This window comes from Apium graveolens, chromosome 10 (genome assembly GCF_009905375.1).
Source record: "Apium graveolens cultivar Ventura chromosome 10, ASM990537v1, whole genome shotgun sequence".
In the NCBI taxonomy this organism is placed as follows: Eukaryota; Viridiplantae; Streptophyta; class Magnoliopsida; order Apiales; family Apiaceae; genus Apium; species Apium graveolens.
Genome location: NC_133656.1, coordinates 107,417,394 through 107,561,572, shown reverse-complemented (window position 1 = coordinate 107,561,572; position 144,179 = coordinate 107,417,394). Strand labels below are relative to the sequence as shown.

The window sequence follows — 144,179 nt, the reverse complement described above, 5'->3', positions numbered from 1 at the left end:
AACAATTCTCAAGTTTCGAAGCCAGTCAGCATAATTAGGACCAGTCAATTTGTGAGCATCCAGTATGCTCCTGAGTGATAGTGCAGAAGACATAACGTACAAAGTAAATCTGTAAATGATAAACACATAACAACACTTAGCAAATATTCGATTTCATTTTAAAACACTATATGAATCGGGTCTTTATTCATAAGTGGCTCCCACTAGTTTACCTAATTTATTCAACCCCCTACGTGAAAAATTAAGCATTCATAATGCTAGTGGGAATAGGGATCCTACATTCCATTATACAACCCCGGCTGTAGCACGAACCGCCATGCAATGTTCAATAGGCAGACAACTCTTGTCAATTACATCTTATGTTATTCCCTAATCAAACTTTAGCCTCTTGAATAATTGAGTCTCGGCTGTGGCACGACAAACTCAATATTCTAAGTCAAGTCTAACCCAACATTCCGTACAGTTGCATCAGTCCCCAAAGGCCCACGGCTGTAGCACGTACCGACCTTTAGATTCTTATTCAATGTACACATCTCTATGTAATAGACAAGTATTTCTTATTTCGAAATCAAAGCCCTCGGCTGTAGCACGAACCGACAATGATTCAAAAATAAGAACTACTTTTCTATCATGTTGGAAGGCTATGACCGACACAAGCCCGTTGTATCATTGGCCAATTACTACTTGATATTATTTAATTTTAGAGGGATTATATTACGTTACGATCATAATCATATTATAAAGAGATTCTTCCTTTTAAATTAAATATTTCAAATCAATAATCAGATGATTCCCAGATCGGGTGGAGCATTGTCAAGAGGCGTCACTTAATAACCCTTTCTTACAGATAGAAATCTGTTGTTGACAGAATCATCCTTTCTCTCATATCAAAAATTCATATTCAGTTACGTGTTTCATAAACACAAGAATCTCATGATTGTATTCATAATATTATTATTAAGGTTATAAAACAATTTCACTATACTAGGTTGTCTAACAAACGCCTTATGTTCATTTAAGTTCACCTAAATCTATCATCGCTTGATAAACTAAGCATATATCACATATATCAACATGAATAAACATCAAGGTAGGCATGTTATCTCATCTAGCACATTAGTCTAAGCATTATACATCTCTATGTATCACATGAAGCATTTAAAAGCAATTAAAAACAGTTAAAAACAGCTTTAAAACACTTTCGGAAATATAAATAGTTCAAAACTTTTATATAAACTAAAATTGATCATTCCATTAGATCCGTCTTGGAAAAACGAATCCAACGGTATATTACACGCCCAAAACGGAGTTATGAAACTCCCAGAAAATCAATTTTAATGTAAACAGTCGGGCTGTAACGCATTACAGGAACGCGTTACAAGCCCTGTAACGCATTCCGGTGATGCGTTACAGCCCTTTTAAGCCATTAAAAGGTGTAACGCATTCCGTGAATGCGCCACAGGGTGTAACGCATTCCCGGAATGCGCGACACCCTTTTGTTTTTTTCTTTTCTTTTGCAGTAGTCGCCGTTGCCTCGAACTCCGCGCTTGACAGCGCCTACCTTGTCTTCTTTCTCCGTGCCAACAGCATCAACAGACAACACAGCAGATGCAAAATATATATATATATATATATTTACATACTTACAATTTATATATATATATATGATTATTTAATTACGAATTTAATTGCAACAACTTCAAAAATTCATAATAAATAATCTATACATCATAAAATTATGAAAAAAATACCCAGACGATCTACAACACTTGTAGAACCAGATCAACATTCAAAATTATTATGAGAAACGATTTCTCATCAAACAAAATTAATCCATAATATAACTTGTAAAAATCATAATTAATTCATACAAGCATATAAAATTCTGAAATTTTTACAACAGATCTATATGCATACAACCTATGCTCTGATACCAATGTTGGATTTTAATCGCAGCGGGGGCATGGAAAAACACTTTCGCACATATAAAATCCAAATAAAAACATACAGATCATGAATAAAAATTTGAGGGATCGAATCTAACCTCTAAAATAATTCGGAGACAACGATCAGAGATCCTTAGCAGTTGCTCCTCAAGTGTGAAGCACTCCACCAGTATCCACCAAGAAAACGATGTTAAGGAGGAGGAAGGAGGTGGAGAGAATTGGGTTTTCCAAACTTTTTGGGTTTTTGTGGTTCGTATAAAAATAGGGTCTATAATAGTGTATTATAGGCAAAATTTCCAGCTGAAATTTTCCCATAAATATTATTATTATTATCCCATTTATTATTCTCATTAATAATTAAAACACCTTTTAATTATTAATCCTTTTTCTAAACACTTTAGAAATAATTCTCTCTCTTGATTTAATTTCCAAAAATTAAATCTTTTAATTAATAATATTAAGAACTTTTCTTAATTAATTTATAATCAATTAAATCTCATTTAATCAATTATTAAATTTGCCAATTAATTATTTATTTCATAAATAAATAATTATCAGCCATTATTAATTAATTCCTCCACCATTAAATCATTCTCTTTTTATGGTGTGACCTTGTAGGTTCAATATTAAGCCGGTAGTAGAAATAAATAATAATAAAACTATTTTATCATTATTTATATAAATTCTCTAATTTATTAAATATGATTAATTAATTAATCACATTTATTCTACATCGTGAGGGATACTTCTCAGCATATCGCGACTATCCGGATAATATGAATTCACTGCTTAGAATACCAAGAACCTATTCAGTGAATAGTTACCATACAATAAACTCCTTCTACCCTACAATGTCCCGATTAAATACAAGGCATGGATCTCGTGTCAAGCCTATCTAATTTAATCACTTGATTACCATTTACTATGCGTAGTTCTATGCAAATTAGAAACTCCTTTCTAATTTCATTCACTCTGACCAGAGATTCCTGAACTAGCATAAGTGGATCAGCCTTGAACATTCGCTTCCTTCACTGGAAGGGGTAGATCCTTTATTGATCATACACTATCTTCGTGTACAAATTCCTATACCCAGTAGAGCCCTAATAATTGTCCCTGGAGACTAAGAACTAAACCAAAGCATAGTTCAGTGTACACAAGATGACTATGATGACCTCAAGTCTAAGGATACTTGTACAACTATCACTATGTGAACAACTGCTGACACGTGAGTGAACTCCATCAGTTGTTCAGCTGTGCGAGTCATGTTCAGTGAACTTATTCTATAATAAGCACCTACATACTAGCTATAGTGTCACCACACAAATGTCTATGAGAACAGACATCCTTCATAATGAAGCAAGCATAGTATGTACCGATCTTTGCGGATTATTAATTACCAGTTAGTAATCCTATGACCAGGAACTATTTAAGTTTAGAGTTATCATCTTTTTAGGTCTCACTATTATGATCTCATCATAATCCATAAAAAGCTTTACTCTAAACTATGGTATATCTTATTTAAACACTTAAATAGATAAAGCCCGTAATAAAAATAAAACAAGTCTTTTATTAATATCAATAAAATCAAAACAAATTACATAAAAGTTATTCCTAAATCCTCATACATGATTGGACTTAGGACATATTCCTTTCAGAACTACCAACATAGAGTCTGTTTTCACTTTCATTTGTTGCCTAGCCAGGCCTTTTGACTTGACCCATGAAAGGGATTCTTTAACCCCCACCGCTTCTGCTTCAAAAACTGTGGTAATAGAAGGCAAACACATAGTTCTACCAGCTATAAAAACTCCATTACTATCCCGTAAAACCATACCCAGTGAGAAATTCTCCATGGTAGAACGAAAAGAAGCATCAACATTAATTTCAACACACCGTTCGCAGGCGCCTTCCATTTAGCAGGATGTTTTAATGGCTGCTGAGAATTACAACTGGAAGTATTTTTAAACCTGGCTCGAGCTGATCTCCACTCAGAAACATGATAGAAGCTGTTGTCCATGGCTACAACTGCTAAAACATATTTCCCCTCCCAAACTCGCTTATTTCTCCACGTCCAGATGCCCCAAAGAACAATGCAAATCTTAATGTTCTCCTCTATGTTACCATTAGCCAGCATATAAAGAAGCCAGGCTGAGCATCTTCAACTTGACTCATATTGAGAACCAACCCTGCATAATGTCAATATTGATTTGCAAAGGGGCAATCAAAAAAGACAGGCAAGAGATGCTCAATGTCCGTATTATATATTGGACACATAGATGGCACTTGAATACCTTTAAGACGGAATCTCCAACGCGTAGGAATTGTGTTCCTGCAGAATTTCCAAGCAAAAATCTTAATTTTATTTGGAATGAACAACGACCATAGCATACCACTACCTCTAACAAAAAAATCAATCAAATACATAAACAGATTATATTTTCAAAGCCCGCGATTGAAATTTAACCGGCTTTAAATAAAATTTATGGACTCTTAACTTTTCATCAATTAAAATATTTATGCTAAGCTTATTAATGAAATTTCAAAATCTAAATTATACAATAAAGTATCTTACTTTTGTTATTAAAATATCCGTATGCATAGTGCGTGCTAAAATATACTAACTCAGAAAGGTTTTATCTATTACAATTTTTAAGTTTCTGGTAAAATGAACCCAAATCTATACTATACTATAATAGCCGGAATGAGGTATAATTTGTATTTTTGTTAACCCCTCATTTTGGTTATCCCTTTCCATCACGACCGTTGGATCTTTTTCATCAAATAATCAGAGCCATTAGATCCAAATACTAAAAATATACACTCCACAAGTTCTCAGGTTCAAATCCCGTCAACAACAAATATTTATATTATTATTTGTAAAGATACATATAAGTTCTCAGGTTCGAATCCTGTTAACAATAAACATTTATATTATTTATAAAGATATATATAAATTTTGAAATTCGAATCTCACTCACGAACAACAAACATCGACATTATTATTTATGAATAAGATCTCATCAATCATATACTATCTGTACTATTTGAACCTAACTTGAAATTATAATTATATAATCATTATTTAGTATTTAATTATTTATATAGAATTTTAATAAAATTATATGAAATAAAATTAAAAATATATAAATATTAACCAAAACTTGTGCATCGCACCGGTAGGTATTAAATCGTGGTTTAGTGTGTAACTTTTTTAACCCCATCCGCTCGTTCACCAAAGACTTTAAACACACACGATTGACTTGTGTTCTCTACTTGAAAACACTAATTAATGTAGCTTTTACATTAAAAAAAATTAATAGGCTAAATATTAAAATTATATTTTATAACATAATATAATTATATATAATTATAGAATTATTTATTTGCTTGCTTCAAAATAAACCAAATTTATGGACTCCTCGCTGTTGATTAATAATACCGGGTATATTAGCAACTCCAATTGATGATTATACAGAAATTAGACACGAGAAATAAAAACTGCCAAAATTTTGAGAGGAACCTTAGGGCATATTTGGCGTACTCTTTTTAAGTTACTTATTAACTTATAAGCCCGTAAGTACTTATTGACGAGTGTTTTTCGATCCAACTTATAAGTCAAATTTACAACTTATAAGCTGATAAGTTGAATGTTAGCATTGGCGTACTTTTTCTCAACTTATTTTAATTTTTCGCTTTTTTTATTAACTTTAGTTTTAAAATATATATTTGTAAATATTATTCAAATTTAAAATTCATGAATCAAGATAGTTATATTTAAAAATTATTTATTTATTTTTTTTGCCGAAAAAAATTATTTATTTTAGTTCATTTAAGTAATAAAATTTCTGACTTTAAGTAAAATTATCCAAACACTTATATAACTTATAAGTATTTATCCAATTATCACTTATAAATTACTAATTGATTTTAAGTCATAAATAATTTTTTTTTAAAATTTCTGAGACGGACACTTAATATTGGGCTAATGTTTTATTAAGTCGAGTTGTATTTCATGGCCAGCCCAAAGAAAAGGTTTTAAAGTAGGCCTACATGAATGAAGTGAGAGAAGTTGGCCTCCAAAAATCGATAACTTATTAACAGTAGACGGCTGTTGAGTAACCAACCGAAGATAGCCAACAAATTAAGCAATTCCCTTGGGTTTGGGTTTCCTTGAGGCCACACGTAAGATAACGTTTGGTTGGTAGTTCATTAAAGAAGAAGATTTTAAATAAATGTATGTTGGCCCACAGGCAAAACAAAATCGATTTTGATATAACAAGTTTGTGTATTGCATTGGGGTATCTGCAATGGACCTCCCTGCGCTACCGAGCATTGCTTACAAGTACGGAGTCACGTAGATATCAACGAGATATTAACGAGGACACCTGTCCCACAAAATTAAAAATCAATAATTTTTTATTTAAATTTTAAGATATAAAATATCCATATCTGATCTCACGGAGTGACGGGAGGAGTATATTTTATAAAGTGTCTTTATTAAAAAATATTAATTAAGTATTCATATAATGCTAGTAAATATTTTATAATTTGACTTATATTTAATTTTGTTTAAAGTTATATGATCATAAATTGAATATAAAATAATTGAAACACTAATATCATACACTTAAATATCAAAAAATATAGTGAAAATGATAAAAATAGTTGAATATAAACTAGTGACTCATAACATTCTCTTCCATAGTGCCCCAGAGGAGACCCGAGTCTCGGCTTATGCATTTGATTGATTGATTATGTCCTGAGTATTAATTTTTTATGTTTCGACTAAAATTTATCCAAGTTACTTTCTGTATGCAGAGTTTCAAATTCGAAGACACTTTGTTAATGTTTCTTTGTTATAAGGTAAAAAACAATCGAAAGCATATCCTCTGCATTGTGGTCCAAACAATTATAATCCTAATTAAGACTCCTTGTAATTTAGAATATTGTCGCGGGATTTGTCCAATTATATGTTCGATGTTGGTTGCCGGACCCGAATTTTAAAGAGTATGCAACTAAATTCTTTTATTTATTAATTATCAATTAAAATATGAAAAATATTATAGTTCTCCAAATCGTTCCCAAAACGGTTTCAAATTATAATGTGTTGTAAATTACATGTACCCTATATATAATAATAAAGATGTCATGTATAATTCGTGCACAAATTTGAAATTTATTTTGAGATCCCTAACATTGCTTTTGAAATACCGTCCTTGGGTCTCGGTGCTGCTAGGCTCATCTTCATCGGCAAACTCTGAAAAGAGTCCTTTCTATAATCTCTCTATCGTAACTAAGAATGCTCTTAATTTAAACGACGTTTGTGTGTGCTCTTCATTTTAAGTCACATTTGTGTGAGTTTTGTTCTTTTTGTTTTAAGCCACGTTTGTGTGAGCTATAGCTAGATTTACATATTTACGAACCCATATTTACTTAACTCTTGAATACTCAGTTGCTAGATTAAACCCAGATTTAGTTGTTCTACGATATTGTTGACCCTGTAACTTGATTGTTATTGTGCTGGTTGATATTGATTCCCGTTGAAAGAAATCATAGATCTGTTAAGTGGCATTTATGACACTTATTTATGCTCTAATAAGTTTTGAGTCGGTGTATTTATACTCAAATTATTTGTGTTTTAACGTGTTTTCAAGTGTTTTTGCATTTCAGGCTTTACTTCGTGAATCAGGTGAATTAGCATTGTTTTGATGCTAATATGGTGTTTAGGATGTGTTGGAATAAAAGCTTGAAAGACTGGCTCGAAGCTGCAAGGAATAAAGAAGAAAAAAAAAGAATTTTTGGCAGAAGGCAGGCGCGCCCGCGCTAGTGTTGCGCGCGGCCGCGCCGGGAGAACAGGAAGTCAGCGCGCCCGCGCTGGTGAAGCGCGCGGCCGCGCTAGATCGGGATATTAAAATCCTGATTCAACTACAATTCGATTTGCTGGACTCCTGGGATGCATGGACTGCTATATAAACATAACTTAGGTCGTTTTTCAGAGACAATTAAGCAAGGAGAAGACGGCAAGAGACTTTTTGGGCACAATTCAACAAAGGCGAATACGATCTAGTTTATTCTTGTGAATCTTTGTTCTGAGTTGTAATTTGGATGCTTGTTTCTTATTTTGCTGAACCTTTATTCTTGTTTGTATTTTGGTTTATTTATTCGTATAAAGACTACGTTTGCTATATCATGTTTTCATTGGAACCTACGTTGGCGATGAGTTCGATTATGGGCTAATCGTTATCGTGGGGTTCTAGCGGATTTATTTATGGATTTATTTAGTTAAATTGCTTGATACCTTAGTGTGTGATGATTGTATAATATCCTAGTTATGGTTGTGCGTATTCGTCTTGTGAGCGTCGCGAACTTATAAGATAGTGTGTTAATTCTTAATGAAGCGAAAATGAATTTAAGGATTTAGAACTTGTCATGCTAGCATAGGTTCATATATTGTTATGCATGATTGTTAGGGTGAAAACACACGCTAATATTCAAGCAAGTATACGCGTACGCAAGTAGTATAAGATATAAATCAGATTCGTTCCAACAGAGACTGGTTTAGGTTAAGTTCAATTTATGCACCTATGCAATAATGTATGGTTATCGCTCAATGTTAAGACAAATAACAAATTGGTTTTTTATTAAACTAAGAGATTAAACTAACAATTATAACTAAGAGAACAAGAATGGTTGAATTAATATATATGACAAACATGAGATTCTAACTTCATTAAATATTTCATTTAATAACCTTTTCGTTCTTAACCTTAGCATGTGATGGTGATGACACTAATCAGATAACACGAAACTGATAAACGCCAACTTTCGTTGCACGAGTACCATTCTACCAGATATCCACAAAAGAGATAGAAGCTGAATAGGCACCAATTATATTTATGTCTATAGAATTTGACAACATAACGGTTTAAGCACAAGTTATCTATCTTGATTACATAGGGCAAGTAAGATGGTTAAAATTACCTACGAATTATGCATAACAAATACATGAACCTATGCTAGCATGGCAAGTTCTAAATCTCTAAATTGACTATCGCTTCAGAAGATATTAACACGCTATCTTATATGTTTGCTACGCACATAAGACGAATAAGCACAACCAATACTAGGATATCAATCAATCACCACACACCAAGATATCGAATAAATTAATTATTGAAATTCATAAGTAAATCCGCTAGAATCCCACGATAACGATTAACCCATAATTGAACTCATCGTCATCATGGGTTCCAATGAAAGCATGGTATAAACAAGGTCTTAATAAACTGAATAATAATTAAAGTACTAATAAACGAGATCTAGGTTCAACAAGAATGAAAACGAGCATCCAAAGTTACAACTAATTCAAAGAATCACAAGTTGAAAACAAGATCTTCTTTTCCGGAGTTGTTTTATGCTTCTAGGTCTTCTCATTGGTATCCCAATCTTCCCGGATGATGAAAACCCTTTTTTTAAGTATATATAAGCCCATATTGGACTTGGACCCTTAAAATCGTCAAATTCCACTCAAAAAAGGCTTTTTCAGCGAAATCAGCGAAGTCAGCCGCGCACCAGCAGGCGGGCGCTTGCTACCCTTCTTGAAAAATTCTGATGAATCTTATTTTGGCCATAACTTGAGTTCTACTCGTCAAAATTAGGCGATTCAACTGTCCACGCGAAGCTAACGAGATTTTCTACAACTTGACAATGGCCTTGGCTTCCAATTCTGATCACTTTTTATCATATTTCCTTTAAAAGCTCCTTTCTTCATTTAACTGATACCTGAAATGCAATAACACAAAAACACATCAAAATACCAACAACTTGAGTCCAAAACACCAATTTAAGCTTGTAATAAAGCGTTCTAAGTGGATATAAAATCCACTTATCACACCCCCAAACTTGAATCGATGCTTGTCCTCAAGCATAAACAGACTCAAAACTACAAAACAAACCTAATGCATGAATGCAACTACGTGAATGCAACTAAATGATAATGCAATCGATCCCCTCAGAATAACCATAACCAAATAAATAAGCCAACACCTCTAAGAATGCAATGACTCAAAACAGAGTTCGAACAAATCCCACAAACCAACTCACAAACCAGAAACGTGCGTGTGTGGAATGCTTAACAGATATCTCTCGATACTAGATCAATAACCATAACTTATATATCATCGAAACAATCAAAAGTTTATAAACAGAATAGACAATAAACGCATTATGACTCACAACACCTCCTTTATACTAGAGTTATACAAGGATTCACACTATTATTGAACACATAACAAAAATGCTTATTTGACCGTGCAATGAATGAGGTCCCAAAAGACTTATGCAATAATACCCATGTAGCGAGCGTTAGGTTAGCGGATCCCAGACTATAAAAGCCTTAGGTCACTAGGCACAAAGTCCCCTAGAACTTAATAACTCAAGTATTAAAGAGCTCAATCTTGATCAATTATGCATAAACACATACTTTTTTTTTCTTTTTTCTTTTTTCTTTTTTTCTTTTTTTTCAATAATTTCTGAAAGAGTGCGTTTCGCTCCATCTCATTCAACCCTAGACTACTCATAAAAATATGAGCCGACTACTAGCCATTTGACGTCTAGCCTTACAACAACTAGCAATGAAATCCAAGTTTTTCTCCAGATACAAAAATCAGTATTTTTACGTCATTACGAGAATATCATAAATTCTAAATATAAACAAGTGATTAAATCTCAACAACAAACAAGTATGATCATGATCTAGATCAAAAGCAACCCTATAAGACTTTGTGAAAATATTTGTTTCTTGCATGCAAATCAATTCATTAGGACTTAAACATCCCTCTATTCGTCATCACCACACTCAAATCAACATCAACTTATCAAATATCATAGTTCATCTTAAGGGATCATGCTAAATATGCATGCAAATGCAACTATATGAAATCACATAAAAATAAACAAACATGTCCTAAATGAACAAATCATGCAAAAATATGAATGAACTGCAACTAAACATGTAATATGAATCTATATAATTCTATATTGACACACACACTACTAATCCTTACATTATCACCCCCAAACTTAAAATTTTTAGTGTCCTCATTGAAGGTAATAATAAGGATTTCAGGCATATCTAATTAGCGGGAGAGTCACACCCTCGTCGGGTGGAGGATCAGGTGGCTAATCAACCTCGCCACCAGTGTCTCCAACAATAGTACAGAAAGCGTGTGTCAAATCTTCAACAAAATATTGGTGGATGACATACATGGCCTCCATACGCCTAGTCAATCTTCTATACTGTGCATCACCAACACCAGTCCTATCAACTACATGTTGCACATGAGAAGAACCCTCTATAGGCACGGGAATATCTGTCCAGCCACTCTCTACATCATCAAAAATATGTCCCAAGCCCTTATCATGTGGTGCACCTAAGAATGAATAACTCAAGTGATCTGGCATTTGGTTGAGCTCAACTGTGGGAGCTTCTTAAATAAATGGTTCAAAACGCTCCTGAGAAATTTTCAGCTCTACTAATCCAAGAGAATCAAATGGCATATCCAACTTCCTCATCCACGGAGGTGCATTCAAATCCTGCAATTGCTCTGCTCCCCGGCAGCGGCACCAAAAACTTGCTAGGGCGAAAATACGTGCTAATATTCACGCAAGTATACGCGTTCGCAAATAGTATAAGATATAAATCAGATTCGTTCCCACAGAGACTGGTTTAGTTTAAGTTCAATTTATGCACCTATGCAACAATGTATGGTTATCGCTCAATGCTAAGACAAATAACAAATTGGGTTTTTATTAAACTAAGAGATTAAACTATTATAACTAAGAGAACAAGAATGGTTGAATTAATATATATGACAAACATGGGATTCTAACTTCATTAAATACTTCATTCAATAACCTTTTCGTTCTTAACCTTAGCATGTGATGGTGATGACACTAATCAGATAACACGAAACTGATAAACGCCAACTTTCATTGTACGAGTACCATTCTACCAGACATCCACAAAAGAGATAGAAGCTGAATAGGCACCAATTATATTGAGACCCTCTATGTCTATAGAATTTGACAACATAATGGTTTAAGCACAAGTTATCTATCTTGATTACATAGGGCAAGTAAGATGGTTAAAATTACCTACGAATTATGCATAACAAATACATGAACCTATGCTAGCATGGCAAGTTTCTAAATCTCTAAATTCACTGTCGCTTCAGAAGAGATTAACACGCTATCTTATATGTTAGCTACGCACATAAGACGAATAAGCACAACCAATACTAGGATATCAATCAATCACCACACACCAAGATATCGAACAAATTAATTATTAAAATCCATTAGTAAATCCGCTAGAATCCCACGATAATGATTAGCCCATAATTGAACTTATCATCATCATGGATTTCAATGAAATCATGGTATAAATAAGGTCTTAATAAACTGAATAATAATTAAAGTACTAATAAACGAGATTTAGGTTCAACAATAATGAAAACGAGCATCCAAAGTTACAACTAATTCAAAGAATCACAAGTTGAAAATAAGATCTTCTTTTTCGGAGTTGTTTTGTGCTTCTAGGTCTTCTCCTTGGTATCCCAATCTTCCCGGATGATGAAAACCTTTTTTAAGTGTATATAAGCCCGTATTGGACCTAGACCCTTAAAATCGTCAAATTCCACTCAAAAAAGGCTTTTTCAGCGAAATCAGCGAAGTCAGCCGCGCATCAGCAGGCGAGCGCCTGCTACCCTTTTGGAAAAATTCTGATGAATCTTATTTTTGCCATAACTTGAGTTCTACTCGTCAGAATTGGGTGATTCAACTATCCACGTAAAGCTAACGAGATTCTATACAACTTGAAAATGGCCTTGGCTTCCAATTCTGATCACTTTTTATCATATTTCCTTTAAAATCTCCTTTTTTCATTTAACTGATACCTGAAATGCAATAACATAAAAACACATCAAAATACCAACAAATTGAGTCCAAAACACCAATTTAAGCTTGTAATAAAGCGTTCCAAGTGGATATAAAATCCACTTATCAATGATTTATAGGTAATTTTAACCATCTTACTTGCCCTATATAATCAAGATAGATAACTTGTGCTTAAACCGTTATATTGTCAAATTCTATAGACATATAGGGTCTCAATATAATTGATGCCTATTCAGCTTCTATCACTTTTGTGGATGTCTGGTAGAATGGTACTCGAGCAACGAAAGTTGGCATTTATTAGTTTCGTGTTGTCTGATTAGTGTCATCACCATTGCAAGCTAAGGTTAAGAACAATAAGGCTATTGAATGAAGTACTTAATGAAGTTAGAATCCCATGTTTGTCATATATATTAACTCAGTCTATCTTATTCTCGTAGTTACAATAATTAGTTTAATTCTTAGTTATAAACAACCTCACTTTGTAATCGTCTTAGCATTGAATAATAACCATACATTGTTTCTTAAGTGCATGAGTTGATTAGTTAACCAATATAGTCTATGTGGGATCGAATATGATTTATATCTTATACTACTTGCGAACTCGTATACTTGCGTGTAATATTAGTGCGTGTTTAGCGACGAACAAGTTTTTGGCTCCGCTGCCGGGGACTGTAGTGTTAATTATTAGTTTATGTGCTTTCCATCGGGGGTCGTTAAAGTTCATTGACTCGGACATTGTTACTTATTTGTTTCTTTGTTTTATTTCAGGTGATCTAGCGAGGGTGTATGCATACGCGTTCGCGTACTCGTAAGAGAACACTGGATAAAGCCGAGGAAGAACTTGTGGTAGTTCGTAGGGAAGTTTTTGAGGAAGAAAAGAAGGTAGAAGAAGAAGAGAAAGTTGAAGAGCCAATTGTAGTAGCTATGGGTGATCAAGCGGAAAATCTGAAGGCTTTGATGGACTATTCTAAGCCTAAGATTAATGACATTCAGTCTAGTATCATTAGACCATCCATCAGGGCTAACACTTTTGAGATCAAGTCAAGCACAATCCAGATGATACAGAACTCAGTTTAGTTTGGGGGTTCTCCTACTGAAGACCCCAACATGCACATCAGGGATTTTATCGACATCTGCAACACTTTCAAGTTCAATGATGTAACTGAAGATGCTATCAAACTACGACTCTTCCCATTCTTTCTGAGGGACAAAGCTAAGTGCTGGTTACACTCTCTACGAGCAGGGTCTATCACCACTTGGGAAGATCTTACTCAAAAGTTTCTCACTAAATTTTTCCCCATGGCAAAAACTGCAGCAATCAGGAATGCTCTTACCCAGTTGGCGCAGCAAACTGGAGAATCTCTGTGTGAGGCTTGGGATCGATATAAGGAGATGTTAAGGAAGTTCCCACACCATGGCATGCCTGATTGGATGATTATCAACTGTTTCTACAATGGATTGTGTGTTACTTCTAGACCCATGCTTGATGCAGCATCAGGAGGAGCCTTATGGGCTAAGAGCTACGATGAAGCTTATGAAATTATTAAATTGATGGTTGCTAATGAGTACCAGAATCCTTCCCAGAGACTGACTCAGGGAAAAGTAGCAGGAATTCTGGAGTTGGACGCAGCAGGTTAGGTCACACAACACTATAGAAGGGGGTTGAATATAGTGTTTATACAATCAAATCGATTTCGAACACAAGTATGTAACAGTAATAAATATATTCAATATAATAAACTCTGTTATAATAGAACAATTATTCTCTCTTAGTGATGAAGAATATCACTAAGAGCTGCTAGGTTACAATATATAATCTTCCTCGTGAATGATAACACATATAGTGTAAACCCTAAGCTGTGTTTATATAGTACACAACTACAAGATATCTTCTAATGGATATGGAATATAATTAAGTCTCCTAAAATATATCAATCATATATTATCTTCTACAAGTCTTCTAGTCTTCTAACTCTTCATGCATATCTTCTATTGTTTTAGTCACGATCCTTTCCTGTAAATCAGCTGCTTTTCTTATCTGAAGTATCTGCACTTAAGTCCTGATATAAATCCTGACGGCCTTAAGTTCTGATATAAATTCTGACTTCAGTAAGTTCTGATTTCCAGTAAGTCCTGATATTAAGTTCTGAAACTAAACACAACATATTAGACATGACATCTCAAATATATCTAACAATCTCCCCCAACTTGTAAATTATGAAAAATATACAAGTTAATAGATTTGATGATGTCAAAAACATTTAAGTACAAATGCAATGAGAGTTTATTTAGACAACTAACTACTACTTACAGTCCTTGTAGCTTTTACCAAATATACTAAGTCAATCTGAATCCAAAGTGATTCTTGACAAAGTTTGATATCAGCTTCTCTTCTGCATTCCTCAGGACTTGAGCTATTGTAGCTTTGACTTGCTTCATTTCTTCATCTTGACTACCAATCTGGTAGATTGAAGTCCTAAGTGCTGAGATATGATTTCTTTCCAAACCATCACCAAGTCTGATTACTCTTGGATGAAATGAGTCTTCATTATAGCACATACATTTCTCTTTCAGAATAACTTCAAGTTTACCAGAATCCTTCTTCATTGGAATTTCACTTCCATCATCTTCAACTATATTTGGAATGAATTCTGTAACCCTTGATCCAGAGATTCTTACTTTATCCCTTATGGTCTTCATGATGAAATTTGACCATCTCCTAGTAATCTCAGGCTTTATCTCCAAAAGATAATGAAAGAATTAAAGTTCTTTCAGAGATTTGTTCAGCACATCTGATTCTGACATTCTATATGTTCTTCCATCTTCAAGAAATAGAATCAGCTTTTCTTTGACATTACTTTTATCATGAGCATCCAGTACCACTTGAATAGATATAACCTTATCAAGGTGTTTCTGTGTAACTTCTTCAAGAGGTTTGTCAGTCAATAAGAATGGATCTCTAGTAAGTACTTCAACTCATGTCTTGATTTTGGCTTCTTCAGAACCTAATCCTGCTCTGTCTCTTGCTTCTCTGGCTTTGAATCCAACAATCATGAAATCAGATAACAATTGACTTTTCTTAGGATCTGATGGATTAACATTCTTCCATAGGAGTTTTCTCTTATCAGTAACTGTCAATTTGTTCAAATCAACTTGAGCTTTGTCAGAGGTTGATGTCTTGATGACTTGATCAGAATTTGCTGTTTCTTCTGTAGCTTGTTGTTCTTTACTCTGAACAACTTGAGCTCTGTCAGAGGTTGTCTTAGATTCTTCAGTTATCTTCCTTCTTTTCAGAGTTTCAATAGTTTCATCTTCAACAGCTGTATCATAAAAAACTTGAACCATTTTGCACACTGGTTTCATCAGGATTTGAGGAATCTTCATCTCATGTGTCTTTGTTGGTTCATCAATTTTTCCTTTCCCTTTTTCTTTGGGATCAATCTCACCTTGTGATCTTGTCTTGGGCTTTGAAGCCTCAGATCTTTCCTTGATCAAAATGCCTTTTGCCTTAGGCCTTGGAGGTTACTTAGCATTGGAAGCTTTAGACTTAAGATTTGTCTTCTCAGCTGTAAATCTAGCTTCTTCCTCCTTTAAAGTCTCTAAATCCATTCCAGGATTATGCTTGAGAAATAGTCTTCTAGCAATTTCTTCATCAAGTGTCTGAATCTTGGGATCTTTATAATAGACTATAGTCTCCCTTCCCTTGAGCTTCAGAGTTTGCAAAAACTTCTGAGAGTCTTGACTTCCTCCTTGAATGAGAATATCAGAACTTGATATCAGACTTTGATCATCAGAACTTGCTATCAGAGCTTGAGAATTTACAGCTTCAGAACTTGTCTTCTTCTGTGTAGAAGATTTGATAGAGTCAAAAATTAGTTTACTTGAAGAAACTTTATTATTTTTCCCTTGACCTTGCCCCTTGCCCTTGCTAGGGTTTCCCTGGTCATCTTCTATATCATCCTTCTTCTTCAGTACTTGACTAGTTGAGCATTTGGACTTCACCACCTTCTCCCCCTTTTTTGGCATCATCTGGTAGGAGTAAAGATAGAAGAAGTTCTACTGAAGATTGGATTTTATTCAGTTGAGTTTGTTGAGAGGCTTGATTCCGCAGGACCTCAGTCAGTTGGGCCTGTTGCTTTTCTTGAACCTTCTCAATAGCCTCTACTTTCTCATGAATAGGTCTGATAAACCTATTCTTGTCCAGCTTGATCATCAGGTCCAGCTTATCAGCATTTTCATGTAGGTTATCAACCTTGGCATGAGTAATGGAGTGTTGACCTTGAAGGCTTTTAGTATTGAGAGTTGTGACTTTAAGTTGAGCTTTAAAGTTGGAATTTGTCATCAACTCATCAGCTTTAGCAATATGATCTGATAGCACTTTGGAGCTATGAATGAAATCAGATTCATTCCACTTCTTGGTCCATTCAACTCCTCTGTGAGTTTCTTCCCATGAAATAGGAGCATCTTGTTCAACAAACTTTATAATCAGTGCCTCCTTTCCAAGAACTTGAGCTGGAGTGTTAACTGGAGCCGACTCTCCAGAACTTGCAAGAAACTCATCATCTTCTGACAACATAAGTGTGTGTGTGGCTGTTGGAGATTCTGGTACAACTTCCTCTGTTTCCATATCTAGAATTGGTGTGTTTGGAACTTCAGCATATAGTGGAGAAACAGGTGGAGTTATCACTTGTCCTTGTGGTGCTTCTAGAAACAGGACAGATGGAATGTGCAGCCTATGAATATCAATTTCAGGACTTAATCCTGAATCTGCAACTGGAACATTTTCTTTGATAGGAGAGACAGGAGGTGTGATCACTGTGTCTGGAACAGTGTCTTTAGCTTGAGGTGGAGGTGGCAAAGCTTCAATCACTATTGGTCCTGATGAGATCAGAGATTCCTGATCCCCTTCCTCAGCTTCATTAGTATCCTCAGATTGATGTTGTTCCATATGCCTTCCTGCTCTCATTTTATTTGATCTCCTGAATGGTGAAGGAGTTGCTTGAGCAGCATCAGAACTTGAAGTTCTTTTCCTCCTTAAAATATCAGAACCCTCAGCTTCAGTTTCCTTTTGAGGAGTTTCCTTCTGAGGAGTTACCTTCTCAGCTGCTACCTCCTTCTGAAAAATTTCTTTTTCAGCTTCTACTGTCGCAGGTTCTGATGCATGAACCTGGACTTGCTCCTATTCTTCATCAGACTCATCCCTTAGTATCATCCTTCTTCTCCTTGATGGAGATTTAGGAACATATTTTGCTCTTGAAGGTTTGGGTCTAGATGTTGTAGCAGATGTTGTGGTTGAGAAGATTGTGCAGGCTGGAAATAAGTTCTGATGGTAGGCTGTGGTTGAGGTTGAGAGGATTGAGCTGGTTGTGTATTGGTTGTAGGTGTTGATGGAGGTTGAGAGGGTGCTACATCAGGATATATGGTACTGTATGTGAGAGGATCAGAATTTACTAAGAACTGTTTGACTGATTGAGAAATTTGGAGGGGTCTTAGTATAGTCTTCTTATTATCAGTAGATAATAAGTCTGTGAAGGCCCTTTTAACAAGCTTAAAGGGTTGAATCGTCTCACTATAGTTTTGAGGCTTATCAGGACAACAAAAACTGTAAATTAATTGACAAAATCTAGCAAAGTACACAATATTTGGGTCCTCATTCATTCTATCCCCAATAAAACCAAGAATAGCAGTAGCATAATCAAAGTGAGTTTGATTTAGAAGTGCATACCCTATTTGCCGACTGAGAATGGGAATGACATCAAAGTTGGAGCATTTATTGGCAAAAGCTCTGATGATGCAGTCAAAGAAGAAAATTCACTCTCTTCTAATGTATGGCCTCTTCAGTTGTCCCGGCTTGGAAAAACCTTTTTCATAGCCAAGATTGGCCATCATACCCTGTAGAAGTGGCTCCTCTATCCGAGCATTGAAAGTGCAATTCTCTAGTAATTGCAAAGCCTGTCGAACTGTTGACAATGTTACCAGATGCTCTTCTTCCCCTGTTGTGAAAATGATACTTGGGGACCCAGCCTCACCTCTATTATCATAAACACCAGTCCTCCAAAACTCCAGTATTTGTGTTCCTGAGAGTAATTGTAGTTGGGTCAGAGCATACCCAATCTCACTTCGAGCCATAAAGTCTTGAACAAAATGAAGATCTGATGGAGCATTATCATTGCTAAGAATAACCATGTAGTTGTTGGGGACGAACTTGGCTCCATTAAGGATAATGTCCTTGGGTGCCATTTTTGAAAAATTAAGTGAAAGTTGTGTGTACAAAAGGTGTTTGATAAAATGCCTGTAAGAAAAAGCTTCAGAGAATATTAGAGAGTGAGAAAGAGAATAAGAGAGATTAGAAAGTAAAAATAGTAGGTAAAAGATTATAAAATCTTTTAACTCTCTTATTTATACACCCCACGTGACAACGGCTAATTTTTTGAAGCAGGACAGACTTTTTACACCTGACAACATGGAAACAGTCAAAAAAGTAATGAGTGGGCACGGTAAACGTGCAGTAATTATTGCTCACATGCTATTACCAAACCAAACACGCAACCCATTAACCAAATGATTATCACTATTTTTATCTCACCTAATTATTTTCTGACAAAATATAACTGTTACAGTAAATACTAAAAATAATCCAAGTAATTAAATAATGCCACGTAAGCATCAGAGTTTCCATCAGGATTTGCATCAGAACTTGACTATTATCAGAATTTAACGGTCATCAGAACATGGCTTCTGTACTTAAAAAGTGAATTTCTGTTTCTGTGATTCTTTACACAAATACTGACTAGTTTCTTCAGAGTTTAATCATCAGAACTTTCATCAGAACTTGTCCTTAGAATTTATACAAATAATACTTAACTGTTTGTCAAAAACAACTTAATCACCACAGTAATTTTCATCATTCATATGGAATGATAGTGTGTGCATTAAAAATCATCAGAAAATGATTAAAGTCTGATAAACTTCAGTATATCTTCGAAATAAGGCATAACTAAGAAAAGTGCTTAAAATCTGTCTTTAATTTTGAAGTCTACTATAGGATAAGTTTATGCAAGAGTCCACCTCAACTGTTTGTGCTCATTTTATGCATCTTTTGACATTCTTTTTATAGTGGCTTCTCAGTGTAAATGAGTCACAACTGCTATCAAAATTTATGCTATTATCAGAGTATTTCTCCAGTAATCAGAGAATGTGAAAAGTCACCAAGAAAAATTTATTTGCTTTTCTAATGCATATAACTTAATACCAGCAATGCACTTGGGTCTTCCCTGTCACATATTTACTCTAGATCTCAAAGGAGTACCTGATTTTAAAATTTTTCTTTTCTTTTATTTTCTTCAGATAAGTGAGGCTTATCAAGCATGTAGTTCATCCTTAAGATTTACTGACATTAGAATTTGATAGATAAGAAGCAAAAATCTAGTTTGTGACTTAGTAATAAGATACACAAAGTAAATTTGACTAAGATCAAAATCAGAGTTTGCTTGTGTTATGGATTTCCACATAAACAACTAATTCAAATATGGGATATGTAGTTTGTTAAAGACTACTAAGTCAGCATCTAACAAATAATCCTCATTAGAGTGAATAGTCACAGAATATTCAAAACACTATCAGAGTATATAGAATCACATCAGATAACAATCAGTATTTAATATCTTACAATTTAAGCACAGATTATATGGAGATAAGATAATCTGTAAACACTGATCATAAAGTATGATGCATGAGAACAAAAACTAAACAGATTTTGAGAAAGAACCTGAAACCATTCTGTTATTCCCTTAACAATATAGCAAGAATTATAGAAGGGGGGTTGAATGGAATTCTTGAACCTTTTTCTTGAAATAAAAATGTTCAACTCGATTATGGATATATTTGTTTTGATTAGCACAATGCGGAATGTAAACTTGAATGAATCAAAACATAAGTAATTAAAAACAAGAGTCTTTAAAAACTTTCTGGTGGATTTAAACAATTCCACCAGAGATATATTTAATATATCGAGAGGACTCTGTGTGCAGAAATGCTCACAGCTGCTTACAAAATAGAACTGCTAAGAACACAGGAAATGCTAAAGATAGTGCTTACAAAGATTTCTCTGTTGTTGTTTCTTAGCTATCTCAATTATTTTTCTATTTGCTACTCTCTTGGTTTATATATTACCAAGATTACAAAGTCAAAAGAACTGAACAAATATAAAATCTAACAGTCTTGATCTTTGCTGCTTTTCGTCCTCTATTACCCAGTTAATGGGCTTCCACAGTGTACTTGTATTCAACTCAACGGCTGTGTGTCAGCTTTCACTGTTCAACTGATGTTTAAATCTTGATATGATCATCTGTCGACTTTCAGATCATCCGTCGATGACTTAATTGATCATCCGTCGACTGCTATGTTAAATATCCGTTGATAGTCATTTGATCATCCGTCGAAGCTTTGTTAAGCATCCGTTGGTAGCTATTTTGGTCATCCGTCGAAGCTTTGTTAATCATCCGTTGGTAGCTATTTTGGCACTTGACTTCATTTCACTTATACAGAATTACAAGACATTGCTTATGTACAGTTAATCAACCTATTCTGCATATCTAGTTAAAGTCAACATGACTTATATGCTACTTCAGATTCTATACAATGGTGCATACAACACTGTGCTACAAACTTATTATTACATAAGCTACACTCTCGATGGATAATAAGTTAATCATCCGTCGGGACTATAATGAGTTATCCGTCGAGACTATAATTCTTATCCGTCGAGTGCTACATTATTTCACTAAGTAAAATCTACTTAGATGTTTTGTTTAGGTAATCATCAAGTACTCAACATATTCACAACAATCTCCCCCAATTTATGTCTACTGGAATTGTAGCCATAAATTAAGAGATACTTAATGATAACAAAACATCCTAAACATATATTTTTAAAGATAAGTAGATAGAACTGAAAGTGCTTCAATTTAAACAAAAATGTACAAGGTTTGGCTCACAGTCAGTTCAAGATGCTCCTCTAGTCTGAGCAGATTTTTCTAGATTCTTGAAGGTCTGGATCTTCTTCCAAGCTTTCTGTTGTTTTCTTTAATTTGATTCTGGAGCTGTCTGTGGAATTCTAATTCATCAGATTCTGAGAGATCTAACATTTCTTGCATTTCCAAGAGAGTCTCATTGCTAGAGATACTCAATTGGTCTTCTAATATGAAGAATCTTCTCACACCCTTGTCATCCATGAATTCCATCAGCCAGTAGGGCCTTAGATGCACTCTTCTCCCTGTGTATGGGATGATAAGAGTTTTGGGTAGTGCATCTTTGGCTCTAACACTCCTTAGCTCTTCAATCTTCTTCAATACTAATCTTCTTGCAGTTACATTGAACCCAAAGTTTTTCTTGAAGGATGGATAGACTTTGATCAACACGGCTTGGGTTTCTTGAAGTATCCTGTGAAGAGGCCACTGAATCTCCCTTCCCCCTTTGTACTTGAACACCAACCTTTCAGGTAGGTTTCTGTATGCATCAATTGCCCTTACCTCATCCAGCTCCTCCAGATAAAGGTTTAGATCTGAGAATTCTTTGATGTCACACAAGTACAAGTAGTCTCCCCTGTTGACCTTGGGTTGAGCTTTGACTACTGACTTGGATTTGAGAGGTGACAGCTTCACTTTCTTGACTGCCCTTGATTTTGTCCTTCTTGGCTTAGTAAGAATTGGCAAGTTGAAGTCAGGAATTGGTAATTTATCCCACTCTATTGGCTCATCCTTTAGCACAATAGGCTCTCCATGTATGTTCCTGTAGGGGTCCACCACCCTTATGTCTTCAAACACCACAGAGGGCTTTGATGCTTGAGTTTCAGCTTGAGTGGATTCCTTTGGAAATTGATCTTCCAATTCCTTGTCAACAACATCCAACTTTCTTTTTGTTCTTTTAGCCAGTTCTTTCTTTCTTGGGGATTTATTCTATTCTTCAATCTTCTTCTCTGATTCAGTAGCTTGAGATGGTTGAGAGGGAATTTGTTGAGAAGAATTCACAGCCTGTAGCTTGGCCAAGATAGCAAACTGTTCTTTCTTTTGTTTAGACTTCTTTGCATCTAGAGCAGCTTGCCTCTTTTCCTGCTTCAATCTGGCTTTTTCTTCTTCCTTTGCATGAGCAAATTGTGGATGTCCAGCTACCACACAAATTTCCTTCCCATTTCTGAATATCTTTGCAATTCTCTTTCTTGAGGCTGAATCAGCTGGATCTTTGTAGAGGAGAATAGATCTTGACAGAAGCTTCTTTTCATCAGGCTTGGGTGTCTCATACATAGAATCCATAGGGTTCTTCAAAGATAACTTTGGATAGTTTTCCCTTTGTTTAAGAATTATCTCAGCCTTTGTAGTCTTGATGCAGGAAGATTGTCCTTTCTCCAGATAGTTCATGCTCATCTCATTCACATTGATTGGCTTGACATGAGAGTGATGGATGGCTGACTGATCTGGTTCCTTGACTAATTGAAACTTTTTCTGTATTTCCTCATCAATCTTTTTCCAGTTGATCAGAGTCAACTCTCCTTTATCATCATCTTTCAAATTTGCTGCTGCTGCATTTATAAGATCTATACCATCTGCAACTGGTGGCTTGGAGATAGTAATTGAAGGTACAATTACTTTGCTAATTTGAACTAGAAGTTTCTCCCCCTCAGTTGGTCCTTTCTCCCCCTTACTTGATTCTCTCTCCCCCTTTTTGTTATCATCAAGTGGAGGAGTTAGGCCTTGTGCTTTAGCCAGTTGCATAAGAAGATTTGTCTGAGTCTGTTGATTTTGAAGAAGTAGAGCCACTGAATTCTCAATAACCTGAACTCTGTTCTCCAGCTTGGCTATCTTCTTGTCAGAATCTGATTCTCTCCTTAATCTTAGTAATAGATCATGCATGGTACCATATGGCATTATTGAATCCAGCTTCTCAGAGTTATATGTCTTTAAGTCAGCTATATCCTTTTTCAATTCATCCACACTGAGATTCTGTCTTGAGTGTTGGATCTTCATTAAATGTAAAGAGTCTAGGTGAGCTTGAAGAACAGCCTTGGTACCAGCATTTGAAGCTTCCTGAAGGGCCTGCTGAATAGCTATTACTTGTTTTACCAAAGACACCTCAAATTGCCCTGGTGAAAATTCCTTTGCCCATGCCCATTTAGGTAAATTGAAAGCAGAACTTGGGCCTTCAGCTCCCCCTAAGTTTATGCTTCCATCCAAAGAACCAGAGTCATCATCAGAATTTACTCCAAATTCTTCAGATGGCTCTCCAGCTTGAGAAGGCATTCTGTTCACAGCAACTTTATCTCTTTGAAGATATTCTGTGGTGTGCACTAAATTCAAAGTCTGCTCTGCCTCCACATTGCCCTGAGCAGCCAACAGTTGATAAGCTAAAACAGGGTGATTAAAAGTGTCAGCATCCAAGGAAATGTTATCAATTACAGCTTTGTAATGTTACTGAAATTGTCTTTCCTTTTCAGCATCATCCACAATCATTGACTCACTAGCAATGGCTGGTTCCATCCTTATTTCTCCAGTACCTGCCTTTCTCTCATATTCTCTCTTTTGTTGCATTAGGGTCTCACCTTGGCTCCCCACCCTCACACCCTCACCTTCACCTACTAAGGTGGGACTCCTCTCACTCACTTTTGCCAATCCTGAATAAATGGATTGCTGAGATTCACTCTTTTCCTCTCCTTTTTCCTGGGAGCAACCCAGCCTCTCACTCAATGCACTCTCCTCTCTCAGTCCTAAGAGTGATTGTATTACCACCAAATCTTCTGCACTTGAAATTATTGAAGTTTGAAGTTGTGCAGAGACACTCGACGGATAAGTGATATCCGTCGGGTGAGTGGTAAAGCTATCCGACGGATAACTGCTGTTAAGCTTATCCGTCGGGATACAATCACTACTCGACGGAGGAGCAATATCCATCGAGAGAGTAGAAATGAATGAGATGGGAAGAGAAACTATTGTTGACTCTGTGTTGATTGAAGTTATTTGAGGCACAGATGTCACAATAGAATCAGAAAGAATTGGCAAGTGAGCCAACAAATCATCTAAAAGATGATGCTCACTTGCACTAGATTTTGGCTTCCCCAACAGAGTTAAAGAAGGGGAATCAGGAATTGAAGTGTTTATCATGTCCACTTCCAGTGAGTTAGTTGGTGAGTATTGTGTTTCTGTGGCTTCTATTATGAGAGATTTTGGCTGTGACTCCACATTTATTGGAGCCACATCAATCTGAATTTGAGAAGGTGCAGGGACTGTGTCTTTAGCACCAGTTTGCACTAAGTGTGTGCCCTGTGCATCCCCAGTTGTTTTGGATTTCTTCTTTCTAGTGTAAGTTTGGTGTGAGCTTGTGTCCCTAACCCTCTTGGCCTGTGCTCTTGGATGAGAGCTTTGTTCAATAGCCACATCCTTTTAGGAGGATGCAGCTAGAAGTGAGCTTTTGTCCTTTTTAAGCACTACAGTTTGTTGGGAAACTGCAGTGTGGCTAGGCTGGGATTCACTCAACTCTCCAACCTTATCCTTGGGGTTTCTTTGATGTTCACCCCTTCCCTCACCTATCTTACCCTCCTTCACACTCCCCTCTTTGGTTTTGGTAGATTTTTGAACTGGTACCTTTTGAGAGATACCAGAGGGGGTTTTCTTTTATTTGGATTTAGAAATTGCAGTTGTTTTGGCAGCTTTGGTAGGCAACTGTTTGGTCATTGTCACAGTTGCCATAGCTATGCCTGAAGTCAAAGAAATAGAATAGATTGGAATAGTTGAGGGTCTGGATGAACTTACCTCACTTACCTGAGGTGTCAGCATTACAGGAAAATAGAACATTGGCACATCCTTGTGATGGTTGGCTCTGTTCAAGTCTGCAATGATTCTTCTCTCTTGAACCCAACAAGCTAATTTGTTGTTTGGGTTCTCAAGTTCAATCTCTTGACAAAGATGGTTAGCCAAAAGCATAAAAAATCTAGCATAGTAAATATTCTTTCCTCTTTTGGCTAAGTCACCTAGTTTAAAACCTAACTCATACACAACAAGGTCACTGAAATTGTAATATTTGTCTGTAACTAGCATGTATAGCATGTTAAGCATGGAAATGTTCACAGAATCAAAATTACTGATTTTTCCAGAAAAGACTTTAGTTACTACATCACACAAGTAACTCCATTCCTTCCTAAGACCTAGTCTTCTAATTTCACTTAGTTTTGCAGTAGGAAGTGCATAATGAATGGAATTGAGCATATTGACAATATCAGTGTCAGTGTGTGGTGCAGTTACATTATCATCTAGAATCTTGAAACATGCTTTTATGACATCACTATTGATACAGAAATCATTACCTTTGATGGTTAGAGTGATGGTTTTGTCAGTAGAGTTATAGATTGATGTTGTCCACATCTTCTCAACAACTTCACAATAAATTATGGGTGATTCCAGCATGGCAAAACTTAACTTGCAGTTGTTCACAAAGTCCATCATCTTATGATAGTCTTCAGATTGCTGAATCCCCTTATTGACCAAGGCAGTGAAGTTGTTCTTCTCATAGATGAACCCAGTCTGTGACATGATCTTAACTATGGGTGCCATTGTTAGAGAAGAAAAGCTTGAAGAGAAAGAGGATTTTTGCTTGAGAGAGAATGAAGTAACACAGTTGAATTTGAGAATGATAAAAGAAAATGATTAGAATGAAATAAGCTTTTATACTTTACTCAAAATTAACTGATAAAAATAATAAAGAGAAGTAAATTACCCAATAGAAATTGTCTAAAATAGCCATTTTAAAATAAACTGTAAAAATTCCACCCATTATCCGTCGTGTAATGCTTACAAACTGTAAGTATACTCGATGGATAATGTTCAGGGAATTAACGGTTAAGATTTAGACACTTCGACGGATGAGGATAAGTTGATATTCGTCGAGCTTTAAAATACTCCAGAATAGTAATTGATTTTTATTTACAATTTGTATATCGACGGATGACTCAACTCGATGGATAATGGTCATCCGTCGAGATGCAAATTTTGACTTAGCCAAAATTTTCATCCAAGACTAAAAATCAGTTAAATTTCTGGCTACTTTTCAACTTGCAAAATAATTCAGATAAATTCAAGAGTAATTAAGCATACCTAACTCACTTACCAACCTAGAAAAGGTGGATTCATCCAGTGGCTTGGTAAAAATATCTGCAAGTTGCTTCTCACTTGGAACAAAATGTAACTCTATAGTACCATTCATTACATGTTCCCTTATGAAATGGTACTTGATGTCTATATGCTTTGTCCTTGACTGTTGCACTGGATTTTCAGTGATGGCAATTGCACTTGTCTTGTCACAGAAAATAGGAATCCTTTCAACTTGCAAACCATAGTCTAGCAATTGATTTTTCATCCATAAAATCTGTGCACAGCAACTGCCAGCAGCAATATATTCAGCTTCAGCTGTAGAAGTAGAAACTGAATTTTGCTTTTTACTGAACCAGGACACAAGCTTGTCTCCTAAAAATTGACAGGTTCCTGTTGTGCTTTTTCTATCAATTCTGCAACCTGCATAATCTGCATTTGAATAACCAGTTAGATCAAAGCCAGAATCTCTAGGATACCAAATGCCAAGGTTTGGTGTTCCTTTGAGATATCTGAAGATTCTCTTAATAGCTATCAAATGAGACTCTCTAGGATCAGCCTGAAATCTAGCACACAAACATGTAGCAAACATTATATCTGGCCTACTAGCTGTTAAGTACAGAAGTGAGCCAACCATGCCTCTATAACTTGAAATTTCCACAGACTTTTCAGTAGTGTTTAGTTCAAGCTTAATTGCAGTGGCCATGGGAGTTTTTGCAGATGTGCAATCCATTAGATCAAACTTCTTTAAAAGATCAAAAATATATTTAGTTTGACTAATGAATATTCCATCACTAACTTGCTTAACTTGTAAACCAAGAAAGTAAGTTAGTTCTCACATCATACTCATTTCATACTTGCTTTGCATCAGTTTGGAAAACTTTTTACAAAGTTTCTCATCTGTAGAGCCAAAAATAATATCATCTACATAAATTTGAACAAGTATGCTAGAGCCATTCACATTTCTGAAAAAATAAAGTTTTATCTACAGTACCTCTTGTGAAGTGATTTTCCAAAAGGAACTTTGATAAAGTGTCATACCAGGCTCTAGGTGCTTGCTTCAGTCCATAAAGTGCTTTCAGTAGATAATAGACATACTCTGGGAAATTTGGATCTTCAAAGCCAGGAGGTTGACTTACATACACTTCTTCCTCCAAATCTCCATTCAGAAAGGCACTTTTGACATCCATTTGATAGACCTTGAAATTGGCATGGGCTGCATAGGCTAAGAAGATTCTGATGGCTACAAGTCTTGCAACAGGAGCAAATGTTTCATCAAAATCTATTCCTTCTTGCTGACAATAGCCTTTAGCAACCAAGCTTGCTTTGTTCCTTACTACTATGCCATTTTCATCCATCTTGTTTCTGAATACCCATTTGGTATCTATTGGATTCTTTCCTGTAGGCTTGGGTACCAGCTTCCATACTTTATTCCTTTCAAATTGGTTTAGCTCCTCCTGCATAGCTAAAATCCAATCAGGATCTAACAGGGCTTCTTCTACCTTCTTTGGTTCTTCCTTAGACAGGAAGCTGCTGTATAGACATTCTTCTTGAGTTGCTCTCCTGGTTTGAACTCTGGAAGAAACATCACCAATAATCAGTTCAAAGGGGTGATCTTTTGTCCATTTTCTTGGTTGAGGTAGATTAGCCCTAGATGAAGAGACCTCAATGTTGTCTTGATGTGTGATTGAGTTTTGATTGCTAGAAACTCCCCCTGAGTTTGTGGATCTTTGATTTGAGATTGGGGTGCTTTCTATGGGTGATCTGCCTTGACTTCCTGCTCCTTTTGATAACTCGACGGATGGTGAATTTTGAGTACCAACGGATGAGGCAGGTTGTCTTCCGACGGATAATACAGATTGCCTTCCGACGGATGAAGCGTTATGTAACTCGACGGATGTTGAGTTTTATGCTTCATTTATAGTAGATTTGTCTGCATTATCCTTAGACACTGTTTCTTGATCACTCTCATCATCACTTTCATCACTGACCATCTCAACATTGTCAAATTTGAGGCTCTCATGGTAATCTCCATCTTTTAGTTCTTCAATCTTTTTATCATCAAACATAACATGTATAGATTCAACAACAATATTGGTTCTTAGATTGTAGACTCTATATGTTTTACCAACAGCATATCCAACAAAAATTCCTTCATCTGCTTTAGCATCAAACTTCCCATTTTGATCAGTTTGATTTCTCAGAATATAGCATTTACAGCCAAAGACATGAAGAAAGTTCAGAGTTGGCTTCTTGTTCTTGAACAATTGATAAGGTGTCATGCATCTTGCTTGATTAATCAGAGAGATATTCTGAGTGTAGCATGCAGTGTTTATAGCTTCAGCCCAGAAGTATGTTGGTAGTTTTGATTCTTCAAGCATTGTCCTTGCAGCTTCAATAAGAGATCTATTCTTTCTTTCCACTACTCCATTCTGTTGTGGAGTCCTTGCTGCTGAGAACTCATGCAAGATTCCATTTTCCTCACAAAATGCTCTCATGACATAGTTCTTGAACTCAGTTCTATTATCACTCCTGATTCTTCTAACTTTGAAATCAGGATGATTGTTAACTTGCCTTATGTGATTGATGATGATTTCACTAGCTTCATCCTTGGACTTTAGGAATTAGGTCCAAGAGAACTTTGAGAAATCATCTACAATTACTAGGAAAAATCTTTTCTTTAAGATTGACAATATATTGACTGGTCCAAACAAATCCATGTGAAGCAGTTGTAGAGGCTCTTCAATTGCTGAATCAAGTTTCTTCCTGAATGATGCTTTAATCTGCTTCCCTTTTTGGCAGGCATCACACAGTCCATCCTTTGTAAACTCCACCATAGGAATGCCTCTAACTAGCTCTTTCTTTACCAGCTCATTCATGGTCTTGAAGTTCAAATGGGATAGCTTCTTGTGCCATAGCCAACTTTCATCTTGACTTGCTTTACTAAGAAGACAAGTTACAGATTCTGCTTTAGTTGAGTTGAAGTCAGCTAGATACACATTTCCTCTTCTCACACCAGTGATAACCACTTTGTTGTTTTGATTATTAATCACAACACAGGTTTCTTTGTTGAAGGTTACTGAGTTGCCTTTATCACAAAGCTGGATGATACTCAACAGATTGTGTTTGAGACCATCCACTAAGGCAACCTCTTCAATGATGACATTGTCCTTTGAAATCAAGCCATACCCCACAGTATAACCTTTGCTGTCATCTCTAAAAGTGATACTTGGGCCAGCTCTCTCTTCAAACTCTGTGAGCAGGGTAGAATCACCAGTCATGTGTCTTGAACAACCACTATCCAAGTAATAAAGATTCCTTCTGTTTCCCTGCACACATCAAAATCAAATCAAGTTGATTTTGGTACCCAAGTTTTCTTGGGTCCTGCCTTGTTAGCTTTCTTCTTCTATTTCTTAGGTCTTAACTCATTTGACTTAGGAATTTCAGATTCTTCCTTAGTCATTTGGGTTGGGCCTTTGAAACCACTAGATGCAACAGAATTATCATGCATGTTATGGCTAACAGGAAATGGCATGCTTGGTACAAACATGTTATTCCAGTAAGGCTTGCTAAATGGCATTTGAGGCATATTATATGCAGCATAATATGGATTAGGTGCAAATGGCATGTTAGCAAACTGTGCATTCATGTTCTGTGTAGCCATAGCATTAACAGGCATGGGAGGCATGGCATTCATGTTAGAGAATTAAGGCTGAACAGACATGGGAGTAGGCATGGCAGATTTGCAATTAACAGACAAATGATTTACACTACCACACTTGACAGATTTTTCTAGGAGCATATTTGTCAGGTGTGTAGTTATTATGTTTGTTAATCCCTACTTTACCATTCCTATTGTTTTTCCTTTTAGTCTCTGTTTTTACCTCTATCTTCTCAAGTCTGTCACTTAACTGTTTGACAGTCATGTGACCAACATTAGCCTTATTCCCTTTCTTGGCTTGACTTGACTCTCCTAAAACTAAGTTCTTGGAAACAGACCCATACTTTTCATTTAGCTTGGTTAATTTGGCTTTGCTAATGGGTTTGCTCACAGCCGACGGATGAGGATTTTTATCATTCGACGGATAACACTTTTTGTTATCCGACGGATAGTCCTCATCATCCGTCGAGTCTACATCTGTCAGCAATCCATCTACCAAAATAGGTTCTAGTTTCTCCTTATTCTTTTTCCAGGCTTCATCACAAAAAGACTCAATTCCTTGAACCTTGGTGATTTGAGCATGAACATCTCTGGATGTTTTCCATGCTTTAATCACCTCCTGTTCACGATCGAGCTGCTTCTTTAAAATTTCTTCCTTTTTCAAGGACTCAGTTAATTCCTCCTTGGCAATTCTACACTCAATTTTTAGTTTCTCAAACTCAACAAACTGAGACTCAAGCACATTATTCCTCTCACTCAAAAACAAGTTATTTTCTTTGATTTTAGCATTTTCTTTAGTGAGGGACTTAAGTGTAACACGCAAATGATACAATTCTATAGACATGTCATTTATTGCATCATTGCACTCAACTTTAAATAAATGTGCAAGGTTTGTAGTGATTACCTGATTGCTTGAGGAACTTGTCTCTGTTTCATCAGACTTAGCCATAAGGGCTAGATTGACATAGCTGACATCCTCATCTTCATCCAAACCATCAGCTGCCCAGTCATTCTCTTGTGTAATAAAAGCCCTTTCCTTCTGTTTGAGTAGATCAAAGTATTTTTGCTTATAATCCACAGACTCAAATCTTTTCTTACTGGAATCTGACTTTCTACACTCATTTGCAAAATACCCTGCCAAGCCACATTTGAAACACTTGAATTTTGATTTATCTACCATGTTTCTATTTGGCTTGGCAGCTCCAAAGTTCTTCTTGAACTTGAGCTTGGCAAATCTTCTTGAAAGGAATGCTAGGTGCTCATCAATGTCCTCCATGTCATCTTGGCTCAATGAATCTTCACTTTCTGCAGCTAGCCCTTTACCCTTGCTTTCACAGGCCTTTGAAGTTGATTCCACAGCTTCCATCTTCACTTCCTTCTCCTTTTCTAGTTCAACCACTAGTGCAATGGATCCTCCTTTCTTCTTTCCTCTCTCCATTCTTTCATCCTGCTCTATCTCAAGCTCATAGGTCTTCAGAATGCCATACAGTCTCTCCAAAGTAAACTCCTTATAATCTTGTGAGTTTCTCAATGAGACTGTCATTGGTTTCCATTCCTTTGGAAGAGATCTGAGAAATTTCAGATTGGAGTCTTTAGTCTGATAGACTCTTCCATGCAATTTAAGAGTATTTAGTAGCTTTTGGAATCTACTAAAAATGTCAGTGAGTGACTCACTTTCTTCATTGTGAAAATGCTCATATTGCTGAATCAGGAGCTGCATTTTATTTTCTCTTACTTGCTCAGTACCATCACAGATTATCTGTATTGTGTCCCAAACTTCCTTGGCAGTCTTGCAGTTGATGATGTTATCAAACATGTCTGCATCAACACCATTGAACAGAATGTTCATGGCCTTTTTATCTTTCCTGACTTGTTCAATATCAGGATCAGACCATTCATGCCTTAGCTTTGGAACAGATGGTTCATTTCCTGTTGCAGCTCTCATTGGAACATGAGGGCCTCTTTCTATGCAGTCCACATAGGCCTCATCTTGAGAAAGCATATGAAGATGCATCTTTACCTTCCAATGATGGTAATTATCTTTATCAAGAAAAGGAATCTTGACTCCAACATCTTTCTTGTTCATCTTGCTGAATTGTTTTGATCTTTAAACTCTTTGTAGATTAAGAGCTTGCTCTGATACCAATTGTTATTCCCTTAACAATATAGCAAGAATTACAGAAGGGGGGTTGAATGGAATTCTTGAACCTTTTTCTTGAAATAAAAATGTTCAACTCGATTATGGATATATTTGTTTTGATTAGCACAATGCGGAATGTAAACTTGAATGAATCAAAACATAAGTAATTAAAAACAAGAGTCTTTAAAAACTTTCTGGTGGATTTAAACAATTCCACCAGAGATATATTTAATATATCGAGAGGACTCTGTGTGCAGAAATGCTCACAGCTGCTTACAAAATAGAACTGCTAAGAACACAGGAAATGCTAAAGATAGTGCTTACAAAGATTTCTCTGTTGGTGTTTCTTAGCTATCTCAGTTATTGTTCTATTTGCTACTCTCTTGGTTTTTTATATTACCAAGATTACAAAGTCAAAAGAACTGAACAAATATAAAATCTAACAGTCTTGATCTTTGTTGCTTTTCGTCCTCTATTACCCAGTTAATGGGCTTCCACAGTGTACTTGTATCCAACTCAATGGCTGTGTGTCAGCTTTCACTGTTCAACTGATGTTTGAATCTTGATATGATCATCTGTCGACTTTCAGATCATCCGTCGATGACTTAATTGATCATCCGTCGACTACTATGTTAAACATCCGTTGATAGTCATTTGATCATCCGTCGAAGCTTTGTTAAGCATCCGTTGGTAGCTATTTTGGTCATCCGTCGAAGCTTTGTTAATCATCCGTTGGTAGCTATTTTGGCACTTGACTTCATTTCACTTATACAGAATTACAAGACATTGCTTATGTACAGTTAATCAACCTATTCTGCATATCTAGTTAAAGTCAACATGACTTATATGCTACTTCAGATTCTATACAAAGGTGCATACAACACTGTGCTACAAACTTATTATTACATAAGCTACTCACTCGATGGTTAATAAGTTAATCATCCGTCGGGACTATAATGAGTTATCCGTCGGGACTATAATTCTTATCCGTCGAGTGCTACATTATTTCACTAAGTAAAATCTACTTAGATGTTTTGTTTAGGTAATCATCAAGTACTCAACATATTCACAACACATTCCAAGTTTATTTATCAGTCTTGTAAAAGTAGATTCATATAGTGGTTTTGTGAAGATATTTGCTAGTTGATTTGTTGGAACAAAATACAATTCCACTGTACCTTCCATCACATGTTCCCTTAAATGGTACATAATGCTGATGTACTTTGTCATTGAGTGTTGAACGGGATTACCTGTCATAGAAATAACACTTTGATTATCACAGTAAATGGGTATTTTAGAAAATTCTGACCCATAGTCCAGTATCTGATTATTCATCCAAAGAATATGTGCACAATAGCTTCCTGCAACAATATATTCTGCTTCTATAGTTGATGTGGAAATTGATTTCTGTTTCTTGCTAAATTTCATCAAGAGTATTTTCATCAAGAGCATAGTTGTCTCTTATAATAGTAGCTTTCAAATCCAAACTTTCAGGAAGAGCTAAAAGGAATTTTAGATTTGAATCTTCAATGTCATATTCCTTATCCACCAGTGACAAATCATTCAAGAGTTTGACAAATCTGTCATATAAGTCAGTTAATGACTCATCACTTTTTGAGTCAAAGTGCTCATACTCTTGAGTGAGTATAGTCCTCCTTTTTTTCTTGATTGCATTAGTTCCCTGACACCTCGTATCCAAAGCATCCCATATCTCCTTTGCAGTCTTGCATTGAATTACCCTATTTGACATGACATTATCAATGGCACTATGCAGCAAATTCCTTACCTTTGACATTATCCCATATCTTCTCGATGATCGTAACTCTTATAGAGTAAACCTATGTCTGTGTGTATATAGACACACAGTTACAAGATGACTTCTAATTGATATGGAATATAATTCTGTCTCCTAAAATATATCAATCAGATATCTTATACAATTCTTCTAGTCCTCTAACTCTTTCCATGCATATCTTCTTTTTGTATTAGTCTCGATCTTCTTTCCTGTAAATCAACTTCCTTCCTTAACTGTTAGTCCTCCAGTACTTAAGTTCTGATATCCATCTTCTGATATTATCTTCTGATAATCTAAGTCCTGATATCCTTAAGTCCTGACTTCCAGTAAGTCCTGATTCCAGTAAGAACTGATATTTCCTGTTAGTTAAGATCTGAAAACTAAACATGAAACATATTAGACATGACATCTCAAATATATCCAACACATTTGATGTTGCTGTTCTAGTTCTGACACCTGCTTCAGGATCTCCAATTATTAAGTCAGGTGTGTGTGATTTAGTCCACTTCCTTGCAGATGGAAGTTGATCTCTAGAACTGGATCCTCCCCCATGATCCATGCTGTCTCCATCAGCATTTTCTGATCCTCCCCCTGAAGTTATGCTCTCTAAAATTTCAGAATTTGAGTTGGATTCTTCAAGAATTGAAAAATCAGAGTTTCCAGAATTATCAGAGTTTGGCTCATCAGAACTTGATGAATCAGAACTTGAAGAACCATTGACAGGTTCTGATGCTTCTGGAGAGTCTTGAGATGTGGTAGGATCATTAGCTTGCCCCCCTGAACAGGTGCATTTTCCCTTGGAGTAGTTACCACAGTTTCAATGACATCATAATTTAACCCGTTAGAATTTGCAGGATCAGGATTTAGGTCATCAGAATTTACAGAATCAGAATTTAAATCTTCATTTTCAAATCTCAGCTGATCATAATCATTGAAATCTTCAAGTTCAATAATCTTTTTATCATCAAAAGATACCTTGATAGATTCCATAACAACCCTTGTTCTTAAATTGTAGACTCTGAAGGCTTTTGTGGAAAGTTGATATCCAACAAAAATTCCTTCATCAGCTTTTAGATCAAATTTTGACAGCTGTTCAGGATGAGTCTTAAGAACAAAATACTTGCATCCAAATACATGAAAGTATTTCAGGTTTGGCTTCTTTTTCTTCACTATCTCATATGGTGTTTTTCCATGCTTGTTTATGAGTGTAGCATTCTGTGTAAAACAAGCAGTCTGCACAACTTCAGCCCAAAAGTAGGTTGGTAGCTTTGCTTCATCAAGCATAGTTCATGCATCTTTAATGAGAGTCCTGTTCTTTCTTTCTACAACTCCATTTTGCTGTGGAGTTCCAGGTGTAAAAAATTCCTGCTTTATTCCATTCTCTTTGCAGAACTCTTCTAAGATTGAATTCTTGAACTCAGTGCCATTATCACTTCTTATTATTTTAATAGAATCTTTGACTAACTTATCCAGCTGTCTGACATGATCAGTTAGAGTAGATGCAGTTTCATTCTTCTTTTGCAAGAAATACATCCAAGTGTATCTTGTGAACTCATCCACTATAACCATAGCATATTTCTTCTTTGCAATGGACATGATTGACTGGACCAAATATATCAACATGTAGTAAGTGATAAGGCTCAAGAATTGAGGATTCAGTTTTGCTTTTGAATGAAGATTTTCTTTGTTTTGCTTTTTGACATGAATCACAAAGGCCATCAGGAGCAAATACTGATTTTGGCAGTCCTCTCACAAGATCTTTCTTTACTAGCTCATTTATGTTGTTGAAATTTAAATGAGAGAGTCTCTTGTGCCAATTCCAGCTTTCTTCAATTGATGCTCTGCTTTACAAACAGATTGCAGAACCATCAGAGTTTGTTGAAAGTCTGGCTTCATATATGTTACCATGTCTGTAACCTTTCAGAACCACTTTGCCTGTAGAATTACTTACAACTTCACAGTGTTCTTCCAAGAAATCTACATGATAACCTCTGTCACAGATTTGACTCACACTTAGCAGATTGTGTTTAAGTCCTGAGACAAGAGCTACTGTTTTAATGATGACATTCCCAAGATTGATATTGCCATATCCCAGAGTCTTTCCCATGTTGCCATCTCCATAAGAAACTCCTGGGCCAGCTTTCTCCATAAAGTCTGATAGCAGGGCTTTATTTCCAGTCATATGTCCTGAATATCCACTTTCCAGAACTAGAATGTTTTTCCTGTTGCCCTGCAATCACAAAGACCATTATTGGTTAGTTTTAAGGACCCATACTTGCTTGGATCCTTTAGCCTTTTTAAGTTTGTTAGGATTTGCAGCGGATTTAATTTCAGAGTTTATGCTAACTTGCTTCTTATCAAACTTTATATCAGACTTTGCATCAGAATTTACACTAGAAGGAATTACACTAACTTTCTTCAAAGAAGGTTTTATTTGATAATCATCATAGTACAAACTACGATATTCCTTACAAGTATAAATAGAATGCCATAAACAACCACAATGAAAACAAGGATTTTGTGGTTTAAACCTAACAAACTGTCTCTTAACTCCTGATCTAGGAGGTAAAGAGTTTATATCTTTATTTTTCCTGCAAAAAGAAGCAAGATGGTTAGAGTTTCCACAGTTATAGCATTTCTTTCTAGGAGCATTAGGAACATGCATATAATTATTGCTTTTATTCACACCTTTCTTTCCATTCCTATTTTTCCTAGCTTTCTTTACCTTGTTCACATTTCTAATCTCTTTCAGCTTATGCTTAAGCTACTTCTTTGTCATTAAACCTATGTTTACTGAAGCTGGTTTGTCCTGTTTCAATTTATCAAAAGTTGACTTTTCTTTGACTTCTGTTTTAGAATCATACTCTGACACATCAGTTTTTGCTACATATTTAACAGGATTAACTTTAGGCTTTTCAGCTTTCTTGGTAAAGTTTGGTTTAGATGACACAGTTTCCTTTTCTTCCTTATCATCTAGGTAACCTCGACCTTCTTTCCAATTTCCATTTTCTAAGATTTTCTGAGTTGTTCTTCCAGAGTTAGTCCAAGTTTTGATTATCTCCTTTTCCTTTTCCAGTTCAGATTTAAGAGATTTATTCAATTTTAGCACTTTATCTCTAACATACAAAGCCTCGTCTCTTTCTTTCTGAGTTTGATGGAACATAACTAACTCTTTTTCTAAATAGTCAGAAAAACTCTTTTTCTAAATAGTCATTTTTGTTTCTAAGAGCAAGACTTTTAGATGTTAATCTTTCATTTGTTAAAGTCTGATCTCTAAAACTAATGAACATGGTTTTCAGATATAATCTTAGCTCAAAAATATCATCAGTATGAAAAGCAAGAGTTGATTGAGGTACCTTTAATTCAACAACATCAGTACTACTGTCAGAATTTGCCATCAAGGCATAGTTCACCTCATCTTCAGAATCTGAAGTGTCTGTCCAGTTTTTCTTCTTTGTGATAAGTGCCTGACCTTTATCACCTTTTCCTTTCTTGCAGTCAGGAGAGATGTGGCCTCTTTCACCACAATTGTAGCATTTGACATTTGAGTTGTCTCCTATGTCAGACTTTCCTCCTTTGCCTTTAGACTTTCTAAACCCTTTCTTTTCAGAATTTCCATATTTCCCTGAAAACTTCTTGCCCTTTCTGAATTTCTTGTAGGCAATCTTTGTTATACCCTTCACCATAAGAGCACACAGTTGCATCATCTCTGCATCAACATCAACTACAGATAAATTTTCAGATTCTGAATCATCATCATCAGAATATGATGACTCTGAATCAGAATATATGATGAGAGCCTTTACTTTGCCCCTCTTTGAGACAACCACATTAGGAGATTCCTCCTCAGCTTTAAGAGCAACTGTCTTTGACTTTCTTCCATGCCTTTTGCTCCTTTGATCCATCTCAAGTTCTTGAGTCTTGAGCATACCATAAATTTCATCAAGAGTAGTTTCAGCATACCATAGAGCATTCAAGAGTTTGGCAAACCTGTCATATAAATCAGTTAATGACTCATCAGCTTTTGAGTTAAAGTGCTCATACTCTTGTGTGAGTATAGTCTTCCTGTTCTTTTTGATTGCATCAGTTCCCTGGCATCTTGTCTCCAAAGCATCCCATATCTCCTTTGCAGTTTTGCATCTAATTACCTTGTTTGACACGACATTGTCAATTGCACTATGCAGCAGATGCCTTACCCTTACATCCTTGGCAATAGATGAGATGTCTTCAGTTGTGTCCTCACTTTTCTCCTTTGGTATCATCTTTGCTGGTTGATCAGCAACTGCAACAGAAAGCTTGGTAGGCTTATATGGTCCATCATTAATTCTATCAAGGTATTCTGGATCTGTCGCTTCCAGAAACATAGCCATCTTTACCTTCCATATAGGATACTCGGATGCTCTCAGTATGAGAACCCTTATACTCTCATATCGACTGTGAGTTTGATTTTTTTGAGTATCTTGAGTTTTGGTTGGCTTAGGTGGGGTTTGTGTTTCTTCAGACATGATTGTAAATTGGATGTCACTGTTTGTAAATCAACATAGAGGCTCTGATACGACTTGATAGGTCACACAACACTATAGAACAGGATTGAATATAGTGTTTATACAATCAAATCAATTTTAAACACAAGTATATAACAGTAATCAAATATATTCAATATAATAAACTCTGTTACAATAGAACAATTGTTCTCTCTCAGTGATGAACAATATCACTAAGAGCTGCTAGGTTACAATGTATAATCTTCCTTGTGAATGATAACACATATAGTGTAAACCCTAAGCTGTGTTTATATAGTACACAGTTACAAGATATCTTCTAATTGATATGGAATATAATTCTGTCTCCTAAAATATATCAATCAGATATTATCTTCTACAAGTCTTCTAGTCTTTAAACTCTTCATACATATCTTCTATTATTTTAGTCACGATCCATTCCTGTAAATCAGCTGCTTTCCTTATCTGAAGTATCTGCACTTAAGTCCTGATATAAATCCTGACGGCCTTAAGTTCTGATATAAGTTCTGACTTCAGTAAGTTCTAATTTCTAGTAAGTCCTGATATTAAGTTCTGAAACTAAACACAACAGATTAAACATGACATCTCAAATATATCTAACACAATAACTGTTATAGCTGCCCAACTTAAGGCTTTGACAATGAAGGTGGACACTTTGGCTAATTATGGAGTTAATCAAATTACTAGTGTCTGTGAGCTTTGTGCTGGTGCCCATGAGACTGATCAGTGTGCAATTTCTAGTGAATCAGCTCAGTTCGTGAGCACTTCCAGCGATCGCAACAACCGGTGCCAACCACCTATCATCCTAACAACCGCAATCATCCTCATTTTAGTTGGAGAAACGCTCAGAATATAGTTCAACAGCTTTATCAGCAGTATCCAGCTAAGCAGTACAACCCTCTGGTTTTCAGCAACCGCGGTATGCACCAAAACAACAACTCCAGCTGCAACAAGCTAATGAAAAATCTGAATTAGAGGAGTTGAAGCTCATGTGCAAGAGTCAAGCTGTTTCTATCAAGACCTTGGAAAATCAGATTGGGAAAATTGCCAATGCCTTGCTAAATCGTCAACCTGGTACATTGCCTAGTGACACTGAAGTGCCAGGAAAGAAGGAAGCTAAGGAGCAGGTAAAGGCAATCACTTTGAGGTCTGGGAAGGTTGCGTATCCCGAATAAACTCAAGAGTTGACTGAAGAAGCTGGGCCAGAGAAAGAACCGAAGCAACAGGATGAAGAAGTGGAACTAAGGAAGACTACTGTTGAGCACACTCCGCCTGAGGATAATACAGGGGAGAAACAGATCTATCCTCCACCGCCTTTTCCTAAGAGGCTGCAGAAGAAAAAGTTGGACAAGCAATTCGAAAAGTTTCTGGGGGTGTTCAAAAAACTTTATATCAACATACCTTTCGCTGAGGCTCTCGAGCAGATGCCTAGTTATGCAAAGTTTATGAAATGTATTCTCTCTCGGAAAGTGAAGCTAGATGATTTAGAGATTGTCGCTCTCATGGAGGAATGCAGTGCTGTGCTACAGCAGAAGTTACCTCCGAAGCTTAAAGATCCAGGAAGCTTCACTATTCCATGTACTATTGGAAAAGTGTCTTTTGACAGATGCTTATGTGACTTGGGAGCTAGTATCAATCTGATGCCTTTGTCAATCTTCAAGCAGTTGGATCTACCTGATCCTAAACCGACGTATATGACTTTGCAGTTGGCCGACCGTTCTATTACATATCAGCGAGGTATTGTGGAGGATGTCTTGGTCTAGGTTGATAAACTCATCTTTCCTGCTGATTTTGTAATTCTTGATTTCGAAGATGATAAGAAGATTCCCATAATCTTGGGAAGGCCTTTCTTGGCAACTTATCGAACCTTGATCGATGTGTAGAAGGGTGAGCTTACAATGCGAGTGCTGGATCAGGATGTGACTTTCAACATGCTCAATGCTATGAAATTTCCTACTGATAATGAGGAGTGCTTAAAAGTCGAGTTGGTCGATTCGGTGGTCACATCGGAACTTGATCAAATGCTAAGGTCTAACGCCTTAGAAAAAGCCTTATTGGGAAATTCGGACAGTGAAGATGATGAAGGTGATGAGCAATTGCCATATTTGAATGCTTCTCCCTCGAAGAGGAAGATCGATATGCCTTTTGAATCTCTTAGTATGGAAGAATTGAGCAAAGCTCCTAAACGCCTCAAGCCTTCTACTGAGGAAGCTCCTACTCTTGAGCTTAAGCCTTTACCTGAACATTTGAGGTATGCTTTTTTAGGTGATGCATCTACTCTTCCTGTTATTATTGCATCTGACCTTTCAAGTAGCGATGAGGAAAAGCTTTTGAGAATTACGAGAGAGTTCGAATCAGCAATTGGATGGACTATAGCAGATATCAAGGGAATTAGCCCTTCTTACTACATATATAAAATTCTGCTAGAAGAAGGTAGCAAGCCTACTGTCGAGCAATAAAAAAGACTTAATCCTATCATAAAGGAAGTAGTGAAGAAGGAAATTCTGAAGTGGCTAGATGCAGGGATCATCTATCCTATCTCTGACAGTTCATGGGTAAGCCCGGTTCAATGTGTACCAAAGAAAGGTGGAATTGCGGTGGTGGCAAATGAGAAGAATGAGCTTATGTAATATCAGGGATATATCGTGTAATTATTTTTGTTAATAAATAATTATTATATGTGTTCAATATTTATTTTGTGAATTATTTGTTAAGTGTTAAATGTGTTTGGATGTTTAAAAATAATATTAATTAGGTATTTTAATTTGTATATGTCCAAAATAAAATATAGATAATTGTCATATCTTCCTAATTATTTTTATGTTGATTTATTAATTTATAGGAATCATATGAATTTTATAAAATCTTTTTCCGGGTATTTAAAATCTATTTTATAAAAACGGGAACCAACCGACGTCATCCGTTTTTACGTTTTTATAACCCGAAACTCTTCCGAGAACTCCTTCCTAACTTAATTGCAATATTTCGAGCATTTTCCATGTTTCGACTTTTTCGATCCGGCGTACGGTTTGTCCTACGCGGGTCCCGGCGCAACATTTTCGATACATTATTCATTTCGGTAAATCAATAAAACTCGTATTTTTGATAAACGGGATCTTTTTATTAAACTATCACAATTATCACCTCGTAATACGTGTAACCAGGCGTTGAGACCAAGACCGCAGTACAAATTGTACTGATTTGGATATTTATCTCGAAAACCGGTACCATTTGGGTCAGTTTTTATAAATAAACGTACCGTTTTATATCCGGAATGATCTAACGGGATACTAATTTCCCGTAATTATAAATAGCCTTTACCGTATTTTATTTTGTACCATAAATCATTTGCAAAAAGTATTTACAGAGTTTTTAAAGAGAAAATACTATAATCCTATTTTGTTCTTCGTAATCAAACACAAATTCGGAGGCGTTATCGATATCCGATTTTGGTGTACATATACTCAAAATGAAGCTACTGAAATCTAGAATCCAAATCTTTCATAAATTTCAACCCAGAAACATCAGAGTAAGCAAGGCGTAGGAAAGGGAAGCAGGTGATCAGAAAATGGAATCGACATGTTGAAAATACAGCAAGTGATCAGAAAATAGAATCGAGGCATAAGAAAAGTAGACGAGTGGTTGTTGAAGATAGTCATTTGACGAATACAAGTGGATTGGAATCGATTGTGACAAGGCAAGTACTTTTAAACCTTTTTCGAGATATAATGCAAATATTTCTAAACCTTCTCGTAACATATTGTTAAGTATTCAAAATAGCCTTGTTTTATGTTGGAAGTACTTTGAATCCTTCAGCCTTGAACCTGAGCCACATCATTTGATCTTTGAGCCGTAAGCCTTATTCTTTATAAACTATTTCTTGTTGACTGACCAGATACTAAACCACACAAACACGATACTGCTCCACAAATATATATCCATCATATACCAAACACTGGAACATAATTGTTTAAACATACAGAAAATTTTATACTCAACCATACCTTGTGACATAAAAGTACTAAAACCATGTAAAAACATTATTCATTTAATACCCGATTATCCTATAGGCTGGAGGCCACTTCTTTTATATATTTTGACATACCCTTTTTGGTACCCAAGAATTTTCACCATGCTCTTATACAAATGTTTTATTGTTATTGATTATAATCCGGTTTTATTGAATTATATTGTTTATCATATTAAACTGCTTTAGAATTGGATAGTTTTCTTTATGTGGACCAGATTCGTGGTCAGACCATATCAATGGTCAAGTTAGGCCAATGTGTGCCTTGGATCCAGTAGTTAGAGCAGTGCTGTATGCTTTGCTCGGGGTTAGTGCGTGACTGATTAGCAACCTAACCTTGGTTTTAAAAACTTAAAATGAATATCCAATTCTATTGATTGTTTAACAAGAAACTTGATTCCTTTCAATCATCTCGTTTGATCATTGTTTAACTTAAGTTATTGTTATTGTGACTTGCTGAGCTTGTTAGCTCACTCTTGCGAATCTTTTTATATATTTTACAGTTAAGAAGAATACGGTTGATAGCGAGGTTTCCCAGTTCAATGTTCGAGCTAGGATTCTAGATTGAGTTGGATCGAGCTAGCAGGAGCTTGTTGCGTTAGTGAGATAGTAAGATCATAAGAATAATTTCATTATCAGTTGTAGGTTAAATTAGTTGGGATTTGATACGTTGTAATAATAAATTAAGGTTGTGGCTTGTTTTCATACTTTAACCTGTTGCGATCCGTGGTTATGTAAAGCAGGGTCATTGCGAATAATATTTCTTATACAGGTTTATATATTGTGTATGTGTTGTGGACCCCAAACTTCTGACCCGGGTTTGGAGGGCGCCACAGGTTGGTATCAGAGCTACAGGTTATAAGTCACTGAAACAAGCCTAGATTGTCGGGGTTGGGTAGAGGGTTAAGATTAGGAATAGGAAGTAGAAAGATAAGTCATCGTGAGGTTGAGTGCGACTATATAATAGGTCTCCGGCACGGTTCGTGTCGTGATTCGGTATTCTTAACTAGCGACGTGATATCCAGGCAATGACAATGGCGGATCCTGATTTCCTGGTATCATCCGATTGATTGGAGCTTTCCGTTCAAGGATCGTTATTTTCTCTCGGACTTGATTTGCACTTTGTTCTTCCATCAGTATTAACGGTATTACTTTCTGTTATAATAGCCGTACCTCTTCAAGCTATTCTACGCTATTTTACCACCTCTTGATATGAAACGACCTATTTAGGAACCTCCATCTGTTTATTCCTGTTTTACCGGACATTCGGCTATGAGTGTATCTCTTCAGTTTACCCTACGTCATGTTCTATGTCCTCAGTTTAAAACCTATCTTATGGAGCAACAGTATTTATGAGGATGGATTCAATAGCTACAGTAAATGGTTAATACATGAAATATTAATAAAGGTGAGAAGGAGTTTAAAGAGAAGATTCAAGTGCTCTGGAGGATAGTTGTTGTCAGGATATTAGAAGCCATTAGTAAGTAGGCCATCCATGACTAGCTTGTGGAATAGACTAGAGGAATTTTGAAAGCATTAGAGAGAAAAGTATAGATATGGAATTTTCATAGAATTAGATGATGGTGCTATGATAAATGTGATATATAAGTAGTGATGTGACGTGACATAAGCAGACTTTATTTTATGAAATAGACTTGTTGGCTGTTGGATAGACCCGTTCCACTTAATGACTGCAAAGATGATGATAGGTGTACTACCAGTATGGAAGCTTTAGCCACGAATAAGACAATATGCAACAACAGCTGAAGTTTTCATCGATTAAGGAAAGTAATAGACCCAATGAAGGAGAGGAGATAAATGAAAGTGAATGTACCTATGTGTGATCATTTCTTTAATTTGGTATCTGGTTATAGGAAGGACAACAACCAACTCATATAGTAAGGACAATCGGAGGTGTGATTTTCAAAATTTTCAAATTTTTTAACAAGTTTTCGAAAAAGATTTTTTCTTACAAAATTTCTAAACACCTTTTTGGAATAAAATCAGCTTTAAACATTGGTTGTCAAGTTACTACGTGAGTTTCTTGTTTGTTAAAAAGACCCGGATTACCGGAAGGATGCTGTTTCAGACTCAGTATTGTTAATTCGGAGAACGAGGTAACCTGCGATTATGAAGAAGTTGATTATTCCTAACAGTAAGGTGCAAGTATTGTGGCGCCTTCCAAACCCGGGTCAGAAGTTTGGGGTCCACAACACATATACAATATATAAACCTGTATATAAAATATTATTTGCAATGACCCTGCTTTACATAACCACGGATCGCAACAGGTTAAAGTATGAAAACAAGCCACAACCTTAACTTTTATTACAACGTACCAAATCCCAACTAATTTAACTTACAACTGATAAGGAAATTATTCTTACCATCTTACTATCTCACTACTATAGTAAGCTCCTGCTAGCTCGATCTGACTCAATCTGGAATCCTAGCTCGCGCATCGAACTGGGAAACCTCGCTATCAACTGTATTCTTCTTAACTGTAAAATATGTAAAAAGATTTGCAAGAGTGAGCTAACTAGCTCATCAAGTCATATTATCAATAACTGAGGTTAAACAATAATTAAACGAGATGATTCAAAGGAATCAAGTGTCTTGTTAAACAACCAATAGAATTGGATATTCATTTTAAATTTTTAAAACCAAGGTTAGGCTGCTGATCAGTCATGCACTAACCCCGAACAAAGCTCACAGTACTGCTCTCATTACTGGATCCAAGGCACACATTGGCCTAACTTGACCATTGATATGGTCTAACCACGAATCTGGTCTCTAAAAAAAACTATCCAATTCTAAAGCAGTTCAATATGATAAACAATATAATTCAATAAAACAAGATCGTAATCAATAGGGATGAAACATTTGTATAAAGGCATAATGCATTTCATGAGTATCACAAGGGGTATCGAAGTATGTATAGGAAATGGCCTCCATCTTGTAGGAGAATTGGGGTATTAGAGGGACAATGGTTTACAAGATTTAGCTCTTTGATGTCGCAAGGTATGGTTGAGTATAAAAGTTTCAGTATGTTTAAACAATTTTGTTCCAGTGTTTAGTATATGATAGGTATATATATTTGTGGAGTAGTATCGTATTTGTGTGGTTTAGTATTTGGTAGATCAACAATAATTGGTTTACAAAGAATAAGGCTTACGGCTCAAAGATCAATTGATGTGGCTCAGGTTCAATGCTGAAGGATTCAAAGTATTTACAATATGAAACAGAGCTATTTTGTGTATTAACAGTATGTCACAAGAGAATTTAGAAATATTTGCAATATATCTCGAGAAAGGTTTAGAAGTACTTGCCTTATCATAATCGAATTCGACTTCACTTGTACTCATTTAATGACTCTATTCAACAACCACTCACCTGCTTGTCCTATGCCTCGCTTCTATCCTATGACCACTTGCTGTATTTTCTACATGTCAATTCTATTTTCTGATCACCTGCTTCCCTTTCTTATGCCTTGCTTACTCTGCTAGGCATTATAAATATCTATCAATATTTAACTCATATGATTTTATTCGACATACACTGCTATCTACCCTTCGTTTCACCCAAATCCGATTAACGGATTGAAAGTTATGTTATCAACAAGTAATCACCAAATATATAGACCGACAGTCAACCAACAAATCACATATAACTCATAACACGTCAAATAATGAATGGTATATCATTTTTCGGAATTAAAATGGTTTGTTGGATCAATTTCGGGGTAATAAACAGGGTTCGGTTGGCCAATTCTGGCTTCGAAACAATTTTATAATAATTATCGAGCCTTGGAAATAATTCAAAATAATATTTTAAAGCTCGAAACTATTTTTTGGAATTTTAAATCATTTTTATATAATTAAATCTAATTAAATAATTAATTAAAATCAATTAATAATTAATTATATCAATTAATCAATTAATTTTCGAATTAATTGACCAATTAATCAATTAATTATTAACTAAAATTAATTAACTAATTAATTCAAATTTATTTTTGAATTAAAAATAATTTTTGGAATTAAAATAAATGATTTTTAAAATTTTAAAATAATTAAAACTATTCTCAAAAATCATTTTATAAAAAGAAATCTTGTTTTTGAAAATGTTTAAAATAGAAATACTAATTCTGAAAGTTTTGTAAACAGAAATTGTATTTTTAAAATTTATAGAAAATACAGGGACTGAATTGTAAGGTTGATTAAACTACAGGGGTCAAACTGTAGTTTGACCACCTTCTTCACCAAGTCGCCGGCGTCGCCATTGCCGGCGACACCGAGCTCACCGAAAACGAGGCAGAAGCCTCGAATGAATGTAAAACTCTCAAGAATTCAAGAATAGACAACATATAGTTCAATTATGTAAACCAAATTTGCAAACATATCCGAAATTGATCAGAATGATTGAAACAAAAACTCGCCGCCGGCGAAATCTAGAAAAATCCGGCGAGAACTTCAAACAACAACTCCATTCAATATAGAAACCGTCTGATAACATGCTATATATGATTAGATTGCAAATTTCAAGGGGAACAAAACCCACCCCTTTAGAACTTCTGATAATCCCTAAATAAGAAACCCCCAATTTTAATCAAGAACATTCAAACGAATATAAACCCTAATATACAATTCGAGAATCAAACCCTAATTTGAACATGTTATTGAACTCCAAATCGATCATATGACATACCAAAATGATCAGGAAAATAAGCTCTACAACATACAATCATCAAATCATTCAAACAATCATCCGTACAAAAATTCATAATTTAAATACCAAGAAATTCGAATATAAATAATTAAATAGAAAATCACCTGATGTTTCTGGGTTGAAATTGATGGAAGAACATAATTGATGGATTCTAGATTTCAGTTTCTTCGTTTTAAGTATATGTACGCCAAAATCGGATATCGATAACGCCTCCGAATTTGTGTTTGATTATGAAGAACATAATATAATTATAGTATTTTCTCTGTAAAAATTCTGTAAATACTGTTTGCAAATGATTTCTGATACAAAATAAAATACGGTAGAGACTATTTATATTTATGGGAAATTAGTATCCCGTTGGATCATTCCGGATATAAAATGGTACGTTTATTTATAAAAACTGATCCAAACGGTACCGGTTTTCGAGATAATTATCCAAATGAGTACAATTTGTACTGCGGTCTTGGTCTCAGCGCCTGGTTACACGTACTACGAGGTGATAATTGTAATAGTTTAATAAAAAGCTCCCGTTTCTCGAAAATACGAGTTTTATTGATTTACCGAAACGAATATTGTATCGAAAATATTACGCCGGGACCCGCGCAGGACAAACCGTACGCCGGATCGAAAAAGTCAAAACATAGAAAATGCTCGGAATATTGCAATTGGGTTAGGAAGGAGTTCTCGGAAGAGTTTCGGGTTCTAAAAACGTAAAAACGGATAACGGTGGTTGGTTCTTGTTTTTATAAAAATAGATTTTAAATACCCGGAAAAAGATTTTATAAAATCCATATGATTCCTATAAATTCATAAATCAACATAAAAATAATTAGGAAGATAAGACAATTATCTATATTTTATTTGGAACATATAAAAATTAAAATACTCAATTGATATCATTTTTAAACATCCAAACACATTTAACACTTTACAAATAATTCACAAAATAGATACTGAACATGCATAATAATTATTTATTAGCAAAATAATTACACGATATATCCCGGATATTACATCCTCCCCCCCTTAAAAGGATTTTGTCCTCAGAATCTCCTATGAAAATAAATGAGGGCACTTTTCTTTCATGTCACTTTCTAACTCCCAGGTTGACTCTTCAACCTTGGGGTTTTCCACAATACTTTTTATAACTTTATCACTTTAGTTCTCAATACTTTCTCTCTTCCTTCTAGAATCTCTATCGGACTCTCTACATATGACAAATCTGCCTGGAGCTCTATTGGCTCCTATTCTATTATATTCTTGGAGTCTAGATTATACTTCCTAATTATCGATACGTGAAAAACATTGCGAATGTGCTCCATGTGCGGAGGTAACGCTAACTCGAAAGCTATTTTGCCAACGTGCTTTAAAATTTCAAAAGGTCCGACATATCTTGGGCTCGGTTTTTCTTTCTTTCCAAACCTTGTTAATCCCTTCCACAACGATACTTTCAGTAGTACTAAGCTTCCTTCTTCGAATTCCATGTCTTTCCTTGATTGATCTGTTTATTTCCTTTGACGGTCTGGTACGGCTATCAATCTCTTATGGATAACTTCAACAACTTCCTTTGTATGCTGTACTAATTCAGGTCCAAGTATTTTGCGCTCTACTACTCCGTCTTAATACACTGGAGATTTGTATTTGCGTCCATAAAGGGCTTTTTAGGGTGACATCCCGATACTAGCGTGATAACTGTTGTTGCAAGCAAATTCTATCAGAGGTAAATGCTCGCCCTAATTTCCTTTGAAATCAATAGCACAAACACGTAATAAGTCTTCTATTGTCTGGATTATTCTTTCACTTTGGCCATCCGTCTATGGGTGATATTTTGTACTCATATTCAATCTTGTTCCTAAACATTCTTGAAAACTCTTCCAAAATCTCGAATTAAATCTTGGATCTCGATCAGATACGATAGACACAGGAATTTCATGACGAACTACAATTTCCTTCAGGCACTTATGGATCAACTTATCGAGCGAAAATCTTTCATTTATAGGCAGAAAATGAGCTGACTTGGTATATCTATCCACTATAAGCCAAATGGCATCATGATTAGTTTTTGTGCTTGGTAACCCCAACTATGAAATCCATGGTGATATGCTCCCACTTCCATTCTGGAACCTCCAATGACTGTAGCAATCCACTTGATCTCTGATGTTCTACTTTAACTCTTTGACGTATATAACATCTGCTAATCCATTTGGCAATTTCCCTCTTCATATCTGGCCACCAATAATTTTCCTTTAAATCTCTATATATCTTGGTACTCCCTGAATGGACTGAATACCTTGAATTATGAGCTTTTTGTAAAATTTCATTCTTCAATTCCGTCACTGGTGGAATCCAAATTCTAGAAGAAAATCTAAGAATACCTTGATCGTCCTTTTTGCGTGCACAATTCTTCACCTACTAAATGATTTATATCCTGATCCATTACCTCTTCCTGACAGGTCTTTATCTTCTCTAACAATTCCGACTGAAAAGTTATACTTATACATTCTTACTCCTTTTTGGATCTTGAACCCTGACTTCCAATTCTAACTTCTAGAATTCCATAGATAATTCTTCTAGTATAGTCTCTATGTTCGTTCTCTCTCCTTCTTACTCATCTCTTGCCACTACATTTGCTTTTTTTCTCGGGAGTTCATACTTCAAACTCTTATGGTCCGTATATATCTCACATCTTTCTCTATACTTATAATATTTCCCAATCTTTCAAAACGAATATTATTGTTGTTTTTAATTCGAACTTATGAGTAGGGTACTTCTGCTCATAAGATTTCGGCTGTCTGGATGCATATGCAATAGCTTTATTGTTTTGCGTCAACACACATCCTATTCCCTTACGAGAAATATCACTATAAACTACCAAATCTCCCTAATACTTTCAAAGTGATAAAATAGGTGTTGTAACCATTCTTTCATTTAACTCCACAAAACTTTCTCAACCCTTCTCCATTTCACATAACCTTCTTGCTTTTCCTGGTTAGCTTCATCCAAAATATTGTAACTTCCAAGGAATTTTGCATAAATTTCTGATAGTAGCTGGCCTATGATAAAACTTCTTACTTTTGTTGGTGCTTCTGGTCATTCTTCATTCATACTATCTTTAAATTTTTTTCTGCTGAATCCCCTTTTTATCTCCTCCTTACTGACTGTCTATACTAAGAATTATACTTCCTGCCATTAAAGTTTTCACCTGGTAAACTTTTTATACCGCTTCCTTCTTCTTTAACTCCTCAGCTATCATTGTATAGGTTGCATGATTCTTCCTAAGTAACACAAATACATCTTATCCAGATTCCTCCTTCAAGATTCTACTCATCAAATTTAAAAATCACTGCTATATCAGTTCGTCCAACTAACATTTCTAGAATTTTATAACAACAATACTGAGTTCTGAAAATTATCTTTGATATGTCCATAAGTTCAATCTTCACTTGGTAATATACTCAGTCTTAAATCAATCTTATAAAAATACCTTGCTTCGTTTATTTAATTAAACAAATCACTGGTTCGAGGTAACAGATATCTGCTCTTGAGAGTAAACTTGTTGAGCTTTCACTAACACATCATTTCACACTTCCATCTTTCTTATTAACACATTGTGTCGGTGCACTTTAGGGGGTACGCTAGGTCCAGTTGCTTTTTCTTCTAATTATCTCCTGCGTTTGCTCTGGTAACTCCTTTATTTTATCTAGTGCCATTCTGTGTGGGGCTTTGGACACTGGCTTCATTTCAGGTGCTAAATCAATCATAAACGCATTTTCTTTATCTAAAGGAAATATTGGTAACTCGTCTGAAAACATATCTTGGGACTGTAAAATCTTCAAGTTCGGTTTGCTCCTGACTCTTATTTATAATCTCCATAACACTTATATTTTGGTCGCTGTAATCTTAAATCATTCTTAACAAGTTCTTTACTTTCCTTTGTCCTTTAAACTTCTTCATGTTCTCAATTGGCGTCTTCAGAACTATCTTTCATCATGACGGTCTACCTGGGCATCACACTTGTATAGTTAATCCACTCCTTAGAATAATGTCAAATCCTCTTATCTCAAATGTTATCAATTATTCCCAACTTATTGCCAGAAATATCGATTCCGCCATTGGTACTTACTTATTCAATAACTGCACGTTCTTAACTTGCTAGTCCTTTAGTCATAAACTTATTGATTCGACAAGATAATTCATCTTATCAATAAAATCTTGAGAGATATATGATCAAGTTGCTCCCACATCTTTCAATACTTTAACGCATAAGGTATTCACATTAATCTTCCACGTCATCACATCCATATTCTAAATAACATATCACAAATTCTCGTTCTCGGAGATGTATCCCTTATTGAAGTAGATTCCCTTGACTGTTAATGCATCCCTGGCTAGGGCCAGTGATTTGCAATTCTCACCATATGCCCTTGTTTCCTTTCCATGCATGAGAGGTATATGAGACTTTGCTCGCTGGGTGTATAATATATTGACTTTTGTTTGAAAAATTCTCGTAAGAACAACGCTATAACGAAACAACTAAAAGGATTCACAATTTTAATAAACTTAGAGTTGAAAAGAAAGAAGAAGTAATGATTTGAATATGAATGAGACAACCACATTGGTACTTAAGATGGCCAGACTTTCATACTGTATGGCATACAGCATATGATTAGGTGGCGTCCCACCCGACTCTTCGTCATTCCGACAAAGTGTCTCATCATAACACTGTTTGTCCCAATCAGAAAGCAAAACTTAAGGGGTACAATTAAATTTGAAAGGAATGTAAAATCCTCCGTTTTGATATCATCAGAAAGAATTTATTAAGAAAAAGGAGTTCATACATTTTTAGGAATTAAAAAGGAATATACGCTGTAATGTTGAGGACAAGAATGATACTATTGGTCACCATCCACATTCCACTTGTATTCATCTTTCGAATTTGATCGATCATAATGGCGTTCTTATCAGATAACCTTGAGTTTCCTCTTTTTAATTTGGAATAACCATGAATTATTCAACATAACGATCCTTTTATTAATAATATTCTTCTTTTAGAAAAGTCTGGAAATCTTCCCCAATCTTCTTCGGTCATGCTCAGGCTTCCGTTAAATCCATGAATTCCTTGAACTCTGATAATCCCAGTAATTGGATGAATAGTTACCCCATACGCTGATTTTGTTGTTAATCTTATCAAACAATACTTGCACCTTGCTGTTAGGAATAATTTACTTCTTCATAATCGCAGGTTACCTCGTTCTCCGAATTAACAATACTGAGTCTGAAATAACATCCTTCTAGGTAATCCGGGTCTTTTAACAAACAAAAAACTCAAGTAGTAATTTGACAACCAAAGTTTAAAACTTATTTTATTCAAAAAGGCTTTTAGAAATTTTGTGAGGAAAAATCTTTTTCGAAAACTTGTTAAAAATTTTGAAAATTTTGAAAATCACACCTCCGGTTGTCCTTACTGTATGAGTTGATTGTTGTCCTTCTTATGACCAGATACCAAGTTAAAGAAATGATCACTCAAAGGTCCATTCACTTCCATTTATCTCCTCTCCTTCATTGGGTTTATTACTTTCCTTAATTAATGAAAACTTCCGCTGTCATTGCACGTTATCTTATTCGTAGCTTCACATTAAGGCTCCCATACTGGTAGTACTCCCGTTAACCACTTTGCAATCATTAAGTGGAACAGACTATCCAATAGTCAACAAGTCACCTAATATCACATCATCTTGTTAAAATATATATCACATCATTACAACACCATTTTCTAATTTCAAGAAATCTTCAGATCCCTAATCTCCTCTAACTCTCTCTCTTCAACACTTATCTACTCCATTCCACAAGCTAGTCATGAGTGGCCTAATTACTAATAACTTCTTGTGACCTGATAACAACCATCCTCCAGAATACTTGAATCTTCTTTCTAAACTTCTTCTCACTTTAATTTTGTATCTCAATACTCACCATTTACTACAGCTATCGTGTCCATTCTCGCAAATGCTGTTGTTTCATTGGAAAGGTTTTTTAAACTGAAGATATAGAATATGGTGTATAGTGAACAGAAAAGATACATTCATAGTTGAATATTCAAAAGAACAAGAGTAAACAAATGAAGGTTCTTGAATAGGTAGTCTCATATCAAGAGATGATAGAATAGCGTTGAATTACTTGGAGAGGCACAGCTATCATAATAAAAGGTAATACCAATAATACTAATGGAGGAACAAGGCGCAAATCGAATATGGGAAAAGATGACGATCCTTAAACGGAAAGCTCCAAACGATCAGTTGATGCAGGGAAATCAGGATCTGCCATTGCCGTTGCCTGGATATCATGTCGCTAGTTAAGAATCCCGAATCGCAACACGGACCGTGTTGAAGACCTATTATACAATCGCACTCAACCTCACGATGACCTATTTTTCTATTTCCTATTCCTAATCCTAACCCTTTACCCAATCCCGACAATCTAGGCTTGTTTCAGTGACTTATAACCTGTAGCTCTGATACCAACCTGTGGCGCCTTCCAAACCCGAGTCAGAAGTTTGGGGTCCACAACACATACACAATATATAAACCTGTATATAAAATATTATTTGCAATGACCCTGCTTTACATAACCACGGATCGCAACAGGTTAAAGTATGAAAATAAGCCACAACCTTAACTTTTATTACAACGTACCAAATCCCAACTAATTTAACTTACAACTGATAAGGAAATTATTCTTACCATCTTACTATCTCACTACTATAGTAAGCTCCTGCTAGCTCGATCTGACTCAATCTGGAATCCTAGCTCGCGCATCGAACTGGGAAACCTCGCTATCAACTGTATTCTTCTTAATAGTAAAATATATAAAAAGATTTGCAAGAGTGAGCTAACTAGCTCAGCAAGTCATATTATCAATAACTGAGGTTAAACAATAATTAAACGAGATGATTCAAAGGAATCAAGTGTCTTGTTAAATAACCAATAGAATTGGATATTCATTTTAAATTTTTAAAATCAAGGTTAGGCTGCTGATCAGTCACGCACTAACCCCGAGCAAAGCACAAAGCACTGCTCTCATTACTGGATCCAAGGCACACATTGGCCTAACTTGACCATTGATATGGTCTAACCAAGAATCTGGTCTTTAAAAAAAACTATCCAATTCTAAAGCAGTTCAATATGATAAACAATATAATTCAATAAAACAATATCGTAATCAATAGGGATGAAACATTTGTATAAAAGCATAATGCATTTCATAAGTATCACAAGGGGTATCGAAGTATGTATATGAAATGGCCTCCAGCTTGTAGGACAATTGGGGTATTAGAGGGATAATGGTTTACAAGATTTAGCTCTTTGGTGTCGCAAGGTATGGTTGAGTATAAAAGTTTCAGTATGTTTAAACAATTTTGTTCCAGTGTTTGGTATATGATGGGTATATATATTTGTGGAGTAGTATCGTATTTGTGTGGTTTAGTATTTTGTAGATCAACAACAATTGGTTTACAAAGAATAAGGCTTACGGCTCAAAGATCAATTGATGTGGCTCAGGTTCAATGCCGAAGGATTCAAAGTATTTACAATATGAAACAGAGCTATTTTTAGTATTAACAGTATGTCACAAGAGAATTTAGAAATATTTGCAATATATCTCGAGAAAGGTTTAGAAGTACTTGCTTTATCATAATCGAATTCGACTTCACTTGTACTCGTCTAATGACTCTATTCAACAACCACTCATCTGCTTCTCCTATGCCTCGCTTCTATCCTCTGATCACTTGCTGTATTTTCTACATGTCAATTCTATTTTCTGATCACCTGCTTCCCTTTCTTATGCCTTGCTTACTCTGCTAGGCATTATAAATATCTATCAATATTTAACTCATACGATTTTATTCGACATACACTTCTATCTACCCTTCGTTTCACCCAAATCCGATTAACGGATTGAAAGTTATGCTATCAACAAGTAATCACCAAATATATAGACCGACACTCAACCAACAAATCACATATAACTCATAACACGTCAAATAATCAATGGTATATCATTTATAAAGAAGTCTCGGGTCATAAACAGGCTTTCAGGTAATTAAAATGATTTTTAAAACATTTTTCGGAATTAAAATGGGTCGTTGGATCAATTTTGGGGTAATAAACAGGGTTCGGTTGGCCAATTATGGCTTCGAAACAATTTTATAATAATTATCGAGCCTTGAAAATAATTTAAAATAATATTTTAAAGCTCAAAACTATTTTTTGGAATTCTAAATCATTTATAAATAATTAAATCTAATTAAATAATTAATTAAAATCAATTAATAATTAATTATATCAATTAATCAATTAATTTTCGAATTAATTGACCAATTAATCAATTAATTATTAACTAAAATTAATTAACTAATTAATTCAAATTTATTTTTGAATTAAAAATAATTTTTAGAATTAAAATAAATGATTTTTAAAATTTTAAAATAATTAAAACTATTCTCAAAAATCATTTTATAAAAAGAAATCTTGTTTTTGAAAATGTTTAAAACAGAAATACTAATTCTGAAAGTTTTGTAAACAGAAATTGTATTTTTAAAATTTTTAGAAAATACAGGGACTGAATTGTAAGGTTGATCAAACTACAGGGGTCAAACTGTAGTTTGACCACCTTCCTCACCAAGTCGCTGGCGTCGCCATTGCCGGCGACACCGAGCTCACCGGAAACGAGGCAGAAGCCTCGAATGAATGTAAAACTCTCAAGAATTCAAGAATAGACAACATACAATTCAATTATGTAAACCAAATTTGCAAACATATCCGAAATTGATCAGAATGATTGAAACAAAAACTCGCCGCCGGCGAGTTCTAGAAAAATCCGGCGAGAACTTCAAACAACAACTCCGTTCAATCTAGAAAGCGTCTGATAACATGCTATATATGATTAGATTGCAAATTTCAAGGGGAACAAAACCCACCCCTTTAGAACTTTTGATAATCCCTAAATAAGAAACCCCCAATTTTAATCAAGAACATTCAAACGAATATAAACCCTAATTATACAATTCGAGAATCAAAACCTAATTTGAACATGTTATTGAACTCCAAATCGATCATATGACATACCAAAATGATCAGGAAAACAAGCTCTATAACATACAATCATCAAATCATTCAAACAATCATCCGTACAAAAATTCATAATTTAAATACCAAGAAATTCAAATATAAATAATTAAATAGAAAATCACCTGATGTTTCTGGGTTGAAATTGATGGAAGATTTGGATTGTAGATTTCAGTAGCTTCGTTTTGAGTATATGTACGCCAAAATCGGATATCGATAACGCCTCCGAATTTGTGTTTGATTATGAAGAACATAATATAATTATAGTATTTTCTCTGTAAAAATTCTGTAAATACTGTTTGGAAATGATTTCTGATACAAAATAAAATACGGTAGAGGCTATTTATATTGATGGGAAATTAGTATCCCGTTGGATCATTGCGGATATAAAATGGTACGTTTATTTATAAAAACTGATCCAAACGGTACCGGTTTTTGAGATAATTATCCAAATCAGTTATTAAAGTATTATACATGTAGGTGCGATGTTAAAGACGCAAGATTTAACAAGTAAGAATCTACCATAATACTTAGTTGCGAAGGCATTTCAGCCTACTTTCTAAAGTTTTTATATGACACAATTGGGATATGATCGAACAAGCTCGAAAGATGAATACAAGTGCAATGTGAATGGTGACCAGTGGTATCATTCTTGTCCTCAATATTACAGCGTATATTCCTTTTTAATTCCTAAAAATGTATGAATTTTTTTTTCTTAATAAATTCTTTCTGATGATATCAAAAAGGAGGACGTTGCATTCCTTTCAAATTTAATTGCTCCCCTCAAGTTTTGCTCTCTGATTGAGACAAACAGTGTTATGGTGAGATGCTTTGTCGGAACGACGAAGAATCGGGTGGGACGCCACCTAATCATGTGCTGTATGCCATATGGTATGAAAGACTGGCCATCTTAAGTACCAATGTGGTTGTCTCATTCATATTCAAATCATTACTTCTTCATTCTTTTCAATTCTAAGTTCATTAAAATTGCGAATTCTTCTAGTTGTTCTTTGCAAGGGCTTTTCAAATAAAAGTCAACGTATTACACACCCAGTGGGCCAAGTCCCATCTACCTCTTATGCATGGAAAGGAAACAAGGGCATATGGCGAAAATTGCAAATCACTAGCCCTAGCCAAGGATGCACTAGGAATCAAGGGGATCTACTTCAATAAGGAATACATCTCCGAGAATGAGAATTTGCGATTTCCTGAGAAATATGTAATTTAGAATATGGATGTCATGACGTTGATGATTATTGCGGATACCGTATGTGTTAAAGTATTGAAAGATGTGGGAGCAACTTGATCGTATGTCTCTCAAGGTTTTGTTGATAAGATAAATTACCCTATCGAATTGATAAGATTATGACTAAAGGATTAGCAAGTTAAGAACGTGCAATTATTGAATAAGTAAGTATCAATGGCGGAATCGATATTTCTTGCAATAAGTTGTGAAGAATTGATATCATTTGAGATAAGAGGATTTGACATTATTCTAAGGAATGGATAAACTATTCAAGTGTGATGCCCAGGTAGACCGTCGTGATGGAAGATAGTTCCAAAGACGCCAAACGAGAATATGAAGAAGTTTAAAGGACAAAGTAAGGTGAAACACTTGTTAAGAATGATTTAAGATTACCATGACCAAAATATAAGTATAATGGCGATTATAAATAAGAGTCAGAAGCAAACCGAACTTGAAGATTTTACAGTCTTAAGATATGTTTCCAGACGAGTTACCAATATTTCCTCTAGATAAAGAAAATGAGTTTATGATTGATTTAGCACCTTAAATGAAGCCAATGTCCAAAGCCCCGCACAGAATGGCACCAGATAAAATAAAGGAGTTACTAGAGCAAACGCAGGAGATAATTAGAAGAGAAAGCAACTGGACCTAGCGTACCCCTAAAGTGCACCGGCACGATTTGTTAATAATAAAGATGGAAGTGTGAGATTATGTGTTGACTAGTGAAAGCTCAATAAGTTTACTCTCAAGAGTAGATATCTGTTACCTCGAACCAATGATTGTTTGATCAAATGAAGGAAGCAAGGTATTTTTATAAAGTGAAGATTGAACTTATGGACATATCAAAGATAATTTTCAGAACTCGGTACTGTTGTTATAAAATTCTAGAAATGTTAGTTGGATGAACTAATATACCGGTGATATTTAAATTTGATGAGTAGAATCTTGAAGGAGGAATCTGGATAAGATGTACTTGTGTTATTTAAGAAGAACCATGCAACTTATACAATGATAGCTGAGGAGTCAAAGAAGAAAGAAGCGGTATGAAAAGTTTACCAGGTGAAAACTTTAATGGCAGGAAGTATAATTCTTAGCATAGATAGTCAGTGAGGAAGTGACAAAAGGGGATTCAGCAGAAATTTTTTAAAGATAGTATAAAGGAAGAAAGACCAAAAGCACCAACAAAAGTAAGAAATTTTATTATTAGCCGGTTATTATCGGAAATTTGTTCAAGATTTCTTAAAAGTTGCAGTACCTTTGACGAAGCTAATCAGGAAAAGCAAGAAGTTTTTATAAAATGGAGAAGGGTGAAGAAAGTTTTGCGAAGTTAAATGAGAGAATGGTTACGACATCTGCTTTATCAAATGGAAAGTATTAAGGAGATTTGATAGTTCATAGTAATGCCTCTCATAAGGGAATCAGATGTGTGTTGATGCGGCACAATAAAGTATTGTATATGCATCCAGACTACCGAAACCTTATGAGCAGAAGTATCCTACTCATAATTTGGGACTAGCAGTAATAATATTCGCTTTGATAGATTGGGAAATATGATATGTATGGAGAAAGGTATAAGATTTATACGGACCATAAAAAAATTTGAAGTATGAACTCCCGAGGAAAAGCAAATGTAGTGGCAAGAGATAAGAAAAAAGGGGAGGATGAACACAGAGACTGCACCAGAAGAATTATCTATGGAAATTCTAGAAGTTGGATTGGAAGTCAGGGTTCATGATCCAAAAGGAGTAAGAATGCATAGTATGACTTTTCAGTTGGAATTGTTAAAAAGGATAAGGAAGTGTCGGGAAGAGATAATGAATCAGGATATAAATCGTTTGGTAGGTAAAGAATTGTGCACGCAAAAAGGACGATCAAGGTATTCAATCCATCCAGGGAGTACCAAAATGTACAGAGATTTAAAGGAAAATTATTGGTGGCAAGATATGAAGAGGGAAATTACAGAATGAATTAGCAGATGTTATACATGTCAAAGAGTTAAAGTAGAGCATCAGAGACCAAGTGGATTGCTACAGCCATTGGAAGTTCCAGAGTGGAAGTGGAAGCATATCGCCATGAATTTCATAGTTGGGTTACTAAGGACAAAAAGTAATCATGATGCCATTTGGGTTATAGTGGATAGACTTACCAAGTCAGCTCATTTTCTGCCTATAAATGGAAGAGTTTCGCTCGACAAGTTAGTCCATATGTACCTGAAGGAAATTGTAGTTCGTCATAGAGTTCCTGTATCTATTGTATCTGATCGAGATCTAAGATTTAATTCAAGATTTTGGAAAAGTTTTCAAGAATGTTTGGGAACGAAACTGAATATGAGTACGGCTTACCCCCCCCCCCACAGACGGATGGCCAGAGTGAAAGAACAATCCAGACAATTGAAGATATGTTACGTGTTTGTACTTTTGATTTCAAAGGAAGTTGGGGCGAGCATTTACCTATGGTAGAATTTTCTTGCAACAACAGTTATCACGCCAGTATTGGGATGCCACCCTATGAAGCCCTTTATGGACGCAAATACAGATCTCCAGTGTATTGGGACGAAGTAGGAGAACGCAAAATACTTGGACCTGAATTAGTACAACAGACAAAGGAAGTTGTTGAAGTTATCCAGAAGAGATTGGTAGCCGCACAGGACCGTCAAAGGAAATATGCAGATCAATCAAGGAAAGACATGGAATTCGAAGAAGGAAGCTTAGTATTACTGAAAGTATCACCGTGGAAGGGATTAACGAGATTTGAAAAGAAAGGAAAGTTGAGCCCAAGATATGTCGGACCTTTTGAGATTCTAAAGTGCGTTGGCAAGGTAGCTTATGAGTTGGTGTTACCTCCGCACATGGAGCACATTCACAATGTTTTTCACGTATCGATTCTTAAGAAGTATAATCAGACTCCAGGCATGTAATAGAATATAAGCCAATAGAGCTTCAGGCAGATTTGTCATATGTAGAGAGTCCGATAGAGATTCTAGAGGAAAGAGAGAAAGTATTGAGAAATAAAGTGGTAAAGTTAGTAAGAGTATTATGGAGAAACCCAAAGGTTGAAGAGTCAACCTGGGAGTTAGAAAGTGATATCAGAGAAAAGTACCCTCATTTATTTTCTTAGGAGATTCTGAGGACATAATCCTTTTAAGGGGGAAGGATGTAATATCCGGGATATATCGTGTAATTATTTTTGTTAATAAATAATTATTATATGTGTTCAGTATCTATTTTGTGAATTATTTGTTAAGTGTTAAATGTGTTTGGATGTTTAGAAATAATATGAATTGAGTATTTTAATTTTTATATGTCCAAAATAAAATATAGATAATTGTCATATCTTCCTAATTATTTTTATGTTGATATATGAATTTATAGGAATCATATGAATTTTATAAAATCTTTTTCCGGGTATTTAAAATCTATTTTATAAAAACGGGAACCAACTGACGTCATCCGTTTTTACGTTTTTATTACCCGAAACTCTTCCGAGAACTCCTTCCTAACCTAATTGCAATATTCCGAGCATTTTCCATGTTTCGACTTTTTCGATCCGGCGTACGGTTTGTCCTGCGCGGGTCTCGGCGCAACATTTTCGATATATTATTCGTTTCGGTAAATCAATAAAACTCGTATTTTTAATAAACGAGATCTTTTTATTAAACTATCATAATTATCACCTCGTAATACGTGTAACTAGGCGCTGACACTAAGACCGCAGTACAAATTGTACTGATTTGGATATTTATCCCGAAAACCGGTACCGTTTGGGTCAGTTTTTATAAATAAACGTACCGTTTTATATCCGGAATGATCCAACGGGATACTAATTTCCCGTAATTATAAATAGCCTTTACCATATTTTATTTTGTACCAGAAATCATTTGCAAACAGTATTTACAGAGTTTTTACAGAGAAAATACTATAATCCTATTTTGTTCTTCGTAATCAAACAAAAATTCGGAGGCGTTATCGATATCCGATTTTGGCGTACATATACTCAAAACGAAGCTACTGAAATCTAGAATCCAAATCTTCCATCAATTTCAACCCAGAAACATCAGAGTAAGCAAGGCGTTGGAAAGGGAAGCAGGTGATCAGAAAATGGAATCGACATGTAGAAAATACAGTAAGTGATCAGAAAATAGAATCGAGGCATAGGAAAAGTAGAAGACTGGTTGTTGAAGATAGTCATTTGACGAATACAAGTGGAATTGGAATCGATTGTGATAAGGAAAGTACTTCTAAACCTTTTTCGAGATATAATGCAAATATTTCTAAACCTTCTCGTAACATATTGTTAAGTATTCCAAATAGCCTTGTTTTATGTTGGAAATACTTTGAATCCTTCAGCCTTGAACCTGAGCCACATCATTTGATCTTTGAGCAGTAAGCCTTATTCTTTGTAAACCATTTCTTGTTGATTGACCAGATACTAAACCACACAAACACGATACTGCTCCACAAATATATATCCATCATATACCAAACACTGGAACAGAATTGTTTAAACATACAGAAACTTTTATACTCAACCATACCTTGTGACATAAAAGTGCTAAAACCATGTAAAAACATTAGTCCTTTAATACCCGATTATCTACAGGCTGGAGGCCACTTCTTTTATATACTTTGACATACCCTTTTTGGTACCCATGAATTTTCACCATGCTCTTATACAAATGTTTTATTGTTATTGATTATGATCGGGTTTTATTGAATTATATTGTTTATCATATTGAACTGCTTTAGAATTGGATAGTTTTCTTTATATGGACCAGATTCGTGGTCAGATCATATCAATGGTCAAGTTAGGCCAATGTGTGCCTTGGATCCAGTAGTTAGAGCAGTGCTGTGTGCTTTGCTCGGGGTTAGTGCGTGACTGATCAGCAGCCTAACCTTGGTTTTAAAAACTTCAAATGAATATCCAATTCTATTAATTATTTAACAAGAAATTTGATTCCTTTGAATCATCTCGTTTGATCATTGTTTAACTTAAGTTATTGTTATTGTGACTTGCTGAGCTAGTTAGCTCACTCTTGCGAATATTTTTATATATTTTACAGTTAAGAAGAATACGGTTGATAGCGAGGTTTCCCAGTTCAATGTTCGAGCTAGGATTCCAGATTGAGTTAGATCGAGCTAGCAGGAGCTTGTTGCGTTAGTGAGATAGTAAGATCATAAGAATAATTTCATTATCAGTTGTAGGTTAACTTAGTTTGGATTTGATATGTTGTAATAATAAATTAAGGTTGTGGCTTGTTTTCATACTTTAACCTGTTGCGATCCGTGGTTATGTAAAGCAGGGTCATTGCGAATAATATTTTTTATACAGGTTTATATATTGTGTATGTGTTGTGGACCCCAAACTTCTGACCCGGGTTTGGAGGGCGCCACAGCTTATCCCTACACGGACAGTCACGGGGTGGAGAGTCTGCATGGACCATCGGAAGCTGAACAAAGCCACTAGGAAGGACCACTTTCCATTGCCCTTTATTGATTAGATGCTTGACAGGTTAGCTGGTCATAAGTATTACTGTCTTCTGGATGGACATTCGGGTTACAATCAGATTTTTATCGCCTCAGAAGATCAGGAGAAGACTACATTCACTTATCCATTTGGTACTTTCGCCTTCAGACGAGTTTCTTTTGGTCTGTGTGGTGCACCAGCCACATTTCAGAGATGTATGATGACCATCTTTTTCGACATGATTGGCCAAAATGTGGAGGTATTCATGGATGACTTCTCAGTCTTTGGTGATTCTTTTGATGAATGCTTGCAAAATCATGGACATGTTCTCAAGAGGTGTGTTGAGACCAATCTGGTTCTCAATTGGGAGAAATGTCATTTTATGGTGCGTCAAGGCATAATTCTCGGGCACAAGGTTTCTAGTAAAGGTCTCGAGGTGGATGAGGCCAAGGTGGGGGTCATTGAGAATCTTCCTCCACCTATTTCTATTAAGGGAATTCGCAGTTTTCTTGGTCATGTGCGTTTCTACAGGCGTTTCATCAAGGACTTCTCGAAAATTTCAAAGCCTTTGTGCAGTCTGTTAGAGAAAGATGTTCCTTTTAAATTTGATGACGAGTGCCTTGCAGCATTTGAGACACTGAAGAAGAGTTTAATCACGGCACCTGTCATAACCGCACCTGATTGGAATGAGCCTTTTGAGATGATGTGCGATGCAAGTGATTATGCAGTTGGAGCAGTTCTTGGGCAGAGGAAGAACAACATATTTCATGTAGTCTACTATGCTAGTAAGACCCTCAACGGTGCTCAACTGAATTATACTACTATGGAGAAAGAACTTTTGGCTATTTTCTACGGTTCTGAGAAATTTCAATCTTATCTACTTGGGACCAAGGTAACAGTTTTTACTGATCACTCTACAATTCGATATCTCGTCTCGAAGAAGGACTCGAAGCCTACATTGATTCGATGGGTTCTTTTGCTCCAAGAATTTGAACTAGAGATCAAGGACAGAAAAGGAACTGAAAATCAAGTTGCTGATCATCTCTCGCGTTTAGAGAATTCTAATGATACTTCATTGGATAAAACCTTGATAAATGAGTCTTTTCCCAACGAGCAGCTGTTTGGAGTACAAAAAGAAGAGCCGTGGTTTGCAGACATTGTGAACTACCTTGTGAGTAACATTATACCTCCCGACTTATCTTATGCTCAAAGGAAGAAGTTTCTTCATGAAGTGAAGTGGTATATGTGGGATGAGCCATTTCTTTTTCGCTAAGGAGCTGACCAAATCATCAGGAGATGTATTCCTTACAGCGAAACGGGGGGTATCTTGCGAGATTTCCACTCAACAGCTTATGGAGGACATTATGGTGGAGAAAAGACAGCAAATCGTGTTCTTCAAGCAGGTTTCTTTTGGCCAACATTGTTTAAAGATGCTCATCAGTTCATTTTGAAATGTGATCGATGTCAACGTGTGGGTAATATGTCTAAAAAGGATGAGATGCCTCTTAATGTGCTTTTCGTGGTTGAGGTCTTCGATGTTTGGGGAATTGACTTCATGGGGCCATTTGTCTCATCTTGCAACAATCAGTATATCCTGTTGGCGGTTAATTACGTGTCAAAATGGGTTGAAGTTAAGGCGTTGCCAACAAACGATGCGAAAGTCGTGCTTAATTTTCTTCACAAGCAGATATCCAAGAGTCATTATCATTGATGAGGGGTCGTATTTTTGCAACCGCAAGTTCACTGCCATGATGAAATGGTAAACGTGAATCATCGCATTGCTACGGCTTATCATCCTCAGACAAATGGTCAAGCTGAGGTATCTAACAGGGAGATCAAGCGCATTTTAGAGAAAGTGGTATGTCCATCAAGGAAGGATTGGTCTTTGAAGCTTGATGAAGCTGTTTGGGCATATAGAACAGCATATAAGATTCCATTAGGAATGTCGCCATTTCAGTTGGTTTATGGTAAGGGGTGTCATTTGCCTGTGGAGCTCGAGCATAAAGGTTGTTGGGCTTTGAACAAATTAAATCCAGAGTTGGATGCGGCTGGAAAGAAGAGGATACTTCAATTGAATGAACTTGATGAGTTTCGACTTCAACCTTATGAGAACAACAAGATGTATAAGGAGATAGTCAAGAGGTGGCATGATCGAGGTCTAGTGCTCAAGAAATTTGTGCCAGGGCAACAAGTTCTTTTATTCAACTCTCGTCTCCGTCTTTTTCCTGGAAAGTTGAAGTCAAGATGGTCAGGGCCCTTCATAATCAAAACTGTGTTTCCACATGGAGCAGTGGAAATTTTTGAGAATGATCCGGGCCAAGCATTCAAGGTAAATGGTCAAAGGTTGAAGCATTATTATGGTGATACAGCAACCCGCGAGGTAGTTAGTGCCGTTTTATTGTCTACTTGATCTCGAGATTCTACGTCGAGCTAGCGACGTAAAAGAAGCGCTTCTTGGGAGGCAACCCAAGTATGTTGTACATTAGTAGGTAGAGGAAGCAAGAAGAAAAGAGAAAAACACAAAAAAAAACAGAAAAAGGAAAAAATTCAGGGCCAAGTACAAAAGTTGGGTGCGCCCGCGCTGGCCAAGCGCGCGGCCGCGCCGTTTTTCCAAAAACCAAGCGCGCCTGTGCTGTCCTAGCGCGCGGCCGCACCGGTAGCCAAAGTTAGAGCACGCCCGCGCTGTCCTAGCGCGCAGCCGCGCCAAGTCCCTGTTCAGAAAAAAAATAAAAACAATAGTTTATTAAGAGAAAATTGGGATTTTATGTCCAAAATCAATTCTAACCCGCTTTTTACTCTTCCACATCCCATAATTCTCTCTCCTAATCAATTTCATTATTCCCACGATTATTATAATCAATTCCCGTTTCTATTCCTTATCAAATCCACACCCCTCCACCTATAAATACATACACTTACATACAACTTTTCCACCAATTCACAAACTCTCAAATATAATTTCTCTCTAAACAGTTAAGCTTTTATTCTTTCTTTTTCAATCCCGATGGCACCCAAAAGATAGAGAACTCAAGTTGGAAGCAGCGCCACCGATTCTTCTACTGCGAGTGGTGTGAGGCCCAGGTTCTCTACTCCTGAGGCTGAGGAGGAGTACATGAGGCTTCTCTCAAAGCCTAAGGCTAAGGAGAGAGGATTTCTGCCATCAGGGAACGATGGTAAGCTGTTGGAGATGATTTTGGAGATGGACTGGGTTCCTTTTTGTGAGGCTCCCGCTGCTGTGCCCATGAGTATTATGCGGGAGTTCTACGCCAACGCTAAGGCGGAGAAGAATGGGTCCACGGTGGTGAGAGGGAGGACTGTTGAGTATAGTTACGAGGCTATCAAGACAGTGATTGAGCAGCCTGCTAGGAAGGTGGGACAAGACACTTGGAACGATAAGACTCCTGAGGACTTCGATTTGGATCTCATCGTTGCCACTCTCTGTGTGCCTGAGACTCATTGGAAGTTCAAGAGGGGCACTACTTATTACTCCATGTTCCCTTCTTCATGCATGAACATGTATGCACAGGCTTGGAACTCGTTTATTTATGCTAACATCATGCCATCTTCGCATGTGCATGAGATTACGGTGGAGCGTGCTCATCTGCTTTGGGGTATTCTGCAAGGTGATTACATTGATTTGGGGATGGTGATATATCAGGGGATCCTGAGGTTTTTGAGGGGAAGTACTACTGGGGCTATTCCGTATGCGTCCATTGTGACGAAGTTGTGCGTGGCAATTGATGTTCATTGGCCCGCACATGAGTAGCTTCAGATTCCCAGTGCTCCTATTGACAGTTCTACACTGCACAGCATGGTTGAGTGGGGAGGAGGTAAGCCTGATCCTAAGGGGCTTGGTTACACATATGATCATCTCCCAGGAGGTGTGCCCCGCGATCAGATGTATACTGGTGGGACGCATCAAGCGAGTAAAGCAGCTTGGAGAGCGCAGTTAGGAGAGGAGGCCGGTCCATCACAGCATCAGCAGCAGGAAGTAGTAGGAGCAGAGATGGGAGCTGGTTTGAGTTCGACGCAGTATAAGCGTCTTGTGAGGAGGATGGATGCGATGCACGACATCCACAGTCAGTTTGCACGCGATCTCACCCAGGCACTTGGGACTGCATTTAGAGCCACCAGAGTTGACATTCAGTGGCCAGTTTTTGGTGAGGATTCTTTGTATCCACCTTCGGACATACCTGACACTCCACCCCTTGAGGGTGAGGATTCTAATTCACAGTAGGTATGCCTGATTCCTTACTATTACCTTCACTGAGGACAGTGAATATTTTAAGTTTGGGGGTAGTAGTCGAAGGAATATAGTTTGTGTGAGTCTCATATAGTTTTCATGTTCATGATAGTTTTATTTCATATAGTAGCATATATTTTTCTAAGTAGTTTTTTTTAATTTGATAGTTTTATGATAGTTTGTTCATGTAGTTTTATGCATTTGCATTATATCATGATTCCCTTAGATAATTTTTCCGATTAATTGGTGATATTGATGCTAGTGTAATGATGTCGTATTTAGTGATGTTGAGTCTTATTGGATTGATTTGCATGCTAGAGACAATTGTATTTCACTAAGTCATATAGGTTGCTAGAGTGCTAGATCATAGTCATGATTTGTTTAATTATCGAGGTTTAATCGCTTGTTTATATTTAGAATCTAGGATATGCTCTTAATAATAAAAACATGGATATTTAAAAATTGGAGAAATTGGATTTCATGGTTAGTTGTGTGGCATGGCTAGTAGCCGGCTCATATTTTTATGAGTAGTCTAGGGTTGAATGAGATGGAGCGAGACACACTCATTCAGGAATTATTGGAAAAAAAAAGAAAAAAAAGAAAAAGAATACGTGTTATGTATATCTTGCGTGCTATGTGCTATGTGCTATCTGATTGATATGTTATATGCCTACGAGGTTAATGTTTGACTGTTTTAGTCATAACTTTCAATCCATAAATCGGATTTGGGTTAAATGAAGGGTAGATAAAAGCTTATGACGTCTATGTGACGATTAGAATAATATGAGATTGAGTATTGATAGATACTTGTAATGCCTAGAAGAGTAAGTGAGGCATAGAAAAGAAAGCTATTGATCAGTAAATAGAACTGAAGTGTAGAAAAAGAAAGCAAGTGATCGATGAATAGAAGCAGGGCATAAAAAAAAGGAAAGTGATGGAAAAGTAAAAGTGTGAGATGGGTACAAGTAAAGTTGGAAATCATCGGTGATAAGGCAAGTACTTCCTAACCTTCTTCAAGATATGTTGCAAATATTTTTTGAACTTTCTCATAACATGTCGCTAATATTCAAAATAAATCTTGTTTTATATTGCAAGCGCTTTAAACGATTCAACCTTGAACCCTGATTCTTATTGATCTAGAGCCATAAGCCTTATTCTTCATAAACTATTGATTGTTGAAATTCCCAGATATGAGCCAGACATATACGATACTACTCCACAAATACATATCTACCATAAACTGACTTTTGATATTGAATTGCTTGACATACCAACCCTTACACCTTGTTCAACAGAAGACCAATCCTTGTAACCCTTGAACCTGAAGGGTTTTTAGCACATAAACGCAACGAAAACGTAAATTTAAATCTTAAAAAAAATGAAACCCTCCGCAAGATCCATGTGAAAAATAATATTTAATTCGTAGTTCAGTATGTTTACCTTAAGAAGCTTTACGTTAATGGAAAGATGGAGGTCTTTAATAGCGATCCAAGAACGATGAACGGAAATCCCTAGCAGCTGCTCCTCAAGTGTGAAGCACTCCACCGGTATCCACCAAGAGTACAATGTGATGGAGGAGGAAGAGGTTGAGAGAATTAGTTGCCTCCCTCTTGTTCTACTTTAGAATTAGGGTTAATTACTTGGGTTGATGCAAATAGAGTTTATAATAGTATATTTATAGGCAAAATTTTCAGCTGAAAATTTTCCATAAAATATTATTATTAATAACCATTTAATTGATTATTCTTATTAACCAATTAACTAATAATTAAAACACCTTTTAATCATTAATCCCTTTTCTAAACACTTTAGAAAAATAATTCTCTCACTTGATTTAATTTCCAAAATTAAATTCTTAATTAATAATATTAAGAATTAATTAAATCTCATTTAATCAATTATTAAATCTTCTAATTAATTATTTATTTCATAAATAAATAATTACCAGCCATTATTAATTAATTCCTCCACCATTAAATCATTCTCTTTTATGGTGTGACCATGTAGGTTCAATATTAAGCCGGTAGTAGAAATAAATAATAATAAAACTATTTTATCATTATTTATATAAATTCTCTAATTCATTAAATATGATTAATTAATAAATTAATCATATTTATTCTACATCGTGAGGGATACTACTCAGCATATCGCGACTATCCGGATAATACAAATTCACTGCTTAGAATACCAAGAACCTATTCAGTGAGTAGTTACCGTACAATCAATTCCTTCTACCCTGCAATGTCACGATTAAATACAAGGCATGGAACTTGTGTCAAGCCTATCTTATTTAATCATTTGTTTTCCCATTCACTATACTTAGTTCTATTTAATGTAAATTAGAAACTCCTTTCTAATTTCATTCACTCTGGCCAGAGATTCCTGAACTAGCATAAGTGGATCAACATTGAATATTCTCTTCCTTCACTAGAAGGGGTAGATCCTTTATTGATCAAAGACTATCTTCGTGTACAAATTCCTATACCCAGTAGAGCCCTTATAATTGTCCCTGGAGACTAAGAACTAAACCAAACCATAGTTCAATGTACACAAGATGACTATGATGACCTCAAGTCTAAGGATACTTGTACAACTATCACTATGTGAACAACTGCTGACACGTGAGTGAACTCCATCAGTTGTTCAGCTGTGTGAGTCATGTTCAGTGAACTTATTCTATAATAAGCACCTACATACTAGCTATAGTGTCACCACACAAATGTCTATGAGAACAGACATCCTTCATAATGAAGCAAGCATAGTATGTACCGATCTTTGCGGATTACTAATTACCAGTTATTAATCCTACGACCAGGAAATATTTAAGTTTAGAGTTATCATCTTTTAGGTCTCATTATTATGATCTCATCATAATCCATAAAAACCTTTACTCTAAACTATGGTATATCTTATTTAAACACTTAAATAGATAAAGCCTGCAATAAAACCAAAATAAGTCTTTTATTAATATCAATGAAATTAAAATAGATTACATAAAAGTTATTCCTAAATCATCATACATGATTAGACTTAGGAAACATCTCTTTCAATCTCCCACTTGTACTAAGGCCAATCACTCTGGTATCTAATACCCGTCTTGTCTTTATGAAGATCAAAGTGACTTTGAGAAAGTGGCTTTGTGAGTGGGTCTGCTATGTTGTTATGTGTGTCAACTCTCTTGACGTCTCCTCTTTCAATACAATACAAGAAATGTTACCGCGCTCCCACTAACCCTTTTGTAGACACATGGTTCATCTATGTTTTTGATAAAACCAAACTCTTTGATTGTCTCATCAAAACGGATGTTCCATCTACGAGAAGCTTGCTTTAAACCATATATGGTTCGCAGTAGCTTACACACTAGGTTTTCATTTCCCTTGGAAAGAAAACCCTCTGGTTGTGTCATATACACTTCCTTTTCAAGTTTCCCGTTAAGGAAGGCCGTTTTCACGTCCATTTGCCAGATCTCATAGTAGTAGTAAGCAGCAATCGCAAGCAAAATCTGAATTGATTTTAACAGGGCTACAGGAAAAAAAGTTTCATCAAAGTCAATCCCTTGCCTTTGTCTGAATCCTTTTGCCACGAGCCTGGCCATCTGCTCCAATCTTTCTTTTGTATACCCACTTGCACCCAATAGGCTTAACACCTTCAGGCGCCTCAACCAGAGTCCATACTTATTATCTTAACGTCACATCATCTCTGAGGTTTATAACGCTTAGCTCTGATACCATTGTTGTAACACCCCCAAATCTGGGGTCGGGGATCCGGGTTGTCACGAGTTCCATTTCCCTTAATAACACCCAATCTTAATAAATAATCAACTACTCTGTACTGTGACCCCACAATAAACACACACACCACAAGTTATAGTCTCAGAGATGAACACTCAAAAATAACACAAGTCCTTATATTCCACATTTATAAACCGTTACACCTTAAAAGAGTTCTGAATAAATTTACATATTCCTTACCATTAATACAATTCATATTATACATAAGTCTGGTTCATCAATAGTTGAAAACCTAGCCTATTGGTAGCTCCTACCTCAGCTACGGCGGCATCAACGCTTCCAGGAGACTGCGGAACGTTTTCCAACCGCTTGCGAATCGGGAGCTTGGTCATGTTCATCTTTTCTATCTGTTGTTGTGTGATGAAAGAAGAAAGCAAGGGTGAGCAGCAAGCCCACCAAAATAATATATATAATGATTAACAATATATGAGCCTTCTCATAGTACTCATGAAAGTCTTGGTCAAAAGAAATGAACCAAGTTTGATATTTTAATGCGATGAAGTCGCAAAATATTCAGTATATATACATATATACTTTTCAAAATCTTGGAAGTCCTCTTCCATGCATAATATACACAGAGTTCCAGTTTATAACTGTATAAAACTATCGTTGCAAGGTGATCTCATATATCTAACCTTGTCTCAACGTTTTTCTGAAAATCTCTGATATGCATAAGATAATCATTTACTAGATATAAGTTTAAAAGATGAAGTTACAAGATACTCCAATATACTTATATCTTTTCCAAATACTACTTGAACTACCACCGTTCAAGTTATAATGAGCTCTCAACAGTTCATCACATAGATGAGACTACAAGACAAGATTTGAATAGATTAATCTTTGAAGTATTATTGAAGGAAATGAAGTTATGATATACTTCATTAAGTTCCGATATATATATATCCACTTATACATCTTCTTTATATATTTCCTGAAAACCTCTGTCATGTAAAGTATGAACAGAGTTTGTAACATCCAATAAATTTTTAGAAGGAAAAAGAATTGTGGCATAAACCCGATATCTTGCTGATCAGGCAAAGATACCAATAAGTAACCTTTTCTACTAGTAGATGGATGAATTCCCCACTGGTCATCACCCTGGTCGCAATAGGACCTTATGCTGGACTGCCACTCAGCCACTTACGCATTTGATGGACTCCCACTGAGCCACTTACACTTTCATGGACGCCCACTAAGCCCATGTTGCTTATGCCGACTCAATAGATGGACTTACTTCCCGAATGTTGGGTAAGTAATCAATTCATTTATCAAAATAGCAACCTCGTTGCGAATGTAAAATACACCACAGATACAGGGCATATTACCTTTATCCTTGTAAAATCTCTAAGGTTATCCTTGAATCGTTCCTCCTGTATTCCCTAGATACAGGGCATATCAAGATACCATTTATTAATACCAGAATCATTGTCTATATAATTCTGAAAAATTTCTCCACTGATTCTTAAAGGTTGTTATTACCTTAATCCTTTCCAATTCATACTGTCAAAACTCATACTATCCCTATTAAGGGTGAAGTGCCAACCTTTATGCATTTCCCTAGGATTCGTTTTAAGTTACCGATGTTCTATCCTTAATTCCACCTTTAAAAAGGTACATGCATCTTTTCATGGATAAATCAAGTCATATATCCCTGATAAGGGTGTCTTATTCAATCATTCCCACCTCGATAGTATATGCCTAATTTCACAATAACATCTGTATTCAAAATGAGGTCAATCAATATGGCCTCCAAAAGATAACAACGGTTATCCGCTTTTCTTGCCTAATTTGGTAACGATAACAAGGATGTTCTGGAAGATATTGGTCATGTTCAACGTGAACCTCTTCTTAATAATTCCTTATTTACTTTTGTTGTTTATCTCAACAGTCACCTCAATATTGGGATATCTTTCATACCTGGCGTCTCCCTTTCTGGGTATCGAGCCACCGGTCTTACACTTCACATTCTTGAAGGTCACTTCCTTCACCCAATTTTCCTAATTTCTTAATTCCTTGTCTCCTCAGTCTATCCGCGTCTCATTATTTATCCTTCGAATTATCTCAAGTTTTCCTCGAATCCTCCCAACTTACAGGGGATAAAATATATGTATCTCTTATGCCTTCAACCATCGATTTTTAACTCATGGTGAATCACTCTCATCCTGACGAATACATACTCTTCTATTTCTATTGCTACGAGTCTTTAGGGTTTCCTCATACCCAACTCCCTTATCATACCTCAAACTCTATTGCCTTTATATTCCCTTCCACTTCAGTTTCTTTTTTTTTTCCTTTCTCTTATCATTATTTCATGAACCAACACAACATAAGCATTGATTTCAAACATCCAGTCATTCTGGATTCGTGTCCTCAGAACGAATCTTGACAACTTTTACAACTTAGCTTCATATTTCATCATACTCGTCCGCCTTTGTTCTGGCTCTAAAGCTTTTACACTATTTCCATAACCTTGGGAATTACTTTCCCCAAAACAGTTGACTGAACTTAAATCAGTTTATTATTACCTCTTGCTCCGTGCCCTCCTTGGCCTTTCACCAGCGGGTGGCCTCTCTCTTAGGAGGGTAAGTGACAAAACAGTCTTTTGTGATTCGTCCATCATTTAGAATCTCAAATGATTCCTATATTTCCTTTAGCCAGGCTCTTGCCTCGACTGGGTCAGCTTGTTCCTTGGAACTCTGAGAGCTTAGCGACTTAAAGGTCCTGAAAGAATTTCTCACCGCACTATCTCCTCAGGGTGGTGGTTGGGGATAATAGTCTAAGACTTGTCTAGAAAGGTCCATAAATTGTCGTATAGGAGTACCGTCTCGGGTCTCCTTTCCTTACTCAACTTCTGTTTCCTTAGTCTGGACGTTCCCTCCTCCTCCCCATAATCGGGGTCATCCTACATGTTTTAAATCCTCATTTTCCACTTCATTATGTTATGGGTTCCTTTTTCTTGATGGCGACCTCCCTGACTATCACGTTCAGGGTTTGCTCTAATCTTATTCCTTGTGGGGGCATATTACTTGGAATTTTTTTTTTTGAGAATCTCTGGATATTTGTCTTACTTACTTTGCTTAAGTCTTTCCCTCGTTCTGTCCTTGTATGATTGCAAATTATGAATCCTCAAGTTCTATAAACTTCATGACACTCTCTTAAGTGTTAATAGTGCAATTAACAATATGAACTTATCACAACAAACTGATCTGAACTGAACTTAACGAATATATACATAACCATTGGTTCGAGGGTACAATAGCTGAACACATTAAAGAGAATTACATCATGTGATCTGATCGCTTCTATCCCAAAAGTACTACCATAGATAATCATCTAGTCATTAAAACTAATCATTCATAACTTAGGCTAATCCTCCAAAAGCGGTGCTACATGAAACCCTTGTCTGATTGCTCTGGCTCTGCACACTACCATGGATCAAGAAATGCGGGCACGCACGACATCCCTAACCTGCTCCATCACAGAGGTGATGAGGTCTAAGATAGTTGCAAGTAGAGCTGGATCAATCTGACCCTCAAGATGGCCTCTAGCTGTAACACGGGTGGTAGCCTCAATCCTTTCCATGCTATGAGCTAATCCTGCCGGAAGTACCCCGCCCTCAATCCTTGGTGCAGTAAGTCGATCCAACAGATCACTCCTAACATTACGGGCCTCGGACAGGCCACCCAAAGTCATGTGATAATTGGCTATAAGAGAAGCCTGAGTGGTAGCATCTAGCAGTCCATGGGGTGCAGGTGGCGCAGACCCGGGAGATCCAAACGGATAACCAAGCACGGTATCAGGTGACAATGGTGCAGGAGATAAAGGTGGCATTTCCTCAGTAGGTGCTGGGCTCTGTACAGGGGAGGGAACAGGAATTGGTGGAACCTCATGGATGTCTACAGGAACCTCTGGAAGAGGGTCTGATACTGGTATAATTGGTGTCGTGGAAGGCCCCACTCCTTCTGCCCTCATTAACCTTTGTGCCCTTGGTAACTCTTCATCCTCTAGTGCCACCCTCGCGGCCTTTCTTGCTCTGGTAGTCGCCCTGACAACGGTCATCAATTCCTCAGCGGTCCTCTCTTCATTCTCATCAGGATCCTCCATGAGATCCTCCACAGCCACAATCCTTTCCGGAAGAACATCCTCAACCGCAACATTCTCAATATGAATCTCATCCGGTCCCTCATTAGAGTACTCTATCGGATTCACAATTTGATCTCCAACTTGTAATAAAACATCCTCATACTGATGCTCCTGAACCTCAGCGTTCGGTGCCCCGCTGCCCTATACGAGAACGAACTATGTTACTATCACGATATTTATAAGGGTTCCCGTAAGGGTTTTAACTGTCAGTACTACGTTAGGTAGCCCGACTATGAACTTGGCAAGAGTTCTTATTATCTTAGTGAACTTATTATCTTAACGTCACATCATCTCTGAGGTTTATAACGCTTGGCTCTGATACCATTTCTGTAACACCCCCAAATCCGGGGTCGGGGATTCGGGTTGTCACGAGTTCCATTGACCTTATCAATACTTAATCTTAACAGTCAACCAACTACTGTGTACTGTGACCCCACAATATACACACACACACCACAAGTTATAGTCTCAGAGATGAATACCAAAAATAACACAAGTCATTTTATTCCACAATTATAAACCATTTCACCATAAAAAGGGTTTCTGAATAATTTACATATTTTTTGCCATTATTACAATTCATAAATATACATAAGTCTGGCACAACAAAAGTTGAAAGCCTAGCCTACTGGTAGCTCCTACCTCAGCTACAACGGCATCAATGCCTACAGGAAACTGCGGAACGTTTCCTAACCGCTCACGAATTGGGAGCTTGATCCTATTCATCTTGTCTATCTGTTGTTGTGTGATGAAAGAAGAAAGCAAGGGTGAGCAACAAGCCCACCGAAATAATATGTATAATAATTAACAATATATGAGCATTCTCATAGTACTCATGAAAGTCTTGGTCAAGAAGAAATGAACCAAGCTGATATCTTAACGCGACTAAGTCGTAAAATATTCAGTATATATATACATATATACTTTTCACAATCTTTGAAATCCTCTGACATGTATAATATACACAGAGTTCCAATTTATAACTGTATAAAAATATCGTTGCAAGGTGATCTCATATATCTAACCTTGTCTCAACGTTTTTCTGAAAATCTTTGACATGCATAAGATAATCATTTACTAGATATAAGTTTAAAAGATGAAGTTACAAGATACTACAATATACTTATATCTTTTATGAATACTACTTGAACTACCACCGTTCAAGTTATAATTAGTTTCAAAAGTTCATCACACAGATGAGACTACAAGATAAGACTTGAATAGATTCAATCTTTGAAATAACATTATAAATAATGAAGTTACGAGATACTTCATTAAGTCCTGATATATATATACACCTATATATATATATATACATTTCATACACTCCTTGAAAACCTCTGTTATGAAAATTATAAATAGAGTTGTAATATCCAATGAATTTGGAAAGGAGAAAACCTTGGCATAAACCTGATATCTTGCTGATCAGGCAAAGATACCAATAAGTAACCTTTTCTACTAGTAGATGGACGAATTCCCCACTGGTCATCACCCTGGCCGCAATAGGACCTTATGCTGGACTGCCACTCAGCCACTTACGCATTTGATGGACTCCCACTGAGCCACTTACACTTTCATGGACGCCCACTGAGCCCATGTTGCTTATGCCGACTCAAATAGATGGACTTACTTCCCGAACGTTGGGTAAGTAATCAATTCATTTATCAAAACAGCAACCTCGTTGCGAATATAAAATACACCACAGAGCCGGATCCTTTAGATTTTTGAATGAGTATTCAAGTCCCCTTCAAAAGGAAGATCTTAAATTTGAAAACGAGTTTTGGGATCCGCTCTAAACTTTAAAAGTCAATTTGAAGACTCGAAAACATTTTTAAGAATGTTTGGAGTACTGCTGATTTATTAAAATAAATCAGTCTCAATATATTAGAAAATATCTGAATATTATTATTTAAATAATAATATTCCCAAAAATGATAATCTCTATAAAATAATCGAAGTAGAAGTGTTAAACTCATACTTGAAATGGGTATTAAATAACCAAAGATATACTTTTACGAAAGTACTATTTTATTTGAATAATCAAAAATAAGTTTGATTATCGAAACATTATTCTTTAATAAAATAAAGAATATTACTTAGTAAATAATCGGAGTCATAAGTCCTCGAATAAATATTCAAAATAATATTCATTAATAAAATAAACGGGGTCATAAGCCCTCGAATGAATATTCAAAATAATATTCATTAATAAAATAAACGGAGTCATAAGCCCTCGAATGAATATTTAAAATAATATTCATTAATAAAATAAACGGAGTCATAAGCCCCCGAATGAATATTCAAAATAATATTCATTAATAAAATAAACGGAGTCATAATCCCCGAATGAATATTCGAAATAATATTCATTAAATAATATAAACTGAGTCATAAGTCCTCGAATGAATATTCAAGTAATATTCATTATAAAATAAAGTTATCGAATAAACCTTATTCGATTGATAGTTTTGAAAACTATATCAATATATATAAAACTATATATATATCATATACTCGGGAACATCTACTCCCGGTTTTAGAAAAGGGTTCACCTTTGGGTCCCCTATCCTTAGGGTATACGCAACTACTGCTTATCTCTAGCATAGGTATTATGCAACTAATAAGAATTTGTACCAACAGATATATAAATCAAGAATACGAAACAGGCATGCATATATACCATATCACATGCTACAATATATCGCAAGAATTTGCTAATAACAAACATGCATTTATCACAAGATCATGCTTATACACATATACATCACAACAACAGTTATACGGGTAGAAAACTTGCCTGAGTGACTGGGGGTTACAAATGGCTTGGGACGAGTCTGGTAACCTATAAACAACATATAAGTTGGAATTAATCCAAAGTCGCTTATGAATCTATACTTTAACCAATTAGACCCTAACGTTCTTTTTTGCGCTTAACGATTCACTTAAGTCGCTCGAGTACCCTCGGCTCCACCATTTTTAATAAATTAACCATTAAGGGTTTTAAGGCGATTCTTTCGCGAATGCCTTACCAACTTCCTAATACACTTTACATAAATGTTTCATACTCCAATTAGTCCTTTAAGGTCTTTAACCTATTTTTCAAAGTAAGGCGAGGGGTAATGGTTCATTCGCGAAACGCCGTTACTTAAAACTGTCGTTTCTCCTAAACCGTACATCGGAATCAAACAAACCACATATCAAAACGAAGCTTGTAACATGAAATATCTAATCATGGTAATGGTCAAAACCTAGCAGTGAGTTCACGGGTCCTAATGTTAAGAGCAAAAACAGTCTAAAGTAAATCGGACTTTACGACGGCTATGTTTACGCGATTACCAAATTTTAAACTACTCCAATCAACCACAATCAACCACAAATCAACCCATAACCACCAATACCACCAAACTCCATCCAAACCTTACTAACTCAGTCCATAACCTCATGATTTTTCCAACTTATTCAATCTCAAACAAGAGCTACTAATTATACTTAAGGTTCATCAACCAACAACCAAGATTTATAAACCCAAAATCATTATAATTCCATCCAAACTCTAAACATACAAGAATCATGCTCTCATGAACTATAACAAACAAAACCAAACCTAATACTCAAAGTAAATTTAGGGTTTGGAGGGGTTATACCTTCCTTGGAGAGTGGAGAATCACTTAGGAAGCCTTAAATAACCACTAACTATCTTTACTAAGCTTGGATCTTGAAGAAAACATAAGAAAACACAAAGTTAGTTTCTTGAAAACACTATTCACCAAGAACTTAGATGAATTGATTAGCTATGTTAAACATGAAATCTTGAGCTTAAACTTATGGCTCATCTTAGTTATGAATTATGGAAGCTAAAGAAACAAACCTCTTGAATTATGAAGGTGTGTAGCTTGATTTTTAAAATTTTCTCCTTTGTTTTTCATGGAAAAGCCGAGAGCAAAGAGTGGGGGAAGAAGAAAATGTTTTTGTTTTGGTTGCTTTTGATTTTTGTGTTTGTTTTGCTTGTTAATTAGGTTGTTACCATGGTAAATATTGTGTGGCTCACAATCATCCAACAACACACTTGTTTGGTCATGCTTATGTCACCATGTGATGTCACCCTCCCTCCTTTGTCCTCTTCTCATTGGTTTGATGACATCATCCCCACTAATCTCTTTAATTAGCTTTTAATTATTTGGCTAATGACCGCTGATCTGTTATACGGTTCGCTTAACTTTCGTTTTCGTTTATCGTTTGAGGGATCATACCCGGGATCTTATTACTTGGGTTCCCTTAACCTTTCTCAATAAATTATATTCCTTTTATGATCCTCTCTCATAATCCTTGAATTTAAATCCTTTTCATCATGTTACCTTATACTCAATTCTTTCGGTATCTGGTGGATTTTCGGGAAAAATCAAAGTGTTCGGAATTGGATTCTGACGATCTTTACATACACTTATATACCATATAGAGTACTAATAAAATCTCAGAATATCAATAACACAACCCCTACATAGTGTGGCATGAAAAGTTTTCTTATTCAGCATAATCTGTAAAATCACTATTCATAAGGGTTTCAAAAATTTCCAAAAATTGGGGTTATTACAGTCTCCCCTCCTTAAAAGGATTCCGTCCCGGAATCAGATAGAAAATGAATAGGGATACTCTCTTAGCATTGCACTTTCTAACTCTCGGGTAAATTTTCCCACATTGTGGTCCTACCACTAAACTCTGCCTAGTTTGATAACCCTTCTCCTAAGCACTTGTTCCTTTTCACTCTATAACCCTTCCTGGTTGCTCCATATAGGTTACGTCTGGTTGCATGTCTAGGCGCTCATATTCCCCTATTTATCTGGCATCCGAATTACACTTCCTTAACATTGATACGTGAAACACGTTATGACTTGCTACATGTTCGGGGGTAGGGCTAGCTCATATGCTATCTTCCCAATACGTCTTAATATATCCAAGGGTCCAACAATTCGTGGACTTATACTTTCCTTTCTTTCCAACCCTCATCAATTCCTTTTTAAGGGAATACTTTTAACAATACAAGGTTCCCTCCTTCATACTCTTTGTCCTTTCATTTGTCAAATCAGCATACTTCTTATGTCCATCTTGAGCTACTCCCAGCCGTCCTCTGATTAGATCTATTATATCCTTGGTCCTTTGGACTACTGCGGGTCCAAGCATCTTGCGCTCTACAACTTCATCCTAACATAAGGGAGATCGACATTGTCTTCCCTCAAGGATCTCATAAGGCGACATCTCGATAATGACATATGATCTATTGTCGTAAGAAAACTCAATCCGTGTTAAGTGATCATTCCAATTTCTTTCAAGTCTATTGTACAGACTCTCATTATAGCTTTTAGCATTAGAGCTTTTGTTCCTCAATACCCATTCTTTTCCAGTTCGTAATCGCTACTACCTTTCGTTCCTAATATTATACTGGTTATACTTTTGCTCGTTAGCGTTCTATAACCTTTTAATAACCACGTCAACCTTAGTATGACGAATGTGTTTCCATTCCAAATACCACCATAACTTTACTACTCCTTTTTCAGCTGTTTCTATTTCCCAAAGTTTGATCAATCATATAGAAGTAAAGGAATTTGTTGAGAGATCACTATGATCATGAACACTTGTTATATCGCATAGTTAGTACAGAAGGTGGCCAGCCTTTAGTACTTGACAAGCAATTAAACAATAGATGGTATCCTACTAGGCTTCTATCACACAGATAGATAGTCATTCGACAATACCTCCCCTTCTGGAAGGGTTGTTCTTCTCAGCTTACATGAAATGAAAAGAAGAGAAAAGAACGAACTGAAGAGAATTGTATATTCGTAAAAAAAAAATTATTGCCATAAAATATCTGGCTTGGAATCTACCTCTGAACTATAGAGGTTTGTCATAGGAGAACAAAACATATATGTATTTATATTAACATCAAGTATTATATCATCGTATTTCACATGCCTAAATATTTTTGCTATTCCGTCCATCATTCTATGGACCCATGCTCTTCCTCGAGCTTATACACAATCACCTTTGAAACTCCCTCGATATCGAAAATCGAATCTGGGATCTCATTCTAGACATCATCGTTACTAGAATTCTATGCTTGCACCGCAACCTTCCTCATATAGTAATACGACTCTCTTTTCATAAGAGGGAATAAATATTCAATAGGTAGATACTCTACTTAATTAGTCTATCAATGATAACTTATACACTATCACGACCCGATTAGTGGTACTCAATCTCAACATCCATTCCAATACAACTCTCACGGTTGTAATCAGCTCATTACTCGCAGAATCATTGCTGCATTACTATGGTCCACCACTGACCTACTATCGTCATTCACTTTCCATGAAATCTTAATATCTAACCATACGGAGTCCATACATGTCGTATAGAATAATTCTAAGGAGTTAACATAATCACCAATCATAATTCATGAAGAACACTCCAAACTCTGACGTACTTTCATGACATGAAGTAGATAAAATTGCAGAAGAGTTTCAGTCAAAGCAACGATAGCAGGTTAATACCATTCTTAATCGTATGCCTTAAATAGAAGACTTAACTCAAGGGTTCGTCTAGTCCTTTTTGAAATATGGTCCTGGCTTATCTCAAGATAGTATCTTCTGAGATAGATAGCCCGGTCATGGCGATTATACGAATTAAACCTTTACCAAACTACTATTACAGTTGGGTATTGCATAGTCATCAGAAGGAATGTCAATCTTTCAAATCATAATACAATCTTCACGGCTTTAACCATTATCATTGTATTCTTCTGGCATGAGCGCCGATAATTATCCTCTTACCTTTAAAGTGTCGGCCACCTCTTTGGCCTTTCCTGATAGTAAAATTTCCTTACAGTCAATGTCATTTTAACCACCTCCAAATAAATTTTCTACCTCATTTCAATCACAGCTTATGTGAAGATGTTTTCCTTAAAATCTGATGAGTAAAAAAAAATATCACCATTTTTCCATAAGTTATTGCCTCAGTCTTTAGAGGTTAATCATTGTCACGACTGACTCTCAATCATACTTAGAACATCTTTTATCTTAAGTCCTAATTGCCCTGAACAATTTCGACCTTTACTGGTTCGATCCATACTTTCTTGTGGTTTAACACGTGCCCCACTTGGCATCATTATAATTACGTCATATTTCCTTTATCAACATTTCTATTCTTGAGAATTTTGAGTATTACCTTTCTCCTTGTAAAACCTCTAAGGTTATCCTTGAATCGTTCCTCCTGTATTCCCTAGATACAGGGCATATCAAGATACCATTTATTAATACCAGAATCATTGTCTATATACTTCTGAAAAATTTCTCCACTGATTCCTAAAGGTTGTTATTACCTTAATCCTTTCCAATTCATACTGTCAAAACTCATATTATCCCTATTAAGGGTGAAATGCCAACCTTTATGCATCCCCTAGGATTCATTTTAAGTTACTGATGTTCTATCCTTAATTCCACCTTTAAAAAGGTACATGCATCCTTCCGTGGATAAATCAAGTCATAAATCCCTGATAAGGGTGTCTTATTCAATCCTTCCCACCTCGATAGTATATGCCTAATTTCACAATAACATCTGTATTTAAAATGAGGTCAATCAATATGGCCTCCAAAAGATAACAACGGTTATCCACTTTTCTTGCCTAATTTGGTAACGATAACAAGGATGTTCTGGAAGATATTGGTCGTGTTCAACGTGAACTTCTTCTTAATAATTCCTTATTTACTTTTGTTATTTATCTCAACAGTCATCTCAATGTTGGGATATCTTTCATACCTGGCGTCTCCCTTTTTTGGCATCAAGCCACCGGTCTTACACTTCATATTCTTGAAGGTCACTTCCTTCATCCAATTTTCCCAATTTCTTACTTTCTTGACTCCTCAGTCCATCTGCGTTTCCTTATTAATCAATCGATCTATCTCAAAGTTTCATCGAATACTGTCAACTTCAAGGGAATTAACTATACGTATCGCTTACGCCTTCAAACCTTGAATTTATCTCATGATCAGTCACCATCGCGCTGATGATGACACACTTCTCTATATTTATTGCAAGGGTTTCTTAGGGTTTCCCATACCTAACTCCCTTACCACTTCTCAACTCTATTTCCTTTATATCCCTTTATATTTCTACCCTTTTCAGTCTTTTATTTTCGTTTCCATTACAAACATTACATGAACCAACACAACATAAGCATTGATTTCAAACATCCCGTCATTCTAGATTCGTGTCCTCAGAACGAATCTTGACAACTTTTACAACTTAAATTCATAATTCATCATACTTGTCCGCTTTTGTTCTGGCTCTAAAGTTTTTTTTTCTTTTATACTACCTTCATAACCTCGGGAGTTACTTTCCCGAAAACAATCGACTGAACGTTAATCATTTTATTCTAACCTCTGGCTCCGTGCCTTTCTTGGTATTTCACCAGCGGGTGGCCTCTCTCTTAGGAGGGTAAGTGATAAATCAGTCTTTTGTGATTCGTTAATCATTTAGAATCTCAAATGATTCCTATATTTCCTTTAGTCAGGCTCTTGCCTCGACTGGGTTCGCTTGTTCCTTGGAACTCCGAGAGCTTAGTGACTTAAAGGTCCTGAAAGATTTTCCCACCGCAATGTCCCCTCAGGGTGGTGGTTGGGGATAATAGTCTAAGTTCTCTTTAGACAGGTCCATGAATTTCCGTATAGGAGTACCGTCTCAGGTCTCCTTTCCTTACTTGACTTTCTGTTTCCTTAGTATGAAATGTTTCATCCTTCTCCCATACTTGGGGTTATCTTATACGTTAAAATCCTTATTTTCCACTTCATTATGTTATGGGCTCCTCCTTTCTTAATGGCAACCTCCCTGACTATCACATTCGGGGTTTGCCCTAAATCTTATTCCTCGAGCTATGGATTTCATCTAAGATCCAGTTCTTACGCTCTTAAACGTTTGGAACCCAAATTCGGTAGGAATACCTCATTATTCCCTTATCATCTTTCTCGGTATTAATCTTTTCTCCAGTCATTGGCTCTCTTCCTTCATTCATCACTTTTTCTTGGCACAATATGATTTTCTTTTCCCATAATTCGGGCTGCATTACAATCTCAAACAGCCTTTCAGTACCGGCTCCGGTTACCTTCACTTCTATTTCCATTTTCTCAAAATCTCTTATCAACTCTTCCGAAGACATTATCATCTTGAGTCTCTCCTTTTTACTAAGGGCATCAGCCACCACATTGGCTTTCCCCGAATGATAAAGAATCTCATAATCGAAATCCTTGATTAGCTCTAATCACCTCCTCTGGCACATATTGAGCTCTTCTTGCGTGAAATATACTAGAGCACTTATGGCTAATGTAAATCTCGCACTTCTCTCCATACAAGTAGTGCCTCAAATCTTTAGCGCAAAACTATTGCCATGAGCCCAAGCTCATGGGTGGGGATATCGAATTTTATATTCCCTTAATTATCTTGACGCGTACGCGAGTACCTTGTTGTGCTGTATAAGAAGCACCCTAATTCCTAATACGAAGCGTCACTACACATCCCAAAATCTCCTTTTTCATCCGGCAACGCCAACATAGGGGCCGTCACCAACCTTTGCTTCAGTTCTTAAAAGCTTTTCTCGCATTTCTCTGTCCATTTAAACTTTTCAGTCTTACGAGGAAGCCGCGTTAAAGGGCTACTATCTTTACAAACTTGAACGAACCTCCGGTAGTGGCCGGCCAATCCTACCTCTGGTAGTTCCCTAACCATGGTTATCAATTCCTCAGCGACCATCTCTTCAGTCTTGTTAGGATCCTCCACGAGATCCTTCTCAGCAACAATCCCTTCTGGGATAACATCCTCAACCGCTACATCCTCAATATTAACATCATCTGGTCCCGCGTTAGGACGCTCTATCGGATCCACAATCTGATCTCCAATAAGTAATAAAACATCATCACGTTGTTGCTCCTCAACCTCAGGGTTCGGAGTCCCGCTACCATATACGATAACGAACTACGCTTCTATCACGTTATTTATAAGGGTTCCCATAAGGGTTTTAACTGTCAGTACTACGTTAGGTAGTCCGACTATGAACTTGGAAAGAGTTCTTATTATCTTAGTGAACTTATTATCTTAACGTCACATCATCTCTGAGGTTTATAACGCTTAGCTCTGATACCATTTCTGTAACACCCCCAAATCCGGGGTCGGGGATTCGGGTTGTCACGAGTTCCATTTCCCTTATCAATACTTAATCTTAACAGCCAACCAACTACTGTGTACTGTGACCCCACAATATACACACACACACCACAAGTTATAGTCTCAGAGATGAATACCAAAAATAACACAAGTCATTTTATTCCACAATTATAAACCATTTCACCATAAAAAGGGTTTCTGAATAATTTACATATTCTTTGCCATTATTACAATTCATAAATATACATAAGTCTGGCACAACAAAAGTTGAAAGCCTAGCCTACTGGTAGCTCCTACCTCAGCTACAACGGCATCAATGCCTACAGGAAACTGTGGAACGTTTCCTAAACGCTCACGAATTGGGAGCTTGATCCTGTTCATCTTGTCTATCTGTTGTTGTGTGATGAAAGAAGAAAGCAAGGGTGAGCAACAAGCCTACCGAAATAATATGTATAATAATTAACAATATATGAGCATTCTCATAGTACTCATGAAATTCTTGGTCAAGAAGAAATGAACCAAGCTGATATCTTAACGCGACCAAGTCACAAAATATTCAGTATATATATACATATATACTTTTCACAATCTTTGAAATCCTCTGACATGTATAATATACACAGAGTTCCAGTTTATAACTGTATAAAAATATCGTTGCAAGGTGATCTCATATATCTAACCTTGTCTCAACGTTTTTCTGAAAATCTTTGACATGCATAAGATAATCATTTACTAGATATAAGTTTAAAAGATGAAGTTACAAGATGCTCCAATATACTTATATCTTTTCCGAATACTACTTGAACTACCACCGTTCAAGTTATAATTAGTTTCAAAAGTTCATCACACAGATGAGACTACAAGATAAGACTTGAATAGATTCAATCTTTGAAATAACATTATAAATAATGAAGTTACGAGATACTTCATTAAGTCCTGATATATATATATACACCTATATATATATATACATTTCATACACTCCTTGAAAACCTCTGTTATGAAAATTATAAACAGAGTTGTAATATCCAATGAATTTGGAAAGGAGAAAACCTTGGCATAAACTTGATATCTTGTTGATCAGGCAAAGATACCAATAAGTAACCATTTCTACTAGTAGATGGACGAATTCCCCACTGGTCATCACCCTGGCCGCAATAGGACCTTATGCTGGACTGACACTCAGCCACTTACGCATTTGATGGACTCCCACTGAGCCACTTACACTTTCATGGACGCCCACTGAGCCCATGTTGCTTATGCCGACTCAAATAGATGAACTTACTTCCCGAACGTTGGGTAAGTAATCAATTCATTTATCAAAACAGCAACCTCATTGCGAATATAAAATACACCACAGAGCCGGATCCTTTAGATTTTTGAACGAGTATTCAAGTCCCCTTCAAAAGGAAGATCTTAAATTTGAAAACGAGTTTTGGGATCCGCTCTAAACTTTAAAAGTCAATTTGAAGACTCAAAAACATTTTTAAGAATGTTTGGAGTACTGCTGATTTATTAAAATAAATCAGTCCCAATATATTAGAAAATATCTGAATATTATTATTTAAATAATAATATTCCCAAAAACGATAATCTCTATAAAATAATCGAAGTAGAAGTGTTAAACTCATACTTGAAATGGGTATTAAATAACCAAAGATATACTTTTACGAAAGTACTATTTTATTTGAATAATCAAAAATAAGTTTGATTATTGAAACATTATTCTTTAATAAAATAAAGAATATTACTTAGTAAATAATCGGAGTCATAAGTCCTCGAATGAATATTCAAAATAATATTTATTAATAAAATAAACGGGGTCATAAGCCCTCGAATGAATATTCAAAATAATATTCATTAATAAAATAAACGGAGTCATAAGCCCTCGAATGAATATTCAAAATAATATTCATTAATAAAATAAACGGAGTCATAAGCCCCCCAAATGAATATTCAAAATAATATTCATTAATAAAATAAACGGAGTCATAATCCCCGAATGAATATTCGAAATAATATTCATTAAATAATATAAACTGAGTCATAAGTCCTCGAATGAATATTCAAGTAATATTCATTAAATAAAATAAAGTTATCGAATAAACCTTATTCGATTAATAGTTTTGAAAACTATATCAATATATATATATATATAACTATATATATATCATATACCCGGGAACATCTACTCCCGGTTTTAGAAAAGGGTTCACCTTTGGGTCCCCTATCCTCAGGGTATACGCAACTACTACTTATCTCTAGCATAGGTATTATGCAACTAATAAGAATTTGTACCAACATATATATAAATCAAGAATACGAAACAGGCATGCATATATACCATATCACATGCTACAATATATCGCAAGAATTTGCTAATAACAAACATGCATTTATCACAAGATCATGCATATACACATATACATCACAACAACAGTTATACGGGTAGAAAACTTGCCTGAGCGACTGGGGTTACAAATGGCTCGGGACGAGTCTGGTAACCTATAAACAACATATAAGTTGGAATTAAACCAAAGTCCCTTGTAAATCTATACTTTAACCAAATTAGACTCTAACGCTCGCTTTGCGCTTACTGATTCTCTTAAGTCGCTCGAGTACCCTCGGCTCCACCATTTTTAATAAATTAACCATTACGAGTTTTAAGGCGATTCTTTCGCGAGTACCTTACCAACTGCCTAATACACTTAACATAATTGTTTCATACTCCAATTCGTCCTTTAAGGTCTTTAACCTATGTTTCAAAGTAAGGCGAGGGGTAATGGTTCGTTCGCGAAACGTCGTTACTTAAAACAGCCGTTTCTCCTAAACCGTACATCGGAATCAAACGAACCACATATCAAAACAAAGATCGTAACATGAACTATCTAATAATGGCAATGGTCAAAACCTAACAGGGAGTTCTCGGGTCCTAATGTTATGAACAAAAGCAGTCTAAAGTAAATCGGACATTACGACGGCTATGTTTACGCGATTTCCCAAATTTATACCATTCCAAAACAACCACCAATCAACCCCAATTCATTCATACAACCAAAATCCATCCATATCACACTACAACAGCCCCAACACCTCAAGTTCTCCAATTTATGTTATTCTCAAACATGGATTTAAAACTATACTTAAGTCCTGTAACTAATCAATAAGATTTCAACATCCAATTTACTTCAACTCCAACCCAAACTCTAAACATGCAAGCATCAAGCTACTCTTTTACCATAACAATCAAAATCATCCTAATATACAAAGTAAAGCTAGGGTTTGGAGATGTTATACCTTCCTTGAAGTGATGTGAGTAACTAGGAAGCCTTAAGAAGCCTTGAGATGTCTTAGGGATGCTTGGATCTTAAAGGAAAAACAAGAAAAATCAAGTTAAAAATCTTGAAATCACTATTCATTATCTTCTTCATTGATTTCTTGGAAGAGATTGAGAATGATTTGGAGGCTTAAACTTATAAAATATCCATAACTATGCATAAGGAGTACTAGATAATTATCTTACCAATTTAGGAAGCTTGGAACTTGAATTTTGAAATTTCTTCTTCTTGAAATGAAGAAAAGCCGAGAGCAATGTTTGAAGAAATGAAATAATTTTATGTTTATGAGTTGTTTTTCCTAGCTTGGTTGCTTTTGATTTGTTTTTGGTTAATTACCTTATTAACCTTGAACTTTGTGTGGTTATCATTCATCCACACCTCCTTCCCCCCTATGTCATGCTTATGTCACCTTGTGATGTCATCATCCCTTACTTGCCCTCTTCTTATTGGTTGGATGACCTCATCATCCCTAACCTCCTTGATTAACTTCCTAATTGTTTGCCTAATGACCGCTGATCTGTTATACGGTTCGCTTAACTTTCGTTCTCGTTTCTCGTTTGAGGGATCATACCCAGGATCTTATTACTTGGGTTTCCTTAACCTTTCTCAATACATTATAATCCTTTTATGATCCTCTCTTATAATCCTTTAATTTAAATCCTTTTTATCTTTTTACCTTATACTCAATTCTTTCGATATCTGGTGGATTTTCGGGAAAAATCAAAAGGTTCAAATTTGGATTCTGACGATCTTTACATACACTTATATATCATATAGAGTACCAATACAATCTCAGAATATCCATAAAAGAAACCCTACATAGTGTGGCATGAACAGTTTTCTTATTCAATAATAATCTGCAAAATCACTATTCATAAGGGTTTCAAAAAAAATTCCAAAAATTGGGGTTATTACACAAGTTGTCCAAGATGTTCAATCAAATTGATCATCTTAAGTACATGGTCATTCACAGATGATCCCTCAGACATCCTACAACCGAACAGCTCCTTTGATATCTTATATCGAGTTGTCCTCCCTGCCACATCATACAACTCTTGTAGATGTATAAGGATAGTGTGAGCATCCATATGCTCATGCTGCTTCTGTAGCTCAATGTTCATAGAAGCTAGCATGATGTATTGAGCAACATTTGCATCATCTATCCACTTACGATACACAACATGTTCATCATTATGTGCATCGTTAGCAGGTTCAGTAGGCTTAGGTGAGTCAAGCACATATTCCAGCTTCTCAACCCTGAGAACAATTCTCAAGTTTCGAAGCTAGTCAGCAAAATTAGGACCAGTCAACTTGTGAGCATCTAGTATACTCCGGAGTGATAGTGCAGAAGACATAACATATATAGTAAATCTGTAAATGATGAACACATAACAACACTTAGCAAATATTCAATTTCATTTCAAAATACTATATGAATCGGGTCTTTATTCATAAGTGGCTCCCACTAGTTTATCTAATTTATACAACCCCCTTAAGTGAAAAACTAAGCATTCATAATGTTAGTGGGAATAGGGATCCTACATTCCATCACACAACCTTGACTGTAGCACGAAACGTCATGTGATGTTCAATAGGCAGACAACTCTTGTCAATTACATCTTATGTTATTCCCTAATTAAACTTTAGCCTCTTGAATAATTGAGTCACGGCTGTAGCACGACAGACTCTATATTCTAAGTCAAGTCTAACCTAACATTTCGTACAATTGAATCAGTCTCCAACGGCCCACAGCTGCAACACGTAACGACCTTTAGATTCTAATTCAATGTACACATCTCTATGTAATAGACAAGTATTTCTTATTTCGAAATCAAAGCCCTCGGCTGTAGCACGAAACGATAATGATTTAAAAATAAGAACTACTTTCTACCATGTTGGAAGGCTATGACCAACACAAGCTCGTTGTGTCATTGGCCAATTACTACTAGATATTATTTAATTTTAGAGGGATTATATTATGTTACAATCATAATCATATTATAAAGAGATTCTTCCTTTTAAATTAAATATTTCAAATCAATAATCGATAATCAGATGATTCCCAGATCGGGGGGAGCATTGTCAAGAGGCGTCACTTAATACCCCTTTCTTACAGATCGAAATTTGTTTTTGACAGAATCATCCTTTCTCTCAAAATTGAAAATTCATATTTAATTACGTGTTACATAAACACAAGAATCTCATGATTGTATTCATAATATTATTGTCAAGGCAAGAAACGATTCCTATTCTAGATTTTCTAGAGCACGCCTTATATTGATTTAAGTTCACCTAAATCTATCATCGCATGGTAAACATAGGCATATATCTCATATATAAAATTAAATAAAGAAGTAAATGTAAAGTGCAATAAAGTAAATATGTTTGGTTATGGCCCCATCCTATGTGATCTTTATCAAGCTCATGATAAAGATCAAGGTCAATCTAATATGGTGATGGAAATAAATACAACTACTTATTACATAAGTCTTCTTCTTTGTTTAGACTTCTTGTATGCCTTGTCTTCTTCTTTGTATCACCTCCATTGGATAGCCTTCTTGAGTCTTCAATTACATTACATAGATTGAAAGTAAAACTAATCTAATGAACTTACAAGAATATCTCGAGTTACATTCGAGATTTATGATTACAAAGATTGACGACATGCAAGTCGTATTTAAAACCAAAACCAAAACCATTACACTAAGGTCGAAAGGCCATAACCATCCACCATGCTCATACAAAAGCATGTTAGAACACATAATCTGATCTTAATATATCATATTATCCATGATCTAATCATAAAAAAAATATGACAAAAATCAGAAAAATCAGAATCAAATCAGAAAAACAAGAATCACTGTTTACGGGCAGTAAACGACGTAAAACGCCTTACAGACGAGTCGATGATAGCTTTAGCTAACAGTTTTGTTCAGACGCTCGTTTACCTATGGAATAGGGTATTCGTTTGCGTAAATCGGACACCAGACCCAGATTTCAGCAAATCTGCTGCAGCCAATTCAGAATCTGTATCTAATATGATTCTCATAATTAGAACAAACATAAATCATGTATATATCAGTATATATACAGATTACATAATCATCTTATGATTATACAACACACATGAATATCATATATTCAAAACCATACATATATAAGCATATTATATCAACATCAAATCATGGCGAATCACGTACATGCTCATATATCGAAAACAGTTAAACACATAAATGAATTAAAAACTTTTTGCAAGTAGCTCTGATACCATTTAAGGGTTTTTAGCACATAAACGCAATGAAAACGTAAATTTAAATCTTAAAAAAAAACGAAACCCTCCGCAAGATCCATGCGAAAAATAATATTTAATTCGTAGTTCAGTATGTTTACCTTAAGAAGCTTTACGTTAATGGAAAGATGGAGGTCTTTAATAGCGATCCAAGAACGATGAACGGAAATCCCTAGCAGCTGCTCCTCAAGTGTGAAGCACTCCACCGGTATCCACCAAGAGTACAATGTGATGGAGGAGGAAGAGGTTGAGAGAATTAGTTGCCTCCGTCTTGTTCTACTTTAGAATTAGGGTTAATTATTTGGGTTGATGCAAATAGGGTTTATAATAGTATATTTATAGGCAAAATTTTCAGCTGAAAATTTTCCATAAAATATTATAATTAATAACCAATTAATTGATTATTCTTATTAACCAATTAACTAATAATTAAAACACCTTTTAATCATTAATCCCTTTTCTAAACACTTTAGAAAAATAATTCTCTCACTTGATTTAATTTCCAAAATTAAATTCTTAATTAATAATATTAAGAATTAATTAAATCTCATTTAATCAATTATTAAATCTCCTAATTAATTATTTATTTCACAAATAAATAATTACCAGCCATTATTAATTAATTCCTCCACCATTAAATCATTCTTTTTTATGGTGTGACCATGTAGGTTCAATATTAAGCCGGTAGTAGAAATAAATAATAATAAAACTATTTTATCATTATTTATATAAATTCTCTAATTCATTAAATATGATTAATTAATAAATTAATCATATTTATTTTACATCGTGAGGGATACTACTCAGCATATCGCGACTATCCGGATAATACAAATTCACTGCTTAGAATACCAAGAACCTATTCAGTGAGTAGTTACCGTACAATCAATTCCTTCTACCCTGCAATGTCACGATTAAATACAAGGCATGGAACTTGTGTCAAGCCTATCTTATTTAATCATTTGCTTTCCCATTCACTATACTTAGTTCTATTTAATGTAAATTAGAAACTCCTTTCTAATTTCATTCACTCTGGCCAGAGATTCCTGAACTAGCATAAGTGGATCAGCATTGAATATTCTCTTCCTTCATTGGAAGGGGTAGATCCTTTATTGATCATACACTATCTTCATGTACAAATTCCTATACCCAGTAGAGCCCTTATAATTGTCCCTGGAGACAAAGAACTAAACCAAACCATAGTTCAGTGTACACAAGATGACTATGATGACCTCAAGTCTAAGGATACTTGTACAACTATCACTATATGAACAACTGTTGACACATGAGTGAACTCCATCAGTTGTTCAGCTGTGTGAGTCATATTCAGTGAACTTATTCTATAATAAGCACCTACATACTAGCTATAGTGTCACCACACAAATGTCTATGAGAACAGACATCCTTCATAATGAAGCAAGCATAGTATGTACCGATCTTTGCGGATTACTAATTACCAGTTAGTAATCCTACGACCAGGAAATATTTAAGTTTAGAGTTATCATCTTTTAGGTCTCATTATTATGATCTCATCATAATCCATAAAAACTTTACTCTAAACTATGGTATATCTTATTTAAACACTTAAATAGATAAAACCCGTAATAAAACCAAAACAAGTCTTTTATTAATATCAATGAAATCAAAACAGATTATATAAAAGTTATTCCTAAATCATCATACATGATTGGACTTAGGACACATCTCTTTCAGAACCCTTGGTCTTCTACTTTCTGATTCTTTCCTTGATTGAAAGCCAATCTTTTTAAATTCCGTGTTATACCTTCATGGTATTGTAAACCACCCTATACTTCAAGATAAATGTTGTTTATAATTCAGCTTATTGAATTATATTGTTTATCATATTGCTATTCTGGAATTGGATTGTTTTTAAATGGGGAACAGATTCGTGGTCGGACCAGATTCGTGGTCATAATAGGCCAATACGTGCCTTGAATCCAGTATATAGAGCAAAATTGGGAGCCTTGCTCGGGGTTAGTGCGTGACTGATCAGCAGCCTAACCTTGGTTTTTTTTAAATGAAAAGTGAATATCCAATTCTAATCATTGCTTATTCAGAAACTTGATTCTTCTGAATCATTTCCATTGGTTATTGTTTAACCTCAGTTATTGTTATTATTACTTACTGAGCTAGTTAGCTCACTCTTGCAAACCATTTTATATTTTCAACAGCTGAAAAGGAAATTGTCAGTAACGAGAATTCCCAGTCCAGTGTGCGAGCTAGGATTCCAGGTTAAGTTGAATCGAGCTAGCAGGAGCTTTATATTGTAAATGAGTTATGTAAGATTGTAAGAACCATATCATTATCAGTCGTAAGTTGAACTAGTTGGGTTTGGTACGATGTAATAAAAGATAAGGTTGTGGCTTGTTTTCATACTTGAACCTGTTGCGATCCATGGTTATGAAAAGAAGGGTCAATGCATATAATATTTTATATACAGGTTTATATATTGTGTGTGTATGTTGTGAGCCCCAAACTTCTGACCCGGGTTTGGAGGTTGTCACAGGTTTGGTATGAGAGCCACAGGTTATAAGTCACTGAAACAAGCCTAGATTGTCGGGAATGGATAGAGGGTTAGGATTAGGATTAGGAAATAGAAAGATAGAATGTCGAGAGGTTGAGTGCGACTATGCTATAGGTTTCGATATGATTCATGATGAGATTCGAGATTCTTATCTAGCAACGCGATTTACAGATAGCGGTGATGGCAGATTCTTTTATCCTAGGATCATCTGATCATTCGGAGCATTCAGGCGGAGGACCTTCATCTGATTCACGCCCTGCTTTTCCATCGGTGTTAGCCATATCACCCCCTGTTGCGATGGTTGCACCTTTTCAAGCTATTATCTCATCCCCTGATGCGAGACTACCTATTCGAGAGTTCCCCACATGTTGATTCTAGTTCTATCGGATATTTAGCTGTGAGTGCATCTTTTCTATCTACTATACACCTTGTTCTATAACATCCACTTAAAACTCGTCTTATGATGTAACAACACCTATGAGAATGGATTCGAGAGCTACAACATATGGTGAGTACACGAGATATTAATAAATGTGGGAAAGAACCTAGAGTGAGGATACGTGTGTTCCGGAAGATAGCCGCTACCAGGTTATATGGAACTACTAGTAAGTATGCCACCCATGATTATCTTGTGAAGTGAGCTAGATGGATTTTGAAGAAGTTTGAAAAGATTGGATATCAAGAGTTTTCTTGGAATTGATGATGATGATATGATCAAACATGATGCTTATAGTAGTAATGTGATGTGATATTAGTCAATCTTGTTTTATAAAATAGATTTGATGATTACTAGATATATTTGTTATACTTAGTAATCGTAAGAAATGATGATGGGAATGTTACCAGTATGGAAGACTAAAAGTGAAGTTACGAATAAGATAATATGCAGTGGTAACTGAATTTTATCGACCAACGAAGGCAAAATGGACCCAATAACGGGTAGAAGATATATGGAAATGAATGGGCTCTTATCTGATTGTTTTACTAATCAAATTCCTTGTGGCTGTTAAGAAGGACAACAACCAACTCATATAGTAATGACGACCAGGTGTATGATTTTCAAAATTTTAAACCAGTTTTTAAAAGAGATTTTCTTAACAAATTTTTTCTAAAAAGTCCTTTAAAGAAAACAAGTTTTAAAACTTGGTTGTCCAATTACTACTTGAGTTTCTTGTTTGTTATAAGATTCAGATTACCTAGAAGAATACTGGTTTTAGAAGTTAGTATGGTTCATTTAGAAGGCCAAGTGGACCCGCTATTACAGAAAAGATTTGATTATTTCTAACTGAAGAGTGCAAATCTTGCTTGATAAGTTTAAATGACAGAACTGATGTACGGAGAAACTGTTCATCCAATTTCTGAGACGATTAGAGTTCAAAGAATACATCGATTTATAAGAAACCGGATACGAGCAAAGAAGATTGAGGAAATCTCCAGACTTTTCTAAAGGAAGAAGGTTACTAGAAAAGGAGTCGATATGTTGAATAATCAGTAGCATAAACAAAATTTGAAGTGAAGATTGTAAATCTTGTAAGCGTGCGATTAGGGTCGAATTATAAAATATTGAACGTGGAAGCGTGACGCTGAAAGATACAAGACTTAATAAATGGGAAAATATTCTAATGATCGATTCAAGAAAGTATTTCTGAGAACTTTCTAAAGTTAATATTTGACTCAGAATGGGATCTATTGATTGGACAAGCGTTGAAGCTGTAAACAGATGAAATGTGGATGATGACCAATGATATCATTCTTTCTTATAATCCTATATATTCTTATGATTCTTATAAATCTCGAGTAAAGTATGAACTTCTTTCATGACCGGCTCTATAACGTGACAAGAAAATTGTTGAATCCCTTTCAAATTATTCATCCCTCAAAATATTGCTCTCAAATGGAGACAAGCAGTGTTATTGAGTGACACTTCATCGAAATGACAAAGAGTCTGGTGGGACGCCACCTAATCATGTGTTGTATGCCATATAGTATGAAAGACTGGTCATCTTGAGTATAAATATGGTTGTCTCATTCATATCTAAATCATTATTCATTCTTTCTTCTTCAATTATGATTTATTGATTTATGGATCTTTCTGATTATTTCCTTGTACTCTTATTCTTTAAAAAAGGTTTCCAATCAGAATCATATACACAAATTCCTTCTTATGTAAGATCTATTCTTTGAATATCTTAAAAGGAAGTGAAATGAACCCGTATAGCAGAGGGAGTTATGTGGAAAATTGCAAGCCAATAAATGATGGACATATACGTGTAGAGAAGAACCATTATGTCAATTACGTGGTTGTTGCGAGGACATCACGTTAGAGGTGGAAATCTGTATACATGATACGTTGTAAGTATGAGATTTTGGCGTGAAATGGAGTAGTTAGCGAACCGTATGAAGTAAATTAACTAGAGGAATAAGAAAGTAAAGCTGCGTATACCGGATAAGGCAAATGAATGATTGGACAACAGAAGCGAATGAAGAAATTCTTAATAATAATCAGATACTCGATTAATACGTTGTGAAGATAAAGCATACCTTAATAATGTGGGAGTTATTTATCATGAAGATTCAAGATCGAAGAAATGCTAGTTACGAATAAACTTTGAGTGTGTTCTTTAAGGAATGGTTGGGCTTTCCCACTTGAGTAAGTGAGTTAGGGTAAGCTTGATTCTCATAACTAAGCCAGTGAAGAAAGTTCAGTATGAATAGACATAAGTAGAGAAGAAGATATGGTGGTTTAACTGCAACAATTATTAAGAAGTATTGCTTTAAAGCCAATTGAATTCTTTCACAAGATTATGATAGTGTTGGTTGAGACCAGGTGCTGGTTATCAGAAGTTGAACAAGTTAACTAAAAAAGAACAAGTGTACATTGTCAAGGATAAGTGAATTTTTAATTAGAGAGCTTGAATTGAAACATGAACTAGAAGAATTCTGGAATAATTTGCAATGGTACTCATTAGTGATATTCTTTTGTAAATAGAAGATATGAGAAAGGGTATGGTATAATAAAAAAATTGTTCGCTATAATCGTAAGCTGAACCAAAATATGGGTTGTACCGGTTAGTATTATATGTGATGGTCAAATGGTGAGTTTATAAGGTGGCATTTGATTGGTACTGTTACATATTGAATTCTCAATGATCTAAAGAAGCTCGGGATCTGGCTGTTCGGGTGTCATCAGTATCTGATGTATCCTCAGGATTTAATACATCATCAGCATTTGGATGTCATCAGTATTTGAAGCCAGTCTGCTTAAAGGATTTGTTCTGTTCCTTGTAATCTGGAGCAGATATCATTTACGTCTGAGTTATAGGACTTTATCTATTCAGTTGAAGATATGTATCAGTTTCAGTTAGTTTTTGATAATGCATATCTTAGATTGATTTATTGTAGCTGTGTAGGCTATAAACACAGTTTAGGTCATCACTTAGGGTATCGATCCCGAGTATCATTCGACCTAGCAGGTCTCAAGAACATCAGTATTTTTTGAGAGGATTTTGTAACAGTTTTTATCAGAAATATAAAAAGCTGTTATATTTTATTACTTGTTCGAAACACTTATACAATTGTATCCAACCCCCCCCCCCAAACAATTTTATCTTCACTGGGCAACAATTGGTATCAGAGCTCACTGATAAATTTACAATCAGAAACGATCTATCATGTCTCTAAACAAGTATGAAAGCATTAAAATTCCCATTCTGAAAAAGACTGAATATCCAACATGGAAGGTGAAGATGCTCATGCACCTGGAAGCTACAGATCCATATTATCTCAACGTAATCAATGATGGACCCTTCATGCCAACAAAACTGGTGCCTGCAACTCCTACTGTTGCTGAACATTATTAGCTGAAGGAGATGATTGAGTGGACACCAGAAGAGAAAGTAGTTGTGCTGAAAGATGCAAAGGTAAGAAATATTTTGCTTAACAGTCTTGATTCTATGATGTCAAACAGGGTTATAGCCTACAAGACTGCCAAAGAGATCTGGGATGCTCTCAATGTCAAGGAACCATGGCCATCAAGAAGAACAGAATGGCTGTTCTGATTCAAGAATATGAACACTTTGAGGCCATGCCTGATGAAAGTCTCACTGATATCTATGACAGATTTCTAACCTTGCTCAATAATCTGTCTTTGGTGGGAAAGGTGTATGATCGAGAGGATTCAAACACCAAGTTTTTGAGAGCTTTGAGTGAAGAATGGGAGACTCAGACTTCAATCATACGACATCAGTATGATCTAGAAGTAATTACTCTAGATGAAGTCTATGGCATGCTAAGAACTCATGATTTGGAGGTTCAGCAAAGGAGGGAGAGGAAAAGCAACAAAGGGAAATCTATTGCTTTGAAAGTAAATGATAAAGCTTCAAAATAAAAGTTTTCCAAAATCAGATACTGATGATTCATCATCAAATCCTGATGATGATACAGATTCTGAAACTGATGAGAACATGACAGATTCTGATGTCATGCAAATGGCTGCATTGCTGGTTAAGGGCTTCAGGAGGATGCAATTTAGGAAGTCTAAGAACAACAGAAGCTTCAGGAAGAAGTTCACTGGAGGTGAAAGGAAGTCAACTGGGAGAAAAGATGGAAAGGACTCTAAAGCTGGGAAGGTAGAAAGGACAAAGATCAAGTGTTACAATAATGACAAACCTGGTCACTTTGCCTCAGAGTGCAAGAAAATAAAGCATGATAAAGGAAAAACAAAGCCCTGATCACTTCAAGCCAGAATTGGATGAACTCTTATGATTCTTAAAATGATGACACATGCTATGCACTGATGGCTGGCTTTGATGATCCTGCTTCCTCTGAGTCTAAGGTACAAACTCCTTTCTTCTATTTTGATACTGAGAATATATCCGAGTTGAAATCTATTCTTAAATATTTGCATGGTAATTTTAAGAATAAGACTCTAGAAAAAGATAGACTTATAACTGAAATCTTAAAATCTAGGAATGAACTGTTAGAGTCTGACTTAATAAATCAGATAGATTTGAAAAAAGAATTTGAGAGAGCTAAACATATCGTAAAAATTTTTGAGGCTAGATACAGTATGTTAGAAAAAGATCTAGAAAATGAGAGAAAAACCTTTAAAGCCTGGACTGATTCAGGCAAAAAGGTCCATGAGATAATCTCAAAGAAAAATTGGAAAGAATGCCTAGGCTATAAAGATGGAGTTAAGGATGTTGACACTGAAAATAAAATTACCCTTAAAACTCCTGTTAAGTTTATCTCTTCAGAAGCTGATGAACCCAAATCCACTTTTAAAAAGGGTTCAACATCAGTATCACAAGAAAAACTGGTAAGTGATAAAACTCAAAGAAAGGAAAGTAAGGACTTTTTTCAGCAAGATAATTGAAAAAGAAATTATCTAAGGTTACTGACAAACCTCAAGTAAAAAGTCCTAAAAGAAACAGGAATGGTAAACAAGGTATTTCTAAGGATTCAAATTACAAGGTTGTTCCCAATACTCCTAGAAAAACTTGTTTTAACTGTGGAAATACTAATCATCTTGCTATTGATTGTAGAAGGAATAAGAAAATGAAAACTGCTATTCCTGAGTCTGATGTTAGGGGTAGATCAATATTTTATAAACCACAAAATCCTTGTTTTCATTGTGGTAGTAGCTGACAGTCGATTTATACTTGTAGTTCTTATCACATGTTGTATCACAATTATTATGAACCTTTGCCGAAGTTTAATAAAGTTGCTTGTGTGCTTAATTCTGTTAATTTTACTAAATCTGCTTCTGACAAGACAAATCCTGACAAAGGAAAAACCGTCAAAAGTACTCCTGACACACAAAGGCTTAAGTTGTCCAAAAAGAGGGCCCAACAAGTGTGGTCCTTAAAAATCCTTCTAATTGATTATTCTTCTGATTGCAGGGTAACAAGAAAAATACACTTGTCTTGGATAGTGGATGTTTAGGACACATGACTGGAAATAAATCCCTGCTGTCAGAATTTGAGAAGAAGGCTGGCCCACATGTATCTTATCGAGATGGAAATGTAGGACACACTATGGGATATGACAACTTGATAATTGGAAAGGTAGTAATAGAGAATATAGCTCTAGTTGATGGACTGAAGCATAATCTTCTGAGCATTAGTCAAATCACTGACAGAGGTTATCATGTTGTATTCTATGACTCACACTGTGAAGTTGTTCATAACAAGTCAAAGAAAATTGTCTTGATAGGATACAGACATGGTAACATTTATTAAGCAAGGCTGCATGAAAGTCTTGAAAATGATGCTACTTGCCTTATATCTAAGGCATCAGTAGATGAGAGCTGGAACTGGCATAAGAAGCTCTCACATCTCAACTTCAATTCAATCAATGAACTTGCCAAGAAGGAGCTTGTAAGAGGATTGCCAAATATGCTATACTCATCTGATGGTCTTTGTGATGCTTGCCAAAAGTCCAAACAAAGAAGAGTATCTTTCAAAAGCAAAACTGAATTTTCCATTTCTGAGCCATATCACATGCTACATCTGGACCTCTTTGGACCAGTTAATATAATGTCCATCAACAAGAAAAGGTACACACTTGTAATTGTTGATGATTTCACTAGATATACATGGGTTTATTTTCTACACAGGAAGGATGAAACTCCAGAAACTCTTATGAACCACATAAGGCAAATTGAAAATGGATCCACTCATAAAGTGAAAATTCTGAGAAGTGATAATGGCACTAAATTCAAGACCTCAAAAATGGAGGAATTCTGTAAGTATAAAGGCATAGAACAACAATTCTCAGCTCCTGGTACACCTCAGCAAAATGGTGTTATTGAGAGGAAGAACAGAACCTTGATTGAAGCTAGCAGAACTCTGCTAGAAGAAGCAAAACTACCCACTTACTTTTGGGCTGAAGCAGTAAACACAGCATGTTATACTCAGAATATCACACTGATAAACAGACATGGTGTTACTCCTTATCAAATGCTAAAAGAAAAGAAGCCCAGGCTCAAACATCTTCATGTATTTGGATGTAAGTGCTTTGTTTTGAGAACTCATACTGATCAGCTTGGAAAGTTTGAATCAAAGGCTGATTAAGGACTCTTTGTTGGATACTCACCATCAAAAGCATACAGAGTGTTCAATATGAGAACATACACTGTAGTAGTCTCCATAAATGCATCTTTTGATGATAAGAAGATTTCGGGTTTTGAAGAAGACACTCATGAAAGCTTAATCTTTGCAAATGAAAATGCATTGTTGGAATCTGGATTAAACTTTAATGAACTGTCAAATCCTGACACTCCTTCATATTCTGAAGATAATCACTGTACTACAAACCTGCACATGTTGAGGGGGAGCAACAACAAAGGTCAACTGATGGTCCTAACACTGAAGAATCATCTCAAGATTCTTCTCAATCTAATCTCTCAGAATCTAATGCTGATTCAACATCAGATGAACATGAGTCAAGTCCCAATATTTCATCAGGAGATAACACAACAGATTCAGGGGGAGCATCTAGCTCCAGAAGGACACTTCCCAGTGCCAGAAAATGGACTAAAGATCATACTCCTGGTCTGATCATTGGAAATCCTGATGATGGTGTAAAGACAAGAAGTGCAACTCAGAATGAATGTTTATACAATAATCTACTTTCAAAAGAAGAACCAAAGAAAGTAGAAGATGCACTTAAGGATACAGATTGGGTCATGGCTATGCAAGTAGAATTGAATGAGTTCGAAAGAAATGAAGTGTGGAAGCTGGTGCTTAGACCTAAGAACCGGTCAATTGTGGGCACAAAGTGGGTCTTTAGAAATAAGACACAAAGTGGGTCTTTAGAAATAAGACTGATTCTGATGGAACAATCATCAGAAACAAGGCAAGATTGGTGGCTAAAGGATATTCCCAACAGGAAGGTATTGACTATGATGAGACATTTGCTCCTGTTGCTAGGCTGGAAGCAATCAGAATCTTCTTGGCATATGTTGCTCACAAGAAGTTTAAGGTCTTCCAGATGGATGTCAAGAGTGCATTTCTCAATGGAGAACTTGAAGAGGAAGTCTATGTTGAACAACCACCAGGATTTGTGGATCCTAAACATCCTGATTATGTTTACAGACTTGATAAAGCACTTTATGGACTGAAGCAAGCACCTAGAGCATGGTATGAAACCCTTGATCAGTTTCTACTTGAAAGTGGATTCAAAAGAGGTACAATAGATAAAACCTTATTTTTATCTGAATAAAGGTAAAGATTAGCTTTTAGTCCAAATTTATGTGGATGATATCATTTTTGGATCAACTAATCAAACACTGTGTGGTAAGTTTTCAAAGTTGATGCAATCAAGATATCAAATGAGTATGATGGGAGAGATGAGCTACTTCCTAGGCTTGCAGATTAAACAGACTGATAATGGCATCTATATCAATCAGTCCAAGTACACAAGAAATCTACTGAAGAGGTTTAATATGCAAAAAAGTGCAACTACAAGTACTCCAATGGCAACTGCTACAAAACTTGATCCCAATGAAGGTACAACAATTGATGTCACAACTTACAGAGGTATAATTGGTTCTCTGTTATACCTAACTATTAGTAGGCCAGACATTATGTTTGACAATTTTTTGTGTGCAAGATTTCAGGCAAATCCAAGGGAGCCACATCTAATTGCAGTAAAGAGAATTTTCAGATACCTCAAGGGTACTGTTTCACTTGGACTTTGGTATGCAAGGGAAGTTGATTTTGCATTATGTGGTTATTCAGATGTTGATTTTGATGGATGCAAAATAGACAGGAAGAGTACATCAGAAAGCTGTCAGTTCTTGGGAGGCAGATTAGTCTCATGGTTAAGCAAGAAGCAGAAATCTATTTCTACTTCAACTGATGAGGCTAAATATATTGCAGCTGGAAGTTGTTGTGCTCAATTGTTATGGATGAGGAATCAACTCATGGACTATAGATTATCATTTTCAAAAATTCATATTTATTGTGATAATCAAAGTGCTATTGCCATGACAGAAAATCCGGTGCAACACTCTCTTACAAAACACATTAGTATCAGATATCACTTCATAAGGGAGCATGTCATGGATGGAACCATAGAACTTCATTTTGTTCCTACTGATCAGCAGCTCGCTGATATCTTCAAAAAGCCATTACCTGAAGCAACATTTATAAAGCTTGTGAATGAACTTGGTCTGGAATACAGCTGTGGTAAATTCAACAAACACTGGCTTTTCTTTTGAATATAAGGGCTAAAGATATGAAGTTGATGTTGATATTCTGCTTCAAGCCTTGAGATTTCCTGCTCTTGATGGTGCTCCTGACACTCATACCACTGAGCAGCTGTTTGATATGCTAAGGACTTTAGACTATCAAGGAGAAATCACAACCATTGGAAAACTAGCCAGGACTAAACTGAAAAGAGAGTAGAACTTTTTTTTTGACTGCATTAGTAGGTGTTTCTTGAATAAGACAACAAATTTTGATGCTCTTCCATCCACGTCTTTGAGAATTGGGTACTCTCTTCTTTACTCTGGTAATTTTGATTATGGTAATACTATATTACAGTTCATAATTGATAGGAGAGCAGATGCTTCAGGAGTAATAGGGTATACTAGATTTCAACAACTGATTTTCAATTTTCTATGCTCTAATGCTAATTTTGATGATGATGAATTACCCCCTATTTTTTAAATTTCTGAAAAAGCAATCACTGATCACATTAAAAGGGATGAAAAGAATAAATTTTCAGGACCACCCTTTCTTCCTAGAGAGGTCAGGCAATTTCTGTTAAGAAATAAACCTACTCCTACACAAGTGCCTGCAAATCCTGATGCTAGCACCTCTGTCACAGTTCCTGATGCTGAGAATCAAGAAACCACCCATCTTGTTTCTAACCCAAGCATTTCTTCTTCCAAACAGCAAACATATCAAGCTCATAAATTAGCCTCCTATGTTGTCTCTCAAAAGACATCAGTTGTAACAAAGAAAGGGTTGTTTAAAAAATCTGTCACATCTGGATAGAAAGCTAAACAAGCCTCACTGAGTGAGAGTGAGAAGAAAGAAGACTGCTTTCCAATCAGGATAAGAAGACTGATCATTCAAGAAGATTCTGAATCAGGTGATCATATGCCAATAGGGTCCCTGTAAAAAATCAAGACGTCCATTAATCAAAATCCTGATGACCTGATTGACACTACTGGAACCAAGGAGTCAACTACTGATGTTAGTGCTCTGCTTGACAAGCTTCCAGTAAATGAAGCAACTGCTGAACACAAGAAAACTTCAAAGAGCCAGTTGAAAAGAAAAAGTGAAGAAGTAGTTGGATACATCAGAAAGAAGAAGAAGACTCAGCCTCTTGCCAAGGATGTCAATACACAAGAACCTAAGTCTCAAAGGGATTTAGCAACTGCAACACATCCAGTCACACAAGAACCATATTCTCAAAGGGAAGATGCAGACAATGAGGCTACACAGATTATTGTTAATATTGCTCAGAGTGATCTTCTTGCTGACTCTATTCAACTACTACAGGAAAAGCAAACTCATCAGGAAATACTGTCAAAGGTGGATGCAATCATAAACGATCCTTATAAATAGTCTCTTCTTTGAGCTTACCTCTATTTATATGACAAGCATACAACTCTTCTCAGCCATCTCTTATTTCTTTGCTTAATGTGTCATTGAGCCATTCTGTGAGACTGTGTGAAAATATCAGTTTAAAAAAAATTGTTTTTAATTAGTTATTTACTTAAAAATAAATCTGATTTAGAATACGATGAATTATGTCGAACCAGAATAGTATATACCACTCCTCGATGAACGGGCATTAAGTAAGGCGGAACTAAAAGATAGGAATTTGGCTACGATAACTCAATGGATTCAAGCTACTCCGAGAATATGATACGAGACATAGATGTCAAAGAAGACTTTCTGATAGTATGACTCAAAGAAAGAATAAACGTTACATGTGACTAGATTTCAAGGAAAGCATTGCAGTCAGTTTCATATGAGAACTTCTTAAAACCAAAATAAATGATAATATGGGTTAGAATATGCCGGTGATGCCTCTAGGTTAGTATATTTTCTTCTAAATAGTAAGCGATTTTCGCTCGATAAATATAGTCGATTGTGATTCAAGAAAAATAAGATATGATGATAAGTTTGTGCGGCAATCATATCCAGTCGAGATTTTCTAATTAATTCTTAATATTGGTATAATTTTGAGAACGTCAGGAATCGAATATGCCATGGTCTTAGTATATCATTCGCAGATGGACAGGAAGATTAAGAGAACGATTAAAGAGCCTCGAATGCGATTGGAAGTGAACACGAACTAGGTTAATTGAACAAAGAAACATATGGGAATGAAATTCGACAACCAGTAACTATTGGAAACGTTCATGAGCACGAATTACTAGAATTGGAAAGAGAAGAGAATAATATGCGTTATGTTGGTCCTTTTGGAAACAACAAAATAGGCAAGATAAGTGTAAGTGAGTTGGCTTCACCGCCACACGTATAGCTGGTTCATAAGATGTTTATATGTGTATATTCATGAAAAGCAATTAAGCTCCAATATATATAGAATGGAGACTTGAGTTGAGTTATATGAGCAACTAATAGAATTTGATGTCAGCAAGAGGCTGTTAAGTAATGAGTGATGTTGCGAGTAAAATTTAAGAAAAGTTGTAAGGTTGAAGGATCAACCTGAGAAAATGGAATGAGATACTTGAATATATCATTATCTAATCCTTAGTGTGATTCTGAAGACAGAATCTTTTTAAGGGGGAGGATGTAATATCCGGGATATTGCGTGTAATTATTTTTATCAATAAATGATTTTTATGTGATCAATATGTGATTTTGGGTGAATTATCTTATGATTGGTGTGGATATGTGGATGCTTATATGTGGTAAAGTATAATTATGTTAATTTTAATATGTCCAGAATAAAATATAGATAATTGTGGTATTTTTCTGGTAATTTTTGGATTGTTATATGATTTTATAATAATTTACAGATTTAATAATTATTTTCTGAATAATAACAAAATTATTTTATAAAGTAGGGAATCGTCTAACTTCAACCATTTTTACGTTTTTACAACCCGAAACTCTTCCGAAAACTCCTTTTTAACCTAATCTGGTAATTCCGGACATTTTCTGTGTTTTGACTTTTTCCATTCAGATTACGGTTTGACCCATGCGCGTCCCGTCGCAAAATTTTCGATACGATAATCATTTCAATAAAGCAACAAAAACCCGTATTTTTAAAAGACAAGATAATATTAAATTATTTTGGTATATAGTATTTTATAAGAAGCCCGGTTTGGATAATTATTTAATACGGGTACCAAATCGGCTCGTTTATGCAGTTACTCAGCGGCTAAGTAACTAAATTATCGATCCAAAACGATCCAACATGAACCAGTATTCCATAAATATATATAGCCCTTTTCTTATTTTATTTTATTCGTAAAATCATAATCAGACAGTAAAATTCAGTGAAATACAGAGAAAATTCTAATTAAACGTCGTGTTCTTGATAATCAAACGCACAAACGAAGGCGTTATCGAACTCCGATTCGGGCGTGCGACATATCAAATCGAAGCTCTTGTAAACCTCTTTCTGAATCAATCATCTGTTTTTGTGCAAGAATCAAGGTATTTTTCTTATTTAATTAATTTATTTCGAATTAATTATAGATTAAATTATGAAAATTTGTTCTTGATGCTGTTGATATGATTTGATGATTCCATCGTGTAGATCTTTTCTTCTTGGTCAATTTGGTATATTATATGTCAAAAACCGAGTTCTATAACATATATAAAAGGTGGTTTGATTCTTGAAAATAAAAATTAGGGTTCTTGATATGAATGTTCTAAATTGAAAATTGGGTATTTCTGGATTAAGAGTTATTGTTTAAAATTGATGTTACCATCTTGTAGATCGTTAAAAAACGATTTGATTGATGTATGGGTAGTGATCGAACGATAGCCGGAAGGGCTTCGTCGGATAACTGTGCAAGGCGGCGGCGACGAACTTTTCGACGTGATTTCCCAGCGATTCGGCCATTATTTGCTTGATTTGAAAACATAATCGTGTTCCTGGTACCTGCATCTATATCTGCACAATTTGAAGCTAATCTGGGCTCGTTCGAGGGATCGCCGGGAAGCTCAGTCGTCGTTAACGGCGGCTGGCGGTGGCTAAACGGTGGGCCTCGCCGGAGAAGACGGCTAATTACCGTTTAGCCCCCTTACTTTTCAAAATTTGCAAAAGTAGTACTGTAGTTTTAAAATCTTTCAAAAATCGGATTGCTGTTTTGTTTGTTTTGAAAAAATAATATTCTATTAATTTTAAAAATCAGAAAATGTATATTTATTTATTTTAAATTCAGAAAATATTTATTTAATTATTTTTAAAAATCAAAAAATTGTTTTTAATTAGTTATTTACTTAAAAATAAATCTGATTTATATTTTATTAATTAATTTTAATTAGTTCTTAATTACTTTAATTAATCGATTAATTGAATATTAATTGATTAATTAATTTAATTAACTATTAATTAATTTTAATTGATTTAATAATTAGATGTAATTATTTAAAATTGATTTAAAAATTCTGAAAAATAGTTTCGGGCTTTAAAATGTCTATTTTTCTGCTTTGTGCCCATGGGCACACACTAAGCACAAACTTTTATAAATTTAGCTTGTTTTGATTGGTCAATACTTCTTAATGATGATGGACCCCTCTACATTTATAACAAATACACCAATCAAAACACTCCAAACTTTTTAAGTTTTAGTGCTTAGCATGTGCCCATTGGCACACACTAGACAAACCCTTAAAATGTTATCTTAAATTATTTTCAAGGATCGATAATTATTGTAAAATTATTTTAAATCCTGATTCGAGTATTCAAACCATGTTATTTAATTATAAATTGATTCGTAGACCCGTTTTAACTCCGAAAAATGTTCGAAAATTCGTATTAAATATCTGGAAAATCATTTTGACCCCGAATCTTCTTTGAAAAACTATTTTGATCGAATATCTTGCGTGCTATGTGCTACGTGCTATCTGATTGATGTGTTATATGCCTACATGGTTAATGTTTGACTGTTTTAGTCATAACTTTCAATCCATAAATCAGATTTGGGTAAAACAAAGGGTAGATAAAAGCTTATGACGTCTATATGACGATTAGAATAATATGAGATTGAGTATTGATAGATACTTGTAATGCCTAGCAGAGTAAGCGAGGCATAGAGAAGAAAGTCAGTGATCAGTAAATAGAACTGAAGTGTAGAAAAAGAAAGCAAGTGATCGATGAATAGAAGCAGGGCATAGAAAAAGAAGGAAAGTAATGGAAAAGTAAAAGTGTGAGATGGGTACAAGTAAAGTTGGAAATCATCGGTGATAAGGCAAGTACTTCTGAACCTTCTTCAAGATATGTTGCAAATAATTTTGAACTTTTTCATAACATGTCGCTAGTATTCAAAATAAATCATGTTTTATATTGCAAGCGCTTTAAACTATTCAACCTTGAACCCTGATTCTTATTGATCTTGAGCCATAAGCCTTATTCTTCCTAAACCATTGATTGTTGAAATTCACAAATATGAGCCATACATATATGATACTACTCCACAAATACATATCTACCATATACTGACTTCTGATATTAAATTGCTTGACATACCAACCCTTACGCCTTGTTCAACAGTAGACCAATCCTTGTAAACCTTGAACCCTTGGTCTTCTACTTTCTGATTCTTTCCTTGATTGAAAGCCAATCTTTTTGAATTTCTTGTTATACCTTCATGGTATTGTAAATCACCCTATGCTTCAAGATAAATGTTGTTTATGATTCAGCTTATTGAATTATATTATTTATCATATTTTTATTCTGGAATTGGATTGTTTTTAAAATGAGGACCAGATTCGTGGTCAGACCAGATTCGTGGTCATAATAGGCCAATGCGTGCCTTGGATCCAGTATATAGAGCAAAGCTGGGAGCCTTGGTCGGGGTTAGTGTGTGACTGATCAGCAGCCTAACCTTGGTTTTTTTTAAAAATGAAAAGTGAATATCCAATTTTAATCATTGCTTATTCAGAATCTTGATTCTTCTAAATCATTTCCATTGGTTATTGTTTAACCTCAGTTATTACTATTATTACTTGCTGAGCTAGTTAGCTCACTCTTGCAAATCGTTTTATGTTTTCAACAGCTGAAAAGGAAATTGCCAGTAACGAGAATTCCCAGTCCAGTGTGCGAGCTAGGATTCCAGGTTAAGTTGGATCGAGTTAGCAAGAGCTTTATATTGTAAATGAGTTATGTAAGATTGTAAGAATGATATCATTATCAGTCGTAAGTTAAACTAGTTGGATTTGGTACGGTGTAATAAAAGATAAGGTTGTGGATTGTTTTCATACTTGAACCTGTTACGATCCATGGTTGTGAAAAGAAGGGTCAATGCATATAAAATTATATATACAGGTTTATATATTGTGTGTGTGTTGTGAGCCCCAAACTTCTGACCCGAGTTTTAAGGTCGTCACAGTCCAGGACCAAACCATCTATAGTGACTTGTAGATCATAGTCAAGCAAACAAATGGAGAATATATAGCCAGAGATCCCACCTTAGCCAAATAACAAGCTTTGGTTCAAAACTACCTAGCCTTGATACCCCGGTACCAAGTCCTACAAATATGTAGAGATGAGAACAAAGAAGCAGATACCTTATCTAAGCTAGTCCAGAATTCATCAGGCCTAGATTGCGCTGTTTACTTTAAAGAATTACAAATCCAATTATAGAAACTGAAGAAATCTTGGAAATAGATAATGCTCCAAATTGGATGACTCATTTCATCAATTACTTGGAAAGAGGAGAGCTCCCAGAAGATAAAGTAAAGGCACAAAGATTAAAGGCTAATGCAATAAAGTTCTTTTTGAAGAAGGACTACTCTATCGCCGAGCTTACTCCTCCCTAATCTTGAAATGTGTTGGTCCAACGGAGGCTGATTATTGTGTAAGAGAAGTTCACGAAGGGATTTGCGGAGACCATATGTCTGTGAAGGCTCTGGCTCATAAAATCATAAGGCAAGGCTATTAGTGGCCTACAATTCACCAAGATGTTGTTGAGTTCGTGAAAAAATACAAACAGTGCTAGCTCTTGAGCAACGTCACCAGATCAATCCAGTTCTACCCTCTTCGGTCCTATCTCCCATACCTTTCACCGTTTGGGGAATAGACATCATGGGACCTTTTCCCTGGGTCAAGGGGGACATGAGATATCTCTTAATCTCCATCGACTACATGACCAAGTAGGTGGAGGCAAAAGCAATGAGGACCATAAACTAGCAAGACTATATAAAGTTCATGGACAATATCTTAATGAGGTCAGGGATACCAAAGGTCCTTGTGTCAGACAATGGACCATAGTTCATTGGGTCAGAATTTGAATCATACCTTCAAGAGTGAGGCATTAAGCACAAGAAATCATCAGTGGCATACCCTCAGGAGAATGGGAAAGTAGAAGTCATCAACAGAATCTCTCTCGTGGGCATCAAAAAGAGACTCCAAAAAAGCAAGGGTAAGTGGCCGGAAGAATTTCCTAAATTACTATGGGCCTACAGAACCAGTCATCGGACTAGCATAAGAAAAACTGTAACGACTGGAAAAATTACGCTTGTATTATATCATAATAAAGATAAATTATGTGTTTTATTATGTCATTTATGTGTAATTAGTTATAAAACCCTAATTGTTATGTGCTACGTGTATTCAGTATCGTCAAGATATTTTTCGGGTATTTATAAGATATTTTGTTTCATATTTAAAGCCTTTGTATCAAAAGTTATACGACCCGAACTATGTTTTAATAGCTGATATTACAAATAAAATAATTGGTCTTATTTTTCTCGGAACGGCTTGTACCATCGTATTATTCTGAACATCTAGATATTTTATAAATTCTTGTTTCGCGAAAAATGACTTTTTCGGGCCCCATTGGGTGTTAGAAACCCCACAAAAATCACATTTTTTATTTTTATAAAATTATAGGACCTTCATTTATACCGTTTCATTCTATTTTTGAATTATTCACAATTTTTGGGAATTTTTGGCATATATATTGTATATATAAACTATTTAAAAATTAAAATTTAATACTCAAAAATTATAAAATTAGGGGTAAATAAATTTTTAAAGATGTATAATTAGGGCGTTAATTTAAATTAGGAGTATTATTTTACCTACTATATATAGCCTAATTTTTATTTATTTATTATTAATTAATTATCAAAAATCAGAAAATTATCAAAAATTCTATGTTTTCGGGTCGGATCTTCCAGGGTCGGGTTGAACAATCAAGCAGTGATTTTGGACTGATTTCTGCATCAAATCGATCGATGTGAGTATCAAAATTCATCCTCTTGATCTGTTCTTTCGATTCCCGGTATTAATTTTATGTTTTGATGTGTTATTTTTCAATTTTAACTTCTAGGGTTTATACCCGAATTAGGACCTTTTGATTCTAGGGTTATTAGGATGATTTGATGATTGATATAGCTTTATATGATGATTTATGATCGATTCATAGTATTTAATTGATCGAACGATACCTGAATTATTGAATTCGATTTATAGGGTTTATGTCTAATTTTAATTGAATCGTTTTTAATTTTAGAAGAAGCTGAGGTTTTTTAGAGGTTAGGGGTTTGATTATATGTATTTTAAGCTTTAATTTAAGCTATTAACCTTGAAGTTTCATGTACGATTCTGTGATTTCGATATTTGACCAGAAAAGTTTGGAGCTTTGATCGGAAAAGATGATTCAGGGTTGATTCAGGGATGTTTTGGATGTGGTTGGATTGTTGTGTTGATTTGCAATGAAAATCACTCAAAAATAGCACCAAACGGTGTTTGATTTGAGGCTGTTTTGGACTCACTGGAATCCGTATAAGTCGCCGGATTCTGGAAATAAACCGGTAATGTTTTTCATGACTCGGATTTGACCCGTTTGTATAACCCGTGTTTGATCCGTTTTTGTCAGGGATTGATTTATGACAAATGATTCTAGAAAGTTATTTTAATTTTAATTTTTATTAATTATAAAATCAGTTTTTATTTATTTTGTAAATTGATTAATTATTTATTTAATTAATTAATTTATATTATAAATAATTCTGAAATATTTTCTAAAATTTGAAATTATTTATTTATTTATTTATTTATTATTGATTATTTAAAAATGATTAATTATTTTGATAATTAATCAAATTATTTTCAATAAATCATAATAAATTTATTTTAATTCCAAAAATTATGGGAAAATTATTTTTAATTCTGATTTTTCCCAAATAATTATTTAAAATTATTTTTAGGATTCAATAATTCAGAATAATTACTTATATTTAATAATAAATTGATTTATCTGTATTTATTGAATAATAAATGAACCGTCTATCCGATTTGAGCGAAACGAAAGCCCTTCGACTCAGAAAAATGATATGTTCTCATTAAAAAAATAGTTATAAATCCTAATTTCTTTTAGAAGTGAGTCGACCTTCGATATATATTTACTTATAAGCCTTAGTACGTATAGAGACGAGTCCAATAAATTCTGAAAAAATAGGAAACGAGTCTGATATTACTTAGTAAAGCGAATAGCGAGTCGATTTTGATTCTAAAATTTATTTTAAACCTACAATGACTATGTGACTTATATGCTGTGTGAATTATGTGAATAATCGAGTCCTAATTATTATCTAATATAAATATCAATGATACGCATACGGGTTGACGATAAGGGCTATGTGAAGTCGGTTCAAGACGCAATTGAAAAGCGAGATGACTAAATAAGTCTATTTCTTTGTTAGAGACGAAGCCAATAAGGCGAGTAGAGACAGTGATAGAGAACGGTGAAGTACTTATGGTAGGTTGCGTGAAAGGAAAGTTTTTCCCTATTTTAATTTCAGAATAGTGAAGCACTTTCAGATTCTTGTCTCAATTACAAACTGATAATCCTTGTTCGCAATCACTGACACACAATTATCACTACTTAGTTTATATTTCATTTCAAATCCTGATTTCTCCTAATCCGTTGAATCCTCTATTCATATTCCAATAGTAGATACATATAAATATACATATATCCTGATATATTCCGATGTTGGGATACATTAAAACATACCGTTTGTTCCCGTTGCTCATCGGTGAACTGGATGGTGACGATTAGGGTCAGGTTTATACTTGATCCTAAGGGCCAGGAATTAACCGGATCCTTGTGTTGGGCCGTAGAGCCTGGGTACCCGATTGGATCTATACATTGAAGTATGGATCTGCACTGTATCCTGGCTGACAGCAGGATATAGGTGCAAACTTGTGTCCAGTTTAGTTTATTGATACTCGCCGATAATGGCCTTTGTTCTTGACTTGCGAGGTTATATCTTTGCAGATGTAACCAAGTTACCGGTTTATTTAGTTTATTATAACACTGCTTATATATTATAGACTTGTTGAGCAACTTTTGGCTCACCCCTTTTTGTTGTTATTCACCTTATTGTTTTTAGTTAAGAAGAAAATGAAACATATCAGGACTAGCGTGGTAAAGAATCAAGTCAAGTCGCGGGACCCTCTCATACAAAAAGTGTTGATCCCGATTCAGGAAGAAAGTTTTGAGTTACAAGAGCAGGTATAGTGTAGATAGATAATGTGTGTATTTGAATAAAGATGAATTTAGTTTAAAACGTTCTATATTGGGTTGTAATCAAGAGAGTTTATGAGATTTAAAATTTGTTTTGTAATAAATTTAGATTGTGATTCTTGTTTTCATACTTTAACCTAAAAAGATTCTGGTTAGTATTAAAGAGTTAGATATATATCTGCATAATTGATATACAGGTTTATTCAGGGTTGGTAAATAGCTAGTAACCCCCAGACCTATACCTCGGGTTTGGAGGGCGTTACAGGTTTGGCATCAGAGCTGTAGGTTTAGGTCCCTGAAAACAAGAATATTGGGATTAAGATAAGATAGGGAGATCACATAAGATAGGAATAGGAGTAATAGGGTTTCGATAGTCTTTAATTAGGAAATTATAAGTTCTAAGATTGCTAAGTGACCATTTATTTTTCCTTGTTGTGTTATCAGATGGCATCGTCAACATCTTCCGATAGGACTGTTACTGGGCCGATTGTACCAGTTATGCCACCAATATCTGCCGAGATACCATTTCAGGTACCATCAGCACAGATGTTTCCACCACTTCCACCACCACCACCATTGCCCCAGGAGCCAGCACCGCCAGCTCCAGAACTGTTACCAGATCCCATGGAGATGTTTGATCCTTTAGAGTTCTTTGAGCCGTTACTTCCACCTCCACTCCGGTAGAGTATTAGTTTATTCCAGAGATGGAGCCAGAGATTTTACCAGAAGTACTACCCCCCCATGCCTGTATATGCTCCAGAGCCAGAGGTGTTTCATATGGCCCCGGTTGAGGGGATAGATGAGCACGATGTGGGATTACAGTTGGGTTTACCATAACAGGGCATGGCAGGGATACATAGAGTTCCATCTCAGGAGTATGTGAGACATGTGTAGAGCCACATATGGTATCGTATCATAAGTACAGTGTTGTGAGAGGGGATGCTGAGTATTGGAGATCTCAGTGCAGGGATATCATGAGATTGTTTGACCAGACGGATAGAGGACCGTTAGCCGCACTTCAGCCAAACTATATGATGAGACAGAGACTTCAGTCGATAGTGTATAGTGCTACTCTTGAGTTAGATGCTTTGATGCAAGATGGGCCACATTCTTACGCAGAGTATCATAGAGCTACCCGTCTGGCACAGTCGGTTATTGAGATGCTTCATGATGAGTTGAGGCGCATTCCGCCGGGGTTTTGATGTTTGACAGTTGAAGACTAGTTGTTGTAGTATATGTGACATATGTAGATAGATGCAGCATAGTATGATATGTTAGGTGTGTATGTGTGTAGTATCTAGTTTTGACATGTATCAGCAGTAGCCATGACAGATCTGACGTAGACTTTTGTACCAAGTACTTACACCTGAGGCTGGTGTCATATATAAAATAAACTTTTTCAACTTCTCTTTTTGTTTATTTAAATTCCAATCCTTACAGCATTTACATTTATTTTATTATTTTACAGTTTTCCATATTTTAAATTATGTTTGATTTAAAATAGTGTATCATCATTATCATTTCAAACTTTATAATCATTTTAATTGATTGTTTAAATTTTGAATCATTTAAATTTTTGCTTTAATATTAGTCAAATTGTTTTCTTTCCACTATCTATTGTTTAAATTTCATTTTTTTAATATCAGATAAATTGTTTATTTACCTGTTATCCATTGTTCAATAAATGGTTAAAAAGAATTATTCGTTTTATTATCAGAAAAATGGCACCAAAAAGAAAGACCAGTTCTGAAACCTCCAACAACAATTCTGAGGGACAGAATATTGATACCATGAACCAAATGTTCCATCCGATGCAACAATAGATAGTAATAATGCAGCAACAACAACAACAGATTCAGCAACAGATGTTATAATAGTCACCTCATCCTGAACCTCAGATACCACCAGTTGTGCCTGTTGTTACCTTTAAGCAGTTTCAGTCAGTTAAGCCTCCAGAGTTTGAGGGTACAGCAGATCCTACTAAAGCGAGGGCTTGGTTAAAAGAAATGGAGAAAGCGTTTGCGCTCATGAAAGTTGAAGAGGATCAGAAGACTGATTTTGCTAGCTATTTCCTGAAAGGAGAAGCAAATTATTGGTGGGAGTCTAAGAAAGCGTTAGAGGGTGAGGACATTGTGACTTGGGATAGGTTTACAGAATTATTCCTGGAAAAGTATTTTCCTCGCTTCATGAAAACCCAGATGGAAATCAAGTTCTTGGAACTAAAGCAAGGGAATATGTCCGTGACAGAATACGAAGCCAAGTTTACTGAGTTGGCTAGGTTTGTTCCGGAATAGGTTGATACTGAAGAGAAATGGGCTAAGAGATTCTAACAGGGATTGAAGCCATATATTTATAACGGAGTGGCCGTGTTTAAATTGACAACTTACACCGCCGTTGTTCAGAAAGTCATGATCATTGAAGGGGAAAGTGAGATGTCCCAAAGGGAAAAAGGACAAGGAAGTTTTCAGAACCGTTTCAACAGGAAGCCGGGATTCCAAGCCCGGAAAAACATGAATTTTAAAAGGATAGGGCAAGGCAATCCGAGAGCAAGTAATCGTTTCCAAGCTCCCAACCAGCAGGGAATAATCAGACCCTCACTGTCATACTGCAAAACATATGGTCAGAAATATACAGACGTATATATTAAGACAAATATGACATGCTTCAGATGCAAACAGAAAGGGCACTACTCTAATGAATGTCCAGCAGGAAGAATAGAGGTTACTTGTTTCTAGTGTGGGAAGAAAGGACATGTTGCTCGGGATTGCAGAGGACCAGCTATGGCAGCTAGTATTTCTAAAGTATTGGCATTACCTCCACCACCACAGCACAATCAGTCTAGAGCAAGAACTTTTAATATGACAATGAAAGAAGTTGTGCAGAGTTCTAGTGTGATTGCAGGTACGCTTTCTGTGAATTCAGTAGATGCAAAAGTATTGATTGATTCTGGAGCCACACGATCTTTTATTTCTGAAGAATATATTTATAAGATAAGTTGTGAAATTCAAAGGTTGGGTGAGACATTAATTATAAAATTAGCGAATGACGACCGAGTTCCTCTAAATCGAGTATGTCCTGAGTGCGATATCGATATAGTCGGACATCATTTCTCTGTGGACTTGATACATTTCCAATTAGGAGAGTTTGATGTTATTTTAGGAATGGACTGGTTAGCTTGTCATAATGCCCAGATCGATTGTGCGAATAAGAAAGTAAAATTACGAACTGCGGAAAATGCAACGGTAATGTTTACAGGTGAAAAACAGCGAAGGAAATTTCTGAAAATGATGCAGACTAAATGATTGTTACGACAAGGATGTAAAGTTTATATAGCTTATGTGCTGGATACTGAAAAAGAGTGTCGAAAGATAGAAGATATCCCAGTTGTGTGTCTATTTCCTGACATTTTTCCAGATGAACTTCCAGGATTACCGCCAGACCGAAAAATCGAGTTTTCTATCGATTTAGCACCAGGTACAGATCCAATTTTGACAGCTCCGTATTGGATGGCACCAATTGAAATGAAGCAATTGTCAATGCAATCACAAGATCTTCTGGACAGAGAAATTATAAGACTTAGTGTATCCCCATGGGGTGCACCGATATTGTTTATAAAGAAGAAGGACGGAAGTATGTGACTATGTATCGATTATCATGAATTTAATAAGTTGACTATCAAGAATAAGTATCATTTGCCGCGGATCGATGATTTATTTGATCAGTTAAACGGAGCCACATGGTTTTCCAAGATAGACTTAAGGTCGGGATACTGTTGTGTATATGTTGTGAACTTGATGATTTCATTAACAAAACACCTTGGTAGATTTTACTTAGTGAATTTTGTAGCACTCGACGGATAAGGATTATAGTCCCGACGGATGATGATTTATTATTCATCGAGTGAGTAGCTTATGTAACAATAAGTTTGTAGCACATTTCTGCATACACCTTTGTATAGATTCTGTAGTAGCATATAAGTCATGATTGACTTTAACTAGATATGCAGAATAGGTTGATTAATTGTACATATATGATGTCTTGTAATTCTGCATAAATGAAATGAAGTCAAGTGCCAAATAGCTACCGACGGATGATTAACAAAGCCATCGACGGATGATCAATATAGCTATCGACGGATGATCAACAAAGCCATCAACGGATAATCATAAACTCGACGGATGATCATGTACTCAACGGATAAAGAATTCAAATATCTGTTGACAGTGACAACACAGTCACATGCGTCAAGTGTATGCAAATGGAATGTGGTAGCCTGTTCAACTGGGTTTTCGAGAACAAAGAAGCATTGCCATTTCCATGCTACTATGAAGATATTCAAAGATGCTGGAATAGAGTAATGAAGTAGCATTGTATTAGACTTGATAGTTTTTGTTTTATTATCCTGTCTAATTACTTTGTAATCTTGGTGATATATAAACCAAGAAGCAGTAAATATAATAGTAACTAAGGAACTAAGCAATTAAGAGAGAAACATTTGTAAGCTGCATTCTTAGCATTTCTCTCATTCTTAGTTGTTATCATTTTGTAAGCAGCTGTGAGCTTTTTGCACACAGAGTTCTCTCGATATATATTATATATCTCTGGTGGAATCATTCAAATCCACCAGAAAGTTTTTAAAGACTCTTGTTTTTAATTACTTATGTTTTGATTCATTTCAAGTAACTATGCCGCATTCTGCTAATCAATTCACACTTATATATATAATTGAGTTAGAACAATTTTTATTCAAGAAAAAGTTTCAAGAATTCCATTCAACCCCCCTTCTGTAATTCTTTTTATATTGTTAAGGAACTAACAATTGGTATTAGAGCAAGCTCTTGAAGAACAAAGAGTTTAAAGATCAAAACAACACAGCAAGATGAATAAGAAGGATGTTGGAGTCAAGATTCCTTTTCTGGATAAAGATAATTACCATCATTGGAAGGTAAAGATGCATCTTCATTTGCTTTCTCAAGATGAGGCCTATGGGGACTGCATAGAAAGAGGCCCTCATGTACCAATGAGAGCTGCAATTGGAAATGAGCCATTTGTTCCCAAGCCAAGGCATGAATGGTCTGATCCTGATATTGAACAAGTCAGGAAGGATAAAAAGGCCATGAATATCCTGTTTAATGAAGTTGATGGTGATATGTTTGACAATATTATCAACTGCAAAACTGCCAAGGATGTTTGGGATACAATACAGATCATCTGTGATGGCACTGAGCAAGTTAGAGAAAACAAGATGCAGCTACTGATTCAGCAATATGAGTATTTTCATAATGAAGAAAGTGAGTCACTCACTGACAATTTTAGTAGGTTTCAAAAACTGCTAAATGCTCTAAAGTTGCATGGAAGGGTCTATCAGACAAAAGACTCCAATCTGAAATTCCTTAGATCTCTTCCAAAGGAATAGAAACCAATGACAGTCTTATTGAGAAACTCACAAGATTATAAGGAGTTTACTTTGGAGAGACTGTATGGCATCCTGAAAACATATGAGCTTGAAATAGAGCAAGATGAGAGGATGTAGAGAGGAAAGAAGAAAGGAGGGTCCATTACACTAGTTGCTGAGTTAGAGAAGGAGAAGGAGATGAAGATGAAAGCTGTTGAATCAACTTCAAGGGTCTGTGAGAACAAGGGCAAGGGGCTTGCGGTAGAAAGTGAAGATTCTTTGAGCCAAGATGACATGGAAGACATTGATGAACATTTAGCATTTCTTTCCAGAAGGTTTTCTAAGCTCAAGCTCAAAAAGAACTTTGGAGCAGCCAAGCCAAATAGAAACATGGTGGATAAATCAAAATTCAAATGTTTCAAATGTGGCTTGGCAGGGCACTTTGCCAGTGAGTGTAGAAAGTCAGATTCAAGCAAGAAAAAGTTTGATCCAGTTGATTATAAGCAAAAATACTTTGAGTTGCTCAAATAAAAGGAAAGGGCTTTCATTACACAAGAAAATGACTGGGCAGCAGATGGTCTGGATGAAGATGAAGATGTCAACTATGTCAATCTAGCCCTAATGGCCAAGTCTGATGAAACAGAAATAAGTTCTTCAAGTAATCAGGTAATTACTACAAATCTTGCACATTTATCTAAAGCTGAGTGTAATGATTCTATAAATGACATGTCTACAGAGTTATATCACTTGCGTGTTAGACTTAAGTCTCTTACTAAAGAAAATGCTAAAATCAAGGAAAACAATTTGTTTTTGAGTGAGAGAAATAATGTGCTAGAGTCTCAGTTCATTGATTTTGAAAAATTAAGAATTGAGTGTAAGATTGCCAAGGAGGAATTAACTGAGTCCTTGAAAAAAGAAGAAATTTTGAAGAAGCAGCTCGAGCGTGAACAGGAGGTGATTAAGGCATGGAAAACATCTAGAGATGTCCATGCTCAAATCACCAAAGTTCAAGGAATCGAGTCCTTCTGTGATGAAGCCTGGAAAAAGAACAAGGAGTAACTAGAACCAAATTTGGTGGATGGAGTGCTAATAGATGTAGACTCGACGGATGATGAGGGTCATCCGTCGGATAACAAAAAGGGTTATCCGTCGACTGATGCAAATCCTCATCCGTCGTCTATAAGCAAGCCTATCAGTAAAGCCAAACTTGTTAAGCTGAATGAAAAGTATGGATCTGTTTCCAAGAACTTTGTTCCAGGAGAATCGAGTCAAATTAAGAAAGGGAAAAAGGCTAATGTTGGTCACATGACTGTCAAACAGTTAAGTGACAGACTTGAAAAGATTGAGGTGAAAATAGAGGCTAAAAAGAAAAATAATAGAAATGGTAAAGTAGGGATTAACAAACACAATAACTACACACCTGATAAATATGCTCGTAGAAAAATTTGTGTCAAGTGTGGTAGTGTAAATCATTTGTCTGTTAATTGCAAATCTGCCATGCCTACTTCCATGTCTGTGCCACCTCACTTTCCCAACATGAATGTCATGCCTCCCATGCCTATGAATGCTATGTCTACACAGAATATAAATTCACAGTTTGATAATATGCCATTTTCACATAATCCTTATTATGCTGCATTTAGTATGCCACAAATGCCATTTAGCATGCCTTACCGGAATAAGATGTTCACTAATAATATGCCATTCCCTGTTGATTATAATATGCATGATAATTCTGTTACAATGAATGGTTTTAAAGGCCCAACTCAAATGACTAAGGATGAATCTGATATCCCCAAGTCAAATGAGATAAAGCCTAAGAAACAGAAAAAGAAAGCTAACAATGCAGGACCCAAGGAAACTTGGGTACCAAAATCAACTTGATTTGATTTTGATGTGTGCAGGGAAACAGAAAGAATCTTTGATACTTGCATAGTGGTTGTTCAAGACACATGACTGGTGATTCTACCCTGCTCACAGAGTTCAAGGAGAGAGCTGGCCCAAGTATTACTTTTGGAGATGACATTAAGGGTTATACTGTGGGATATGGCTTGATTTCAAAGGACAATGTCATTATTGAGGAAGTTGCCTTAGTGGATGGTCTCAAACACAATTTGTTGAGTATCATCCAGCTTTGTGATAAAGGCAACTCAGTAACTTTCAACTCAGAAGCCTGTATTGTAACTAACAAAAGAAGCAATAAAGTGGTTCTCACTGGTGTGAGAAAAGGAAATGTGTACCTAGCTGATTTCAACTCATCTAGTGCAGAATCTGTTACTTGTCTTCTCAGTAAAGCAAGTCAGTATGAAAGTTGGCTATGGCACAAGAAGCTATCCCATTTAAACTTCAAGACCATGAATGAGCTAGTAAAGAAAGAACTGGTTAGAGGCATTCCTCTAGTGGAGTTTTCTAAGGATGGACTGTGTGATGCCTGCAAAAAAGGGAAGCAGATTAAAGCATCATTCAGGAAGAAACTTGATTCAACAATTGAAGAACCTTTGCAACTGCTACACATGGATTTGTTTGGACCAGTCAATGTGTTGTCCATCTCAAGGAAAAGATTTTTCCTAGTAATTGTAGATGATTTCTCAAAGTTCTCTTGGACATATTTCCTAAAGTTTAAAGACGAGGCTAGTGAAATCATCATCAATCACATAAGGCAAGTCAATAATCATCCTGATTTCAAGGTTAGAAGAATCAGGAGTGACAATGGAACTGAGTTCAAGAATTCTGTCATGAGAGCATTTTGTGAGGAAAATGGGATTCTTCATGAGTTTTCAGCAGCAAGAACTCCACAACAGAATGGAGTAGTGGAAAGAAAGAACAGATCACTTATTGAAGCTGCCAGGACAATGCTTGAAGAATCCAAACTGCCAACATATTTCTGGGCTGAAGCTGTAAATACTGCATGCTACACTCAGAATATTTCCCTGGTTAATCAAGCAAGATGTATGACTCCCTATCAATTGTTCAAGAACAAGAAGCCAACTCTAAATTTTCTTCATGTCTTTGGCTGAAAATGCTATATTCTGAGAAATCAAGCTGATCAAAATGGGAAGTTTGATGCTAAAGCAGATGAAGGAATTTTTGTTGGATATGCTGTTGGTAAAGCATATAGAATCTACAATTAAGAACCAACATTGTTGTGGAATCAATACATGTTGTGTTTGTTGATAAAAAGATTGAAGGACTTCAAGATGGAGATTACCATGAGAGCCTGAAATTCGACAATATGGAGATGGTTAGTGATGACAGTGATGATGAAAGTGATCAAGAAACAGTATCAAAGGATAATGCAGAAAAATCTACTACCCATGAAGTACAAAATTCAACATCTGTCGAATTGCAAAATGCTTCATCCGTAGGGAGACAATCTGCCCTATCCGTCGGGAGGCAACCTGCTTCATCCGTCGGTACTCAAAATTCACCATCCGTCGGGTTATCAAAAGGAGCAGGAAGTCAGGATAGATCACCTATAAAAAGTTCCTCTTTCTCAAATCAAAGATCCACAAACTCATGGGGAGTTTCTAACAATCAAAACTCAATCACACATCAAGACAACAATGAGGCCTCTTCATCTAGAGCTAATCTACCTCAACAAAGAAAATGGACAAAAGATCACCCCTTTGAGCTAATAATTGGTGATGTTTCTTCTAGAGTTCAAACCAGGAGAGCAACTCAAGAAGAATGTCTATACAACAGCTTTCTTTCCAAGGAAGAACCAAAGAAGGTAGAAGAAGCTTTGTTGGATCCTGATTGGATTTTAGCTATGCAGGAGGAGCTAAACCAATTTGAAAGGAATAATGTATGGAAGCTGGTGCCCAAGCCTAAAGGAAAGAATCCAATAGACACCAAATGGGTATTCAGAAACAAGATGGATGAAAATGGCATAGTAGTCAGGAACAAAGCTAGATTGATTGCTAAGGGCTATTATCAACAAGAAGGAATAGATTTTGATGAAACATTTGCTCCTTTTGCAAGACTTGAAGCCATCAGAATCTTCTTAGCCTATGCAGCTCATGCCAATTTCAAGGTCTATCAAATGGATGTCAAAAGTGCCTTTCTGAATGGAGATTTGGAGGAGGAAGTCTATGTCAGTCAACCTCCTGGTTTTGAAGATCCAAATTTTCCAGAACATGTCTATTATCTTTTAAAAGCACTTTATGGACTGAAGCAGGCACCTAGAGCCTGGTATGACACTTTATCAAAGTTCTTTTTGGAAAATCATTTCAGAAGAGGTACTGTAGATAAAACTTTATTCTTTAGAAATGTTAATGGCTCTAGTATACTTGTTCAAATTTATGTAGATGATATTATTTTTGGCTCTACAGATGAGAAACTTTGCAAAAAGTTTGCCAAATTGATGCAAAGTAAGTATAAAATGAGTATGATGGGAGAACTAACTTGCTTTCTTGGTTTGTAAGTTAAGCAAGTTAGTGATGGAATATTCATTAGTCAAACTAAATACATTTTTGATCTTTTAAAGAAGTTTGATCTAATGGATTGCACATCTGCAAAAACTCCCATGGCTACTACAACTAAGCTTGAATTAAACACTACTGAAAAGTCTGTGGATATTTGAAGTTATAGGGGTATGGTTGGCTCACTTCTATATTTAACAGCTAGTTGGCCAGACATAATGTTTGCTACATGTTTATGTGCTAGATTTCAGGCTAATCCTAGAGAATCTCACTTAATAGCTATTAAGAAAATTTTCAGATATCTCAAGGGAACACCAAAACTTGGCATTTGGTACCCTAGAGATTCTGGTTTTGATCTAACTGGTTATTCAGATGCAGATTATGCAGGTTGTAGAATTGATAGAAAAAGTACAACAGGAACCTGTCAATTTCTAGGAAACAAGCTTGTGTCCTGGTTCAGTAAAAAGCAAAATTCAGTTTCTACGTTTACAACTAAAGCTGAATATATTGCTGCTGGCAGTTGCTGTGCACAGATTTTATGGATGAAAAATCAATTGCTAGACTATGGTTTGCAAGTTGAATGGATTCCTATTTTCTGTGACAACACAAGTGCAATTGCCATCACTGAAAATCCAGTACAACATTCAAGGACAAAGCATATAGATATCAAGTACCACTTCATAAGGGAACATGTAATGAATGGTACTGTGGAACTACATTTTGTTCCAAGTGAGAAGCAGCTTGCAGATATTTTCACCAAGCCACTGGATGAATCCACCTTTTCAAGGTTAGTAAGTGAGTTAGGTATGCTTAATCATTCTTAAATCTTTATGAGATAATTTGCAAGTTGTAATGCAGCCAGAAATTTAATTGATTTTTCAGTCTTGGATGAAATTTTGGCTAAGTCAAAATTTACATCTCGACGGATGATCTTTATCCATCGAGTTTGATCATCCGTCGGTATATAATTTGCTAATAAAAATCAATTATTTTTCTAGAATATTTTATGACTCGACGGATAATAGTTTATCCTCATCCGTTGAATTATCTTAATCTTAGCCGTTAATTCCCTAAACATTATCCATCGAGTATACTTACAGTTTGTAAGCATAACACGACGGATAATGGGTGAAATTCTTACAGTTTATTTTTTAAACGGCTATTTTAGGCAATTTTCATTGGTTACTTTATTTTACTTTATTATTTTTAACAGTTATTTTTGACATAGTATAAAAGCTTATTTCATTTTCATTGCTTTTCTTTTATCTTCTCAAATCAACTGCTCTAATTTCTTTCTCTTTCAAAGCACTTACCCTCTCTCTTCAAGCTCTTATTCTCTAACAATGGCACCCGTTGTCAAGATTATGTCTCAAACTGGTTTATTTATGAGAAGAACAATTTCACTGCACTAGTAAACAAGGGTATTCAGCAATCTGGTGACTATCACAAGATGATGGACTTTGTGAAGAATTGTAAGCTTAGCTATGCCTTGCTGGAATCACCCACAATCTTTTGTGAAGTTGTTGAAGAGATGTGGACAACTGCTATATACAACTCAACAGACAAGACAATCACTCTCACCATTAAAGATAAGGAATTATGTATCAATAGTGATGTTATAAAAGCATGTTTCAAGATTCCTGATAACACTATGACCTTACCACACACTGACACTGACATAATCAATATGCTTAATTCCATGAATTATGCTCTTTCTACTTCTAAGTTAAGTGACATTAGGAGATTGGGCCTTAGGAAAGAATGGAGTTTTATGTATGATATAGTGACAAAGGTCTTTTCAGGTAAAGTCAGTAATTTTGAATCTGTTAATATTTCCATGCTTAACATGCTCTACATGCTAATTACAGATAAGTATTTCAATTTTAGTGACCTTGTTCTGTTCGAGTTGGGCTATAAATTAGGAGAGTTAAACAAGAGGGGTAAAAGTGTTTATTATGCTAGATTTTTCATGATGTTAGCTAACCACCTCTGTGAAGAAATAGTGCTTGAGAACCCAAACAACAAATTAGATTGTTGGGTTCAAGAGAGAAGGATCATTGCAGATTTGAACAGGGCCAATCATCACAAGGAGATGCCACTGTTCTATTTCCCTGTAATGGAAGCACCTCAGGTAAGTGAGGTAAGTTCATCTATCCCTGCTATTCCAACCTTACAACTTTCTTTGAGTTTCAGTGTAGCTATGGCAACTATGTCAATGACCCAACAGTTGCCTACCCAAGCTACCAAACCAGCAAAAATTTCTAAATCCAAATCAAAGAAAGCCCCCTCTGGTATCTCTCAAAAGATGCCAGTTACAAAATCCACCAAAACTAAAGAGGGGAGTATGTAGGTGGGTAAGACAGGTGAGGGAAGGGGTGAACATAAAAGAAACCCTAAGGATAAGGATGGAGAGTTGAGTGGTTCCCAACCTAGCCACACTGCAGTTTCCCAACAAACTGCAGTGCTTAAAAAGGATAAAAGCTCATTTCTAGTTGCATCCTCCCAAAAGGATGTAGTTATTAAACAAAGCTCTCAACAAAGAGCACAGGCCAAGAGGGTTAGGGACACAAGCTCACCCCAAACTTATACCAGAAAGAAGAAATCTAGAACCCTTGGGGATGTACAGGGTACATACACTGTGCAAACTGGTGCTAAAGACACAGTCACTGCACCTTCACAAATTCAGTTTGATGTGGCTCCAATAAATTTGGAGTCACAGCCAAAATCTCTAGTAATAGAAGCACCTCAAACACCAAACTCACCCACAAACTCTCTGGATGTGGATATGATAAACACATCAATTCCTGATTCCCCTTCTTTAACTTTGTTGGGGAAGCCAAAATCTAGTGCAAGTGAGCATCATCTTTTAGATGATTTGTTGGCTCACTTGCCAATTCTTTAAGGAACTGTTGAATCATCTGTGCCTAAAATATATTCAATCAGCACAGAGTCCATAATAGTTTCCATTCATAGTTCATTCATTTCTACTCTCTCGACGGATATTGCTCATCCGTCGAGTAGTGATTGTATCTCGACGGATAAGCTTAACAACAGTTATCCGTCGAATAGCAAAACCACTCACCCGATGGATATCACTCATCCGTCGAGTGTCTCTGCACCACTTCAAACTTCATTTATTTCAACTGCAGAAGAATTAGTGGTTGTACAGTCACTATTAGGATTGAGAGAGAAGAGTGTTATGAGTGAGAGTTTGGGTTGCTCCCAGGAAAAAAGAGGAAATGGGTGAAATTATGCAATCCATTTCTTCAGGATTGGCAAAAGAGAGTGAGAGGAGTCCCACCTTAGATGGTGAAGGTGAGGGTGTGAGGGTGGGGAGCCAGGGTGAGACCCTGATGCAACAAAAGAGAGAAAATGAGAGAAATGCAGGTACTGGAGCTATAAGAATGAATGTTGTTGCTAGTGAGTCAATGAATGTCCAGGATGCAGACAGGGAGGGACTATCTCAGCAACCTCAAGTTGTTATAGATTCCACCTCCCTTGATGCTGAGACATTTACTCACCCTATTCCAGCTTGTCAACTTCTAGCTGAACAGGGAAATGACAATGCAGAAAGGATGCTCAATCTGGTGCATACCACACAGTCTATGCTAAGAGCTAAGGATGCCATCATAGCTTTGCCCTCTACAGCTGGTGATGTGGATTATGAGACTGGTGGTTCAGCTGATTTCTTTGGTAATGGAAGTGGGGATAGTGAAGATAAAGCAATGGACATAGGGGAGAAGTAGGTTCCAGTTCAAGATCAGGTATGCCATCATGGGTATTTTCAAAGCACTGTGATGAACACTACTTCAAGACAACCTTGATCCAACTAATCAATCAGACAAATACTGCTCTTCAAACCACTATAAATGCCAGCACCAAGAAGCTCCTTCAGGCACATATAGCCTCACTGCAACTTCAACAAATTCAAGGCTTCCAACATGCTAGGGATGTAAACACCATCAAGGGTGATATTGAGGAGATGAAGAAGGCCATTTCAGAAAAGATGGATTCTAAGCTTCCAGAAACTACAATGCTTGACATCAAGAGGCAATTAAGGAAAATTCGGATCTTGCAACCAAGATAGATGCCTTGGATACAAAAATGTCAGCCATGGAAGCATCTTTAACAGCCATTCATCTTCATCAAGCCCAATAGATAAATTTACTTCAAAAATCGGTGGCTGCTCAAACCCCCTCCTCTACTCAATTTGATGATAACAAAAAGGGGGAGAAAGGACCAAGTGAGGGGGAGAGGCTTCAAATCCAAATCAGTAAAGTAATTGTGCCGTCAATTACTATCTCAAAGCCACCAGTTACAAACAGTATAGATCTGATAAATGCAGCAGCAGCCAACTTTAGAGCAGCTAAAAAGAAGAAGTTGAGTCCACTCAACTGGGAGAAGATTGATGAGGATATACAAAAGAAGTTTGAACTAGTCAAGGAGCCAGTAAAGTCAGCCATCCATCATTCTCAAGTCAAGCAAATTTCTGTGAATGAGATGAGCATGAACTATCTGGAAAGGGGACAGTCATCTTGCATCAAATCTCCAAAGGCTAAAATAATTCTGAAACCAAGGGTGAACTATCCAAAATCATCATTGAAGAACCCTTTGAATACTGTGTATGAGACACCTAAGCCTGATGAAAAGAAGCTTCTTTCAAGTTCAATTACTTTCTACGAAGATCCAGCTGATTCAGCTTTGAAAAAGAGAATTGCTAAAGTTTTCAAGAATGGGAAAGAAATTTGTGTGGTGGCTGGACATCCTCAATTTGCTCAATCAAAGAGAGAAGAAAAGGCTAGATTGAAGCAAGAAAAGAAGCAAGCTGCTCTAGATGCTAAAAAGGCTAAACAAAAGAAAGAGCAAATTGCTATCTTGGCCAAGCTACATGATGTAAACTCATCACAACAAATTTCTGCTCAGCCATCTGAAATCATTGAATCTCAAGATCCAAAGAAGCAAGTTGAACAACAGAAGAAAGCTCCAAGAATCAAGGAATTGGCTAAAAGAACCAAAAGGAAACTGGACATTGTTGATAAGGAATTGGAGAATCAGTTTCCCAAGAAATCCACTCCAACTACAACTCAAGCATCAAAGCCCTCTGTGGTATTTGAAGATATCAAGGTGGTGGATCCCTACAGGAATATTCATGGTGAACCTATTGTGCCTAAGGATGAGCCAATAGAATAGGAGAACTTACCAATTCCTGACTTCAATTTGCCAATCCTTAGCAAGCCAAAAAGAACATAGTCAAGAGCAGTCAAGAAAGGGAAGCTGTCACCTCTCAAATCCAAATCTCTAGTCAAAGCTCAATCTAAAGCCAATAAGGAAGATTACCTGTACTTATGTGACATCAAGGAGTTTTCTGATTTTAAACCTCTATCTGGATTAACTAGATGAATTGAGAGGAATTGATGCATACAGAAACCTACCTGAAAGGTTAGCTTTCAAGTACAAGGGAGGAAAGGAGATTCAGTGGCCACTTCACAGGATCCTTCAAAAAAGCCAAGCTGTGCTGATTAAGGTTTATTCATCTTTCAAGAAGAACTCAGGGTTCAATGTTACTGCAAGAAGATTGGTTTTAAAGAAGATTGAAGAACTAAGGAGTGTTAGAGCTAAAGATGCACTCCCAAAGACTCTAATCATCCCTTACACAGGGAGAAGAGTGCATCTAAGGCCCTACTGGCTGATGGAGTTCATGGATGACAAAGGAGTGAGAAGAGTTTTCAGATCAGAAGACCAATTGAGCATCTTTAGCAATGAGACTCTCTTGGAAATGCAAGAAAAACTAGATCTCTCAGAATCTGATGAACTGGAATTCCACAGGCAGCTCCAAAATCAGATTGAAGAAAACAACAGAAAGCTTGGAAAGAGATCCAGACCTTCAAGGAACTAGATAAATCTGCTCAGGCAAGAGAAGCATCTTGAAAATGACTGTGAGAAAAACTTTGTACATTTTGATATTTGAAGCACTTTACAGTATCATCTACTTTCTTTTAAAGTTGTACTTTTAGAATGTTTTGTTATCATCAAGTTTCTCTTAATTTATGGCTACAATTCTAGTAGGCATAAATTGGGGGAGATTGTTGTGTATATGTTGTGAACTTGATGATTTCATTAACAAAACACCTTGTTAGATTTTACTTAGTGAATTTTGTAGCACTCGACGGATAAGGATTATAGTCCCGACGGATGACTCAATATAGTCCCGACGGATGATGATTTGTAATCCATCGAGTGAGTAGCTTATGTAACAATAAGTCTGTATCACATTTCTGCATACACCTTTGTATAGATTCTGTAGTAGCATATAAGTCATGATTGACTTTAACTAGATATGCAGAAGAGGTTGATTAATTGTACATAGATGATGTCTTGTAATTCTGCATAAATGAAATGAAGTCAAGTGCCAAATAGCTACCGACGGATGATTAACGAAGCCATCGACGGATGATCAATATAGTTATCGATGGATGATCAACAAAGCCATCAACGGATGATCATAAACTCGACGAATGATCATGTACTCAACGGATAAAGAATTCAAATATCTGTTGACAGTGACAATACAGTCACATGCGTCAAGTGTATACAAATGGAATGTGGTAGCCTATTCAACTGGGTTTTCGAGAACAAAGAAGCATTTCCATTTCCATGCTACTATAAAGATTTCAAAGATGCTGGAATAGAGTAATGAAGTAGCATTGTATTAGACTTGATAGTTTTTATTTTATTATCCTGTCTAATTACTTTGTAATCTTGGTGATTTATAAACCAAGAAGCAGCAAATAGAATAGTAACTAAGGAACTAAGCAATTAAGAGAAAAACATTTGTAAGCTGCATTTTTAGCATTTCTCTCATTCTTAGTTGTTATCATTTTGTAAGCAGCTGTGAGCTTTTTGCACACAGAGTTCTCTCGATATATATTATATATCTCTGGTGGAATCATTCAAATCCAGAAAGTTTTTAAAGACTTTTGTTTTTAATTACTTGTGTTTTGATTCATTTCAAGTAACTATTCCGCATTCTGCTAATCAACTCACACTTATATATATAATTGAGTTAGAACAATTTTTATTCAAGAAAAAGTTTCAAGAATTCCATTCAACCCCCCTTCTGTAATTCTTGTTATATTATTAAGGGACTAACAGATACATTCAATTGAAAATCAATGCTGAAGATATTCCCAAGACTGCTTTTCGTACCATATATGGACATTATGAATTTCTCGTTATGGCATTTAGTTTGACCAACGCTCCAGCAGCGTTCATGGATTTGATGAATAGGGTATTCAAGAGATACTTGGATATATTTTTGATTATATTTATTGATGACATCTTGATTTACTCGAAGACTGAGGAAAAACAGGTCGAGCATCTGAGGATTGCTTTGGAAATCTTAAGAAAGGAACAGCTTTGTGCAAAGTTCTCGAAATGCGAATTTTGGTTAAAAGAAGTACAATTTCTGGGCCATATCATCAGCATGGAAGGAATCAAAGTGGATCGAGCAAAGATTGAAGCTGTATTGAATTGGGAGAGACCAAAGACACCGACAGAAGTCCAAAGTTTCTTGGGATTAGCAGGTTATTACAGAAGTTTTGTCAAAGATTTTGCGAAAATAGCTATGCCACTAACCAAGTTGACTCGAAAGAGTGAAAAGTTCGTATGGAATGATAAGTGTGAAGAAAGTTTTCAAGAACTGAAAAATTGATTGGTGACCGCACCGGTACTTGTGTTACCAGATGAGCAATGAGATTTTGTTATTTACAGCGACGCCTCATATCGAGGACTAGGATGCGTATTGATGCAGCACGATAAAGTAATTGCATATGCTTCTAGACAATTGAAACCTCATGAAAAGAAATATCCTATGCATGATCTGGAACTAGCAGCAATCGTGTTCGCACTGAAACTTTGGAGACATTATCTTTACGGCGAGAAATGTAAAATTTACACGGATCATAAAAGTCTAAAGTATATCTTTACGCCGAAAGAACTTAACATGAGACACCGACGATGGTTGGAGTTGATTAAAGATTATGATGTTACAATCAGTTATCATCTAGGAAAAGCGAACGTCGTAGCAGATGCATTGAGTCAGAAAGAGAGATTAAATATGTTGACTTCTTCAGAAGAATTAAGCAGAGAATTTGAGAAATTAGAAATTGAAGTTCGTATTCCAGAGGAACCCACTGAAATGATCTATGCGATGACATTTCATCCAGAACTATTAGAAAAGATTCGAAAATGCCATGAAGAAGTGATGAGTCAAGAAGATGATAACTTAACTGGAGAAAAAATCACAAGTCAGAAAGAAGATAAAGAAATTCTACGATTCTCATCAAGAATTTGGATACCTAATGTGCCAGAATTAAAAGAAATAATACTACGAGACGTTCACAACTCAAGATATTCCATACATCCAGGAAGTACAAAAATGTATCGAGATCTAAAAGAACACTTTTGATGCCCAAATATATAGAAAGAGATAGCAGAATGGGTAAGTATATGCTACACGTGCCAGAGAGTCAAAGAAGAACACCAACATCCAAGCGAATTACTGCAGCCACTGGATATTCCAGAATGGAAATGGGATCATTTAGCAATGGATTTCGTGGATAGGACTTCCAAGAACCAGGGAAAATCATGATGTAATTTGGGTAATAATCGACAGACTAACCAAGTCAACACATTTTCTTCCAATCAATGAAAGATTTTTGCTCGACAAGTTAGTGCACTTATATCTTAAAGAGATTGTAATGTGACATGGAGTTCCTGTATCCATCGTATCTGATCGAGATCCACGTTTCAATTCAAGATTTTAGAGACAATTACAAGAATGCCTTGGTACCAAACTAAACATGAGTACCGCTTATCATCCACAAATGAACGGACAAAGTGAAAGAGCAATCCAAACGATTGAAGATATGTTACGTGTATGTGCGATTGATTTTGAAGGCAGTTGGGATGAGCATTTACCATTAGTGGAATTTTCTTACAACAACAGCTATCACGCAAGCATTGGAATACCACCTTATGAAGCTTTATACGGAAGGAAATGCAGATCACATGTGTATTGCGATGAAGTTGGTGAACGCAAAATTCTAGGTCCAGAATTGATCCAGCAGACCAAGGAAAAGATAGAACTTATCCGAAAGCGACTCGAAGCAGCACAAAATCGATAACGCAAATATGCAGATCAAGTCAGGAAATATATGGACTACCAAGAAGGAGAGCATGTATTACTCAAGATATCACCATGGAAAGGATTGACCAGATTTGGCAATAAGGGTAAACTGAAACCATGATACGTTGGTCCATTTGAAATCTTGAAGAAATTCTGGAAAGTTGCTTACGAGTTAGCCTTACCGCCTCACATGCAGCATATCCATAACGTATTCCACGTGTTGATACTTAAGAAATATAATTCTGATTCTAGACATGTAATAGAATATGAGCCGATAGAGATTCAACCTGATTTATCTTATATAGAACAGCCAATAAGAATTCTAGATCGGCAGGAAAGAGTATTAAGGAATAAGTCTGTACCTTTAGTACGAGTTTTGTAGAGAAATCCTATGGTTGAAGAGTAAACCTGGGAACTTGAGAGTGAAATGTTATAAAAGTATCCCCAGTTATTTTCTTAGTGAGATTCTGAGGACAGAATCCTATTAAGGGGGAAAGGATGTAATGACTGGAAAAATTACGCTTGTATTATATCATAATAAAGATAAATTATGTGTTTTATTATGTCATTTATGTATAATTAGTTATAAAACCCTAATTGTTATGTGCTATGTTTATTCATTATAATCAAGATATTTTCCGGGTATTTATAAGATATTTTGTTTCGTATTCAAAGCCTTTGTATCAAAAGTTATATGACCCGAACTATGTTTTAATAGCTGATATTACAAATAAAATAATTGGTCTTATTTTTCTCAAAACGGCTTGTACCATCGTGTTATTCTAAACATCTAAATATTTTATAAATTTTCTTTTTTCGCGAAAAATGACTTTTCCAGACCCCATTGGGTGTTAAAAATCCCACAAAAATCACATTTTTATTTTTATGAAATTATAGGAATTTCATTTATACCGTTTCTTTCCATTTTTGAATTATTCACAATTTTTGGGAATTTTTAGCATATATATTGTATATATAACCTATTTAAAAATTAAAATTTAATACTCAAAAATTATAAAATTAGGGGCCAATTAATTTTAAAAGATGTATAATTAGGGCCTTAATTCTAATTAGGAGTATTATTTTACCTACTATAAATAGCATAATTTTTATTTAATTATTGTTAATTAATTATCAAAAATCAAAAAATTATAAAAAATTCTATGTTTTCGGGTCGGATCTTCCAAGGTCGGGTTGAACAATCAAGAAGTGATTTTGGACTGATTTCTGCATCAAATCGATCGATGTGAGTATCAAAATTCATCCTCTTGATCTGTTCTTTCGATTCCTGATATTAATTTCATGTTTTGATGTGTTATTTTCACTTTTAATTTCTAGGGTTTATACCCGAATTAGGACCTTTTGATTCTTGGGTTATTAGGATGATTTGATGATTGATATAGCTTTATAGGATGATTTCTGATCGATTCATAGTATTTAATTGATCGAACGATACCTAAATAGATGAATTTGATTTCTAGGGTTTATATCTAATTTTAATTGAATCGTTTTTTATTTTAGAAGAAGTTGAGGTTTTTTAGAGGTTAGGGGTTTGATTATATGTGTTATAAGCTTTAATTTAAGCTATTAACCTTGAAGTTTCATGTACGATTCTGTGATTTCGATATTTGACCGGAAAAGTTTAGAGCTTTGGTCGGAAAAGATGATTCAGGGTTGATTCAGGGATGTTTTGGTTGTGGTTGGATTGCTGTGTTGATTTGCAATGAAAATCACTCAAAAATAGCACCAAACGGTGTTGATTTGAGGCTGTTTTGGACTCACTCGAATTCGTAGAAGTCGCCGGATTCTGGAAATAAACCGGTCATGTTTTTCATGACTCGGATTTGACCCGTTTGTATAACCCGTGTTTGATCCGTTTTTGTCAGGGATTGATTTCTGACAAATGATTCTGGAAAATTATTTTTATTTTTATTTTTATTAATTATAAAATCAGTTTTTATTTATTTTATAAATTGATTAATAAATTATTTAATTAGTTGATTTATTTTATAAATAATTCTGAAATATTTTCTAAATTTCGAAATTACTTATTTCTTTAATTATTTATTATTTATTTATTAATTATTTAAAAATGATTAATTATTTTGATAAGTAATCAAATTATTTTCAATAAATCATAATAAATTTATTTTAATTCCAAAAATTATGGAAAAATCATTTTTAATTCTGATTTTCCCAAATAATTATTTAAAAATATTTTTAGGGTTCAATAATCAGGAATAATAGTTTATATTGAATAATAAATTGATTTATCTGTATTTCTTTAATAATAACTAAACTTTTATCCGATTTGAGCGAAACGAAATCCCTTCGACTCAGAAAAATGGTCTATTTTCATTAAAAATAGTTATAAATCCTAATTTCTTTTAGAAGTGAGTTGACCTTCAATATTTATTTATTTATAAGCCTTAGTACGTATAGAGACGAGTACAATAAATTCGGAAAAAATAGGAGACTAGTCAAATATTACTTAGTAAAGCGAATAGCGAGTCGATTTTGATTCTAAAAATTATTTTAAACCTAGAATGACTATGTGACTTATGTGTTATATGAATTATGTGGATAATCGAGCCCTAATTGTTATTATCTAATATGCAAATCAATGATACGCATACGGGTAGACGATAAGGGCTATGTGAAGTCGGTTCAAGATGCAATTGAAAAGTGAGATGACTAAATAAGTCTATTTCTTTTTAAGGATGAAGCCAACAAGGCGAGTATAGACGGTGATAGAGGACGGTGAAGTACTTGTGGTAGATCACGTGAAAGGCAATTTTTTCCCTATTCTAATTTCAGAATAGTGAAGCACTTTCAGATTTTTATCTCAATTACACACTGATAATCCTTGTTCGCAATCACTGACACACAATTATCACTACTTAGTTCATATTTCATTTTGATTCCTGATTTTTCCTAATCCGTTGAATCCTCTATTCATATTCCAATAGTACATATATATAAATATACATATATCTTGATATATTCCGATGTTGGGATACATCAAAGCATATCATTTATTCTGGTTGATCATCGGTGAACTGGATGGTGACGATTAGGGTCAGGTTTATACTTGATCCTAAGGGCCGGGAATTAACCGGATCCTTGTGTTCAGCCGTAAAGCCTGGGTACCCGCCTGGATCTATACATTTAGGTATGGATCTGCATTGTATCATGGCTGATCAGCTGGATATAGGTGTAAACTTGTGTCTAGTTTATTTTATTGATACTCGTCGATAATGGCCTTTGTTCTTGACTTGCAAGGTTATATCTTTGCAAATAACCAAGTTACCGACTCATTTAGTTTATTATAACACTGCTTATATATTGTGGACTTGTTGAGCAACTTTTGGCTCACCCCTTTTTGTTGTTATTCACCTTATTGTTTTCAGTTAAGAAGGAAAATGAAACCTATCAGGACTCGCGTGGTAACGAAGCGAATCAAGCCGCGGGACCCTCTCATACCAAAAGTGTTGATCCCGATTCAGGAAGAAAGTTTTGAGTTACCAGAACAGGTGTAGTGTAGATAGATAATGTGTGTATTTAAATAAAGATGAATTTAGTTTAAAACTTGTTAGATAATGGGTTGTAATAATGCGAGTTTTTGAGATTTAAAATTTGTTTGGTAATAAAGTTAGACTGTGATTCTTGTTTTCATACTTTAACCTTAAAAGATCCTGGTTAGTATTAAAGGGATTAGATATATATATATATCTGCATAATTGTTATACGGGTTTGTCCAGGGTTGGTAAATAGCTAGTAACCCCCACACCTATACCCCGGGTTTGGAGGGCGTTACAAAAACACCTTTTAAGCTAGCTTATGGTACAGAAGCCATACTATCCATCGAGGTAGGATCACCTTCTTATCGGGCAATTAACTTTGAGAAAATAACCAATGAGGAAGGACTCAGAACTGATATGGAACTTATTAATGAGGTTCGGGACCAAGCTATAAGAAAGATGGAAAAGTATAAAGAGAAAACAAGAGAGTACTTTAGCAAGAAGTCCAGGGTCAAGAACTTTCAAGTTGGAGACCTGGTACTTCGAGATACAAAAGCCTTAGATCCTACTAACATCGGGAAGATGATGCCTAAGTGGGAGGGGGCATATAAGGTGAAAGAAATCCTAAGGCCAGGGATGTACAAGCTAATAAACCTGGATGAATCTGAGATCCCCAACACCTGGCATGAACTCAGGCCCCGAAAGTTCTATCAGTAAGAAAGAACAAAGCAATCAAAGCAACCACTCATCTGTAGCCTACGATAATCAACCACTTTATTATTTAATCTATTGTATGAAGAAAAATTTAAAATCAATGAGAAGTATTTTTTAAGATTACTTAGAAATAATTTTAAAGCATTTCTACAAGACCTGGTACACTGATACTTAAAAACAATTAAGGCAAAAAGCAAAAGCCAACCTGGGTTTAACTATGAACCCGGTTTTTCAGAAATAAAACATGCTTAGAAAATTTTTACAAGGCAAAAAGTAAAAGCCAACCTGGGATTAACTAAGAACCCGAGTTCACAACAATAAAGCATACTTAGAAAAATTTTCTAAGGCAAAAAGAAAAAGCCAACCGGGGAACAACTATGAACCCAGGTCCCCGGCAATAAAGCATACTTTGAAATTATTTCTAAGGCAAAAAATAAAAGCCAACCCGGGTTCAAATACTAACCCGGATCCCCAACAATAAAATATACTTAGACAAAAAAAACCAATACCCAACCCAGTTCCAACAGTGAACCTGGGTTGACAACACTATTTCTAAGACAAAAAAGTGATATCCAACCCTCTTCCAAAAGTGAACCCGGGGTCACAACAACATTTCAAACTTCGAAAATTTTCTAAGGTAAAAAAGAAATAGACAACCTGGCTCCAACATTGAACCTGGGTTGACACCAAACATCCATATTTTGATTATTGTTTCTAAGGCAAAAAAGAAATATAAAAAAAGAACAACCAGAGCTAAGCAAAATCAACAGTTAAGCACAAATACTGAAAGAAACAATCCAGATTGGATACCAATCCGTCCAAATTAAGCTACAAAGCATCCCAATAAATTCAAAAAATAAGAAAGCAACAAATTACAAGGGCATAGCCCCAAAAGCTTTTCAAAGCTGAGCATCAAGATTTTCTTCAATCTAGAGAAAGCTGGGGTTGGGACCATAGGGCTCCGGCTCACCCTTTTACTGCTCAATTACAGTCTTACTAGTAAGGAACTCCTAGACGCTGCATGGTCAGTTTTAACATGCCTCTCGGCAACTACCCAAGCCCTTTGAACATCAGGGGCACAGGTTTCACTAATAGCCCGGTCATATTCCTCTGTTCCCTTGAACTCGGCTATGATGTCGGCTTTATCAAGATCTTTTTTTGCAGTAAGCTTGTTGTGCAAGACATTCCTATACAATAACAAGACTAAGTCACATTGACAATCCTGAGATTTAGTTGTTTGATAATCAATTTTGTATTTTGTATTGTATTTCTTGAGTCTGTAAAAAGGTTAGAAGATTAGACTGGAGTATTTTTCTGTGAATAGATTCAATCTAAGGAATAAACTCTTGAAGAAGATCAAGTCATGATCATGCCTCAGATAAAAGTGTAGAAGCTTGGAGTTGAATAAAACTGTTTTATGAAAAATGTTCTAAGTCAAGATATCGACAAGTCATTCGAGAAGTCCAAAATGACATCTCGAGAAGTCCACAATGGCTTATCGAGAAGTCTCAGAGATATCGACAAGTCAAATGAAGATGTAGAGAACTGGAGATATCGACAAGTCATTTTTGTATGTAGAGAACTCAGAGATATCGACAAATCAAATAAAGATGTGAAGAATTGGAGATATCGACAAGTCAATTTCTCATTAGAGATCTCAGAGATATCGACAAGTTAAAATGTGTATGTAGAGATCTCAGAGATATCGACAAATCATTTTTACATGTAGAGATCTTAGGTATATCGACAAGTCATTTTACATGCAAAGATCAAGAGACCTCAATAAGTCAAATATACCTATAGAGAACTCAGAGATCTCGATAAGTTATTATACTTATCGGGATGTCACTTCTCTATTGAACAAACTGGAGATCTCGATATGCCTCTCAAATACAGAATGTAGACAAGTTCAAGATTTAAGATTATCAGTCAACAAACAATCTATTCACTAGATTTAAAAGACTACAATGTAGCTGGGAGAATACAAGATCAAGGTCCAAGATTAACTGGACAAAGGATGGTCACATACCTGCAAGATTCTGCACAGATTTGCTAAGTTAAAAATGAAAATAGAAAAAAGTTGATTTAGAAAGTAGTTTAGTACATTTTAGTGCAATACTTGTAAACCCGTGCTGCTAGTGGATAAAGCATGCACTGGTCCTTTGTTTAGGTGAAACAAATAGATTCATATTTTTCTTGTATTTTTTCAAGTAAGAAGCTCAGTTCTTATATTGTTAAGAACACATAATTTGTGAAGAAAGACAAACTAAACTATTACAAATAAAGTGAGTTTTGAAATATTGTGCTTGTTGATTTATTTCTGTTAACACAATATCTCTGCAAATATAAACTTCTTTGTTCATACAATATTTAACAAGTTTTAAAAAGGCTAAAACTCAAAGAAACACATTCACCCCCCATGTGTTGTACTCAATATCTAACAAGTGGTATCAGAGCAAAATCTGAAATTAAACAGATCAAGATCTTGCAAGTATGGGTGCACAAAAGATGTGAAGTATCAAGATACCAGCCTTTGATAAGATCAACTATACACTCTGGAAGAAAAAGATGACGTTGTTCATAAGGATGGTGAACCCAATGTACATCCAGATTCTCAAGAATGACACTTTTATTCCCATGGAAAGGGTTGATGAATCTATTGATGGAGACATGGTCATTCCAGCTCACTTTGCCCCTAAAGACACCTCAAAATACATTGAACCTGAAAAAGAGAAAGTCTCTCTGGATAGTGGCCTACAACTAATTCTGATAGAGTCACTTGACAATGTTATGTACAACAATATTTTCAACTGTGACACAACCAAACAGATCTTGGAGAAGATTGAAATCTTGTGTGAGGGTACAGAGGAAGTAAGGTCTAATCAAAGGAGAATACCGGTGTCTCAGTATGAGGGTTTCATGGCCAATCCTAAAGAAGGAATTACTGAAGTTTTTGAAAGGTTCAGCAAACTGATAAATGATTTGAAACTTCATGATAAATATTATGAAGCTGAAGAGGTTAACCTAAAATTTTTGCTAGCTCTTCCTGACCACCTTGAACAGAAAATATCAGCTATTAGAGAAGGAAGAGACTTGAGCAGAATGACACTGGAAGTCTTATATGGAATCTTGAAGACATATGAACTTGAGATGTTGCAAATAAAGTCATTAAAGGAAAACCAAGGACATGTAGTTGATGGATCTAGTGCCTTGGTGGTCAATGACAGTGATGTAAGTGAAGATGAACAAGATTCTTAAGCTCCACTCATTCATGTTGTGGAGCAGAAGAACAAAGGACCTCATAAACAAGTTGTTTTGGAGCTAGACGAAGATGAATTCTACACCCTTGATGAGCTAGATGATATGGATCAATCTATGGCCTACCTAGCTAGAAAATTTTCTAACATCAGGGTCAAAAAGCCAAGGTTCTTCAAGAACAAGGGACAATCCTCAAATAGCAACAATTAAAAACCAAAAAATCAGTATAACTCATCTAAAAAAAGTGGATACAAGACTGGATCTATTAACAGATCAAAGATAAGGTGCTTTAACTGTGATGAGTTGGGCCACTTTGCTACTGAGTACAAGAAGACAAAGAAAGTGAAGAAGGATAAAGCCTATCTGGAATTGGAAGCAAAGTATGAAGCTCTCTTTAAAAAACAACGGGGAAAGGCTTACATAGTTGAAGGCAAGAGTTGGGATGATACGGATAAAGAAGATGAGAATGAAGAATATGGAAATATTGCACTTACGAATCTTGAGCAAGGAGAATCATCCTTATTAACGAAACTGTTGAAAATATGAGTCTAGAGATGATTCATATCCACACAAGCACGGTGGCAGCTACTGAGGAAATGAGTAGATTATCAAAGACAAATGAGAAGCTTGAGATTGAGAAGCAAGAATGGGAACTGCAGCTTATTGAGCTTGAAACTATCAAGCAAAAAATGAATATTTGAAAAACAAGCTCAAGTGTGCAAGTGAAATAGAAGCTGTGTTGAGGGAAAAGTTGGAGAAGAATGAGGTGAAACTGAAGTCTTTCAGAAATGCATCTCAGTTGTTTGGACAGTACCATGAGAAAAATAAACCATGTGCTAATATAGCTATTGGTTTGGACTATGATGCCTTGAACAACAATAATAATGATGAAGGTGTGAAGGTGTGAAGGTAAAGTAATTGCAAATCAAGATGTCCCGGTTATGCTGAAAAAGGTTGATGCACCTTTATTCAAGACATGTGAAGTCAATTTTAGTGAAGTTGAGTTGGTCATTAAGCAAGAACTTGCAGATGAAGACTGATAGGGAATAAATAAATCCTGATTACGTCATTAATATTGCATTAATTACACATGATTTGGGCTACAAGGCCCAATAAGAAGATGTATGACATTCAGACCAAAAAAGTTAACACATTGATCAGGTCTGATGGACCAGATCAGGCCTGATGGAACAAAGAAGGCCCACAACCCTGAATATTAATTAATTTCGTAATTAATTAATTAAGGAAGAAAAAAGCTGATAAGATGAGTCCTAGTGGAGAAATAAATCCTTGTAGATTGGCCTCCAAGGAACCTGGTGGGATAAGGAATCAACTTCCTACCTCTTAGGACTCCAAAGTCTATTCTAATTCTGAAACTTACCACCCAATCTCCTAACCCAAGTCCAATTCAAGGACTCCCAACATCTATATAAGGGGCCTCACCCCACAAATCAGAACTACGTTTTTGACTTGATCCTTGACAATCAGCAAGGTACGTAGGCATCTTGCTAAGGAAGATCGAGTCACGAAACACAAGAGCAGTCAAATCGAGTCTTGAAGCTCACATTCCTTAGTAATAAATACAGCAATTAATATACCTTAGTTTTTGATTCATAACATTTGGCACCATCTGTGGGAAGGGCACAAAAACAACCATGGCGAGAACATGGAGAACAAGTAGCGCCATTGAAGGAGGAACACCCGCGGAGACAACCCAAATGATTTCGTCAATCGTGGAGGTACCTCTGCATTCAACATATGCCGCCACCCAAGGAGGAGCCCAGGTAGGGGCAACTGAACCTCAACCACAAGGGACGATTCCCCCGGCTCCTCAAGGAAGTGGACATGCTGGACGGAGTGAAGCACGGGGGCAAACACCCCCTACATACAAGGTTTGCCTCCTATCCCGGAGGATCAGGAATTTTCCGGTCCTTATACTGAGAGAGACTCTGAATCTTCGGATGATGAAGTGCCCCAAGAAAGAGACGTGCTGGAAAAGAGACGATGGCTGATGGTAACCAACGTCCTAAGAGCACCCGAGGGGTGAATCCCCAAGAAGTACAGGAGAGAATTAAAGCCCATGAGGTTGAGATTCAAAGGCTGAAGCGCGACTTGGAGGCGCACCAGGCTCCCAGGCCCCCATTACCACCTAGGGGAGAAATCATCCTCCAATCATAGACCTGGATGGTCCGTCACAAAGAAGGGTTGTAGTCTCGAGAACTGATCCAAGCAATCTTCTTCCCCTTAGAGATCCTGATGATCCTACTCCACCATTCACTAAAGAGATAATGAATGCCCTTATCTCAAGGAAGTTCAAGATGCCCACTATCAAAGCTTATGATGGAACGGGAGATCCCGCTAATCATGTCAGGACATTCTCCAATGTACTGTTGTTGCAGCCCCTGAATGACGCTATTAAGTGTCGGGCCTTTCCTCAAACCCTGTCGGGTATGGCTCAAAGATGGTATAGTCATTTGCCCCCGAACTCTATTGGGTCCTTCAGAGAATTACATCAGGCTTTTATTAAGCAGTTGATCAGCGGGAGAGTGCATGAGAAAAGTTCAGCATCCCTCATGAGCATTGTACAGGGAGCGAAGGAATCCTTGAGAGGCTACCTGAATCATTTCACAAAGGAGGCTTTAAAAGTCTCGGACCTTGATGACAAGGTAGCCATGATAGCACTGCAACAG

At 35.8% G+C, this 144,179-nt stretch overlaps 1 non-coding gene across 1 annotated transcript; it reads right to left on the bottom strand.

The window, feature by feature from the left end:
* Window positions 1–14,216: 14,216 nt before the first annotated feature.
* Window positions 14,217–14,323, bottom strand: LOC141694784 (small nucleolar RNA R71). The gene has a single exon (XR_012564067.1). It is a non-coding gene; the product is annotated as a small nucleolar RNA R71 (small nucleolar RNA).
* Between the last annotated feature and the right edge of the window lie 129,856 nt (window positions 14,324–144,179).